Here is a 144,179-nt window from a genome sequence, read left to right as displayed (position 1 = left end):
GGCAGATGGAAGCTGGAGACTTTGGTTTGGTAAGGTTGCTGTAGCAACACTCTTGTCTGGATTAGCTTGGCCAAGATTCTGGTTTGTTTGTTTATTAGCTGCAGCAAATGAAGGCAGGTAATGAGGAGATTTTTCTCAAATTTTTGAATTCTTGAACGGTACAGTTTAAGTTAAGTACCACTTTGTTATAATATTTTTCGCATGCCTGCTATTAGCACACTTCGTAGAAAGTGTTGCTGTCTTGGAGGTACCAATATGGATTTAGAAAGTACTCAGCTGATTCCCCTAGAGGGGATACCTAAATAGGTTTAGGTATATTAAAAATTGGATTTCTTCCATGATGACTAGTACACCATGGAACAAATATATATATATATATATATATATATTACCTACTGGCGGTCGCCAGTAGGTATATATAGTTAGGATTTTTTCTCTATGGGTTTTTTGAAAATTCTATGTCTAATAACTTTGGCGTTTGTGGACGGAATTGGCTGAAATTTTCAGGAAAATGGCACATTTTGTTTCTGAGCAGCCCTTGAAAATTTGGGGGGGGTTCGTCCAGTGGGGGCCGAGAAAAAAGGGGGGTCCCAAAACGTGTTTTTAACATTGAGTTTTCCATAGGGCGGTTGGCCTCACTTTTAGCCCGAACGGCTGAATGGATTTGCACGAAACTTGGCAAAATTGTAGGGACTGGTAGCCCGATGTGCCTTTTGTAGGTCTCAATATATGTGCTCCAGTGGATTTTGAGAAATTAACGTTTAAAAAAAGATATATATCTGTAACAGCGGACCGGTTAGCGCTCTGGTTCGCGGACTTTTCGCGCAACGGAGCTTTGTGAAGCGAAGCTGATTGGTTCTCCGGCGTCTGTCAACATTCCAAACAGTCCGTAGCGGCCGCCATCTTGTCTCTCGGTAGGATCGAGAGACAAGAGGAGGTCAAAACAAAGGGGGAAATAACTATAAGGGGGCATAGTAGATCCTCGCTGACCCCCTAGGTTTGATGTGGAGGTTTTAAAAGGGCCCCGCGGGGCAAAAAAAAATAATAAAAATAATAATTGAACGGCTGAATGGATTTGCACGAAACTTGGCAAAATATTAGGGACTGGTAGCCCGATGTGCCTTTGCTAGGTCTCAATATATGTGCTCCAGTGGATTTTGAGAAATTAACGTTCAAAAAAAGATATATATCTGTAACAGCGCTCCGCTTCGCGTAACGGAGGTTTGCGAAGCTGATTGGTCATTCTGTCACTGGGCTATAGTTGGGCTACATCTGGCTGATATTTGGGCTACATTTGTTTTTTTGTGTGTCTGGCGGCCATCTTTGGGCTACATTGGGCTACATTGGGCTTCATTGGGCTACATTCGGCTAATTAGCAAATAGCTCATCGCAAACTAGGAATGGTAAAGAATCGCTATTTATTCCTTAAAGTTCGCTATTTAGGAAATGCAAATAACTTTGATGATACATATGGCGGTTCATCTCTAACAAGATAAGAAGCATAGGGATAGATTTATGATGACTGGCGCATCACCAGGGATGTGTTAGTCATTCTGTGCCGCTGTTCCGTCACCTATGGTGTGCTGCATTTACAATGCGGCGCATCATGGGGCAAAAACAGCACAGATGCGTGATGTATCTGTGCCGTAAAGGTGGCGCATTGCTGGAGTTGTATCGCAAGTGTGATGAAGCTCCAGCAAGGGTCGGGGGTGCCCCTGTCGCAGGGTTTCTGTTCTCACACAGAACTGTGGACAGAGGATTGGAACCTCGGCGAATTAGGGTGTCCCAAAACTCACGTTAGTAATCAAAAACTATTTAGCAAGCTAGGTACAGTGTCACATTGGATATAACAAACTCTCAATGTTTAGACAATCCAGAATATGAACTTATAGTACCTCAGGATACGTGGAACTCATGAACAGTCGGTCGTTATAGATTTCTTAGAAACCAGAACATGGAGTTAAGAAGAACAGATGTGTATTTGAAATGTTTATTTACTAATGCCGTCTTCTCAGGCGTAGTACCTTAGATAATAAAAGTACACATATTATCAGTAGCAAAATTACCAGCATAGTTACTAGTACATAAAAAGTGAATGGTGATAGTATGTTAACATGCTGTAAATGAATAAGAGTTAGCAACACTTATAAGCAGCCGCGGGCCGTGGAGGGAGTTACGGTGAGGCAGGGAGGCGGGGAGGGGGAGAAGCAGGGTGGAGAATACAAGTACACATATTATCAGTAGCAAAATTACCAGCATAGTTACTAGTACATAAAAAGCGAATGGTGACAGTATGTTAACATGCTGTAAATGAATAAGAGTTAGCAACACTTATAAGCAGCCGCGGGCCGTGGAGGGAGTTACGGTGGGGCAGGGAGGCGGGGAGGGGGAGGGGCAAGGTAGAGAGGGCTCCACCCTGCTTCTCCCCCTCCCCGCCTCCCTGCCCCATCGTAACTCCCTCCACGGCCCGCGGCTGCTTATATCTCACCCTCCCTAATACACATATTATATTATTTGCTAAGAAGGTCTCTTTGTGTTGGTTTAGGGCGTGTCCATACTTTAGTGTCTTAGATTTGAAGGAATCACATCAGCATACACCAGCTCTCTCTTCATGTGAACCGCATCAACTGTTGTGTATGTGTGTTCGGCAAAGCAATATAAAACCCGCCTCATGCCCAGAATTGGCAGAAGTTGCACTTATGTTATGAGTATGAAGTCGTGGAGATCAGACCTCATAACAATTCTGTATCGTGTTGTTCTTGAAACTTTAGCACTCGCTGTACAGATATAGTTTAACAAGTAAAGCAGATAGTAGACCAATAACATATTATTCTCATGTAAACCACGATGAACTACTAGGTGGAAAGCTAAAGCAACAACTAAGTGTCGTGTGCAGAAGTTGCAAAAAAGGAAAAATGGCGTTTAAACCGGTAATGAGCCCATGCTAACTTAACACGGTGTAAAGATATCCAGGACCTAGATGACACCTCCTCATGATCCGGAAACGAACTGAATAAGATAATAGAAGTGCCATCTCATGAGAGCAGATTGCAAGTTTATATGTGGACGGTCCGCAAGGTAAAGCATTAAAAACTAGGAAAATTCAATGCTAAAGAAAAATAAAACAGCCAAGTACTTTATCGAGTCTTAAGCCAATAGACAAGGTAAATAATAAAAACTTGACAAATAAGTCAATGAATTGTCAATGAAATGCTAGTACTCAGCATATCAAACATGAAAAAGGTCTATGACATAACTGTGTATGCAAAATAAGCTGCAACAGCCTCCAATAGGAAGTCACCGTCTTCATCCGAAAACAGTTCAGCCATCCAATTTAAAAGCGGAAAAGAACATACGTGCTCTCCCAGCACCGGATCCTCTATCACCATCAGAGGACAGCTCGGTGGGTTTTCAAGAAAGCTGTGTTCCAAGAAAGACTGTGCTGCCGCCAGTAAATTCCAGGGACCAAGTAGTCCATGCATCAATGCCACAGCCATAATCCTTTCGCCAGGACAAATCAACTCGTGAGTAATGATAGGAGTCATCAGCTGATTAAAGTCGACGTCAGGAGAAACCGGTCCGCAGAGACACAAATCAATGGCCCAATCGAAATCACAGGTCAGGCAGTGAAATACAGGCTGGACACAGGTGAAGTAGGAGAACCGAAAAGATAATCCATATGCCGTGCTTAATATCGCCAACGGCATTGTGCCATAATATTCTAGCATGCGATTGCGGAACAGTGTCAGCAGCTGCAGGGTCGGAGGTTGCATAGGAGGGACATCCATATTTAAAAATGTAAAAAAGCACAAGAGCGTCCGCTGGTAATGCAAGTAAAAATGCCAATCCACGAACCAGAGTGCAGAAAATACAATGAAAGGGAGCAGGGATGACTCCAAAGATTTTCTCAAATGAAGTCACGAGACCACTGGTAACAACTTTAAAAAAGTGTGCCAGGGATTTTGTGGAGGATGCGTTAAAGATAGTCGGAAACATGTTGCTGAAATTGAAAGGCAAACCTGTGTACGGGTGTTCGCTATGTGAAGTACGAAAGTTTCACGGGCCGAACTCAAGGCCACCTCTCTCTGAGACAAAAGAGCTCTTATTCTTGTCATGCCGTTGAAACGTGTCCCAAGGTTGGTATTTGTGGCCAGATTGAAAACTCCCTATGTTCATGTGTGGGAGGAAATAGAACATTTCTGCAGCAAATAACCCGTTCACTTACTGTTACGATAAAAGGAATACTTTTAATTAACTCAGAACAATCTTCATTATTGAGCATCAAATAACTACCATTTTCCAACAACTTGAACGTGGGGATGATAGCAGGAACTGGCGTGCCTTGCAACACGCAAGCCATATTTGGTCGGTGTTTGTTGCATGAATCGTGTAACTGTATGTGCCTACACATTAGTGAATGATCTGGCGTCTCAGTGCATTCCTCTCCATTCAGATAAACTTCTTGATCATCTTTGAAACATCTGTATGTGTATGGAAGCGACCAGACCTCATGAACAAAAGCACTACCTAAAGGTTCATAAAGACCTATTGGTATATATTTCATACAATTTGAAAACTTATATAAAGCAAAAGGCAGCGTTATTAAACCGTGGATAAGGCATGTTGCCAAAAAACCCGCAATCCTCTGCTGATGATGTCACTGAGCATGTCATGAATGATGTAATATGTGACATCATCAGTAGTGGATTATGGGTAATAGTATCTCTAGTTTACTCCCCTATAGCTGTCTTTCTTTTAACATAAGTGTGTGTTTCCTTCCCTTATACTTACTGTTTTTGGTTCGCTTCCAGTTCGCGTACCAGCGAGCGAACTAGGAAGCGAACTAAGAGAAATAGAGGTTGGCACAGTTCCAAATATTGTACCAATTTTTTAATAACGGGGAGGTAGTTCTGAAAAGAACTTTTTTTTTTTTTTTTCTGAACATTTTTTTACTGTTTTTGAATTTTTCGGAACAGTTTTATATTTTTTGGGGTTTTTCTTGGAGGGGGCAATGAAAACGATTCATTGTAAAGGGCTCAACAGGAGCAACAAAACAAAAAAAAGAAGTATTTATTATTTTGGGCGTTTCGGACAAACTTGCATATGATAGTCAATAGCTCTGTTGATCAGAGTGATGCTTCTTTCTCCGTAGGAAATGAATCCATCGCAAAATACGCAGGTGTGTTTTACTTCACCAAATCTCATTTGTATATTTGGCACCATCTCCCTGCCCTCTGGTCCCGTTACTTCCGGTACAACAGATCTTCTGGCCATAATAGGGAGATTATCTAGGTCGTTCCGAAACTGTGCAGCACTGTAGTTGTTAGGATGCCACCTAGTCATATGGCGATGCATTGTGTAGTTTCCGAAACTGTATTTTTTGTCGGTCCCTCTGGACAGTCTATCTTGACATATAAGACAAGTTACGTATCTTGCATTTACTTTTTTCTGACCTTTGGGAATTTTAAAAAATTGCCAAATGAAGTTTTCTTTCCGGTGAGACGTCTTGGGCTGCTCAGGCAAAAACTGCCTCTCTTCGTGCTCGTCCTCCTGTTCCTCTTCTTCTTCTTCTTGTTGAATTACAACTTGAGCAGGTGGTCCACTCTTCCTTGGATGTGGTGGAGGTGGTGGGGAAGCACCAGCTGAAGCTACTAAAGAAGCCATTGCTCAGTGATCACAAAGGGTCTTTCTCTCACAATGATGAAAGTCAGAGTGAGGAAAGAAGGAGGGATTTTCATCATTTGGGAAAAACAAGAGTTCTCAACCAATCAAAAGTGTTCATTTTAGATTATATGACCTAGTCTTACATCATTAGGAAACCAAAAGTGAAATGAACCAATGAAAAGTGTTATTACCAAGTCACATGACTTGCTGTGTTTACGTTAAGCGCTTTGCAGGGCCTCCCGGTTTGCTTCCAGAAACCTGCGCTTTGGCACTCGCTTCGCGTACCAGTTCGCTAACGTAGCACGTCATATGACGTATCACGCGACAACGTGGAACGTCATGCGGACGGGAGGCGTCACGATGTTGTTTTCTAACGCGGCACTTGCGGTAAAGAAACGTTTACCGGCTCGCGGTCTATTTCGCGGCATCAAGGTCAGCTAACGGGAAGCTTCCCGATTCGCGAAGCGGGAACGAAGAAAAAAAAATATTTAAAAAAAAAATTATTCATAAACATATAAAATATATTTTTGGATTTAAAGAATAATACATTTTACAGCTACAGATATTAGCTGTTAAAAAACCAATGAAATTCACAGAAAAAACCATAGGTTATAGACCATATATAGTTAGGAATTAGCATTTACAAAACCTTGAAAATTCACTGAAAAAACCATAGGTTATAGACCATATATAGTTAGGAATTAGCATTTAGAAAACCTTATTTTACTCACACAAAACCATTGAAATTCCATATATAGTTAGTTGCACTAACTATATATCGCGCACCCGCAATCCACTGCTGATGATGTCACATATTACATCATTCATGACATGGTCAGTGACATCACTGATGACATCACTGATGACATCTCAAATGACATCACTGATGACATCACTGATGACAACATCCAGTGACTGTATGCTTCTGTAAAGTTAAAATATGTCTTACATATTGAAGAATGAGTGGATGTATAAGTGTCTGGATGAAGGATTTAGTAGGTGCATGACTGACTGTATAAGTGAGTGATTAAATGTGTCTCACTGAGTGCATGGGTTAGTGACTAAACTGTTTTAAATTGTGCATCATTGTGTCTGTTGTTTTGTAATCTGATGCATGTGTTGATCATTAGCTATATGACTAACTATATGGGTTATTGATTAGTTGCCCAAGTATTTGTATGGGAGACTGAGTGTGTGTGTGGGTGTCTGGGAGGTGTATGACTCTGTGCATAGATGTGTGAGCAGTTGATTCACTAGATGTATGGGTTCAAAAGTGCATGTGGAAACATCTGTATGGGCGGTTGACTGTGTGCATGAGTGTATTGGTGAGTGAATGGATATCTCAGTGCTACATGTCAAAGTAAGTACATATGTAAAACACAGTACATGTGATAGTTGACATATATAAATAACTGTGCATAAGAGCCAGTGAATGTGTGAGTGGCTGTATGGATTATTGTGAACTTGTATCAGGGATTGTATAACAGAGTAAATATGTGTTATTATATGTTCCAATAAGTAAGGTGTGTATAACTATATAGTTGAGGAAATCGAGGTGTGATTGATTCTTTGCAAGACTGACTAGGTGTGTGAGTAACTCCATGGATGAGTGACAGTCTGTGAGTGTCTGTTTACACTGAGTGTATCTAAGGTTATATTAGAGTCTGAAGAGGTTCATTGTATCATCACATGAATGATGTCATCAGTGATGTGATCAGTAATGTCAAATGAGATGTCATCAGTGATGTCATCAGTGATGTCACTGACCATGTCATGAATGATGTAATATGTGACATCATCAGCAGTGGATTGCGGGTGCGCGATATATAGTTAGTGCAACTAACTATATATGGAATTTCAATGGTTTTGTGTGAGTAAAATAAGGTTTTCTAAATGCTAATTCCTAACTATATATGGTCTATAACCTATGGTTTTTTCAGTGAATTTTCAAGGTTTTGTAAATGCTAATTCCTAACTATATATGGTCTATAACCTATGGTTTTTTCTGTGATATATATATATATATATATATATATCCAAATCCGAAAAGTGCTTGTAAACAATTGCGCACTCAGAAGCAGGTTGCTGAAAATTGATTTATTCTCAGATAACGCTACGCGTTTCGACACTAAAATGTGTCTTGGTCACACGAACGGATTCAAGTTTATCGGCATTTGGGATCGCCGCATTTTGCGCCACCTGACAAGGGAGATTATCTCGGAAGGACCCTTCTTGTTTTGAACATATATATATATATATATATATTCACTGAAAAAACCATAGGTTATAGACCATATATAGTTAGGAAATAGCATTTACAAAACCTTGAAAATTCACTGAAAAAACCATAGGTTATAGACCATATATAGTTAGGAATTAGCATTTACAAAACCTTATTTTACTCACACAAAACCATTGAAATTTGAATATATAGTTAGTTGCACTAACTATATATCGCGCACCCGCAATCCACTGCTGATCATGTCACATATTACATCATTCATGACATGGTCAGTGACATCACTGATGACATCACTGATGACATCTCAAATGACATCGATGACATCACTGATGACATCTCAAATGACATCACTGATGACATCACTGATGACATCTCAAATGACCACTGATGACATCACTGATGACATCACTGATGACATCTCAAATGACATCACTGATGACATCTCTGATGACATCTCAAATGACATCACTGATGACATCACTGATGACATCACTGATCACATCACTGATGACATCATTCATGTGATAATACGATGAACCTCTTCAGACTCTAATATAACCTTAGATACACTCAGTGTAAACAGACACTCACAGACTGTCACTCATCCATGGAGTTACTCACACACCTAGTCAGTGATGCAAAGAATCAATCACACCTCCATTTCCTCAACTATACAGTTATACACACCTTACTTATTCAAACATATACTAACACATATTTACTCTCTTATACAATCCCTGATACAAGTTCACAATGATCCATACAGCCACTCACACATTCACTGGCTCTTATGCACAGTTATTTATATATGTCAACTCTCACATGTACTGTGTTTTACATATGTACTTACTTTGACATGTAGCACTGAGATATCCATTCACTCACCAATACACTCATGCACACAGTCAACCGCCCATACAGCTGTTTCCACATGCACTTTTGAACCCATACATCTAGTGAATCAACTGCTCACACATCTATGCACAGAGTCATACACCTCCCACACACACACTCAGTCTCCCATACAAATACTTGGGCAACCAATCAATAACCTATATAGTTACTCATATAGCTACTGATCAACACATGCAGCAGTTTACAGAACAACAGACATAATGATGCACAAATTAAGACAGTTTAGTCACTAACCCATGCACTCAGTGAGACACATTTAATCACTCACTCATACAGTCAGTCATGCACCTACTAAATCCTTCATCCAGACACTTTTACATCCACTCATTCTTCAATATGTAAGACATATTTTAACTTTACAGAAACATACAGTCACTGGATGTTGTCATCAGTTATGTCATCAGTGATGTCATTTGAGATGTCATCAGTGATGTCATCAGTGATGTCACTGACCATGTCATGAATGATGTAATATGTGACATGATCAGCAGTGGATTGCGGGTGCGCGATATATAGTTAGTGCAACTAACTATATATGCGAATTTCAATGGTTTTGTGTGAGTAAAATAAGGTTTTGTAAATGCTAACTCCTAACTATATATGGTCTATAACCTATGGTTTTTTCAGTGAATTTTCAAGGTTTTGTAAATGCTAATTCCTAACTATATATGGTCTATAACCTATGGTTTTTTCAGTGAATTTCAATGGTTTTTTAATAGCAAATATCAAAAGCTGTAAAATGTATTCTTCTTTTAAAGGAAAAATATATTTTATATGTATTTAATATAATTTTTTTATGTATATACATTTTTTGAGGGAATGAATTTATCAACTATCATGCTGAAGAAGAGTGTGGGAAAAAAAAAACAAAGAGGAGGACTAAGAGGAAAGAACAATCAGTTAAAAAATACAATTGCTTTAAAGCATGAAGTGCTTTTCCACACATTTACATTTAAATAACCCATATTAGAACATACAAAATATCTACAGAGGAGACGGTGTACATTGAATTTTAGACTCTTCATTGATACCTACATGTTGGTACTTACATCACCCACACAACACAACAACCGGGACGCTGTCACAGATATATATATTTCTTTGAACGTTAATTTCTCAAAATCCACTGGAGCATATATCTTGAGACCTAGCAAAGGCACATCGGGCAAACAGTCTCTACAATTTTGCCAAGTTTCATAGAAATCCATTCAGCCGTTCGAGCTAAAAGTGAGTCCAACCGCCCTATGGAAAACTCAATGTTAAAAACACGTTTTGGGACCCCCCTTTTTTCTCGGCCCCCGCTTGACGAAACCCCCCCAAACTTTCAGGGGACGCTCAGAAACAAAATGTGCCATTTTCCTGAAACTTTCAGCCAATTCCGTCTATCAACGCCAAAGTTATTCAACATAGAATTTTCAGAAATCCCTATTCAAAAAAATCTTAACTATATATACCTACTGGCGACCGCCAGTAGGTTATATATATATATATATATATATATATATATATATATATATATATATATATATATATATATATATTCACTGAAAAAACCATAGGTTATAGACCATATATAGTTAGGAATTAGCATTTTAAAAACCTTTATTTTACTCACACAAAACCATTGAAATTCCATATATAGTTAGTTGTACTAACTATATATTGCGCACCCGCAATCCACTGCTGATGATGTCACATATTACATCATTCATGACATGGTCAGTGACATCACTGATGACATCACTGATGACATCTCAAATGACATCACTGATGACATCACTGATGACTACATCCAGTGACTGTATAATTCTGTAAAGTTAAAATATGTCTTACATATTGAAGAATGAGTGGATGTATAAGTGTCTTGATGAAGGATTTAGTAGGGGCATGACTGACTGTATGAGTGACTGATTAAATGTGTCTCACTGAGTGCATGGGTTAGTGACTAAACTGTCTTAATTTGTGCATCATTATGTCTGTTGTTATGTAAACTGCTGCATGTGTTGATCAGTAGCTATATGATTAACTGTATGGGTTATTGATTGGTTGCCCAAGCATTTGTATGGGAGACTGAGTGTGTGTGTGGGTGGCTGGGAGGTGTATGACTCTCTGCATAGATGTGTGAGCAGTTGATTGACTAGATGTATGGGTTCAAAAGTGCATGTGGAAACAGCTGTATGGGCAGTTGACTGTGTGCATGAGTGTATTGGTGAGTGAATGGATATCTCAGTGCTACATGTTAAAGTAAGTACATATGTAAAATACAGTACATGTGAGAGTTGACATATATAAATAACTGTGCATAAGAGCTAGTGAATGTGTGAGTGGCTGTATGGATCATTGTGAACTTGTATCCAGGATTGTATAAGTGAGTAAATATGTTTTAGTATATGTTTGAATAAGTAAGGTGTGTATAACTGTATAGTTGAGGAAATGGAGGTGTGATTGATTCTTTGCATGACTGACTAAGTGTCTGAGTAACTCCATGGATGAGTGACAGTCTATGAGTGTCTGTTTACACTGAGTGTATCTAAGGTTATATTAGAGTCTGAAGAGGTTCATCGTATTATCACATGAATGATGTCATCAGTGATGTGATCAGTAATGTCAAATGAGATGTCATCAGTGATGTCATCAGTGATGTCATTTGAGTTGTCATCAGTGATGTCATCAGTGATGTCATTTGAGATGTCATCAGTGATGTCATCAGTGATGTCATTTGAGATGTCATCAGTGATGTCATCAGTGATGTCACTGACCATGTCATGAATGATGTAATATGTGACATCATCAGCAGTGGATTGCGGGTGCGCGATATATAGTTAGTACAACTAACTATATATGGAATTTTAATGGTTTTGTGTGAGTAAAGTAAGGTTTTTTAAATGCTAATTCCTAACTATATATGGTCTATAACCTATGGTTTTTTCAGTGAATTTTCAAGGTTTTGTAAATGCTAATTCCTAACTATATATGGTCTATAACCTATGGTTTTTTCAGTGAATTTCATTGGTTTTTTAAAAGCTAATATCTGTAGCTGTAAAATGTATTCTTCTTTAAATCCAAAAATATATTTTATATGTTTATTAATCATTTATTTTTTTAATACTTTTTTTTTGTTCGCTCCCGGTTCGCGAACCGGGAAGCTTCCCGTTAGCTCATCTTGATGCCGCGACCCAGTCTGCGAACCGGTAAACGTTCCGTTAGCGCAACTGCCGCGTTAGAAATCAACATCGTGACGCGTCGCGGAAGCGCGACGTATCACGTTGTCGCGTAATGCGTCTTATGACGCGCCGCGTTAGCGCACCAGGAAGTGCTCGGGTACGCGAACTGAGACGCGAAGCGCAGCTCCCCGGAAGCGATCTGCGGCGCGTCGCGAAAGCGCGACGTATCGCGTTGCCGCGTAATGCGTCTTATGACGCGCCGCGTTAGCGCACCCGGAAGCGCTCCGGAGCGCGAAACGAGGCGCGAAGCGCAGCGACCCGGAAGCGATCCGGGGCGCGTTCTGCAGCGCGTAACTTGAGCGTAAGAGGTCATGTGACTTGTTAATAAAACTTTTCATTGGTTCATTTCACTTTTGGTTTCATAATGATGTAAAACTAGGTCAGGTGACCTAAAAATAACACTTTTCATTGGTTTAGAACTATTGTTTTTCCCAAATGATGAAAACCCCTCCTTCTTTCCTCACTCTGACTTTCATCTTTGTGAGAGGAAGACCATTTTTGATAGTTGAGCAATGGCTTCATTAGTTGCTTCAGCTGGTGCACCCCCACCACCACCTCCACCTCCTCATGGGAAGAGAGGACCACCTCCCCAGTTCATCAGCAACACAGAGGAGGAAGAGGATGAACTAGAGGAAGAGGAGACAGAAGGACCACAGTTCTTACTGGAGGTGCCCCGGGTTTCCCGTCGGAAAGCCAGCTTTATTTGGCAGTTTTTTTCACTCCCTCGAGGGCAAAAGAAAGTAAATGCTAGGTATGTCACCTGCCTGATTTGTAAAGACCGGTTATCTAGAGGCACTGATAAAAAGTATAGCTACGGTAACTATACAATGCATCGTCACATGAACAGGTGGCATCCATTGAACTACAGCCAGGCGGAGATACGTGACATGCAAGATAACCCAACAACAACTCCTGTGGCCAGGTCAACATCACTGATATCGTTGACAGGAGCAGAGGCACGGGAAACCGTGCCAAACATTCAGGAGAACTTTGCTCATATGAAATTTACTTGTATGTACTGCGGTGCATTGCTGTCATGTGGTAACATGAGCATTACGTTAATCAACCTAGCTTATGTAAATCACAATTGCCCTAACCGCCACAGACAGTAATTTTTTTTTGCTCCAGTTGAGCCCTTTTCAATGCCTGTTTTTTGTTGTTTCCCCTCCATCAAAAACAAAAAAAAAAACATAAAACTGTTCAAAAAATACAAAAAAAACAAAAAATGTTCAAAAAATAAAAAAATATATATAAAACAACAAAAACATTAAAAAAAAGTTCTTTTCAGAACTACCTCCCCTTTCAAAAAAAAAATTGCTAGAATGTTTAGCACTCTGGCAAGCTCTATTTCTTTTAGTTCGCTTCCCCGTTCGCTTCCCGGTTCGCGAACCGGGAGCGAACCAAAAAAAAAAAAAAAAAAAAAGAAGAGTAAGTTTAAGGGAAGTAAACAGAGAGTAATGTTAAAAGAAAGACAGCTATAGGGAGTAAACCAGAGATACTGTTTAATAGATCTATTTACCGAAGAAAAGATGGAAGAGGGTATAATTGTGAAAAACAAAATAGATAAGGAAGTGAAAGAAAAAAAAGAGAGTAGAACAATAACAAAGAAGAGTTTCTTGGAGAATGTGAGTGAATGTTCAAAATCAGATTAAAACATGTGGAATAACAGAGAGAAAAAACAGAAAACAGAAAAGAAAAAATAACAGAAAAAGATTAATTGAAACAGCAAAGAAATGTAAATAACATAGAGCCATATCATCAACATAGGCAATAAAAGTTTTGCAGCTTTTATCGGCAGAAATGTGTCGCTAAAGCCGCTTTTGCAGCGGAAAACTGCCGCTAAAACCACTTTTGCAACAGTTTTCTGCCAATAAAAACAGCAATAATTTTATTGGCTGTGTTCATAATATGCCCCTTAGTGTGCTTCAACTACACAGAAGAAGCATAATGAACAAGTAGTGAAAGAGTGATCAGTCAAAGACACTAAGAGTAATAGAGACGGAGTGAGTGAACAAGAGTGAGGAACTATGAGAAGAGAGGGACTGAGAAAAGGACTGGAAGGAGTAGAGTAAGTAGGTAATAGAGAAAGGAATGAGGGAAGTAGCAAAGGCAGGAAACTGAGGGTTAAAGAAATGAAGCTGTCGAACTACGAGTAGGTGAATGTGATAGAAATGTAACGAAAAGAGTACAAAACATTTACCTTATAATTGTTGTTAACTTACTCACTTTTTGTTTTTATACTTTCAATCTGTGAAAGAGAGAACAAACATTTGAAAAATATTAAAACATGTATTTAAAAATTAGAAAAGACAAGGGAAAAGATTGAAGGACAAACAGTTTTTCAACAACTTTGACACTTACAGAAGCTTCTGCTTCTCCAGGCCCCCTACACAGTCCTAAAGATATACATTTTAAACTAACAGTATCTTGATGCAGATGAAGTGAGGCCTATCTTAAAACATGGTGCATCTTTTGCACTGCTGTTGTCTCACAAAAGTGTCGCAAGACACTAACATTTTAAATGTTTGTTTCAGGATGCCAATAAGATGTGTCCTATCCAGAGGTTTGTTTGAGGTGAGGCCTACTCAGGGTTCCAAATGGAATTTCGAGTTGTTGAAGAGAACAGAGGACATAATACATGTGAAGGCCTACCAATGAAGTAAGTCATGTCCACTTCACTCTTGAACAAAGGCCAGACCTCTTCTGTGTCCGTGGACAGACCTAAACTTCATCTGCACAATGTCATTCGTAAACTTAGGAAACACAGGTGATGTAATTGAAAAATGTGGAGTTTCTTTTCCTCATTTCACAATCACATCACCTGTGTTGCCTTTGGTTAGGTATCTCATAGTGCAGATGGAGTCTAGCATATCAAAGAGTACATAGAAGTTGAGCAGTATATACAACAATTTTCACATTTACAGAAGACTTAGCTTCTTATCTTGTTGGAGATGAAGTCAGGCCTGTCTTGCAACATGGTGCATCTTTTGCATCACTGCTGCATCGGTTTCATGTGGCACGGGTTTTTTACAGCATGACACATCTGCCTAGATGCATCAATTTGTAATTTTGTCGCCTCATAGCAAATCATTTGCACCGCCGCTGCATCACAAAAGTGACGCACAGTGGCGCAAAAGAGGCATACACCTATCATAAATCTGTCCCTAACATTTGAAATGATTGATTCAGGATGACGATAAGGTGTGGCCTCTCTAGAGGTGTGTTTAAGGTGAGGCCTACTCAGGATTGCATATCAAATTTATGCTTGTTGAAGAATACAGAGGAGATAATACATGTGAAGGCCTACCAATGAAGTAAGTCATGTCCACTTCACTCTTGAACAAAGGCCAGACCTCTTCTGTGTCCGTGGACAGACCTAAACTTCATCTGCACAATGTCATTCGTAAACTTAGGAAACACAGGTGATGTAATTGAAAAATGTGGAGTTTCTTTTCCTCATTTCACAATCACATCACCTGTGTTGCCTAGGCTTAGGTATCTCATAGTGCAGATGTAGTGCAGCATATTAAACAGTACCCAGAAGTGCAGCACTGCATGCAACAACTTTGACACTTACAAAAGCTTCAGCTTCTGCATGCCCCCTACACAGTGCTAATTATATACATTTTAAACTGATGGTATCTTGCTGGAGATGAACTGAAACCTATCTTGCAACATGGTGCATCTTTTACACAAAAGTGACCCACAATGGAGCAAAAGAGGCGCACGGCCACCCTAAATCTGACCCTAACATTTTAAATGATTGTTTCAAGATGCCAATAAGGTGTAACCTATGCACAGATTTGTTTCAGGTAAGTCCTACTCAGGGTTGCAGATGGAATTTAGGTTTCTTTAAGAATACAGAGGAGATAATACATGTGGAGGCCTACCAACGAAGTGAGTCATGTCCACTGCACTCTTGAACAAATGTCAGACCTCCTCTGTCTCCAGGAACAGGCCTAAACCTCATCTACACAATGTGATGTGTAATGTTAGGAAACACAGGTAATATAATTGAAAAACGTGCAATTTTGTTTGCTCATTCCACAATCATATCACCTGTGTTTCCTTTGCTTAGGTATCTCATTGTGGAAATGTAGTCTATCATATGAAAGACTACGTAGAATATGAGCACTGTATGCAACAACTTTGACACTTTCAGAAGCCTCTCCTTGTCCATGCCTCCTACACAGTTCTAAATGTATATCATAAATGCAAACAGTACAGAATTAATTATACATGTTAAATGGTTTATTTTTGCTGTTCTCAGAATGTATCAAATTTCACTAAAAACAGTGACTTGAAGGTATTCATCATATAACAGTGGGGAAAAAAAAAACACAATCAAAATGATTGTGTTTAAAAAACCCATACAACATAACAAATCAGAATTCAGAACTCCTTAAAGTTAACTTACTTTCCATGACGTCGAAGGATGTCCTATGAACAGCTTACACTCTGTTGTGCTGTTATTACTTTCAGACCGCCACTTTCTGAAAGAAAACCTCCATCGTTTTGAAAAACATGTTACATACAATAAATGACTTCTTGCTCTCTACCACACGTTTCCACAAGGCCAAATCATGTCTGAGCCATTTATAACTATTAGAATTCTTGTAAGCCAATCCCGTCATGTTGTATTTCCGCAACTTTCACAATTAAAATGTTGAAGATCATTTTCACAATCCTGGACTAGTAATATCTTCCCCTTCTTGCTCAGTCATGTTCTACATTTCCTATGACACTGATACTGCTTACTATGAAGCAGACTTACACTATCTCTATGACTACTACAATTATTTAATTCTCTACATCACTTTTAATCACAAAGCAATGTAAAACAGTAGACAGCATTGCAGACTTACATTCCCTCTACTCCATGTTTTGATTGGCTGCTTCAATTAGCTTATAAAAAGAAACAGTTTTTCTGAACTCATTCAAAGTGCACTTATTTCTCCATGACGTCCAGTGTTATGGTAAGAAGTTGTGTCTCTGTACTACACTTATCCTCAAGGCCAAATCGTGTAGGAGCCATTAGAACTTCTTGAAATTCCTCAGAGCACATCCCGAGATTCTTTCCCTAAAATTTTGGTTTTAAAAACACCAGGTAAGAGTTTTTAAGGTCATACGGCAATTTTTTTTTGAAAATTAAAACAGAATCATTGCAGAATGACCAGCCATTTCTAGACTTTAAATAAGCTGTGTAATGTCCTGATGTTATTGAAGGACCGTCATGATATATAATTGCTGCAGTTACAAAAGTCCTTCCTGATATTGACAACTGTGAAGCCACAAAATGTTTAATTAAAGTTGTCAATTTTGTTCCATTAGGCCTACATCGTTGGAACATTAAAATAACATACTGGCCATATGTTCGTATAAATAATGTGGACATCATTTCAGATTTACATTGGCTACACTCCATGTTGTGATCAGCTGCTTTTACTAGTTTATTAAAAGAGACTGATTTACTGTCTGGCAAAGTTAAATATATAAATCTTTCTGAGTCTACACTAGTAGTACTTGATACCCTACAGTTCTCGCAGTCATGCAGCCATTGATAAGAAAGCCCAAACAGGTGATCTACATCTACACCTTCAGCATGCAATACATCAAGCATATACATTAAAAACTCCTGACAATCTTGCTGAATATTTTGAGAGAATTGTGTTTGGCCTGAACATCTGTCTAACAGATTTCGAATTTCAGACACACTTTCTATTTTTGTTCTATCAGTGCTACATTTCTCTAACACAGAATTTAACAAACTGCAAAATCTTTGATCAGAATTGACCACAATCTCTTCTTTTACATTTTCTAGAGAAAACAAAACATTAACCACTACATTAGCATAGCAGTTGACACCAGAACTGTTTTCAAATTGAAAACCAACAACATCTTCAACAGAATCCTTTTTGTTTCTGCTTATAATTTCAGGTTCATCGACTTTTCGTCTTTTTGCTACAACCTCCCCAGTATTGGTCACATTTCTTCGTTTCCGGCCTACCACACGTTTCTCAAACAAAGGATATTGAGGCAAATGTGGCGCATACTCTCTTCTTAACCTATTGTATTCCTTAACACAATCTAGATCCGCACAAATGTTTGTGACATCACACTCAATCAAGTACAATCCCGATAAAGTTCTAACTCGTAACAATGCCACATATGCCATACCCTCCTTGAACACAGAACTGCCAATATTCACCAATGCACTATCTACACTTAAACCTTGCGATTTATGGATTGTCACCGCATATGCCAAGCAAACAGGAAACTGCTTTCGGCGAACATATAAGTCTTTCACAAGCAAAAATCTAGCAGAACTAGCAATTAGCTGTACTTCCTCAATGCCATCAAATTTAATTTTTAAAAATTCAATTCTATCTCTATTTCTGTATTTTACAAAATCAACAACATTACCCATTGATCCATTTACCAGACCTCTTTCAACATGTAAATTCCTTCTTAAAATTATACGGCAGTTCAAGCACACATTCAGAGTCTTTTCAAAACCTGCAGTTTTAGATAAAGTCTTCTCTAATGAATCCAATTTTGTTTTCAAATTCTCAGACAAAATAATTGTTGATCCCATATGCTCTACTCTGTCAATAGCTTCCAGTTTCACAATCTCTTGCTTTTCTAAATGCAACATTTTGTTGTTGAATTTGGCACATTCTGCAAGAGTTGGCATCAAACATATTCCAGATTTCTTCTCAGTAATTTTCTGAAAAATATTCTCAGGCACAACATCTTGTTCTGGATATAAATTTTACAGTAATCGTGCATGTAAAGCTTCTTTCCCATGCTCGGTCACTTTTACAATTCTAACATCTTGTAGAATAGTCTTGTAAACTTCATCCTTCGCCTGACGCATATTTTCATGCAGTTCAACATAATTGAAGTTTAACCATATATTGACGTTGCCAATGCTCCCTAGGCACTTCCTGGTATCTTCATGCGTGAGCATTTTGAACACAGGTTGCCCTTTCACTGGTGTCAGCTGCAGAAGATCTCCGAAAACAATGATGTGTTTGCCACCAAATAACACATCATACTCTGTTTTGAGAACTTCTTGCATTCTCAAATGCACAAAGGCAAGCATGACATTGGAAACCATGCTTACTTCGTCAATGATAAGAAGTTTCATTTTCCTCAAGATTCTTGAAACTTCACAACAAGCATCTCCAGATAGCTTGTGATATTGTAATTTGTTGTCATGCTCCACTGGCAGCATCAGTAAACGATGTAAAGTAATCCCTTTAATGTTATGTGCTGCCAGTCCAGTTGGAGCGGTGACAACACAAGACAGCGATGACTCTGTCATTTCCTGCAAATAACATGAAATTGCTTTAATAAGGAAACTTTTTCCAGTTCCCGCTTCTCCACTCACGTACAGTCGGACAGGCTTCAACGACGTACATGAGCACTCTTTCTTGTCATGACTTAATCCATGATCAATTTGCATGGTAACTTCGTCATATATTTTCCTCTGCTCAACGTTGAGTTGTCTTTCCAACTCTTCTAAGTTAACCGCATCCTCCTGAGCATGTGCCATGGCTCTTTCCACTTCATTCATAGCAGTGGCAGCTTCATTTTCGATAACAGGTCCTCCTAGTGGATCCTGACTCAATGAAGCAGAACTCTGACTGTCCTGAGAACTGTCTCTGGCAATCTCGGCTGCAATCGTTGCTTCCTGCTCAATTTCCGCATTCAACATTTCTACATATTTGGGAAAAGCAGGACATTCTATGGTCTCCTTGGCAGCATTGAAAGAGTCTTCATAACAGAGGAATTCTCCAAGCAGTTCCTCTTCTGCACGCCAAGGCTTGAAAAGTTGCAAAAGTGCTAAATAGAAAAACTCCTTTTTTTCAGGAGATTCGCCACTCAATTTTCGATGGTTTACCAAGTGGCATTTTCTTTGCTTGACCAGACATCCCTCACTTCCTATTACAGCATACACTCCTTTCTCAGTATCTTCTTTGATGTTCCTCTTGAATATGTAATTTTGAAGAACCTCATACAGACAAACATTCTCGAGGTGACTGCTTCGATTTGGATAATATGTATCCAACATGTTGGTCTTCAAAATGTCGGTACTGTTTGGCTCCTTTTCCGCCAAATACTCAATTTCCCGCACAGGTTTCAGAACTCGATTACGCGTTGCAGCAAGACCAAGACTCGCCCAAACGATACTCCTGGACTTGGCATAGAGACTTGCTGAAGACAACCGGTCAGAACATTCGTAAGCTCCGATTTCTCGATGCGACAACATCTTCAGACTGAAACTGTACAACTTCTTGCTGAGGCTCTTTTCATGGGAAATGTCCTCCCACATATCCTTCAATTCTGTCTTCTCTTTTTTGGTGATGTAAGATGTCACATACCGAGCCACAGCCATACAGTTATCAGCCACAAACTGTATATCCATGTTAGCATTCCACATGGACAAAATCACCGGGTTGTAGTCGTTGATGTACTTAGACTCTTCGTTCCTCTTCAAATTGTATGTGTTTTTAGGTGATTTCTTCATCACATTATGTCGCAGCGAAGACATCAAACTGTTTACTCTTCCTTTAGAAATCACCGGTCGTGGAAAGCCGAAACGACATTTGGTGTAGAACTTGTCCTTGTTTCGGAATTTACGGCGACAGTACTTTCCACATCGATGGCTTTGGAAACGTAGAACTTTTTCTCTTAGGCTTTTCTTCTCCTTTGCGTTTGGAACAGCACACGTAGAATACTGTTGTATGAAACTCATCACTGAGTCTTCTGGATCCGTTCCAAATTTAGGTGCATCCTTGATCCACAGCAACATATGTATATGAGGAGCACCTCTTGCTTGGTACTCCTTTCTCCAGAAGAAATCCAACACCTCTCCAAGAGGTGGATTCTTCTTATTCATGATGAAAGACATCATAGCTTCAAATCTATGATTGAAGTACCTGCATACATTGACTGGATCCAAAGAGCACAGTTCTCCGGGTGTCTTGAATTCGATGTTTTCGATGTTTCCATTTGCCTCTCGTAGAAATTTAAGTAAGTCATCCCAGCCATACTCGGCACAGCTCAGAGTGAAGAACCATGTGGGAGTTCCTAAGTTCCTCAGCATACATTTTAAATCACCATGACGACGGTACCAGTACTCATTAGTACCACGCTGACACGCCATGAGAATAATCAGGTGAGAATCCAAAATACTGTCTTGGACATTGACTTTATCCATAAAGTCACTTGCCGAGATGTTTTGCATGTGTATACCACTTTTCAAGATGTGGTTCACTGCATATGACAGTCCAGACAGATCGCTTTCAAACAGGAGATGAAACAAATAGGGAATGCATTGTCGAAACCTAGCATCTCCTGCATACAATCGCAAAGTCCGGTATTCAGAAGCAGGAATTTGATGAGTTCGCTCATCATATCTTCCTCCCTGACCTGTTGGAAAAAGCTGTGGGAAACACCGAGCTTCCAAACTTTCCTCCCAAACACTAATGGGACTCCCTTTGGATTGTTTCATTTGAAACAACTCAATAGCATTCCCCATGACTTCCTTGGAATGCAAAGGATGAACACTATAATGTTCATATATTTCTTCACTAGTAGAGGGTTCTACTTTCTCAATTTGACCAGCACACAAATCGCTATCCTCTTCCTCACTTACTTCCTCTTCTGCAACATATACATTCTTATAGTATTTATTATTTTTTTTCAAATACAATGTTGCCTTTTTAACTTTCCTAACATCCACTAAATCTTGCCATATTTTCTTATTCTTTGTCGGAACCCCATTAACTAAGATAACCAGAGGTTCCTCTTCCACTTTTTCTACTCCAATTGTGTTAATGTTTTTCTTCAAATCTAGAGGCAAATAAACAACTCTTCCCTTTAATCCTCTCTGTAAATCTGATGGAGGCAATTTCCCTGTCTTTGGCTCCATTCTTACAATAGCCTGAAAGGGATGGATACTTTGAATCAAAATAGATTCATAAGTATTTAAATCCTTCAATTCAGAAGGAATCTCAACCAATTCCAGATTATTATGAACTGCTCTAGCAGGCATCTGGTTTTGATTTAATTTGTTACAACAATAAGTACACACACGTTGATCCAATCCCAAATCAAAACAATTTTCTACCATCAAGTATGTTGTGAAATCCTTCCATTCACTATTATTTTCCCTTTCACTTTTTGCATATAAATCCACTAACTTAGTCTGATTCTTATAATAAGTGCGTCGACATCACACACAAGTGAAATTTGGCCTCTCACTTGATTTCACCTCAAACGTCGCAATTTCCCTCTGGAAATTATCTGTACTGGAAACCTGTACACTATCTTCCACATTACCCGCTTCTTCTTGGTCAATTTCAACATTCTCCTCTTTACTTCCAAAGTAACAAAACTCAATTTCTTCACATATATTCTTCACATCTATTTCAGAACCATGCAAAAAAGCAGCGCATAATTGTTTAAGCATAATTGCTGGACTCTTAGCATAATACAACATTCTAACTAATTTCCTCACTTTATTATGATGCACTGCTAGCATCCTGAAATGATGAAAAACACTCTGGCATACTCTCCTGGAAAGACAAGCCAGTGAATGACCATGCAAACCTGTCACTTCTCTCACTCTGCAAGGATCTAATTCTTGCAACAACTTCATTTTCTGCTTCAAACTTTTCTTATTAAATGACCGTACAAAATCACAAAGCAAATTGATGGAATCCTGTCGCACACTGCAAATACTACTACACTTCCAGGTGTACACAGGACCCTTAGGACGTCTTCCTAAAACCTCATTACCTAACACCTCTTCTATCTCTGTTGTCACAAGTTTTTCTTTTTCAACTGGACAACCATCTTTCACTTCATAAGCTCGACCACTGGTGTCAACTGCATGCACCAAATCATTATCCTGGAAATAACTCTCCTCATTAAAAAATGCCTCACAGCTTGAACTATGCATCCATTCTCCAGAAAAAACTTCACAAAAATTACTACGATTAACTATTCATTTCCATCTACTATTTCTTTTGAAATCATAAATTGCCTTGTTTAGCTTCCTAATTCTATTGATTATCAAAATAAATAACTTACGTTTAATTTCAAATGCCTGATCAATAACTTTCTCAACTATTTTTTTTCTCTTATAAAAAACCACTTTCTGTTGACCTTTCTTAATATTTTTTTAACAAATTGCCAATTATCCTGTTGCGGAACATTCGTTTACGAATGTCCCTAAACTGTTGTTTCCTTCTACTATCATGCACAGAGTTATCTCTTGCTCTAGCAGTAACATTTTTCATTGGCCTTTCCTTTCCGTTTGAATTGCTTCTCTTTTTCTGGACTGAAACATTTTCTGTAGTAATATTTTTTTTACTACAGATATTTCTTATGAATGTTTTTGTACTCTTACCCGGTGCTTTCTTGGTGACTTGACAAATCTTTTTGTTAGAGGACTGCTGCTTTTTTTCATTGACCTGCTGTCTTTGACGTTTTGCAGCCTTTCTCAGTCTTTCTTTGGTTGGCATGCTGAAATCTTGAAATGATCTGCAGTTGAATCTGTAGTAAAATATAATAAAAAATGTTATTAACCACTATTACCCAACAGTAAATCAATAACAGTAATCAAAAACTTAAAACACTACTTGACATTTTTACATAGAAGATTTTTTAGTGCTTGGCAAATTTAGAATACAGAAATAGCAGAAAAGAAATGGAATTTATATTCATTTTACCTGTGCTGTTTTATATGTGAATCTGATCTAATTTTATGAGCATATTTTAATATTTTATTGAAGACACTACACATAACCTGTTTTTGAAGGTGTCTTTATTTTTAAATTAAACGGTTTACATTTTTACTTTTTATTTATTATAAATTTTTTAAATAAATGTTTATAGTTCCATAGGCTCAAGCACGTCAGCTTCCCATCCTATGTCATACAATTCTGACAAATCTGCATCCTCATCACGTTCTTCTTCATCCTCAGGATTTAAATCATCCAAGGGATCAACATCCACTGATGTTTCAATTACGAGTTCAATGATGAGGTCGAAATCAACTGATTGCTGATTGTCGCTCATGTTGATGTTGTCTTTATCTTTAAAGAAAGATAACAACAATGAGATGTTGCAGAGTAAGAGACAAATCTCAGAGATTATAATAGTAAAATTGTTTAACAAGAGTAACATTTTGCAGCTATTATTTAGCCATGTCCAGCGATGCTGAGGAGGTGAAGCCTATGTCCAATTTTTCAGTGAACAGGACTCATCTCTTCTTAACCTTGGATAAGCCTCACCGACTCTGTGTCCCCTGCACATACTTAAATGTAAAGGGGCAGATTTATGTTAACTGGCACATCCCCAGGGATGCACCAGTTAACGTGCACCGCTGCTCTGCCACCCATGGTGTGCCACATTTACAATCAGATAGGACAAAGCTGCGTCAAAACCCTGCGCCTGCTTGAAGCAGGCATAGGTCTTGACGCAGCATTGTGGAGATGGGGCACCCCTGAGCCTTGCTGGAGCTGCATCGCACTTGCGATACAACTCCAGAAATGCGCCACCTTTACGGCACAGATGCGTCACGCATCTGTGCCGTTTTTGCCCCATGGTGCGCCGCATTGTAAATGCAGCACACCATGGGTGGCGGAACAGCGGCGCAGGATGACTGGCACATCCCTGGTGATGCGCCAGTCATCATAAATCTATCCCTAAGCTTCTTATCTTGTTAGAGATGAACCGCCATATGTATCATCAAACTATTTTGCATTTCCTAAATAGCGAATTTTAAGGAATAAATAGCGATTCTTTACCATTCCTAATTTGCGATGAGCAAATTGCTAATTGCAAATTACCCATTCATTTCCATGGGCCAGGAGGCCCATAGCAATGAAGGTGCAATTTGCGATTAGCAATTAGCTCATCGCAAATTAGGAATTTTTCCAAGGGTGCAGGGGTGTCTCAAGAACACCCTGCTGCACCCCTGAAAAAGAAATTTGGGGGCATATGGCGCACATACGGGCGTCATATGGCACCTTTTGTTTTTTGGAAAAAAAGCTTTTTGAAAAGAATTCGCAAATTACCACCAACTAGAAGTTGGTGGTAATTTGCAAATCCTTAACGGCATTTTTTGCATATTTTTTGTTTGATACATTGCATTTAAGAAATCGCAAAATTTGCAAATCCTTAAGTGCAATCGCAAAATAAGGAATAGCAAATTTTGCTATTCCTTATTTTGCATCAAACTTGTTTGATACATACCATTTGTCTAATTAGCATTCGCAAAGGCCGAAATTCGCAGAATTTTGGCCTTTGCGAATGCTAATTAGCTTGATACATATGGCCCCAAGTGAGGCCTGTCTTGCAACATGGTGCATCTTTTGCATCACTGCTGCATCGGTTTCATGTGGCACGGTTTTTTTACAGCATGACACATCTGCCTAAATGCATCAATTTGTAATTTTGTCGCCTCATAGCAAATCTTTTGCACCGCCGCTGCATCACAAAAGTGACGCACAGTAGCGCAAAAGAGGCATACACCTATCATAAATCTGTCCCTAGCATTTTAAATGATTAATTCAGGATGACCATAAGCTGTGGCCTATCCAGAGGTTTGTTTAAGGTGAGGCCTACTCAGGGTTGCAGATCAAAGTTACGCTTGTTGAAGAATACAGAGGAGATAATACATGTAAAGGCCTACCAATGAAGTAAGTGATGTCCACCTCATTGCGCCAGTCATCATAAATCTATCCCTAAGCTTCTTATCTTGTTAGAGATGAACCGCCATATGTATCATCAAACTATTTTGCATTTCCTAAATAGCGAATTTTAAGGAATAAATAGCGATTCTTTATCATTCCTAATTTGCGATGAGCAAATTGCTAATTGCAAATTACCCATTCATTTCCATGGGCCAGGAGGCCCATAGGAATGAAGGTGCAATTTGCGATTAGCAATTAGCTCATCGCAAATTAGGAATTTTTCCAAGGGTGCAGGGGTGTTTCAAGAACACCCTGCTGCACCCCTGAAAAAGAAATTTGGGGGCATATGGCGCATATACATGCCCTAAGGGCATGTATGGGCGTCATATGACACCTTTTGTTTTTTGAAAAAAAAGCTTTTTGAAAAGAATTCGCAAATTACCACCAACTAGAAGTTGGTGGTAATTTGCAAATCCTTAATGGCATTTTTTGCATATTTTTTGTTTGATACATTGCATTTAAGGAATCGCAAAATTTGCAAATCCTTCAGTGCAATCGCAAAATAAGGAATAGCAAATTTTGCTATTCCTTATTTTGCATCAAACTTGTTTGATACATACCATTTGTTTAATTAGCATTCGCAAAGGCCGAAATTCGCAGAATTTCGGCCTTTGCGAATGCTAATTAGCTTGATACATATGGCCCCAAGTGAAGCCTGTCTTGCAACATGGTGCATCTTTTGCATCACTGCTGCATCGGTTTCATGTGGCACGGTTTTTTTACAGCATGACACATCTGCCTAAATGCATCAATTTGTAATTTTGTCGCCTCATAGCAAATCTTTTGCACCGCCGCTGCATCACAAAAGTGACGCACAGTGGCGCAAAAGAGGCATACACCTATCATAAATCTGTCCCTAGCATTTTAAATGATTAATTCAGGATGACGATAAGGTGTGGCCTATCCAGAGGTTTGTTTAAGGTGAGGCCTACTCAGGATTGCAGATCAAAGTTACGCTTGATGAAGAATACAGAGGAGATAATACATGTAAAGGCCTACCAATGAAGTAAGTGATGTCCACTTCATTGCACCAGTCATCATAAATCTATCCCTAAGCTTCTTATCTTGTTAGAGATGAACCGCCATATGTATCATCAAACTATTTTGCATTTCCTAAATAGCGAATTTTAAGGAATAAATAGCGATTCTTTACCATTCCTAATTTGCGATGAGCAAATTGCTAATTGCAAATTACCCATTCATTTTTATGGGCCAGGAGGCCCATAGGAATGAAGGTGCAATTTGCGATTAGCAATTAGCTCATCGCAAATTAGGAATTTTTCCAAGGGTGCAGGGGTGTCTCAAGAACACCCTGCTGCACCCCTGAAAAAGAAATTTGGGGGCATATGGCGCACATAAATTTTAAAAACATTCCTTTACCTCAAAAACGATTTTCAAGTCATAATTTGAAAACACTGCCCATGGGGAAATGACTTAAAATGTCCTTAAGACACATGAAAGTGTTTTTTTAAAGCCTTTGCAACTTTTTTGGGTCACTTTTAACATGGCTATGTAACTCAAACAGTCAAAATCTAAATTTACCATGCACAGGTGGGAGCATATGTACAAGGAATTTGCTCCACAGGGAAAGGTCTTTTAATTTAATATGGGAAAAATAACATCAGAGACACTGAAATGCCTTATAAAGAAGCATACACCATTATGTCCTTGTCATAAATTTTAAAACCATTCCTTTTCCCCAAAAACGATTTTCAAGTCATAATTTGAAAACACTCCACATGGGGAAATGACTTAAAATGTCCTTAAGACACATGAAAGCGTTTTTTGATTGCCTTTGCAGCATGTTTGGGTCACTTTTAACATGGCTATGTAACGCAAACATTCAAAATCTAAATTTGCCATGCACAGGTGGGAGCATATTTACAAGCAATTTGCTCCACAGGGAAAGGTCTTACATTAAAATGGGAAAAATAACATCAGAGACACTCAATTGCCTTATAAAGAAGCATACACCATTATGTCCTTGTCATAAATTTTAAAACCATTCCTTTTCCTCAAAAACGATTTTCAAGTCATAATTTGAAAACACTCCACAGCTCCTATGCACAAAAAAACCCTGTCAGTACTAATACTTCACATTTTCTCCAATTACAATTTCTCAAAGAAACAAAATCTATTTGTAAAACACTTGAGACAAAGCAACATTTGAAAAACACAACTTTCTTCATAATTTTCTCCTTAAAGCACACTATTCTCTATCTAAATTAAAGAAATCTTTTCTCACCTTAGCAAATACTTTATGAGTTTCAAAACAGTCTCAGAAACACACCAATTTGTCTTCAGCAGAGCAAAAGGTATGCACTCCAGAGTCTGCAGCTATCAAATGCACAGTAATGCTGTAATTCTTCACACATATCTCTCATGTCACCCAATCAAAACTCTTCCCTCACTTTTTTCAAATCAAAACCCTTCCCCCCTCTGCCCTCTCTGCCTTTTTTGCATAGCAACCACCTCTTGGAAGACCTCTGGTGTTTGCAAGTTCACACAACAATGTTTCAATTGAACTCTGAACTCTCAGTTCACCTGCATATCCAGTGCATTCTTTCATTTAATGATTTTTTCTTGACCACTCAAAATACATCTTTCAAAGAACTCATCCATGCACCCTAACTTTCTGTTTTCAGCAATCAAAATTCACCAATCACTGTTACTGCTTCATTAACACAGAAACTCCACAGTTTTTTTCATTTTAAACTCTTATTTTTTCAACTGCCATTTCATTGCCACACTTCATCTGACTGCAGCAGAACCTTCTCTCACAATGTTTTCTGTCTGGATTGTTGGACATAGTTACATCTATTGGGCTCAGAGGTATGCTGAGAACAGAAATTTACCTAACCTCAATTTACAAGATGTGGAAATTAAGTGGTTTGGCCACAGAGGATTAAAATGTCACCAATTGATACCATTGGTGAAAACCTTTATGCATTTGCCAAAACCTGACCTGTTAATTGTGCACTGTGGAGGTAATGATTTGGGCACTTTGACTGGGGTAGGTCTGGAAATGCTTTTAAAGGACACCTTTGAGCAATTGATGGCACTTTTTCCTCAAACTGCCAAGGTATATTCAAATATATGCCAAAGACAGAAATGGAGGTGGTCAAACCAATTTTGTCCACAAATTGAGAAGTCGAGGAAGCATGTAAACAAATCTGTTTCAGCTTACATGAGAGACCATGGAATGGGCTCCGTGTACAACAATAACTTGCGTTACTACATGCAAGATATCTACAGAGGAGATGGAGTTCACTTCTCAGATGAGGGCAACAGAATTTTCATTCTGAATTTAAGACTGTGCATTGGTACCTACTTATAAGTACCTAAATGTACCATAAACCCAAAAGCTCTTCTCAGAGCTACCCTACATCTGATCACTCACAATTATTATTTTTCTCTAACTTTTTTCACTAATTTTCAACAAAGTACACTCCCCGGGGCGCTACCCGGTACACGAACCGGAAGCTAACCTCGCAAAATTTTTTAAAGAAATGGTTTTTTTCGCACATGTAAGCCTCCTCAGCCACCCTCAGAAAACCTAGGGGGTCAAGATAAGTCTACCGTGCCCCCTTCTACCCATTCTGAACATTATTTGCCCTCCATCTTGTATCTTAAGTCGACCGAAACACAAAATGGTGGACTCCCGTGACGCTTAACATTCGCGTACCGGGGCGCTCGCCAGTTCGCGTACCGGGGCGCTCCCCGGGAAGCGCACCATCAAAAAAGGTGGGAAAGTAATTTACAGAAAAACGACTGGAGACACTCTCACCAAATATAGATTAGCTCATACTACATACCAATCCCTATCATTTTCACAAATTTGATTGAAATTCCATTTAGCCATTTAGCCTGTAGACCTCTCTAAATACCGTGAGGTAAATTACTTCTCAAAACACATCTGAAGTGTTGGAATTGACAACCAATGAAAATGTTACTTTCATTTTCTACTTTTATTACCTGACATTTGATTGGTTATATACCTGAATATATATAAAGGAAGAGAAGGAAACACAGCAATTTTGACTACTACTTCTTGTTGTACATTTCAATTGGATTTTCACTAATCACTTCAACTTCTTTGTAAAGGTAAGTTGTTACTTTTTAAAACTGAAGTATATTGTGCACCAAAAGTTAATATGGTAAACTTTTTCTGATAGTTATATACTATCCCTCTGTAGTAGTTATAGATTTAGATAGACTTCTCTGTTATAGTTATGGATGGAGTTAGGTTTCTCTTGTATAATTATGAAATTACTTACGTTAAATCACATACACTTTTTTATATTCCTACTTCCACTCTGATACTATACACTGCCGAAAGATAAATTCACTGATAAAAACTGCCTATCTAAAATTAATCCCAACAGTGCCCTATCTCTACTAATATATATTTTTGTAATCCAAATTTCAGGCAACATGGAAGGCGAACAGAAAGTTTCATTTCAAATTGTCCTGCAAGAGAGCAGCCAAGAATTAATTGATCCAAATTATATAGAATTTATGGATGAAACTTGGGACCAAGAACTACTGCAATGTGTGCAAGCAGTAGATGACCTCCTTCAAAATGAGGACATTTTACACCCTCAGAGATTACAAACTATGTTCAATGAAAATGACGACATTTCAGACAGTGAAATGTTAGAAATGTTATTAAATTTTGAAACACAATCACAATAATAAATAATTGCTTAAAAAATAAAGAAATTAAAAAATAATCAACAAAACCAACAATCAATTAACATACAGTATTTGAAAAGTCTATCATTCTTTTTTCCTTATAGTACGCTCCCCAGTACGCTTCCCGGTTCGTTTTTTTTTGCCCTGCGAGGCCCTTTTAAAGCCTCCACATCAAACCTAGGGGGTCAGGGAGGATCTACTATGCTCCCTTATGGTCATTTCCCCCTTTGTTTTGGCCTCCTCTTGTCTCTCGATCCTACCGAGAGACAAGATGGCGGCCGCTGTGGAAAAGTAAATTTTGCCATGTTCTGTGTCCCTACGCCTCATCCATCATATGTTATGTGTGCATGACCAATATGCATATGTTATTCCCCATGTCCGATTAATGACGCAATTACAGTTGTGTCCACCTTTAGTATGCTAGTTTCCAGTCCTCGTGAATACTACGAATATCAGGCCTATGTAAAGTTACGTTGCCACGTTTCTCAGTGTGCACGTTATTCCATTATAAAGTCCCCGTTTCCAGGCCTCAAAAGGGCCCGGACCACAGATTCAGCTCCTGTCTCCTGAAGTCTCGCTGAGGAGCGATACAGCCCCCACCTGTATCCTCGACCCTTCACTTACTTCCTGCCTCGCAGTGCCCGGTGCAGCCTGGCTCTGCCTCTGAGTCTGCCAAAAGTATGTTATAGTTCCAGCTATCAGTTCAGTCCTCCTTCTCTGCATTCCTAAGCTACTGAACTGCATCAATAGTTTCCGTCATTGTCTAGCCTATGCGGCTCCACGTTAGAGAAATACTGTATTTAATGGTCATTTAGTATTTTTCATCACACACTACATGTAGAATAATGCATGGTCCAGTCTTAGAATCAAGTTAGCCTTTCCCCTCATGACTTCTAGTTTATATCAACATGTTCCCTAAACATCAGATACTAGATAGGGTTTAGGTACAAGTCGCTCCGACCCTCCAGACTTTAGTCTCTGCTCCTAGCACAGAGTTCATAGCCCCCAGCTTCTCCTAGTAATACGTCATTGCCAGTTTGCGTGCACCACCAGGTTAGAGGTCCCGGCTCCTTAGGTAGCCCCCTCCTATGTTTCCGCCCCATTCATGACATATTCTGTTACGTTTGCACCACATGTCTATGTATACGCCCAGTTACACCTACTTTTACTGTTATCTTTCGCGACTGCTACGCGTCACGCCTTCTGCTCCCCCCACTGCTACGCCTACTGCAATGTAATGCTATGTGTTTGCGCTATGTATATAAGTTCATGTATTGTTATTAAAAGTTAGCGCGCTCATCCCAGACCCGGCCCCAGCAGCTGCTGGGTCATCCTATGCAGGTTGTCCTGATCCTGTCCTTATGCTGTAATAAACCTGCAGAAACTCCTACTACCTCGAATCTTGACTCTTATTTATTGAGCTATCTGTTATGCTATATGCCTAGTCAAAAATAGGGTATTATTTATTTATTTACCACATAATGGCGCCCGAATAGGGACTTGCCCTTTCCCCACGCGTCGGTGAAGCCACGCCGACCCCCTGACCCTCTACAGTCGTGACGGAACTCTTCTGCGCAGTGGCAGATATTTCTGCTCAAGTATCCCTCAGGCCCACGGAGGAGACGGAGGAGGCGGTCCAGCATCCGAACGAGACGGTGGAGGAACGCGGCGAGTCCCGACCAGAGCCCAAGCCGAGAGTCCAAGGTCCGAGGTATCCGGAGGCCCACCCGTAACTGAAGTCCGAAGTCCGTCGTCGTCAGCCCAGTCCCGTCCGAGGCCTTCCGTTCTTGCTGCCCGGTGAGTACCATTGCTGGGGTAGTATCTAGACAGGACCAATCTAAATTGACTCCTGGTCCGTGGGTTGGTGGTGCCCAGACTCACAAACGAAGTGTTCACCTAGGTGGATACGGGTCTTGATGCGTTCCTTTATGGGACCGGTATGTTCCGTACTGTTTCAGCAGTGCATCCAGTAATTCTAGTCTGTTCCGTTCTCGAGAAATTCTGTTCTGTTTCTGTTCTCAAGTATTCCAGGTAATATTCTGTTCGAACTGTTATGTTATGATATTGTTTAATGTAATTCCAATGTCGTGGTATGCCTGAATTGTTTTCCCAATTGTTATTGTTCTTCGTGTATTGTATTGTGTTCCGATTCAAGTTTACAATGCCGCTCTTTTCAAGATTACGTCAGCTAAAAACTAGAAAGGGTTTATTAGAAGAAGCAGTTCCTGTCCCGCCTAGGGACAGTCCAGGTCACTTTATGTATCAGAAACATGGCATAAGCGCCATATTGTATCTAGATTTATGGGTAGAGTATACCAAACAGTTAGAAGAAAAGTATAGATGGCCCGTATCGGGTACATGGGATGCCGAATGTATCATGCGAGTAGAAGAAGCATTATGGAAAAAGAAAGCCAGACAGTCACAGAAAGATGCCATCGAGTTATGGCGTAAAGAAGCGCATAGAAGAACCGAAAAGGAAGTCAGAAAGTCAGAGTTAAGTAGAGAATCCCAAGAACGAGCCCAAGAAAGAGAATTAATCGAGATAGGTGAACGAGTCAAAGCCGAACAGTCAGACAGACAGAGGCATGCCCTCATTAAGGGTATGTATCCTCTTCTTGCCGAGGGCTTGCCAAAAGCGACCCCAGAGGCATCCAGTAATTTCCCGCCACCATTACTTCCGACCAAGCTACGTCACAAACCGACCGCAGCTGATATTTTTATTTCGTCCTACTTGGACGACACAGTCCCAGAATATGCAAATCCTGTTCGCGCTCCGCCAGTCCCTGTAAATCAGGCACTTCCCGCTCTTCCAGACACCGGAGTACCTGCTACGGTACCCCCGGTCCAGCCAGCATTTCAACTTCCCGCTCCGCCACGAAGAATGTCCGTCGATGATTCTAGTTTAGGGGCCGCAGGAGGAGGTCCTCCTCAAACCCCGCCGCCACACAAGCGTTTAACGTTAGCCGAATTACATGCACAAGCATCACAGCGTACGCCTAGGTATCAGTCTGTTGCAGAAATAAGAAAATCCCTTGCCGAATGTTGCTATGATCCAGTCCCAGGCGAGGATAATATGGTTTTATATTCATTTCGCGTAAGAAAGGTGGCCGAGTATCTAGTCACCTTACCGAATATGAAAGAAGATCTAGACAGAATATATCGTTTCATCCGTACAGGGGATGATCCAGAAAGTATTAGCGAGGCCATGTCTCAAAGGAAAGCCGAGATCCAGCTCATGATATTAAAGTTCCTGATCAATTGTCTAATAAGAGAACAAGATTACCCGTCTAAAGATTCCGCCGAAATGAGAATCCTGACAAGGTGGAGTGATAATATAGCCGAGGGTAAGCACAAGACCGTCGGTGCTATGGAGAGTATGTACAAGAAAATCCGTAAAGAGATAATAAAGATACACGAACAGCGTAAAGCAGCACAAGTAAGCGAGAAAGAAAGTATCTCTGATCCCGAAGAAGAAGAGGACGAGAATCCCGCCAGAATAGCGTATGTAGGAAAATCTAGATTTCCAGATCGCCATTTACGCCTAGAACCCAAGTCTATTTTTCATCATTCAGCACCAGAACAAGGTTCTCTAGAACAAGTATTTCAAGCTACCGATCACATTCTGAAATCACGAATCGGTTATAGTGAGTTAAGTACCATGCATGAACAAGAACTAGCCCGATCAGCAGTCCGATGGATTACTGATTCTACCACTTTTTCAGACGAAATAGTGGCACAAATGTTTCTGAAAATGCCCCCAGCCGAGCAACGACTGGTGGGTATGTATATGATTCAGCACCTCATTACTCTGTATGAGGGTCAACACTCTGATCCAGGTCCGTTACATGATATCCTGAACGAGTTACTCCAGTACAGATGGAGAGGTCTAGGTACTGATTTAATTAGTGTCATTCTAGAACAACGCCACAAATATAGAACGTTCTTGAACCCACATTTTGTTCATGTCTCACCCCCAGAAAGTAAATCATTCTACATAGACCGACAGAATCCGTTACGAGAAGTCCACCCAGTCAGAGGGACGGGTGGCGAAATGCAACGAGTGTTTGTATACACTCCAATAACAAAGATGGAACTTCTTGAAATGAAGAAATTAATTCCCTGTCATGACAAAGATCCAGCAGGGTTCCATAGAGAATTAAAAGACATGCTCCGTATGGGAGAATACACTTACCCAGATATCATTAAAATGTTAAAGGTCCTGTTACCCGCAGGGGTGTATGAAAAGCTAAAGGAAAAAGAATGGGAGGTGGGAGAGAAAAAGATCGATTGGACAGCTCTAGAAGCTGAAGACAAGGCACGAGTACCAGGTACCGGTCTTGGAGATAAATGTAAAGAATTACCAGAATTATTGATTCAAGTTTTACCCAGATTATTGACAACTAGAAAAGAAGACTGGGATGCAATCTCAGCCTGTAAACAGAAACAAGACGAAGATATTAGTGATTTTTATTCTAGATTTGAAAAATGTTTTAGTATTAACAGTGGTCTCAAGACAAGTAGTGAGTCATACCCTCACCTTTTCGTTACTAAATTAGTCGAGAATTCAAGTCCTCAAATTAAAAATCGAGTTTTGAAAGTCGAAAGCACCTGGCAAGCAAATACTCCGTCCCAGATGCTCCAGATGCTCCAATACCACCAGAACAGAATTAGGGAAGAGCAAGAACACGAAAGAAAACGTATGAAAGACACGAAAATGAAAGTGCTAGTTGCACAATCTGTTCCTCAAGACAGTCAGAAGAGGGGTCCGAATCAAGCCAGTCATCCTGCAGCTCCCGTTAAAGGGAACTGCAATTATTGTAAACAGCCAGGTCATTTTATAAACGAGTGTGCAGTTCTGAAGCACAACATAGCTACTGGTAAGACTAAAGAAAGACCACGTCCGCCGAGACAAGAACAAGTTTCACAGACTCCTCAGTCACAGAATGCACAACAGACAGTTACAGTACCGCAGCCTATTGCTGCAACACAGCATGTCACATCGCAGATGTACCAGTATGCACAGTCCGAGTATCCAGAGTATCAGCCATATTCATGAAACAGCCTAGAGAGGGAGGTAGGCTTGCCTCTCATCGAGATACCTGTAGATCAAGAAGGTCCCTATGTTCACAGTCAAGTATTAGGGAAAGACAGAAAGTTTTTGATCGATACAGGGGCAAGTAGGACCACAATTAGTCACGCCGAAGTTCCAGGGGCTCCGCTCTCAGGCTCAAGAAATGTTTCCCTTGGATTTTCAGGAAAACCCATTATAAATGAGATCTCAAAGCCAGTTACTCTAGAAGTAGGTCCATTGTCCCGCACTACTGATCTGTTACTTACTAAGTCATGTCCAGAAAATCTATTAGGCATTAAGACACTGAAAGAGTTAGGTGCAGTCATATGCTGTTCCCCAGAGGGAATACGATTGTTCCTACGTGACTTTAAGGGTCACTATGTATTACGAGATTTTGATTCAAGATTGTCTAATGTTCCACAACATTTATGGGCGCAAGGTCCAACTGATGTAGGTTATATGCAAATCACACCCTATCGTGTGACTCTCAAACCAGGTGTAGTGTTACCACGAATCAGACAGTACAGATTGCCACCTGAGGCTGTAGCAGCCTTATCCAAAATTATTGACGAGCTCATGGCTCAAGGAGTAGTTGTAGAAACTGACTCCAATGTATGTAATTCTCCGATCATTCCAGTCATGAAACGTACTGATCCAAATGCACCCCCAGTATATCGATTAGTGATTGATTTACGAGAGCTTAATAAATGTATTATTCCTCAGTACCCAGTAGTCCCAGATATCTCTTCCCTATTAACAGTCATTGATTCTGAAGCCACGTTCTTCACTGTCATAGACCTCAAGAATGCATTTTTTAGTGTTCCTATTCATCCAGACAGCCAGTTTCTTTTCGGATTTTGTTTAAATGGAAGGAGCTATATGTTCACACGCGCTCCTCAAGGTTTCACAGAAAGTCCTAGTATTTACAGTCAGGCACTTAAGAGACAACTAGACAACATTCACATGCCAACGGACACTGCCCTGCTCCAGTATGTCGATGATCTACTGATCACAGCCCGTTCTGAACGTGCTTGCGAGCGAGCATCACTTACAGTCTTGTACTTTCTAGCCGAGATGGGGCACAAGGTGTCCCCTTCGAAGCTTCAATTCTGTGTCCAGCAAGTGGTATACTTAGGACACTTGCTGTCCAAGAGGGGTAGGCAGCTGACACCCGACCGTATCCAGTTAATAGCGAGTCTTCCCCAGCCCAGAACCCAGAAGGAGGTACGTGCTTTTATCGGCCTTACTTCTTATTGTAGACAATGGATTCCCCAGTATGCATTTCTAGCCAAGCCACTGATACAGTTAACGACACAGGAGGCAGCCGTATCGACTGTCCTCCCTTGGACATCTGAACATACACTTAGTTTCAACGAGTTAAAGAAAGCCCTATGCCAAGCTCCAGTTCTAGCTACACCGAACTACAGTAAGCCTTTTACACTTTTCGTTACTGAACGTGAAGGTACAGCATTATCTGTTCTCACACAAGATCAAGCAGGACAATCCAAGCCCTGTGCTTATTTTTCGAGCACACTAGATCCAGTCGCCCAGGCGTTGCCTGCATGCCTCAAGTCAGTTGCAGCCACAGCACTAGCTATCAGACAAAGTGATTCCATAGTTTTAGGACATTCCCTGACAGTACAAGTTCCACACTCCGTGGAAGTTCTTTTAAACCGAACACAAACTCAGCACTTGACAATTGCACGTTTAACAGGTTATGAATTGACACTGTTCCAGCCACACATAGAAATTAGACGCTGCAACGTCCTGAATCCTGCTACACTGTTACCATCAGTCAGTTTGAACCCTGACCCACATGACTGTGTGGAAGTAGTTAACATTACGACAAAGCCAAGACAAGACCTGACAGACATTCCGTTACCAGATCCTGACCTGACACTTTATGTGGATGGTTCATGTATGAGAACTAGTACAGGAGAACTAGTCGCCGCGTATGCAGTGACTACTGACACCGAAGTTATTTAAACACACCGTATTGATACCCTGTCCGCTCAAGCAGCAGAGCTAGTCGCTCTGACACAAGCCTGTATACACGCCAAGAACCTGAAAGTTAATGTTCATACAGATTCACGTTACGCATTCGGAGTTGTACACGACTTCGGAGTGCTCTGGCAGGAGAGAGGTTTCATGACTTCTCATGGAACCAAGATTCAGCATGGTCTCCTTATTCAAGCTCTGTTAGATGCCATACATTTACCGACATCCATTGCTATCATGAAATGCAAAGCACATACGAAAGTTACTGACATTATTTCCCAAGGTAACGATCTAGCAGACCGCACAGCCAAGCTTACAGCACAGACTCTAGACATTCCAGTTAATCAGACACATACTCCAGATCCGACTACATGCATGACAGTTAAGGACCCTACACAAGATGTCATAGATATCCAGTTACATGCTACTCCCGATGAAATCAAGAAATGGTCCGAACAAGGAGGGGTCCAGACAGATCAAGGATGGTTAACGAAGGGTAGAGCCACATGGTTTCTCCCCGACTCTATGGTTCAAGTCATTATCAATACCGCACATAGTCCAGCACATTTAGGAGAAAAAGCTATGTTAGACAGTATCCAGAACATTTGGTTCAACAAGCATTTACGAGCTGCAGCCAAGCAGAAAGTCCGTACCTGTATGATATGTTGTCAGTTTAATCCAGGTAAAAGTGTCTCGGTGGAACAAGGTGGTTTCCAGCCCCCTGACCACCCTTTTGAGGTCCTCCAGATGGATTATATTCAAATGGAGCGATGTCGAGGTTTCAAGTATGTCCTTGTAGTAGTATGCGCTTTGTCCAGGTGGACAGAAGCATATCCAGTCCCAGATTACACAGCCGCGACCACTGCCAAGCAGTTGGTTCGTGAATTCTTCCCTAGATATGGACTCCCTAGAGTCGTATATTCTGATAACGGTCAGCCATTCTCATCTGAACTCATGAAGCACGTTTCCCTTTTGTTAGGGTACCAGTGGAAGTTTCATTGTGTACGCCATCCCGAAGCAGCCGGTCTAGTCGAGAGACATAATCAGACCCTGAAAATCCGTATTGCAAAAGTCTGTAAAGAAAAAGGTGTGGACTGGCTAGTAGCTCTGCCAGTCGCTTTGTTTTATATGCGCATGGTCGCACATTCTAGATCAGGTCTGTCCCCGTATGAGGTCGTATTCGGCCGTCCCCCTAACATGTGGGGTACTCCTAGACCCCGAAGTATTACCGATGTTTCATGTAATATGCTGACAGATTACCTAGCTTCCTTGATGTCTGCCCTCAACTCATGTCGTTCACAGGTTGCCGCCGCCTTTCCAGACAATACCGAGGTGGCACCGCATGAAATCGTTCCAGGTTCCCTTGTGATGGTCCGGAATTTTGACAGATCAAGTCCGCTGGAACCTCGTTGGAAGGAGCCACGTCAGGTCCTCTTGACCACCCGTACTGCCGTCAAGCTGGAAGGCAGGAAGGGGTGGGTCCACCTTTCTCATGTAAAACTTTTCAATGGATTGAAACCCGTTTCTAAAAACATTTCCAAGGAGTCCCAGGATTTTAAAGACTGCCAAGACATTGTTTTAAAGGACTGTCCCGCAAAAGACATTGTTACAACCCCTTCCCTGTTAGAGAAAACTCCGCAACAGGAGTATAAGCAAAAACTACGGTCTAGTAAGTCAGTCAGTTTGATTGTATAAGTCCTCCCCTAGGTGAAACGGTTAGATTGTTTCTGACATGTATAAAATAGACCCCCATAGTGAGAGAGTCAGTAAAAACTCAATTCAATGTATCATTTTTCTAAGTTTCATATTATTCATCAGCCTAATGATTTCCTGCACCAGTTATGCCTTTTTCCTATATTTTCCAGTTTCTCATGTAAATAAGTCTGCTAATGTTACAGTAGAGCACACGTTTAGTGATCTGCCTCCTCACGAATATTCTTACCGCCTCGCTATGCGTAATAATTCATTTATCCGTATGTTACATTATTCACACCAGACCAGCAATGCCACTAATTGTTGGGTGTGTGGTCGACTCCCCCCTTTCCAGACACCGAAGGGAGTTCTGCCACTCTTTCCTTATCCTGTTTCACATAATGGTTCGTGTGGAGCATGGTCCACGTTAACGTCATCCGCAACAGATATGTCTTTTCTTAACAGTACATGTTTCCCAGACAAGCAAGGTTTCCCCCACAGAACAGGGTTAGATCTAGAAAATGAAGTGTATAATTTAGGTAATTATTCGTCGAATTTCATGGTCCTGAATGTTCAGTCTGATACTACTCCAGACTCACCTGCTATTTCAGTACTACCAGTCAAAGGCGAATTATGTGTCCGTAATTATGGTTCTGTACACGTAGGCCATAGTGAATGTACTACTGTTATTCAGTATAGTGACAGTGGGAAATCTATTTTTAAAGCCTCACGTCATTCTTATTTTGTTTGTGGTCAAACTGCATATGTTCGTCTGCCCCTCGATTGGGAGGGAACCTGTTACATTGCCTTCCTACTGCCGCCTGTTTTTCTAGCCCCACCTGACTACCATAGGAATTCCTTCCTAGTACATACTAGACACAAGAGAAATCTCCCGATTGTCGATTATACTGAAACTGCCGCAGAGCAATTCATTGATATAGATAAAGGTGTTTTCCCTTATTTAGGCACAGTTGTAAATAGTAAGCTAATTCGTAGGTTAACAAGAACCCTTGAAGCAGTAGTAGATGAGACTGCCTCCGCTCTAGGTAACTTAACTGAAGAGCAATCCTTTATGAGAATTGTCGTTTTACAGAATCGTCTCGTCCTTGACGTCATACTGGCCGATAGGGGCGGGGCCTGTAGAGTCCTCGGATCTAGTTGTTGCATTTTCATTCCAAATAACGCGCCGTCTGTTTATTCAGCTATAACCAGACTCCATAAAATTGCCCATCTGTTACATCAAGATCCAGGCACCTGGACATGGTCCGGTTGGTTCTGGAATATAATTTCCGCATGGGGATGGAAATTCCTGTCCTTTCTAAGTATTGCAGTAGCGATCATATTTAGCTGCTGCCTCTGTATACAATGTGGCCCTGCGATTTGCAGCATGTGTGCTACCTCTTGTATTCCTAGTCCTAAGCCCCGTTCTAAATCCCGTTCCAAGACAATTCGAGACGAGCAAATGGTACTGTATGAAATGATAGACGGTATCATGAATATTGATGTTTCCTGATGGAAACGTAGTGACAAGGAGGGAATGTGGAAAAGTAAATTTTGCCATGTTCTGTGTCCCTACGCCTCATCCATCATATGTTATGTGTGCATGACCAATATGCATATGTTATTCCCCATGTCCGATTAATGACGCAATTACAGTTGTGTCCACCTTTAGTATGCTAGTTTCCAGTCCTCGTGAATACTACGAATATCAGGCCTATGTAAAGTTACGTTGCCACGTTTCTCAGTGTGCACGTTATTCCATTATAAAGTCCCCGTTTCCAGGCCTCAAAAGGGCCCGGACCACAGATTCAGCTCCTGTCTCCTGAAGTCTCGCTGAGGAGCGATACAGCCCCCACCTGTATCCTCGACCCTTCACTTACTTCCTGCCTCGCAGTGCCCGGTGCAGCCTGGCTCTGCCTCTGAGTCTGCCAAAAGTATGTTATAGTTCCAGCTATCAGTTCAGTCCTCCTTCTCTGCATTCCTAAGCTACTGAACTGCATCAATAGTTTCCGTCATTGTCTAGCCTATGCGGCTCCACGTTAGAGAAATACTGTATTTAATGGTCATTTAGTATTTTTCATCACACACTACATGTAGAATAATGCATGGTCCAGTCTTAGAATCAAGTTAGCCTTTCCCCTCATGACTTCTAGTTTATATCAACATGTTCCCTAAACATCAGATACTAGATAGGGTTTAGGTACAAGTCGCTCCGACCCTCCAGACTTTAGTCTCTGCTCCTAGCACAGAGTTCATAGCCCCCAGCTTCTCCTAGTAATACGTCATTGCCAGTTTGCGTGCACCACCAGGTTAGAGGTCCCGGCTCCTTAGGTAGCCCCCTCCTATGTTTCCGCCCCATTCATGACATATTCTGTTACGTTTGCACCACATGTCTATGTATACGCCCAGTTACACCTACTTTTACTGTTATCTTTCGCGACTGCTACGCGTCACGCCTTCTGCTCCCCCCACTGCTACGCCCACTGCAATGTAATGCTATGTGTTTGCGCTATGTATATAAGTTCATGTATTGTTATTAAAAGTTAGCGCGCTCATCCCAGACCCGGCCCCAGCAGCTGCTGGGTCATCCTATGCAGGTTGTCCTGATCCTGTCCTTATGCTGTAATAAACCTGCAGAAACTCCTACTACCTCGAATCTTGACTCTTATTTATTGAGCTATCTGTTATGCTATATGCCTAGTCAAAAATAGGGTATTATTTATTTATTTACCACACCGCTCCGAACTGTTTAGAATGTTGACAGACACCGGAGAGCCAATCAGCTTCGCTTCGCGAAGTTCCGTTACGCGTAAAGTACGCGAACCGGAGCGCTGCCCAGAGCGCGCTTACAGATGTATATCTTTTTTTGAACGTTAATTTCTCAAAATCCACTGGAGCACATATATTGAGACCTAGCAAAGGCACATCGGGCTAACAGTCCCTACAATTTTGCCAAGTTTCGTGCAAATCCATTCAGCCGTTCGGGTTAAAAGTGAGGCCAACCGCCCTATGGAAATTAACATTGGCAAAACACGTTTTGGGACCCCCCTTTTTTCTTGGCCCCCCCCTTGACGAACCCCCCCCCAAATTTTCAGGGGCTGCTCAGAAACAAAATGTTCCATTTTCCTGAAAACTTCAGCCAATTCCGTCCACAAACGCCAAAGTTATTAGACATAGAATTTTCAAAAATCCCATAGGGAAAAAATCCTAACTATATATACCTACTGGCGACCGCCAGTAGGTAATATATATATATATAACATTTCTATGGCAAAATGAAACCCCTCATGTTGTTCCTTTTCAAATTAAATGTATTAAGTGTTACCACTTTATTCCAATCAAGATGACTTCAGGTGTGCCATACTTTTGTCATAAGTAAGACTGTTAGCGTTCTAGTTGTTCTTTAGAACACTCTGGGACATTCTGTCATTGGGCTATAGTTGGGCTACATCTGGCTGATATTTGGGCTACATTTGTTTTTTTTGTCTCTGGTGGCCATCTTTGGGCTACATTGGGCTACATTGGGCTACATTGGGCTACATTTGGGCTCTAACATATATATAGCCCAATGTAGCCCAATATATATTTTTTCAAAGTTAATTTTCGTAAAAACCACTGGAGCATATATCTTGAGACATAGCAAAGGCACATCGGGCTACCAGTCCCTACAATTTTGCCAAGTTTGTGAAAATCCATTCAGCCGTTCGAGCTAAAAGTGAATCCAACCGCCCTATGGAAAACTAAATTTTAAAAACACGTTTTGGGACCCACCTTTTTTCTCGGCCCCCGCTTGACGAAACCCCCCCCAAACTTTCAGGGGATGCTCAGAAACAAAATGTGCCATTTTCCTGAAAAATTTCAGCCAATTCCGTCCATCAACGCCAAAGTTATTCAACATAGCATTTTCAGAAATCCCTATTCAAAAAAATCCTAACTATATATACCTACTGGCGACTGCCAGTAGGTAATATATATATATATATATATATATATATATATATATATATATATATATATTACCTACTGGCGGTCGCCAGTAGATATATATAGTTAGGATTTTTTCTCTATGGGTTTTTTGAAAATTCTATGTCTAATAACTTTGGCGTTTGTGGACGGAATTGGCTGAAATTTTCAGGAAAATGGCACATTTTGTTTCTGAGCAGCCCTTGAAAATTTGGGGGGGGGTTCGTCAAGGGGGGGCTGAGAAAAAAGGGGGGTCCCAAAACGTGTTTTTAACATTGAGTTTTCCATAGGGCGGTTGGCCTCACTTTTAGCCCGAACGGCTGAATGGATTTGCACGAAACTTGGCAAAATTGTAGGGACTGGTAGCCCGATGTGCCTTTTGTGGGTCTCAATATATGTGCTCCAGTGGATTTTGAGAAAGTAACGTTTAAAAAAAGATATATATCTGTAACAGCGGACCGGAAAGCGTCCCAGGACGCGTACTTTTCGCGCAACGGAGCTTTGTGAAGCGAAGCTGATTGGTTCTCTGGCGTCTGTCAACATTCCAAAAAGTCCGTAGCGGCCGCCATCTTGTCTCTCGGTAGGATCGAGAGACAAGAGGAGGCCAAAACGAAGGGGGAAATAACCATAAGGGGGCATAGTAGATCCTCGCTGACCCCCTAGGTTTGATGTGGAGGTTTTAAAAGGGCCCCGCGGGGCAAAAAAAATAATAATAATAATAATCGAACGGCTGAATGGATTTGCACGAAACTTGGCAAAATATTAGGGACTGGTAGCCCGATGTGCCTTTGCTAGGTCTCAATATATGTGCTCCAGTGGATTTTGAGAAATTAACGTTCAAAAAAAGATATATATCTGTAACAGCGCTCCGCTTCGCGTACTTTTTGCGTTACGGAGCTTTGCGAAGCTGATTGGTTCTCCGGCGTCGGTCAACATTCCAAACAGTCCGTAGCGGCCGCCATCTTGTCTCTCGGTAGGATTGAGAGACAAGAGGAGGCCAAAGCAAAGGGGGAAATGACCATAAGGGGGCATAGTAGATCCTTCCTGACCTCTTAGGTTTGATGTACCATTTTGCCAAGTTTGGTGTAATTCCGTTCAGCCATTCAGGCTGTAGACGTATGTAAATGTCCTATGGAAAATTGCATGGGGAAAACACATTTGAAAGTGTTGAAATTTAGAACCAATTAAAATGTTACTTTGGTTTTGTATTTGTGTGTGATGAAAGTTAATTGGTTATGTATATATTTCAAATGAGAGGAAACCACAGCCATTTTGTGATACTACTGTCTGAGGTACATTTGTGAGGAATTTTTGGTGGTGAATTTCTGGTGTTTGATTTACACAGTACTAACACTTCTCCTACTTTTAAAAAGGTGAGTTGATAATTTGTAAGGGGAACTATGTTGTACACTTGAAGATAATTTGAAAAATGTTTTCTGTTATTTATTTGCAGTCCTTCTGTTATACTAAATACTTGATAAAGTTAGTTTTATATTATGTATTACTAAAAACGATAAATGAAAGTGATTATTTTTTTCTGCAATTTACAGCAAGCAATTTCAAAATAAAATGGCTCACAATGAAGAGACCGTGGCAATTTCTTTTGAATTGTCCACTACATTGATTGAAATTGAGAGCACCAATAATGAAATATTGTCACAAGGAGGACATGACTTGTATGATTCCATTAGATTGATTGAAATGGACATTACCAAGAATGAAATATTGTCACAAGGAGATGACTTGAATGATTCCACTACATTGATTGAAATTGAGAGCACCAATAATGAAATATTGTCACAAGGAGGAGATGACTTGTATGATTCCATTAGATTGATTGAAATGGACAGCACCAATAATGAAATATTGTCACAAGGAGGAGATGACTTGAATGATTCCACTACATTGATTGAAATTGAGAGCACCAATAATGAAATATTGTCACGAGGAGATGACTTGAATGATTCCACTACATTGATTGAAATTGACAGCACCAATAATGAAATATTGTCACAAGGAGGAGATGACTTGAATGATTTTTTTGATCAATCTCTTGATGGCGAATTTATCGAGTGTTTGGAGACCATAGAGTTACAAGAATCATCATTGGAGACTTTTCATGACGACATTGCTGATGAGGACATGTTACTAGTTCTTTCAAATTTAGAAAATTCTGAAGAATAAATTTATATTTAGAAATCAAAAATTGTTTGAGACATTATTCATTTTTATTTTTAATTTATGAGGTTGTAGCGAAGTGATTGTAGTATAAAATGAGACTTATAGTATAGAGTGCAACATTTTTATGTTACATGGTAAGTTTACTCATATTTACTTCCCTTCTGCCACTATATTATCTCCAATGTGTATTTGACATCTCTTCTTCATCTCCGGCCTCCTTTCTCTCACTGTGTGTCTCCGATGCATCTTATCGCTGCTATTTTGTGTAATTACAGAAGAGAGTAAAATAAAATAGTTCGGAACGTGAAAAGGGGGCAAAGTAGAGTACCCCTCACCCCCTAGGCCTTCTCAGGCGGTCCCAAAAGGATCAGTTTCTGCTTTCCTGAGAGATTATGGTATGAGTTCCATATACCACAATAACTTGCATTACAACATGCAAGATATCTATCTCCTATTACCAACTTTTGGAGATATTCGCGCTAAGCGCGAATATCTCCAAAAAGTAACACCTGCCCTGAGCAGTTCTTAGCCATGTTATCCAATGGGAGGTGGATAACATGGCTAAGAGCATTAGCTCGGTAATGCATGAATATCGCTGAGTTTTTAGCGATATTCATGCATTGCGGCCGTTTATTATCGCATTTGCGATAAACCTTGATAATAGCAAGGTTTATCTTCGATAATTTCTGACGATGCTTAGTGGTAAAAAATTCGTTGGTAAGCATCGTTAGCGATAAATATCGCTTAACTTTGGTAATATGCCCCAACGTCTGTTAACGTTCGATTCGAAGGAAATGAGGAAGTGTTGAAAAACATTGTGTGCGCCATCTTGCCTTTTTTGAAATGCCACACTTTTGTCGTGCACGGCAGCCATTTTAGATGTCTTGACCAGACCCACTCTCTGCACGCTGTCGATTCGTAGCATGGCTCCTCACCCACGCAAGCATCTTCCCCAGGCACTGGTCACCACCGCTCTCTGTCTTATGCATGGGCAATAAACCTCCCCCCATCTGCGCTGCTCTTCCCTGAGAATCACACTCTGTGCCCGCCCGACACCTCCCTTTCGCCCTATTCACTACCGCACCCTCTGACACTCCTCTTCCTCTGTGTCCGATTGTCCAGGCTATCAGCTAGCCCTGCAGATGTAGTTTATGGCCCCAGCTGTAAAGAATCACCCCTCTTCAAAGGAGTTATAGTAGATCAAGGCCCACACCCGATGAGATCCGTCACACCACACGTGTTCCTACTATCTGAAAACCATCCTGTATTGTGATTGGGGAGGGGACCGAGCCTGAAGCGGAAGATTCCAGGAATGACTCTTTGTACATCAAAGTTTTTACAATTATGTGTCACATTAAAAATATATAGCACTCCAACAAAGTAGTAGGAATATAAAACTTTAATAACATATAAATATATACAACAAAACAAAAACAGTAAAAACATTTAAACAACGAAGAGACCGTGGCAATTTCTTTTGAATTATCCAATAGATTTATTGAAATTGACAGCACCAATAATGAAATATTCTTGTCAGTAGCGGTCTGTTGTGCGAATAGTTCCAAGGCAGCAGAACGCGCTGAAATCTAGATGGCACGAAGGTGATGTCTAGTAAGTTGCCGCCCAGCAAATAACGGCGTGGGGCGCCGCGGGGGTGAGTGAGTCCAGTAGGCACCACAGCTATTCTTACCGGCATTGCCGAATTACTGCTGGGGACAATGCCTGTGCTGTAGCAGGGTCACAGCAGAAACAAAAAGGATTCTGTTGAAGATGTTGTTGGTTTTCAATTTGAAAACAGTTCTGGTGTCAACTGCTATGCTAATGTAGTGGTTAATGTTTTGTTTTCTCTAGAAAATGTAAAAGAGGGGGAGGCAGTCCAAAGTTCCGTTAAAAGGGCAAAGGAAAGGATCGGTGGTTTGAACTATCAGTCAAAAAGGGGAGGGGGTGCAATAATTTTTCCTACCGGGTCACACTGTGCTTTCACCGGAAGTGAGGTCTGCAGGATTCTAGTAATTCAAAGTGAGGCTGGCGCCAGCATGGGAGCGCCGACGTCCCGCGGATACAGTTTCGTCACTCCACGGGCGATCATGGCAGTCATTCCCCATCGGGGGTCGGAGACTCCCGCGGCTCCTCTAGAATCTTCAAGGTCGTGGAGGACTACGGTGGTGGAGTCAACCAGTGACCGGGCCATTTCTTTATGCTGGGCCCGCTCTTGCCAGGTCGACCGCCATTTTGAGAGTTCGGCAGCTACCGGCGATCGCGGGGTCACATGAGCGGACGGGCTCCACCCTGCCGGGCGAGACGTTGCAGCATGGCCACAGTGGAAGAACCCTTTTCCGGGCGCCTGGAGCGCTGAGGGTGCAGCTGGGAAGCCTCCACCTGGGGAGGCGGGAGAGGCCTGTTCGCACCGTCTCTCCCTCCCAGTGCACCCCACGGCGTCTCGCTTGAGATTTGTTATGGCCGGACCAGGCGATGAGGACGAGGGGGGGGGGGGGTCGGAGGCATGTGCAAGACATCCCCCCCCAGTGTTGTCGCAGCCATTATTCAAGAAAGAAGAAGTGTCCCGTCCGTCTTCGGGCCGGGCTTCCGGTAGATGTCGGCCGGACGCCCCTGGCTCTGGCCCCATGAACGGGTTTCTTGGTTTATCGGCTGCAGCCGGATCCCGTCGGCCTCGGCCCCCCGACCGTTGGTGGCCGGACCGGAAGAGCATGTGGCGGGACTACCTGCAACTCTCAAGGGCCACCGCGGCTGGACTGGGAGAGAGAGGGGAGGGTCGAGGAGACATTCCCCCCCCCTGCAACTGTTCAGCGCTGTAAAGGCAATCCCCTGGCCGGGTCCCGCTGGCCTCGGCCTCTCCTCCGGCTACACCCTACGTTAGGATCTCCTGGCCGAGGCGTGGCAGCAGGACCTGCCTTATATGGGCTGCTCCCGGCTGGGCGTAGTCGGAACCCTGCCCCACCTTGGAAGTTTCCAGAGTGGGGGCGGATGTTCTACTGACTTGCATTTTCCCTAGTCTATCGATTTTTTTGGCGTGGCAGGCGGTGGGACAGCGAGGGGTGATTTGGTTTCTCTTACTGTTTTTCTGGTCTCTCACCACTGGCATATTTTAACGTTTTCTTGTTTCTAGGACATTAATAGGTTTTATCATTACGTTATGTTATCGTTTCTTTGTTCGTTGTTTAATAAAAGTTCATGTTCATCAGTGGCCTACTGATTTTCGTTTTCCTATTCTTTTCTTTCCAGGTTGTTTCATGCTAAAGTTTCTGTTAACAGAATACAGTGATCACTTCGTTATTATTGCATATGTCCTTTTCACTAGGGGTGCTCTCTGGTCGGGCCAGATGACGTATCTCTAGTAAATGGTCCGGGTGAAACAGGTGCATCAATCAGTGGGGAGTAGATAGGCATGACAGATTACAACGGGGGAGAAAGGTCCGCATTACGTACCCTTTCACTACTTGCAAAGATTTTCCTACGTTTATTTGCAAACAGGGAATACCTCCAAAAAGAACTAATTCCCAAACAGTCAATGTTAGGACAATCAATCAATCAATGAGGAATGAAATAGGTACGACGTGTTAAAGGCTTGCGTTACCTACCCTTCACTATCTGCAAAGGGAGAGAGAATATTCCTATTCTTCCTCGTTTGCGGCAGAGAAGATCCTTAAGAGAATTAACTTCGAACAATTCAATGCTCGATTCAAACAATCAACAAGGGGTACTGTGAACACAAATGAACGCAGCTTATGTACATACGCATTGCTATTTTCAACAGGTTGTTCCTAATGTTTCTATTTTAGCGAGGTCAAAAAGAGATCCCATTAGTGGCCTACTGATTTTGCTCGATTCCTTTTGTTTTTTTACACGATTTTTCGCTATCTGCAAAGACTAAACAGAGTATTGCGACTCTGTGCTTGTTTGTAAATAGAGAATGAACCAAAGAGAACAATCAATCAAATGGAGAGAGAAGCAGGCACGACGGATTACAAAGGGGGCAAAGGGCTGCGTTAACTACCCTTCACTATCTGCAAAGAGAGAGTACTCCTAATAGAAATGAGGGGTGGGGGGCAGCATTCAAAGCAGATCAGTGTGCATAAACACGAAAATGTTTTTACTTACCACGTACTTGACATTCGACAGCTTATGATATTTGCTATTAAAAAACCATTGAAATTCACTGAAAAAACCATAGGTTATAGACCATATATAGTTAGGAATTAGCATTTAAAAAACCTTATTTTACTCACACAAAACCATTGAAATTCCATATATAGTTAGTTGCACTAACTATATATCGCGCACCCGCAATCCACTGCTGATGATGTCACATAATACATCATTCATGACATGGTCAGTGACATCACTGATGACATCACTGATGACATCTCAAATGACATCACTGATGACATCACTGATGACATCTCATTTGACATCAATGACCATATCACTGATGATATCATTCATGTGACAATACAATGCATCTCCTCACATTTTAATATAACCTCTGTTTCACCCAGTGTTAAAAAGAGTATAATTTTTGAAACCATTGACACACCAATACTAGTTACTACATACGCACTCACTGATTGCTACGTCTACACACACCTTCACTCATTCACCCATACAATCATTCATACATACAATCACTCATCTTTACAACACTATCATATGCACTCATACACCTATACAGACACTCACAGTCTGCCACTCATCCATGGAGTTACTCACACACCTAGTCAGTCCTGTAAAGAATCAATGAGACTTCCATTTTCTTGTCTATACAGTTAAACATAGAGCACCTTACATTTTCAAACATATACTAACACATACTTACCTTCTTATACAATCATTGATACAAGTACAGATTGATCTGCACAGAGTCAGACACCTCCCAGCTAGCCACACACACACTCAGTCTCCCATACAAATACTTGGGCAATCAATCAATAACCCATATAGTTACTCATATAGCTACTGATCAACACATGCAGCAGTTTACAGAACAACAGACATAATGATGCACAAATTAAGACAGTTTAGTCACTAACCCATGCACTCAGTGAGACACATTTAATCACTCACTCATACAGTCTGTCATGCACCTACTAAATCCTTCGTCCAGACACTTACACATCCACTCATTCTTCAATATGTAAGACATATTTAAACTTTATAGAAACAAAAAATCACTGGATGTTGTTATCAGTGATGTCATCAGTGATGTCACTGACCATGTCATGAATGATGTAATATGTGACATCATCAGCAGTGGATTGCGGGTGCGCGATATATAGTTAGTGCAACTAACTATATATGGAATTTCAATGGTTTTGTGTGAGTAAAATAAGGTTTTTTAAATGCTAATTCCTAACTATATATGGTCTATAACCTATGGTTTTTTCAGTGAATATATATATATATATATCTATAACATTTCTATGGCAAAATGAAACCCCTCATTTTGTTCCTTTTCAAATTAAATGTATTAAGTGTTACCACTTTATTCCAATCAAGATGACTTCAGGTGTGCCATACTTTTGTCATAAGTAAGACTGTTAGCGTTCTAGTTGTTCTTTAGAACACTCTGGGACATTCTGTCATTGGGCTATAGTTGGGCTACATCTGGCTGATATTTGGGCTACATTTGTTTTTTTTGTCTCTGGTGGCCATCTTTGGGCTACATTGGGCTACATTGGGCTACATTGGGCTACATTTGGGCTCTAACATATATATAGCCCAATGTAGCCCAATATATATTTTTCAAAGTTAATTTTCGTAAAAACCACTGGAGCATATATCTTGAGACATAGCAAAGGCACATCGGGCTACCAGTCCCTACAATTTTGCCAAGTTTTGTGGAAATCGATTCAGCCGTTCGAGCTAAAAGTGAGTCCAACCGCCCTATGGAAAACTCAATGTTAAAAACACGTTTTGGGACCCCCCTTATTTCTCGGCCCCCGCTTGACGAAACCCCCATAAACTTTCAGGGGACGCTCAGAAACAAAATGTGCCATTTTCCTGAAAATTTCAGCCAATTCCGCCCATCAACGCCAAAGTTATTCAACATAGAATTTTCAGAAATCCCTATTCAAAAAAATCCTAACTATATATACCTACTGGCGACTGCCAGTAGGTAATATATATATATATATATATATATATATATATATATATATATATATATATATATATATATATATCAACCACACAAACTTGTCCATTTGAAGAGCCACAGCCTTTCTGCTCCTTAGGGCCTGAATGTTCAGGGTGCCGGATCTGCTAAACTTGCAGCGGGCTTCTTCGCGACTGGACACGGCCGCCATAAATCAACCACACAAACTTGTCCATTTGAAGAGCCACAGCACGAAAGTTAACTGCCTTTATTGGAGGGAATGCAGCCCAGCAGAATGCATCGTCATGCACTTCAATATTCCTTTGCCCTACGCGTTTCGAACAGCAAGTGTTCTTGTTCACGGGCACTGGTAACAAACTTCAGCAGGTAACATGGGGAATGCCCTGATACATCACAAAAGACCCGCCCACATATGCGAGTGCCAAACGGCATGCTGGAGCTTGAAGTCCCTCACCGTTAAACCCCAGTGGGTACTGCCGAAAGTCTGTAAATCAATCCATAAGTAAAAACCCAGGTGGGTGAAGGCAGCCTTGCCTCTGGTATGCCGCCTGTTAATCAATCATCCAAGCTGCCTTTCTGCTCCTTAGCGCCTGAATGTTCAGGGTGCCGGATCTGCTAAACTTGCAGCGGGCTTCTTCGCGACCGGACACGGCCACCATAAATCAACCACACAAACTAGTCCATTTGAAGAGCCACAGCACGAAAGTCAACTGCCTGTATTGGAGGGAATGCAGCACAGCAGAATTCCTCATCATGCACTTCAATATTCCTTGGCCCTACGCGTTTCGAACAGCAAGTGTTCTTGTTCACGGTCACTGGTAACAAACTTCAGCAGGTAAGATGGGGAACGCCCTGATACATCACACAAGCCCCACCCACATATGCGAGTGCCAAACGGCATGCTGGAGCTTGAAGTCCCTCACCGTTAAACCCCAGTGGGTACTGCCGAAAGTCTGTAAATCAATCCATAAGTAGAAAACCCAGGTGGGTGAAGGCAGCCTTGCTTCTGGTATGCAGCCTGTTAATCAATTATCCAAACGGCCTTTCTGCACCTTAGCGCCTGAATGTTCAGGGTGCCGGATCTGCTGAACTTGCAGCGGGCTGCTTCGCGACCAGACAAGGCCGCCATAAATCAACCACACAAACTAGTCCATTTGAAGAGCCACAGCACGAAAGTTAACTGCCTTTATTGGAGGGAATGCAGCACAGCAGAATGCATCGTCATGCACTTCAATATTTCTTTGCCCTACGCGTTTCGAACAGCAAGTGTTCTTGTTCACGGGCACTGGTAACAAACTTCAGCAGGTAAGACGGGGAACGCCCTGATACATCACACAAGCCCCACCCACATATGCGAGTGCCAAACGGCATGCTGGAGCTTGAAGTCCCTCACCGTTAAACCCCAGTGGGTACTGCCGAAAGTCTGTAAATCAATCCATAAGTAAAAAATCCAGGTGGGTGAAGGCAGCCTTGCCTCTGGTATGCCGCCTGTTAATCAATCATCCAAACTGCCTTTCTGCTCCTTAGCGCCTGAATGTTCAGGGTGCTGGATCTGCTAAACTTGCAGTGGGCTTCTTCTTAGTGGGCGGACACGGCCGCCATAATAAACCACAGAAACTTGTCTATTTGAAGAGCCACAGCACGAAAGTTAACTGCATTTATTGGAGGGAATGCAGCACAGCAGAATGCATCATCATGCACTTCAATATTCCTTGACCCTACGCGTTTCGAACAGCAAGTGTTCTTGTTCACGGGCACTGGTAACAACCTTCTGCAGGTAAGATGGAGAACCCCCTGATACATCACACAAGCCCCACCCACATATGCGAGTGCCAAACGGCATGCTGGAGCTTGAAGTCCCTCACCGTTAAACCCCAGTGGGTACTGCCGAAAGTCTGTAAATCAATCCATAAGTAAAAAACCCAGGTGGGTGAAGGCAGCCTTGCCTCTGGTATGCCGCCTGTTAATCAATCATCCAAGCTGCCTTTCTGCTCCTTAGCGCCTGAATGTTCAGGGTGCCGGATCTGCTAAACTTGCAGCGGGCTATATATCCAACGAAGAGAGTTGCAGTCTCGCACTTTTTCAAAGGCATTCATGATTAGCAACGCCGAGCATTCAATTTAAAGTCCTGACACCCGCCCTGGTGGGCGTTGGCTCTGGCAGAGCCACCTGGTATCTGTGGTTCACTATGTCATTCTCAAGTGAGTTGCATCCGTCGTTGTACATTTCATCTTCCTTAAAGCCCCAGTGGGTGTGCAATGATTCCCGTTCTCCCCACGCTGCACAGTAGAACTCCCAGAACAACCTCCTGCCCAATATGTTGATCGTCTTATAACGCAGCATTGGTCCGCTTCAATGCGGCGGAGCTCTCCCACGGCTGGGCCAGCCATAACAAATCCCATGAAAAGAGTTGCCCCCTCGGAAGAGCCATACGCAGGTAGGTAATAATCACCATTTAATGAGGAAGCTGCAGCGAGGTTGACAGGATATCATGCAAAACGTACACAAGCCTGACATGTTTCGTGCAGTCTCGCACTTTTTCAAAGGCATTCATGATTAGCAAAGCCGAGCATTCAATTTAAAGTCCTGACACCCGCCCTGGTGGGCGCTGGCTCTCTCTCTCCTTAGCTCTGATGTGCACAGGACACTCCTCCTCATCATGTTGGCTGTGACCTACGGAATGAGTTGAGGGGAGTCGCCATGTGTCTTAATGTGATGTCTGTATTGTTTCAATAAAGTTTAATTATTTGCTTCAATGGGGAATTTGTCATGGTAATTTCTGTGCCGACACATGCATGTCACCAGTTGTGATTCTGCGACATCAGGTGTATTATTTGGTACATGTTTAGGTGTAGTTGGAGTAGCATATCTTTGCCTGGTGGGAGCCCGGGAGAGGGGGGGGGGTCCTGGGTGTGGGGGTGGTGGGTGTTGTGGCCCTCTTGGGTGTCCGGTGGGCATAATCAGTAGCTTCATGGCATCTATTGTTCTTCTGATGAGGCTCTGGGCTGAGCTCCCTATTGGCTGCCTTCCAACTTTACACCAGGTTAGAGCAGGTGTAAAATTTCTGCTGCTAACGCGCCTTATCGCATGTTTTCTGTTCTTACCGCCGATCTGTCTGGTCATTGTGAATGTTGAGGTGTGGTGTTGTTGCGGCTTTTGTCATGGGAACTCCTACTCTGCATCCCATTAGCGATAGTTGCGGGGGTCCTCTGTGGTGATGATTTTTGCGGCTGCTATCGAGGGAAAAGTGGTTCTGTGGGCTGTTAGCACCAGCTTGTGAATGGTGGGGTAACTTTAACATGACTTGGGCTGCGATAAAGTACAGTTGATTCGGCGAGAGCTCATTGTGAATATGCCCCATTGCCTTTTGGAACATTAGCAGTCATTGTTTACCAATGCAGGTGCACCCCTTTTGTCAAGAATTGAGAATTAAAGCTGAGCAGAATCTGTGCGTTGCCACCACGTGAAGAGCATTGTTTGTCTTTCATTTCCACAATATCGTGGAAATGAAACCAGTCACACCACCCCCTAAAACCGACACTGCCGCCATTTCCACCTTACTGCATTGTTTCTATCACTCCTAGCTGGATCTCTCATTCATTAACTTAACCTCATTCTCAACCTCATCGCTCTCTTTAATTCTCTTCCATCTTTCTATACCTTCCACTCTCTCTCTATTTCTCACAACCTTCTCTAAATCAATTCTCACAATCGCACAGCTCCCTTTACCTCAATCTCTTTCACTAGCTCAAATCCTTTTAGCTCACCACTCTCCCTGCCAAACCAGCTAATCTCTCACATTACGTCATCCTTCAGTTATCACATCAGCTGTCTCTCCAGCTCGCCTCCCTCTCTTTCCGTCTCTGTTCCCTCTTCCTCACCACTCTCAAAATCCCATTCCTTTCTCTCTGCATGTTTCTTTCTGTGCCTTTTTATGTCTGGCTTGACCATGCAGCTCTGGCCAGACCTCATGCTAAGATCAGAAAAAAGGTTTAAGAATCAGTACTGAGAGGGACTGAGACTCTGCCCACACGATAAACTTCTCTTGCAGCGTTTGATTCCGCAGAAAAATTGTACATTTCCGCTAAAAGTGCGCACCTCACTTTTTTTCACTTTCTTGGAAAGTCTTTGCTTAGTGCAGCAGCCCTGAGTTGGTTAAGTTGACAAGCCAAGGATTAAGGCTATAGTTCTGATTGGTTCATTGGGAAACGTTATGTAAAATGCCATTGGTTTGACCGGTTTATTATGAACAGTTACAAGAAAGGCAGATAGGTAGATAGGCTGTGGAGAGATGTAAACATACCTCTTTACTTCACTCACTATATATTTTTTTCACTATGAACCTCACCTCTTTTTTGATTCCGTATTTTCAGTCTCTCACCTCTTTTTGCTCTAGACGTTTTCTGTCTATCTATTCTTCTCCCCTCTGTCTCTGCCTTTCTTTCTTTCTGCCTTGCTACTCTCTTAAAGTAACCAGTGTTGCTATGACCCTTCTCATATTTTCCCTTTTTCTATCTCACAGCCATCTCCTTACTTCTCTTTCTACCTCAGCTTTATTTCTGCCTCTTTCTAACTCACCTCTCTTTCTATTTTGCCTTTCCTTTTATGTACCTCACACCTCGGTATATCCCACCCTTCTCCTTATCGTTACATTTCTTTTTCTCTATTTCTAGCTATTTATATCTCATTCTAAACCCTTACCTATCTACCTACCTCGCTTTTCTCTTGGCTACTGCACCCTTCTGACGTTACCGTATGTCTCTCACTGCCTCACCTGTTTGTACCTCATCTCTAAATCCCTTCTCCCTCGACTACACATCACTTGTTAAACTTTTCTCTTTACCTCTCTGTTTTCCTGTCTCAAGCCCTCATTACTTCACAGACTAAGAGGTCAATGTGTAGCCAGAGAACTGGACAAACCGAAAGAACACCGAACTAATGAAAACATTTTCAGATTTCACCCACAGGAATGTTGAACCATGCTTTTATTTTCATGGTTACAGCAAGAAAGCCAGTAGTGGTATTTATGAGTAGCTGGCAATTAAACGACGTACATATTTCACAATTTTAAATGATGCATTAATGCATTAAATAACCACCAAGTTAAAGTTATTTGTTGCAAAAAAAACAATCTGGATCGAACTGCAAAAATGAAAAGGCATTATTAATTCTTGTTAAAGCCTTCGTTCAAAATCACACTCAAATCTGACAACATTGAGTAACACAATAGTGCTGCTTAGTGTTGCTTAGTGACATTCCTCTATGGTAGCAGCTTATCATATCCTTCACCTCCAACGTTGACATGAGAGACTTTTTATTTATTTTCCAATCAAAGTTGTCTGCCTCTTTTTTACTAAAGCATAACTGTACAGTAGATACCAGAAGAGAAAGCATTCATAGGAATTTCTTAAAAAATATGCAAAATTATGTTAAATGAGAATCTGGCATTTAGGGTTATATTTCAGCTTAAAATGAAGATGTGAGGACTCATTTTTCTGTAAAACAAAAAGTACAATAAAACAATTGCAATGAACAACAGCCACTCAGATTCTAGATCTTCTCCTTAATGGGATTTTTATCCTAACGGGCTTGAAATGACGTGATGTGGCACAACGTCCCATTACTTACCTCTAATCTATATTACCCCGATTAAGGTCCCCTTCGTCCCAGTTATTGAAATATGAGGCGATTCCGCCTCCTGATAGGCACTCTAAATGCTGATATTTTTTTATTTCCATAGAATAAAGGCCCCTCATTCCTGCCTTCACGCCTGCTCGTAACAAGACCAGACACAACATAAGGGGCTTCAGGGGTAAGCAAGGGACATGACTGGGAGAAGGAAGTCTTTAATCTTGGTAATGTAGATTACCAGTGATGGAGCAAGGTTTCATACGTAGAGAAACTTGCTCGTACAATCCCATCGAAATAACATGTAACTCATTAACCAACATGTTTTGTGATTACTAAAACCGCACTACACAACATTTCTAGTATCTAGGGGAAGCTTTCCTATGTGCTTTAACTAACAGTAACCTGAGTTTTCTAATATGGCCACCGAAAACACGGGAACCCTTCTGCGCATGCGTCTGCTACATCTACGTAGTGTGATGTTTCTATTCTTTTGTTGGGACTCTTTGCAGCTGCACACTAGTGCCAAAGATGGCCGCTTCATGTTTCACTTACTAATGCACTTGCTCCTGCTCGAACTAAATGTGTATGTTCTGCTTAACTATTAATGCCATAATTAAAATAAAGTAATGGGGATAGCACATTCATGTATTGTTATATTCTAATGTGTCTTTCTTTGACTTCATTAATAGCTCATATTTGGGACTGAATGGTGTCGCAAACTCCATTTTGAAACTGCTGATCATGTGTAGTTGGCATTGAAAACCTTGAAAACCCTGTCATTGAACCGCTGCCGATTTCCACCTTACCCGCGATGTTCATGCGAACCTCACCTTGTGACCCAAAGCAAGAGGAAGAAATTGAATGTTTTTGAAATACATTGTATATGAAATGAAATAATTTTACTGGGAGGAATAAAGTGCATGGGGAAGTAAAATATGGGCGGGAACCTGAATCAATTAGAATCAATAAAAAATGACCTCATACTGGTATGGTGTGATGACCTCCTCGTCTTTCTGACCAATCAAATGAAGGGAACACAATGAATTTGTAACATTAGGGGGTGGTACACACTCTGAAATGGTATACCTGAGTTAGGCTTAGATTGTCCGACTTGTCACAGACCTGTCACTGACCCAACGTATGCTTAAGGAGAATAAAGAGCAGAGTGCTAGTCGAGCACTTTGACAGAAGAATCAGGAGTTTGCAGAGGGAGAAGAATCGATCTACCCAGACGGGGTCCGCGAGTAGCCATAGAGAGGTGTGTGACGCTGGCGTTGCACTTAGAGGAGGTTTCCTGTCACGTCCTGCACCTGTCCTGTCCTGTTGGCATTTGATTAGTCAGGAGCCTTTTCTCTTGTACCAGCCCGTGGCCAGGGTTAGTCTTCACATCATTCTAGGTAAATATAATCTCTGTGGTATATCCTTGTACTGTTTTCCTTTTCTCACCCTTCCCAGGTACTAATGTCTAAAGGTATTTTCTTAAAGTCCTGCAAAGTACTGTAAGATCTACGCTTTAATAGTTATTTTCTTACTTGGAAAATCCTTAATCTCATTGTTATGGCATCTGACTCACAAAATATTGCATATATAAAGTGTTTAAAACTTTCCCTAGTCTGTGGTTATTTTATGATAAAGGTAAATGTTATTATCTACCTATTAGTCTAACTCTCTTGATCCTTAGAATTAGGACTTAGAGCACAAGTGACACCTATTTCGTAAGTCATGGTGTACAGATGTAAGTCCTAAGGTGAATAAAAACTCTGATGGGAAGGAAGTTAATTTGTATTACCGGTTCAAAGTGTAAATGTTTTTGGGTCCAGGTGAGTATGATAAATTGAGCTGGTAATGCCGCACCATCAGTAATTCTTTGGTAGCGGATTGATGGTTAGGATTTAGTTTATATAGGTAGTTAGTTGCATACTGATTCATATTCATTTTACTTATTAACCAAAACCCGTTTGTATTGTTATTCGTTGTCTGGAATTCCCCGGGGATATTGAATAGCGGGTGGTAAATGGAAGCCACACTGCAGTGAGGTTACTGGCCTTGATGAGGTAAGTGCGTAAAGTTAGGTAAAACTTGAAGCACTAGTTAGGGACTATTTTTTGTATAAAAGTGAGAATGATCGATAGCAAAATAGTTCCCTGGTGAAATTTTGGTCTTATATCACCTAGAAAGGATAAGTCTGAAGGAGTAGCAGGTTCTTTTTGCTTGTGTGAAGAGTAAGCAGAAGAGGTTTTACTCGCCGTGAAAAAACATTTATTTTCTTTAAATTTAGTCACTCAGGCACAGTAGCAAATGTTTTTATGTTGTTAATTAATGAAATGTACATTCTAAATTGACAAGAAATTGAGTTGTCGTATTACCTTGCAAAGGAGGGGTCAGTCGCCGGTGCTACACTGGCGTCATTGAGAGCAGTGCTGGGATTTGTTAAAACAGCAGGTATGTAGTCGAGAGAAAATTTAAAGGAGGGGTGAGTGCAGAGAGCAAAGCTCATGTCACAGAAAAGACGCGTAAGCATTGGTTAACACAGTTTTGTAAGTTAAATATTGATTAGTCAATACATTAGGAGATGCGCTAGTATTGTAGAAGCCTTTCTGCAAAGTAAACAAGAGATTAACTTGCAAAATAATTGACATTTCAGAATAAGTAGATAACGGTATTTATATGTGGCGTCTAGATCCAACATTTTTAGGATATCGCCCAGAGAGAAAATACTTAGGTTTTGCCCAAGAACGGGGAATTAGAGGAAAACCATATATTTCATGTACGGAGAAAAGAAAAAAAATATTTTTGCAAAAAGTTAAGAAATATTTGAAAAAGGATAAACTCATTACGATAAGAGAAGGAATTATTATTCCACCACCTAAAACACCGGCATCATACATGATGATAGAAAAAGGTTATCACACTTGCGTATGGCTAGAAAATTGGGGTACACAAAAGATGATGGTATATTGGCAATTTCCAGAATATGGTACATGTAATGGTAGAATTTTGCACAATTTACGAAAACTGCATGAATGAATTAGACTCCAGACCGAGATGAAACTTTAGAAGAGTGGGAGACTGAGGCTTTTGAACGAGACAGACCTCGGTGTGACAGGAATTTAAGTAAATTTCTATCCCAGATTTCCAGAGAGACAAGAGATAAGCAGATGAAACAATGGAGACGGTCAGTGTTAGTGGAAGGATTACATCCTGCATTTACCACAGAAGAACCGACAGGAAGTAAATTTACCGAGAAAACAAAACATTTATTGACTAGTAGTGGTGATTCAGAAGATGATTATTTTTAGGATTTATTAATGAAAAATCAACCGCCTTATCAGGAAGAAACAAACAGAGTTACACCTAGTGCTCCATTCTTAAAACCACCCTTGGTTCCACAGATTGTACATGAGACCACAATGGAAAAGGTACTACAAAAAAAGGAAAGAGAAGCCATAAACAAACAGAGAAGTGAATTAATTCAGAAAATAACCTAACTGAATACAAGCCCTAAAGCTCTAATGATACCAGTAACTATAGGTCTAGTTGTCCCCTTATATGGAGATAAGCAGCCTAGTCATAAAACTCCTGTTCTGACTACTCCCATAGTACAACCCAGAAAAGAAAATATAATAATTGATGACCAGGCAAGTGAGTGCGAATCAGTAATCTCCCTGATGGATTTGCCTATAAAAGAACCAGTGGATGACCTGATAAGGCGTGTTACTCCTAGATGCTCAAGAGAAGTACAGATTGAAACCTCCACAGGAGTGAGGAGTGCCACTGTAGTAATGCCTGAAGAAATAGAAAGATGGACACGAGATACAGAAAAGCCAAAATCTCAGCCAAAAGTATTGGACATGTTTAAATTAAGGGTAGAATTGGAAGAAATGGTAGCTGGAAATGTAGGACTAGAAAGACTGAGGGGCCCATTAGGATCACGGGCGGATCGCCACCCCCACATGGCGTTGGCGATCCGCCCGTGATCTGACCCAGCCCACCATCCATTTCCGGCAGACAGAAAGACCGTCTGCGGCTAAAAAGGGTTTAATAAGGTGGCGGTGTCTGTTAGACACCACCAGCCATATTAACATGGGTGCGGAAAGATGCCGTTCAGTGGCAACATTGCTACCATGGAAAGGCATGCAGAAATAGACTGCGGGGGCCCGTTGCGGGCCCCCAGGTACTCCGGGGGGTGGGTGTGCACATGGGGGGTACCTATGGTACCCCACTGCAGTTCCATGCACAACGTGGCAGGCACCGCGCGGAGCCTGCCATGTTGTGCATGGAAGTGCACAACATGCCTTCCTGGCATTGTGGCGGGCGGTGCTGAGTGTACCGCCTGACACAATGACAGGAATGCAGGATGAGCCCGCTACTGTGGCGGGCGCATCCTAAAAGCCCCACGGACAAAGTCTGCCCACCATCCTAATTAACCCCTAAATTCTTTTAGTGAAGAAGAGTTGTTGTTCATATGCAGAAGTATTACACAAAATACATAAATATTCCATGAGAAATTTATGAATTTGGCCTCAGAAATGGGAATTAACATAGGCAAATCAAAAGTATTGCAGAAGCCATGTAGAGCAGAATTTTCTGACAAAGATTTAGAAAATATGAATGTATTAGGAAGAAAATTGCAGATAAAAGAATTACTGTAATTATTACAGAAATGGGGAGATTTGGATAGATGGAAAGCTAGATGGACAAATAAAAAAAAGAATCACATGTAAATAGAACAACATCTGAATATTTATTGAAGAAAACAGAAAAGGTTCAAAGGTTGTGTCCGATGAGAGAAGTCCCAGGAGTAGGTTATGTACATGTCCCATGGTCTCAACAGGATATTTAATCATTTGCAAATGACTTTCCGGAGCTTAGAAATAAACTAGTAGAATGGTACAGGCAAGTCGAAAGGTTTGTGAAAGTTTAGAAAGTACTGTTAAAAGATTTAGATGGTTTATTTGACATGGTTGTTCCTGCTGACTTATGGACCAAATGTAAAATTTCAGTAGATTGGCCTAATGATGAATACCCTAAAGAGCTCCGTCAGATGATGTATTGAACAAATATAATCAGGTAATAACCTACTGTTGGACGGCAACCTCAGGGGCGAGCAGGAAGTGTACCTGATCACCCTGGGGCCCACCTTCCTAAGTACCAAGACGAGCACTGGCGGGAGACTTCTCAGGGGGAGAGTCTCAAATCTAGGATCGTACACACTATACCAGTACCACACGACAAATGGACACCACACCGTAGCTTCTTAAGAACGTTTCTTTATCTCGTGATTCAAAAGGATCTTTATGATCGGCAAAGGCAAGTATTTACAAATAGGGCCAGGGCCCATAGAGTCTCGGTCAGGGTAGGGGTAGCGGGACAGTCTTAGGTTCAATGTCAATAGCGGTGCGTATCCGGCGCACAGCTCTCAATCCTCGAGCCGGGGGATACGATGTGATCTTTGGGGTCCAGCCGGACCAAGAGAGTCAGGGAGCTGCGAGTCACTCAGCAGGGCTCAAGCAAGATGTCGGGGGTCTTACGATCTTCAGGGGAGCCGCGAGTCACTCAGCAGGGCTCAGGAGTTCCAAAGTTGCAGCGGAGCCGCGAGTCACTCAGCTGGGCTCAGATGTTCCAAAGTTGCAGGGTAGCCGCGAGTCACTCTGCAGGGCTCAGGTGTTCCAAAGTTGCAGGGGAGCCGCGAGTCACTCAGCAAGGCTCAGGTGGTTCCGGCAGAAGTCCTTCTCTGCCAAGCGAGCCGCGACCACGTCAGCAGGGCTCTCGTCGTTCCAGAGTCGAATCTGCCGATAGTCCCGGAGCATCCCCAGTTATAGGACTGCTCCTCTTTGATCTCCAGAGTCTGGTATGCGGGGGTCTTGGCACCTGGGGGCTGCTTGTTGGGGTTTCCTGCCACGCGGCCCTTTGATCCATTCATGTCAGGTTCGGGAGGAGTCCCAGACACACAGCAGGCTCGGAGCCAGCCCTCAGGGTGGCCGGAGGGCGATCGAAACCCATCTCTCGAGGGGAGGTCGGAGGTGTGAGAGAAACTGCTCCTCCCTCTCTCACTCAAGGGAAGCGCGCTGTCCTCCAGCCAGGGTGGCGCCTCTCGGCCTAGGCCGCGCTGGATCGGGAGGCCATCTTAGATGTCGGGAAGTGGGCACACAGGGCCTACGGGCCGGGAAGATGGAGGCACGGACGGGCAGTCCGGGGACGGGTGTGGGTAACATGGAGGGAAGGGTTGGCTAGGCCGGGGGACTCAGGGGTCTGTTGTGGGGTACAGCTCGGAAGGGGGTGACTAAGGGTCAGGGAGGACCACGCCACAAGGCCGGGTCCAACACCTACTTAAAGGGAAAAGAACCCCTAAAGGAAACAGATTAGACAAAAATAGACAGAACTTCCCAAAATAAAGATGAATCTGTACATGCATATTATGAATGCCTTTTGCAGGTATTTAAACAATACAGTGGGTTAGAAAACATAGATGACACATTTCATGCATCATTTTGTGTCTGGACTAAAACCAGAAATATCCCAAATGATTAAAGAGCATAAGTTATGCTGGCAGGCGAAGCCTATTGATGAAATTCTCAAGTATGCAAAATACTGTGGGGATTAAATTGATAAACGAAGAAAGAAATTTGAAGAAAAGGTAATGTGGGCTCAAGTAAAATTGGCAGAACAACAGGAACTACAGTTAAGTCAACAGGCAAATAACCAAGGAAGAGGGGAAGCTCAAGGTGAAAATAGGGGAGGCAAACCTTGAAGCAGAATGAGCAAAAAAGAGGCAAAGAAAAAGTTTCCCTGTCACAGGTGCGGAATATGGGGCATTGGAAAAACGAGTGTAAATCAATACAGAATAATAATAATGTCCAAAATCAAAACTTTAAATCAGCAGATGCAGAATGAGGTATCAATGAGGCAACTGCAACAGGTAATACAGAATCAGTTACCACCTGCCCCTATGCCAGATTTTATGTGTCAAGCCAAATACAGTGTGGACACCGGATTTCGCGAGGGAAGTGTTAATAAAGATACGGTAACACCACAGTTTCTTTTTACAGGACACATTCTTTGAAGATACATACAGATGGTGCCTGAGAGGGGGGAAGAGGAATGCGTTCCTGGCGCATCCTTACCGGTAGATCAGTCAGGTCCTTATATAGATGGAAAGGTTGAGGGAAATGACATCACCTTCTTGTTGGACACTGGTGCTACCCCTTCTACTGTGAGAACAGCAGACATCCCAAACCTACCCCTCTCGGGAGAAGAGATCCAAGTAGTGGGCATTTCTAATAAACAAATTAGGACCCCTATCACATAACCAATGGAAGTACGTTTTGGCAATTTTAAAGAAATGCACACATTTGTTGTGTGCGACTCTAGTCCTATAAACTTGTTAGGAAGAGATTTGCTGTGCAAAATTAATTGCAAATTTTTTTGCACACCAAATGGAGTTGAAATTCAGACTCCTGATGAAGATGGAATATATAAAGTCATGTTAGCCAAACAGGAAACTGAAATTAAAAAGGTGACCCTAAAAGATTTACCAGAAGAACTTCAAATTACCGTAAATCCTGATGTGTGGGACTTTACTGGAAAAGAAGTAGGATTAATGGCAAATGTTGATCCAGTAAAAGTGACAGTGAAGGAAGGTGCAGTCTTCCCAAATACCCGTCAGTACAAAATGAGTCAGGAAATAAAAGTTGCAGCCGAAATCAAGCGTTTGGTTGAGCAAGGTATTTTAAAATAAATAAGGAGCAGTCCATGTAACTCACCTATCATTGGCATAAAGAAACCAAGCGGGAAATATAGGGTAGTTCAAGACCTGCAGAAAATTAATAAAATTGTTGTCCCATGTTGCCCAGTAGAACCGAATCCAGCAGTAATTCTGAATCAGATAGCATGGAGTGCAGGATGGTTCACTCTAATTGATTTATGCCACGCCTTCTTCTCCATTGCATTGCATCCAGGAAGTACATTTGTATTTTCATACAAATTCGACAAGCATGTTTATGTTTGGAATCATGTTCCTCAAGGGTACACAGAAAGTCCATCAATCTTTAACCAGATTTTGAAAAATGTCTTGAATCTTTGGTGCTGCCCAAACAGTCTGTTTTGGTGCAGTACATAGACGATTTACTGGTTGCGTCTAAAACTCAAAATGACAGCATTGTTGAAACTGTTGCGTTACTGAATCTTTTGGCTGAAGGAGGACATAAAGTGTCACCTGAAAATTTGCAATTTTGCACCGCATCAGTCAAGTTTCTGGGACACCAGATAGAGAGAGGGGTCAGAAGAGTGACTTCAGAAAGAATCAAAATAATTAAAAACATGAAATTACCTCAGACACAGAAAGAAATCAGGAGGTTTCTTGGAGTTGTAGATTACTGTAGGCAGTGGATTGTGGGATTTGCATTACTAGCTAAGCCATTGATTCAGCTGACAAAGAAACAAGCAATCGATTCAGTGGAATGGGATGATGAAAGCATGACTGCTTTCCTAAAATTATGCAACTGCCTGTGCGAGGCTCCAGCATTAGGGATACCTGATTATTCAAAGGAATTTGCACTGTTTTGTGATGCAAGAGACAATTGTCCTCTCTCAGTCCTAACACAGACACATGGCCTAATGCGACATCCTGTGGCATATTTCTCTACCACTTTGGAACCAGGATGCTTAAAGTCTGTAGCTGCAACTTGCATGAGTCTTCAACAAAGTGAATCCATTGTAATGGGACACCCTGTAACCGTATATGTACCACATGCAGTTGTGATTTTGCTAACGTGAACTCGCACACACAATTTTTATTAGGGGTTCCTGAAGAAGTCATGAATTCCCTTTGCATCCACAGTTGGCCAAAGTCCTGCACAATCCCGTAACCATACTGACTATCAGTGTAAATGGTTACTTTCCAATTTTTCCCAATTTTGCATGATTTTATTAAAGCAATAAATTTAGCTACTTGTGCAGACTTGACTCCTGGTAAATAGGATGCATCGACTATACCAACTAATGTACATACAGCATAAGCAGCACTCAATCCTCCTTCCTAATGACGCATGCATGAGCCAAAATTGTGCCAAGTATAAAATGGCAGTAAACAAAAAAATTGATGCATGTGGAATCAGCTGCCAACTTATGCTGCTGGGGGTGTAAATACATGGGAAGAAGTGAAAGATCTACAAAATGAAGCAGAACCCAAAGAAAAGGAAGGATGGGAGAAAATAGGTTGTCAGAGACGAACTGAAGATAGTGTGATAATTTACTTAGATGTGAGACCAATGGTACCTGATTGTATGCTTGCACCCATGGCCAGGTTGTATCATGGAGACACACACATAGGCAGAGATGCTATGATAAGATTCTTTAGACAGGATTGGTTTAAACCAAGGTTCAGGAACGTAGCAGAGAGATGCTTAATTTGTCAACAAACTGGGATGATGCCCGGGGTATGGAATACACTTCCCCCAGAAACCAGACTGAATGCTTCTACTGCATCTTTCAAAAAGGAAGTTAAAGCGATTCTCATGGCAAAAGTCACCTGACCATAGTCTAATGAAAATATGAACTCGTTCCGACCCTCACTAGTAACCCGCACTATTACAAGAGTCCAATATGACATCCCAGTCACATGATCTACCTTCGAACTGATTCAACAGGCTTGCCATGTCTGCGTCCTAATACTATCCTGTGCAATCTGCTGGTTATGTATATCTGTTTTACTTGCTTCTATTTGTATCTTTAACTAGATGTATCCAATGTAAAGCGCTCTGATATCCGCAAGGATCTTGTTTGCGCTCTATAAAACCTTCAAAATAAATAAATAAATTAACCCTGGTAGGAAAACTATGGTTTGCCCTGGGAAAATTGGAAAAGCAGAAGGTCCATTAATAAGACTTAAAATTGACTTCATCCAGTTACCTGCATGTCGAGGATTAAAATATGCCCTTGTCATTGTGTGTTTGTTCTCCAAATGGGTGGAGGCTTATCTGACCAGGAGGAATGACAGCCTAACTGTAGCCAAACTCCTTTTGAGAGAGCTCATTCCTAGGTTCGGTTTTCCAGTAACGATTGAATCAGACCGAAGGTCCCATTTAAATAAGGAAATAGTTTGATTAATTTGTGAAGCATTCAAAATGTATCAACAGCTGCACTGTGCATACTGCCTAGAGGCTTTTGGGGTGGTAGAACAACTAAATGGCACAATTAAATCAAGTTTGGGAAAGATGTGTTAACCTACCCGATTGGAATGGCTTGATGCTTTACCTCTTGTCCTGATGGGACTCAGAAGCATACCAGACAAGAAGACCGGCTTGAGTACCCATGAGATACTCATGGGAAGAGCAATGAGGCAAGCATGTGTGCCAGGACACAAGCTGTTTCTGATGATTTGGTATTGGAGTACTGCAAAGAGTTGGCTGACCAAGTGAGTTCTATCTCTTGCCAGGTTGGGGAAGACGCTGTGGCCAGACATTCAACTCCAGCTCATGATCTGAATCCAGGAGATTGGTTAGTGATAAAAGATCACACCTGAGAATCATGCCTAGCACCTAGGTGGGGAAAACCACAACAAGTAATATTGGTTACCACCACAGCTGTGAAGTGCAAAGGAATTCCAAACTGGATTCTTGCCAACCACACTAAAAGAGTAACAGAACCTGAGGAAGTAGAGGCTGAAGGTTGTGCAGCTGAAGGATCCCAGAACATGATCCTGAAGTAGCTGATGAGGAACGACCTAGCACCAGTCAGGATGAGTGGATTCCCATAGTCGACATAACTGAAATAACAGTGCGAACCAGACGTCAAACATATTTAGATAGCCAGGGTGATAGTGAGGATAAGATAGGAATCGAAGAACACACTAAGATTTCAGAAAACAAAACCAATATCAAATCTAAGGAGGACCAGATAAGGAAAGAGTAATGGACTAAGACAGAAGAAAACAGAAATAACACTCCTGAGTCTGAGGAGGAACAGATAGGTCCTAGAGAATATGCCCAGGCAAAAGACAATCAAGAAATGATAAGACCTGAGCAGGAACAGACAGGTATAGAAAAACGTGTTCGGGACGAAGAAGGAGAACAAAGCCAAAGTCAAAGCTAAATCCAACAAATTCCTGAACAGGGCCATACTAATATAGAAGAACCCATCCAGGCACAAACAGCAGAGGTAATAAGCCCTGGACAAGGTCAGATAGAGAGGAAAACTGAAAACGGAAATATACAAAGTGTGCAACAGCAAAACGAAAACAAAAGAGCATTTGAAGAAAATAAAAGCACAGTGCCAGCTAAAAGACTCAGAAAAGGTGATACTTGACCTAGTATTATCAAAAGACTGAAATATTGCCTCAAAACAATAAGTGAAGAACCAGACTAAGTAGACGAGGTAACAAGTCAGTCTAGACCATCTACAGAAAAACCTAGAAGGAGAAGTCCACGATTAAAAAGACTGAATAATAGGTTCAAGGGTCCTGAATGGATATATGTGATTCTCGAGGATTTTGAGAATCTGGAATTCATTGATGAAGAATTAATTGCTGATCAAATTGACGAAGAAGTGAGACCAACTTGAAAATAAATTCACAGTTTATATTCTGTGTAAAAGTTACAAAGAGGGTTTAAGTCTCCTTAGTCAGAAATGGCTGATAATAGAGCTGCTAGAAACCCGAAAAGAAATTGTATAAAGACATGTTGTAGGCATATGTAGTATACTGATAGTGCTCATAGCATGGCTAGGACTGACAATATCAATACCTTACTTGATGGCTGCTAATAAACAGAAGGACACTAGTACACATGGAAAGGTAGCAAACCTTAAGCTAGACAGAGCGGAATTAGAAGCACCAGATGAGGTAGAATTACACCATAGTAAAAATCGAAATGAGACAGATTTAAATGTATTTGCTAATCTGTTTGTGCATTATGTAGAGACAATGGAAGTTAGTGGCTGGTACGTCTGCATGTAATTACCAACATCAGTAGCAGAAGGAGTAACATATCATCATTTACCACTGACATATGGTATTTCATGTAGTATTTTAGCTAGTTTATTTTACAGGACTGGAAAGTTACAATAATATTATTTTAACATAGATAGGATTTTTTCTGAAATTCCTGTACGCAGAAATATGAACCCTGTCTCTACCAGTAGAGACTCACAGTTTATGGGTGAATATTTTCTAACAATTAAAACAATCGATATAGCTGAAGCACATTAAGACAATTTAACATGTAAATTACATGAAGAAGAGAAAATATTTTTGAATTTAGTAGAGAAAAAGAGACAGGATTTCCATAGAAAGTACCTCTGAATCAAAACCCCAAATACCCAAATGGGCTGAAAGGGAAGAATTTATTGCAACTGGCAAGACTCAAGCTGTTAGATCTCAGGATTTTAAAAAGAAGGGGAAAATCTGTCTCCATAGGTTAAAAACTGAGTATAACAATGTTATTATTGGTTCTACTGATGTTGTGTAGCATTTTAGAATCCAAGCGTAATTTACTGATTCATGTCCTTATATAGGTATGATTCACACTGCCCTTATATAGACATAGAAATCATACCCATATTTAGACATAACCCATCCAGTCCAAATACAGGCATAGCTACTTCTACTAGTTCCAAAAAGCCACAACGATTTCTTGGAAAACTCGGCTTTAGCAGTCAGGGACATCCCCTTGCTTGAATATTGATTTGTCTTAGAAATCATGGAGTTTCCAAAGAACTACCATTTCAATGGGGTTCTTTGATGACGTTATTATGTCCGACCTTACGTCAAACTAGGCACCTTTAAGTTATAAATATGCCTACACTTGCCCTAGCAAACACACAGTGGTTCGGAGCAGCTCGACTATCTACTTTCCTGGCGCAACTCGCTACAGCAAGTGCCAAAGGAAGCCGACACTCCTGCTGACGCACTGATCGAGAAGCTGTCCTTTTTCTCGCTGAGAATCCAGCTCCAGTGTTTCCAAGCTCCCCTCGTGGAGTGTTGGGAAATCAAATCCAGAGACAGAGATAACAGACCTCCTTCATTCTAAAACCAAGGTACAGAGCTGATTAGACCCTAAGAGAAATCTTGGATAGATTCTTGGCAAAGAAAACTAAACCTATGCTACACCACATTTACTTCTTCCCCATACTAGACTTAGGTTATGTACATTGGGGTAGGCGTACTTTAGAAGCACCAGTTGAGTACTTTTAGCTTTGTTATTTATGTATGTATTTATCTATGGTTTAGAAACCGTACAATGCTCTTACAGTATTATTTTATAATACTCTTCTTACTGTACGCATTATACTTTGCAACCAGTATTACGATTGTAGCAGTTCACTTTACTTGCATAAGAAAGAAGACTGCTCATTAAACCCTTTTTTTGAAAACGCCCGTCTCTCTATTTCTCTTCCCCTTGATGAAACGAAGCATGCACGATTGACTGAGTAAAATATCTATCTATTGTTTCCACGACTCTGAAGATCAGTTTTATTCTTGGGGAAACAAAGTTGTCATGTTTATGCGGTTGTCAGAAACGAATCCCTTCTTGTGTATTCGAGAAAGTTTCTAGTGACCTCTAAGCTAGCTGGCACTCACAATTAAGTCGAATATATTTGATAGAGACCTAGTCAACATAAGTCCTACATCAAATCTATAGGATATATTATTCCAAAGTGCAGAACCTATTGGGAATATAGGAACTATACTACAGTAAATTTGAACACAATTTCCTGATTATTGGGGGTTGGGGACTAAAAGGGGGAACTGATCCAGTTTTTCCTGGAGTGTATTTCATTTGTGGGAACAAAGCTTATTTTAAGCTGCCTGATCATTGGTATGGGAGTTGTTATTTTGGGATAGTTTTCCAAAAGGTATACCATGTAAAAAAGAATCACTGGAAGCAACGAAGACAGTACTGGACTAACACAACAGAAAGGGCTAGTTTCGTAGAAATTGTAGGTGACATATTTAGTGCATTAATACCTCCAGTGAGAGTAATTCTGAATACACAAATAATTTGAAAATTGTCTACAGTGGTGGGTCGCTTATCGACTGACACTGCTGGTGGATTTTTATTAATGAATACAGAATTAGTTGCGGTAATATCTATGGTTTTGCAAACTCAACTTGCTCCTGACATATTATTGGCAAAAGAAATCGGATTCTGTAAAATGTTGAAAGCACAACATTGTTGCACTTACATACCTGGCAAAAGTATCGAAATTGGAAGATATGGCAGAAATATTACTCATTTGGAAGAAGAATTAAAACCACTGGAAGTTGATAGTGCATGGAAGAGACTAACTAATGGTCTCTCCCCTGTAAGTAGTTGGTTTTCTAATGCAGGAAAAAGTATTGTAGGTCGAATACTGATGCCAATAAGGGAATAGCCCTTCTGTGCATGCGTCTGCTACACCTAAGTAGTGTGACGATTCTATGCTTTTGGTGAGATTCTTTGTAGCTGTGCACTAGTGCCAAAAATGGCAGCTTCATGCTTCACATACTAATGCACATGCTCCTGCTCAAACTAAATTTGTATGTTATGCTTAACTATTAATGCCATAGTTAAAATAAAGTAATGGGGATAGAGTAGAAATAAGTGCTATACAGTGCATTCATTTATGTTTATATTCTAATGTATCTTTCTTTTACTTTATTAATAGCTCGTATTTTGGCCTGAAGGGTGTTGCAAACTCCATTTTGAATCTCCTGATCATGCGCAGTTGTCATTGAAAACCTCGAAAACGCTGTCATTGAACCGCTGTCAATTCCCATCTTACCCGCGATGTACATGGGTGTAGGAGAGTAGGGTCTGCTATCCTATGGTCACCCCATTTTTTTTCTTTTTGCTTCACTGGTTTTGGACTTAATGTAGCTGTGGGCCTGCTAATCAGACCCATAGCCCTGCTGTTCTCTCTCTAAATTTCACACCATGTACTTTAGGTACATCACCAATTGGGATTTGGGTCACTCTTATGAGTCCCTCTACAGTGTACTATAGGTACCCAGGGCATAGGTGCACCCAAGGCCTACCAGGGGCTGCAGCATATCTTTTGCCACCCCTGGCTGGCCATCCAAACTGACACAACTGGCTGATCACTCAGCTGGGGCAAGGTCGTGTAATCACCCCTTGCTTAGATATAGTATACCTATGTCTAAGCTTATATCTGGACACATATGCACCTATAAGTCACTCCTATGGCAGGCCTTAACAATCCTGAAGGCAGAGTGCTTGCTTTTATGTGAGATGTGCTCTAGCATGAGCTGAGCCTGTCTGCAGCTTTCGGAACCATGTCCTTCTAGCTGTTCCAGGGTATTGCCATACCATATACTCTTAAGTGCATTATGAACCTCGCGGTTAAATGCTATCTTTGGTTTGGTTTTATCAAAACATGTCGTGTAAGGTGTCACGCACTTTGGAATACTACCCCCTCGCAAGTCCTGGTGACGGGGGTAGCATTCCACCCTTCTAGAGGGAGAAGACATGTTACTTTCCTTAATCCCGGTTAAAGTTAACAAGAGCCTCAGCAACACAAAATGGATGCTGCTGCCACAGACACAAGTCTGACCTCCTGCTGCTGGGAGTCCTTCCAGCGAGGGAGGGTTGGACAAATGGTTTCCTGTCACAGGGAGGTGCTAGCACCACCCCAGATAGGAGATAGTGGATTGGGGCAGGGATGGCTGAATGAAAGGAGACACTGCCTGGGGCACACAAGGTGTCCCATGCATAGGCCAGTTCAAACTGGTGCTGGGGCACTCCAGCCCCGGCTCTAGTGTGAAACTGGACAAAGGGAAAGGGGTGTAACCACCCCCTTCCTGGGTCCCACCCATAGGAGGGACCTAGCAGGTAATCCAGCCCCTTGATTTGGAATAAAGGTAGGAGCTGTGTCCCAAGACTTTAGATAATCCTGATATGACACTCTGGACCCTTCGACATCCTACTCGACGTAGAAGACTGAAGAATCTCCCTTGTGGTCAAGGAGTGACCACCCTGTGCAAGCAGGCACCATCAAGTGCCCAACGGTTTGCTTTGTTGTTGCTCCCACTGGAGGTCGAATGACAGAGCCTGACAAGAACCAGACTTCCAGACATCCAACAGCCCGATCCACAGCCACAGCAAAGCTGAGACCCGTGGATGCGATGAGAGACGTGGCACTGGCCATCTTGGAAAGCCAGCGAACTGCTTTCCGTGCAACTTCTGAGGCACCCTCGAAGTTGTGCATTGGGGATTGAGAAGCCCCATCTCCGAGCATCCTTTGCACCGACGATCACTTCTCCACACTCATCGAGTGCTGCGTGGGGCCCTTTTGCATTTTCCTGCTTGAAGCGTCTGTCTGGTCACTTGCCTGTTGGCTAGTGGCTTCTGTGATGACGAACCTTTGAATTTTCAATGCTGGTCTAATTGCTCCAGAGAGGCCCTTGCTCCCCTGAAAAGGAGCAGCCCATCAGACCTTGCTGGTCTGATCCAGAAGCCTTCTTCCATTCCTGCGTGGGTTGCATTTGCCAAGGCCTGTTGATTCCGAATCAAGAACCACATCGCCATCAGCGAGAACCTTTGTGGGACAGTCCGTGCCCAGCTCCTGGTTGTCATCGACACCTCCTGGTCCACGTGGCAGCGGAGACAAGCTTCACAACTTCACCTGATTGCAACCCGACATCGCCTGGTTCCTTCCTGGTTCCTTCCTGGTCACTGGCTAGTGACCCAGACTCTGTCTGTCCCCTCTGCTTTTGGGTACTCTACATCTTCGATCCACCCTTGGATCTAACTGGACTCTTCTCTCCTGGTCGCCTGCAGCATCTTTACTCCAAGGCTCCATAGAACTCCATGACGAAACCCGACACACTTTGACACCTATGCACCCGCTTCCTGTGGGTGAGGTAACGCGAGTACTGCGGTGCTCCTGTAGAGATTTACACTCCTAGTGTTCTAGTTTTAAGTGGTTAAGTTCTAGTCCAGTCGGAAGACTTCCAAATCTGCAACTTTCTAACTTTACACACCCATTGACTTCTATGGGTGCACGTGTGTGCATTTAGACACTGCACCTGCATTCTGTAGGCCTCCTGCTCCCTAACTATTGTTAGTCCAGTGTAGCCCCAGCGATTCCCAAGGCCCTAGGCCTTACCATTGTTCGTGACGTAGTACTTATACCACAATTTTAGTATATGGTTTAGCGGGCCACCAGGGCCTATCCATATTTGTGCAACTTTTGTATATTATATTAAGTTACTTGTTATACGATGTGCTCCTGTGCTCATAAAGAGTTAAGGGGATTTATTTAGAAATAAATACATATATATTTTGAATATATAACCTGTGTGGTGTCCTTCCATTTCGTATTAAAAGGTTTGCATATGGTAAAACAGCTGGCTTCACATGCCCTCTTGAGTTTAGCCTAAGACTTCTTTTGTCCATGCTACAACTAGGATAGCTGGTCTATAAGGTTGACTTTACAACCATCATCATAAGGGTTGTTTGGACTGGTGCAAGGTGCTCACTAGAATAGTGAACATCATATACCAGGCCAACTTCTCACATTGGTGTGCAGCGGTTGGGATTTGAGCTTGCTGTTGTTTTACCAATTGTAATCTTTGATATCATTTGAAAGATCACATTAGGTACCATAGGTACATATAACAAAGCTTAAAATACTTAAGTTCTACTGAACTTAGTTGTTATAGAGGAAAGGGCCTAGCACACCCTGACTACTACTCCTAGAGAGGTTCTAGTAGGTAAACACTCAGTGTAGGTTGGTGCACACACCACACCTCACTAGACATGTCTGGCACAGGTGAACCCTCTGGTTCCCTACCTGTGGTAAGTGACCTGCCCAAGGCACCCTCCAGATATGAGATGCTCAAATTCCGAGAGATGATGTCATTGTGTACCTCAAGGAGGTTGAAACAGGGTTCCAACCCTACCATCCAACACCTGATAGAAGTCCTAGAGGCAGCTGATCTTGAGAAGGCCTCTAAACCAGGCCCCCTAGATAATGCAGGTGAAGGAGTACCCTCTACTGAAGATGACTCCCTGACCCCAGAAGTAGATGAGGAAGAAGTGGAGGAAGATTCAGATGATGAAGGAGATGGCCAGGTCCAAGTCAGGAGGCTTAGCCAGGCTAACCTAAGCTTACATGAGAATGGAGAAGGGTTGCACCTTTCCAGACCTAATAGTAGACTTAATCCAGGCAATAGAAGGGAAAGATCTCCTTCCAGCAAATCTCTCCTCTCTAATGCCTCAAAGGGTTCTCAAAGGGGAATGTAAATGTGTAAATGTATGAAACTTATATAGCGCAGGAATTACCCTGGGGCATCTCCGCGCTTGCTTAGGGAACCCGTCCTGGTATTCCCCTGTGAGAAACCCTGGCAGGATATCCACAAGGTGAAAGCCAGGCATCCCGCCGCGAGGGGCCGATGTGGAGATTAAGCAAGCTATTGCCCAGAGTCGCAGAGTGTGACCCCGTGAGTCGAGTAGGCACCGGAGCGAGAATTGTCGAGACCGTGGAATTTATGAGCCCGAGACCCGCCGAGGCGGGGAATCGAACCCTGGTCCACGGTCGATCTCAGATTCCGGGTCTGCCGCCTCTAACCACTGAGCCACACTTCTCCACAATGACTTCCCCTCAGAGAAGAGAACATGAGGCTAGGATGTGAGCTGTCCAACTTCAGATAGAAAAGAAGGAAACAGCCCTGGCCCAAGCTAAACTTGCTTTAGCAAGGGAGCAAAAGTTAAGTGGATTAGATTCCACTGGTGGCAGCAATATCCCTAAGGATAAAGACAGGTCCTATGATCATAGAAACCTGAGCAAGATTGTGCCCCCCTACAAAGATGGGGATGACATCCACAAGTGGATAACTGCTTTGGAGAGGGCCTGCATGGTACAGCAGGTTCCCCAAAATCAGTGGGCAGCAATCTTATGGTTCTCCTTTTCAGAAAAAGGAAGAGACAAACTCATCACAGTTAGCCATGAGGATGCTAAAAACTACACTGTCCTGAAGAGTGCTCTAATTGATGGGTTTGGCTTAACCACTGAGCAATACAGGTTGTTGTTCAGAGATTCCCAAAAAGCTCAGACTCAGGGATGGACTGACTTTGTTGATTGTGCCACTAAGGCTCTGAAAGGTTGGTTACTGGGAAGTAAAGTTAAGGACTATACAGGATTGTATAATTTGATCATGAGAGAACAAATCCTTAATAATTGTCAGAACCAGTTGTTGCACCAACACCTGATTAACTCAGATCTAACCTCTCTCCAAGAATTGGGAAAGAAGGCAGACAAATGGGTCAGAACCAGGGTTAAGCAGAGACCCCAGAACCAAGGTGGTGATCGGAAAAAGGCAGACCAAAAGGGTGGAGATCAAAAGAAAAAAGAACAGAAGTCTTCTTCAGGCCCCCAAAGTACTTCTAATGAGGGGGGTCCCAAAACTCCAAGAAACCTTGGTGTAACTACTGTAAAACTGCCTTTCACTGGTTTAGTGAGTGCACCAAGAAATGTACAGCCCCTACTACTGCAGCCCCTAAGGCAACTGCACCCCCTAGTACAGTCAGCAGTGGTAGTTCCCAACCCAAGGCTATAGTGGGGTTAACCATGGGTACTGAGGTGGATCCTGGTCTAGTCAGGATTCCTACTCAGGCTGGCCTGATCTGTGATGTGGACATGGCTATGTCCATTAATGTGAGTCCCAATACTTTGGGCAAGTACAGACAGACACCTTTGACAAATTATAAAGTGGCTCAGGCATACAGGGACACATGTTCCAGTGTCTCTATGGTGACACCTAACTTTGTGGACCCTGGACAGATTGTACTGGGTGATAATTACCTGGTGACCAATGCTAGCAATGTCACTACTACACATAGTGTGGCAGTTGTTAATTTCTCCTGGGGAGGGGTAACTGGCCCCAAAAGAGTTGTGGTAAGTGCAGACCTCCCAGTTGAATGTCTTTTGGGCAATGATCTAGAAAACTCAGTATTGTCAGAAGTGGTGTATAGGACTCATGCAGAGATGCTAGGTATTTCAGCACATGTCCTTGCTGTGACAATGTCACAGGCCAAAAAGTGCTTACCTGAACCTGTGCTGGATCTTGAAACTATAGACCAGACACAACCCAAGAGAAAGAGCAAGAGGGTTAAGGCAGTGCCTTCCCCCCTGCCTCAGGTTGAGGATCAGCCCTCCCAGGAGGATGATTCTGTGATCCAAGAGGGAACTGTCCTAGAAGAACTTGAGCCTGATCAGGTTGAGTTTCTTGGGACAGGGGGGCCCTCAAGGGCAGATCTGAGGCAGGCTCACTTAGCTTGTTCCTCTCTTGAACCACTCAGACAGAATGCTGCTGCTGAGGCTGCTGGGAATGCTCAAGGTACCCATAAAGTGTATTGGGATGGTGTGCTCCTTTATTCAGAGGCTAGAGACCCCAAGCCTCGTGCTTCCAGGAGGTTGGTTACACCTCTGCAATTTAGGGGCTTCCTTCTTACCTTGGCCCATGATATTCCCTTGGCAGGACATCTAGGCCAGAACAAGACTTGGGACAGGCTTGTCCCTCACTTTCACTGGCCCCATATGTCAGAGAATACCAAGGAGTTTTGTCACTCCTGTGTTACCTGCCAAGCCAGTAGCAAAGAAGGTGGCACAACAAAGGCCCCCCTCATACCACTACCTGTGGTGGGGGTACCCTTTGAGAGAGTGGGGATAGACATTGTTGGACCAATGGACCCCCAAACAGCATCTGGGCACAGATTTATACTGGTGGTAGTGGATCATGCCACCAGGTATCCAGAGGCTATTCCCCTGAGGACCACAACAGCTCCTGTTGTGGCAAGGGCCCTACTTGGAGTTTTCTCCAGAGTGGGGTTTCCAAAGGAGGTTGTTTCTGACAGAGGTGCAAACTTCATGTCAGGATATTTGACTGCTATGTGGAAGGAGTGTGGTTTTAATTACAAATTCACTACACCCTACCATCCACAGTGCAATGGGCTTGTTGAAAGGTTCAACAAGACCTTCAAAGGGATGATAAAAGGGTTACCTGAAAAGCTTAGGCGAAGATGGGACATCCTTTTACCCTGGTTCCTGTTTGCTTACAGAGAAGTCCCACAAAAGGGGGTTGGCTACAGCCCTTTTGAGCTTTTGTTTGGGCATACGGTAAGGGGACCCCTATGTCTTGTGAAGGAAGGATGGGAGTTACCTCTCAAAAAAGCCTAAGCAAGATATAGTAGACTATGTACTTGGTCTCTGCTCCAGGATGGTTGAATATATGGAGAAGGCTTCTAAAAACATTGAGGCTAGCCAAGAACTTCAAAAAGCTTGGCATGACCAAAAGGCTGTGCTGACTGAGTACCAGCCAGGACAGAAGGTGTGGGTGTTGGAGCCAGTGGCCCCAGCAGCACTCCAGGACAAATGGTCTGGACCCCACACCATTATTGAGAAAAAGGGAGAGGTCACCTACTTGGTGGACCTTGGCACCCCTAGGAGACTCCACAGGGTGCTCCATGTCAACAGACTGAAGGCATATGTTGACAGGGCAGACATGGGCTTGCTCATGGCTAAAGATGGGGAACAGGAGGAAGAGAGTGACCCTCTCCCAGACCTGTTGACTCAGAACCCTGATGATGGTTCAGTTGATGGAGTGGCCTTGGCAGGCAGGTTCACTGACCAGCAGCAACAGGACTGCAGACAAGTTCTGCAGGCCTTTAGACATATGTTTTCATTAACACCTAGTCAGACTACGTGGTGCACCAATGAGGTGGACACTGGTGACAGTCTGCCTGTGAAGAGTAAGATCTACAGGCAACCTGACCATGTCAGGGACTGTATAAAGACTGAGGTGCAGAAAATGCTGGAGTTGGGAGTAATTGAGCCATCAGAGAGCCCCTGGGCCAGCCCAGTAGTCCTTGTACCAAAACCTCACATCCAAGATGGTAAGAGAGAGATGAGGTTCTGTGTGGACTATAGAGGTCTCAATGCTGTCACTAGGACAGATGCTCACCCAATTCCAAGAGCAGATGAGCTCATTGATAGATTGGCTCCTGCCAAGTTTCTGAGCACATTCGATTTGACAGCTGGCTATTGGCAAATCAGGTTAGCTGAGGATGCCAAGGCCAAAACTGCTTTCTCAACCCCAGGAGGTCATTATCAATTTGTGGTAATGCCCTTTGGTTTGAAGAATGCACCTGCCACTTTCCAAAGGGTGGTGAACCAAGTCCTTACTGGGTTGGATGACTTTTGTGCAGCTTAACTGGATGATATTGCGGTGTTCAGCTCCACCTGGGAGGATCACCTGATCCACCTGAAGAAGGTTTTAGAGGCCCTGCAAAAGGCAAGGCCTAACTATCAAGGTCACAAAGTGCCAGATAGGGCAGAGTAAGGTTGTGTACCTGGGCCACCTTGTAGGTGGGGTCAGGTTCAACCACTGGAGAGTAAGATCCAGACCATACAGGACTAGCAGCCTGATTCATGAAGCTAAATTGCACTTGCAAAGGGCAAGATTCTCAGAATCTTGCCTTTTGCGAGTGCAATTTTTGCATTTGGGATTCATCATCCCAAATGCAAAATTCGCTATTAAAGAATTCGCACATTTGCGAAGAATTGCATTTAAGGAATCTCTATTTGAGATTCCTTAAATGCTATTCATGAATCATTTTAAAATTGCGAAATTGCAATTTTGGGCCGCTATTTACCGAGAGGTCAGACCTCGTGGTAAATAGCAAAAACTTAGAAAAATGCATTTAAATGCATTTTTCCAAGTTGCATGTTACACACACACATGTCCTTTGGACATGTGTGTGCATAACACCAATGTAGATTACATTTCAGGGGTGCTACAGGGTGTCCTTTGGACACCCCTGCACCCTTGAAATCGCATCCTTATTTGCGATTAGCTAATTGCTAATCGCAAATAAGGAATAACTCCCCATTCATTCCTATGGGCCTGTAGGCCCATAGGAATGCATGGGGAGTTATTCCTTATTTGTGATTAGCAATTTGCTAATCGCAAATAAGGAACATGTAGGAACCGCAATATTTTTTGCAATTCCTACATGAATCCCGTTTTGCAAGTCCTTAATAGCGATTCCTTATGAATCGCTATTAGGGCCTCGCAAAACGGGAGAATGATGATCAGGCTGCATGCTACTCCAACCACCCAGGCACAGGTCAGAGCTTTCTTGGGCCTGTCTGGGTACTACAGAAAATTTGTCAAGAATTATGGGTCCATTGTGACACCACTCAATGACTTGACTTCAAAGAAGATGCCAAAAAAGGTTCAGTGGACAGTTAGCTGTCAAAAGGCATTTGATGACCTGAAGAAGGCCATGTGCTCTGTACCTATCTTAAAGAGTCCTGACTACTCCAAAGAGTTTATTGTCCAAACAGATGCTTCTGAGTTGGGGGTGGGAGCTGTGCTTTCACAACTTAATGTAGATGGTCAAGACCAGCCCATTGCTTTTATTAGCAGAAGGCTGACCCCTAGAGAGAAACGTTGGTCAGCTATTGAGAGGGAGGCCTTTGCTGTGGTTAGGACCCTGAAGAAGTTGAGACCATACTTGCTTGGCACTCACTTCAAGATTCAGACCGACCATAAGCCCCTCTTGTGGCTAAATCAGATGAAGGGTGAACATCCCAAACTGCTCAGGTGGTCCATTTCCCTACAGGGGATGGACTTTACAGTGGAGCACAGACCAGGGACTGACTATGGCAATGCAGATGGTCCCTCCAGGTAATTCCACTTAGAACATGAAGACTTATCTGGTCAAGGTTAAGTTTAATGTCCCTGCGTTTTGGGGTGGGGGGGTTATGTAGGAGAGTAGGGTCTGCTATCCTATGGTCACCCCATTTTTTTGCTTTTTGCTTCACTGGTTTTTGACTTAATGTGGCTGTGGGCCTGCTAATCAGACCTACAGCCCTGCTGTTCTCTCTCTAAATTTCACACCATGTACTTTAGGTACATCACCAATTGGAATTTGGGTCACTCTTATGAGTCCACCTACAGTGTTCCATAGGTACCCAGGCCATAGGTGCACCCAAGGCCTACCAGGGGCTGCAGCATATCTTTTGCCACCCCTGGCTGGCCATCCAAAATGACACAATTGGCTGATCACTCAGCTGGGGCAAGGTCATGTAATCACCCCTTGCTTAGATATAGTATACCTATGTCTAACCTTATATCTGGACACATATGCACCTATAAGTCACTCCTATGACAGGCCGTAACAATCCTGAAGGCAGAGTGCTTGGTTTTATGTGGGATGCTGCTCTATCATGAGCTGAGCCTGTCTGCAGCTTTCGGAACCATGTCCTTCTAGCTGTTCCAGGGTATTGCCATACCATATACTCTTAAGTACATTATGAACCTCGCGGTTAAATGCTATCTTTGGTTTGGCTTTATCAAAACATGTCGTGTAAGGTGTCATACGCTTTGGAATACTACCCCCTCGCCAGTCCTGGTGACGGGGGTAGCATTCCACCCTTCTAGAGGGAGAAGACATGTTACTTACCTTTTCGGTTAAAGTTAACCAGAGCCTCAGCATCACAAAATGGATGCTGTTGCCACAGACACAAGTCTGACCTCCTGCAGCTGGGAGTCCTTCCAGCGAGGGAGGGTTGGACAATAGGTTTCCTGTCACAGGGAGGTGCTAGCACCACCCCAGACAGGAGATAGTGGATTGGGGCAGGGAGGGCTGAATGAAAGGAGACACTGCCTGGGGCACACAAGGTGTCCCATGCATAGGCCAGTTCAAACCGGTGCTGGGGCACTCCAGCCTCAGCTCTGGCACTAAACTGGACAAAGGGAAAGGGGTGTAACAACCCCCTTACTGGGTCCCACCCATAGGAGGGACCTAGCAGGTAATCCAGCCCCTTTATTTGGAATAAAGGTAGGAGCTGTGTACCAAGACTTTAGATAATCCTGATACGAAACTCTGGACCCTTCGACATCCTACTCACTCGACGTAGAAGACTGAAGAATCTCCCTTGTGGTCAAGGAGTGACCACCCTGTGCAAGCAGGCACCATCAAGTGCTCAACGGTTTGCTTTGTTGTTGCTCCCGCCGGAGCTCGAATGACAGAGCCTGACAAGAACCAGACTTCCAGACATCCAACAGCCCGATCCACAGCCACTGCAAAGCTGAGACCCATGGAGGCGATGAGAGACGTGGGACCGGCCATCTTTGAAAGCCAGCGAATCGCTTTCCGTGCAATTTCTGAGGCACCCTCGAAGTTTTGCATTGGGGATTGAGAAGCCCCTGCCCCGAGCATCCTTTGCACTGAAGATGACCTCTCCACACTCACCGAGTGCTGCGTGGGGTCCTTTTGCATTTTCCTGCTCGACGCGTCTGTCCGGTCAATTGCCCGTTGGCTAGTGGCCTCTGTGACGACGAACCTTTGAATTTTCAACGCTGGTCTGGTTGCTCCAGACTGGCCCTTGCTCCCCTGAAAAGGAGCAGCCCACTGCAGTCGTCTACTTGGACGACTGCAGCCGTGGATTGCTGGCGACCCTGTGTCTTTTTGAAAGTAGTAAAGGGAAAGCGGATTACTTAAGAAGTGCCTGAAGAGGAGGTGGTCCGCCTCTCTATTGGCCACGTGTGAAATAGAGACACTTGTTGACTAAGCACGGCCCAGATTGAGTGTGCTCTGGACAGCCGTTGGAGAATAAGTTGTGGTTGAAATAGTAGTTGAAGTACAGATTACTACAAATAAAATTAGTAATCATGATGATGACCAGTTTTGTGATCATTGTATGGTAATGTGTTAAATAAACTGTAGAATTGCTTTCTGTTTTATTTTGGGAATTAACCAACCCCGACTTGTATTGATTGTTGGTATTAATCCCTCCCAACCTTTTTGAAGCATCAGACCTTGCTGGTCTGATCCAGAAGCCATCTTCGATTCCTGCGTGGGTTGCATTTGCCAAGACCTGTTGATTCTAAATCAAGAACCGACACCGCCATCAGCGAGAACCTTCGTGGGACAGTCCGTGCCCAGCTCCTGGTATTCGTCGACACCTCCTGGTCCACATGGCAGCGGAGACAAGCTTCACGAAATCACCTGATTTCAACCCGACATCGCCTGGTTCCTTCCTGGTCACTGGCTAGTGAGCCAGACTCTGTCCCCTCTGCTTTCATGTACTCTACATATTCGATCCACCCTTGGATCCAACCGGACTCTTCTCTCCTGGTCGCCTGCAGCATCTTTACTCCAAGGCTCCATAGACCGTCCTGCTCTCAGCAGAAGGGGCCGCTCCACACGATTTCAACCCGACATCGCCTGGTTCCTTCCTGGTCACTGGCTAGTGAGCCAGACTCTGTCCCCTCTGCTTTCAGGTACTCTACATCTTCGATCCACTCTTGGATCCAACCGGACTCTTCTCTCCTGGTCGCCTGCAGCATCTTTACTCCAAGGCTCCATTGACCGTCCTGCTCTCAGCAGAAGCGGCTGCTCCTCACGCTGCTCCCAGCCTCCTAGAAGCGGTATCGTTACCACTAAGATCCGACCTGGCACTTTGCCTGAGCCTGCACATTCCAACATTCTTCTAGCTAGAGCGTAGCGCTACATTGCCCCGCCTGCCGCGCATTATTGTTTACATTTGCCGAGGACATTTAAACCGTTACGCTTGACGACCAAAGTGCGCTTGTGCGACTGCAATTCTTGTACCTTACTGCCTGAAATTGTATTAGTGCCTGTTATAGTATACTGTATTTGCCTGAACGCCATTCACATCGCGCTCGCCTACATTGTGCCCCAGTGTTGTTTTCAGATTGACTGCTTGCAGCCATTTTGCTTGTTGTTGTCCTGCCTCCTTCCCCTGATCTCCACCCCGCCTCCCTACTGACCCTCCCTCCCACTGATACTGACCTCGCAGCCCCTCCACGATCGCGCTGTGACCGTCCTGCTCTCAGCAGAAGCGGCTGCTCCACACGCTGCTCCCAGCCTCCTAGAAGCGGTATCGTTACCACTAAGATCCGACCTGGCACTCTGCCTGAGCCTGCACAGTCCAACATTCTTCTAGCTAGAGCGTAGCGCTACATTGCCCCGCCCGCCGCGCATTATTGTTTACATTTGCCGAGGACATTTAAACCGTTACGCTTGACGACCAAAGTGTGCTTGTGCGACTGCAATTCTTGTACCTTACTGCCTGAAATTGTATTAGTGCCTGTTATAGTATACTGTATTTGCCTGAACGCCATTCACATTGCGCTCGCCTACATTGTGCCCCAGTGTTGTTTTCAGATTGACTGCTTGCAGCCATTTTGCTTGTTGTTGTCCTGCCTCCTTCCCCTGATCTCCACCCCGCCTCCCTGCTGACCCTCCCTCGCCCCTCCCCTTCCACTTTCCATTTATGACAGATGCCCTCCCGTGCAGCGTTCACGCGCAGCGATCGCGCCCCTTGCGCGCCGAAGGTGCGCCAAAGGTAAGCCCGTCTATGCCCGTCCGCGCCTGGACCGCGCCCAGCGCCAGACCCCCTGGCCCCCGCTGTACCAAGCCCACTAGATTCACATATGATGCCGCAACTATCCTCGCCCTCAACCCCGGACGCACACCACAATGCTGCGTAGCCACCCCAGGACGTACCCACGGCCCATTCGCTTGCCACACCTGCAAGTTCACCTGCTTCAGGACCCACACCAAATCCACTTCCTCCAAACACAGCTCCGACTCTAACCACCTGAAGTGCATCCTGCTGAACACCCGCTCGGTCCACAGACACGCAACTGAACTCTGGGACCTACTGGCCACTGCGTCTCCGGACATCGCCTTCCTTACAGAAACTTGGATGAACACATCATCAGCACCCGACATCGCCATAGCCATACCGGACGCTTACAAGATTATCCGAAAAGACCGCACCAATCAAACAGGAGGAGGAATCGCCATCATCCATAGGAACACCATCAAAATCACGACCAGCTCCGATGACACTCTTGCAACCGCCGAACATCTCCACTTTCAGATCCACACCGACCCTAGGACCACACTTAGAGGCACCCTCATCTACAGGCCTCCAGGAACCCGTACTCAATTCAGCGATGACATCACTGACTTCATCAGCTCACATGCCCTCGCCTCCGAGAACTACATTCTATTAGGAGACCTCAACTTCCACCTTGAAAACACACACGACAGTAACACCACCTCCCTTCTGGACAACCTGGCCAATCTCGGACTCAAACAACTTGTTGACACCCCCACCCATGTAGCCGGACACACGCTCGACCCTATCTTCACCTCCAGCAAGCACATTTCCTTTGATCGCACCACAGCTCTCCATTGGACGGACCACAGCTGTGTTCACTTCAGCTACAAAACCACCTTGACCCACAACCGCCCACAACCTATTCCTCGGAGAAACTGGAACAAAATCACCTCCGACCAACTCCTCACATCACTCAACCAAAACCCTCCCACCCTCTCATTGGACCCAAACCAAGCGGCCACCAAACTCAAGCAATGGATCACCCACAGCGCTGACGAATTAGCACCCCTGAAAAAGCACCAGATCAAATCAAGCAGCAATAAGGCTCCCTGGTTCAATGATGACCTTAAAAAATCAAAGAAGCTATGCCGCACCCTAGAGAAAACATGGAGGAAAAAACCCAACCACCGACAACATGGCCACCCTCAAGGCAGCCACCCGCAAACACCACCAACTGATTCGATCCACCAAGAAATCAGCATTCAAGGATCGGCTCGACAACAACGCCCACAACAGCAAGGAACTTTTCAACATCGTCAAAGAATTTACCAACCCCACCCCAGCATCTAACGACATCACTCCCTCCCAAGACCTCTGCGATGCGTTATCCTCCTTCGTCTACAACAAAATTGCCGACATTCACAACAGCTTCGAGAACACATCCTGCGAACAAACCTCCCCACCCCCCTCAGATCCTACACCGCCAACTCACAACATCAGCGCCTGGAACCCAATCACCACTGAAGACACTATCCGCCTAATGAACTCAATCCACTCTGGCTCGCCAACCGACCCCTGCCCCCACCACATCTTCAACAAAGCTGACTCCATCATCGCACCCCATCTTCGTGACGTCATCAACTGCTCGTTCAACTCTGCCACCTTCCCAGAAAGCTGGAAACACGCCGAACTCAGCGCCCTCTTGAAGAAACCCACAGCAGACCCCTCTGAACTTAAAAACTACCGACCCATTTCCCTCCTCCCTTTCCCCGCCAAAGTCATTGAGAAAGCTGTCAACAGCCAGCTCGCCGCCTTCCTTGAATCCAACAACTCCCTCGATCCCTCTCAGTCCGGATTTCGAGCCAAACACAGCACCCAAACCGCCCTCATTGCAGCGACAGACGACATCCGAACACTACTGGATAACGGAGAAACAGCGGCCCTCATTCTACTCGACCTCTCCGCCGCCTTCGACACAGTCTGCCACAGCACCCTTATACAACGCCTCAGCAACATCGGCTTACAAGGAAAAGCCTTGGACTGGATCATCTCATTCCTCGCCGGGAGAACTCAAAGAGTCCGACTCCCCCCATTCAACTCAAAGGCCACTGAAGTCATCTGTGGCGTACCACAAGGATCATCACTCAGTCCCACCCTCTTCAACGTATACATGAGTCCCCTCGCATCCATCGCGCGCCAACATAATCTTAACATCATCTCTTACGCCGACGACACCCAGTTAATCCTTTCCCTCACCAAAGACCCTAACACCGCCAAAACCAATCTTCACGAAGGCATGAAAGAAGTAGCCGAATGGATGAAACATAGCCGCCTAAAACTCAACTCAGACAAAACGGAGGTGCTCATCCTAGGATCTTCCCCCTCTGCCTGGGACGACTCTTGGTGGCCTTCCGCTCTGGGCACAGCACCCATACCCACAGACCACGCACGTAACCTTGGCTTCATCCTTGACTCCTCTCTCTCGATGTCCAGACAAGTCAACGCAGTCTCACCCTCCTGCTTCAACATACTTCGTATTCTCAAAAAGATCTTCCGCTGGATCCCCATCGATACAAGAAAGACCGTCACCCACGCACTGGTCACGAGTCGACTGGACTATGGTAACACACTATACGCCGGAATCACAGCAAAATTACAGAAAAAACCCCAACGCATCCAAAACGCATCAGCGAGACTAATATTGGACATCCCTCGCCAAGATCACATCACCGGACACCTAAAAGACCTCCACTGGCTTCCCGTCAACAAGAGAATTACGTTCTGTCTTCTCACCCACGCACACAAGGCCCTCTACAAACTAGGACCCGAATGCCTCAACACTCGACTGTCCTTCTACACACCCACCCGCCAACTAAGATCGTCCAATCAAGCCCTCGCCGCAGTCCCGCGCATCCGAAAATCCACCATGGGTGGCAGATCCTTCTCCTTCCTGGCGGCCAAGACCTGGAACTCACTCCCCACTCACCTCCGACTTACTCAAAACCACATCTCCTTCAGAAAAGAACTTAAAACCTGGCTATTCGACATAAAATGAACCCCTCTCCCCAAGCGCCTTGAGACCCTCTGGATGAGTAGTGCGCTATATAAATACCTGAACTTGAACTTGAACTAGAACTCCACGACGAAACTCGACACACTTTGACACCTATGCACACGCTTCCTGTGGGTGAGGTAACACGAGTACTGCGGTGCTCCTGTAGAGATTTACACTCCTAGTGTCCTAGTTTTAAGTGGTTACGTTCTAGTCCAGTCGGAAGACTTCCAAATCTGCAACTTTCTAACTTTACGCACCCATTGACTCCTATAGGCGCACGCGTGTGCATTTAGACACTGCACCCGCATCCTGTGGGCCTCCTGCTCCCTAACTATTGTTATTCCAGTGTAGCCCCAGCGATTCCCAAGGCCCTAGGCCTTACCATTGTTCATGACGTGGTACTTATATCACTATTTTAGTATATGGTTTAGCGGGCCACCAGGGCCTATCCATATTTGTGTAACTTTTGTATGTTACTTGTTATACGCTTGTGCTCCTGTGCTCATAAAGAGTTAAGGGGATTTATTTAGAAATAAATACATATATATTTTGAATATATAACTGTGTGGTGGTCTTTCATTTGGTATTTAAAGGTTTGCATATGGTAAAACAGCTGGCTTCACATGCCCTCTTGAGTTTAGCCTAAGACTGCTTTTGTCCTAGCTACCACTTGGATAGCTGGTCTATAAGGTTGACTTTACAACCATCACCATAAGGGTTGTTTGGACTGGTGCACGGTTCTCACTAGAATAGTGAACATCATATACCAGGCCAACTTCTCACAATGGGAACCTCACCTTGTGACCCGAAGCAAGAGGGAGACATTGAATGTTTTTGAACTACCTTGTATATGAATTGAAATAATATTACATGGAGGAATAAAGATGCATGGGAAAGTAAATTATGGGTGGGAACCTGAATCAATTAGAAACAATATAAAATGACCTCATACTGGTATGGTGTGATGAACTCTCTTCGTCTTTCTGAGCAATCAAATGAAGGGAACACATAGAATTTGCAACATTAGGGGGTGGTACACACTCTGAAATGGTATAAGTAAGGTAAATCAGTTAGATTTTCTGACTTGTCACAGACCTGTCACTGACCCAACGTATGCTGAAGGAGAATCGAGAGCAGAGTGCTAGCCGAGCACTTTGACAGAAGAATTGGGAGTTTGCGGAGGGAGAAGAATCGATCTACCCAGTCGGGGTCCGAGAGTAGCCATATTGAGGGGTGTGATGCTGGCATTGCACTTAGCGGAGGTTGCCTGTCCTGTCCTGCATATGTCCTGTCCTGTTGGCATCTGATTAGTTGGGCGCCTTTTCTCTTGTCCCAGACCGTGGACAGGGTTGGTCCTCACACCATTCTTGGTAAATATAATCTCTGTGGTATGTCCTTGTACTGTTTTCCCTATCTCACCCTTCCCAGGTACCAATGTCTAAAGTTATTTTCTTAAAGTCCTGCTAGATTTATGCTTTAATAGTTATTTTCTTACTTGCAAAATCCTTAATCTCATTGTTATGGCATCTGACTCACAGAATATTGCATAGATAAAGTGTTTTAAACTTTCCAAAGTCTGTGGTTATTTTATGATAATGGTACATTTTTATTATCTACCTATTATTCTAACTCCCTTGATCCTTAGATATAGGACTTAGAGCACAAGTGACAAGGATTTGGTAAGTCATGGTGTACAGGTATAAGTCCTAAGGTAAATAAAAAAACTCTGATTACCAGTTCAAAGTGTAAATGTTTATGGGCCCAGGTGAGTATGATAAATTGAGGTGGTAATCCCACGCCATCACGGGTAAGTAATGAGACATTACCCCCTCATAGGTCCTTCTCGTCCCAGGCATTACAATATGAGGACTTCACAAGCCCGAAACTAAAGAAAAAATTGACACAGACAGCAGGAAGCCCCACTGCAAAAACAAGATCATGAAAGGGATACAGACCCAAAACCCACAGCAAAAGCAGCTATCAGAGCATGCTACACCTCCAGTTAAAAAGGCTGAACAAAACAGCGAGGTGACAGCCAAGAGTCCTCCCAACAGATGCCATGGAGAGAAACTTCCCAGAACAAAGGGCAGGAAGGGGAAACAGAACAGAGAGAGCACCACAGAACATGGACAGAAAGAGCCAGACCCAAAGATCCAGAATACTGAAAAAAGCCAGTCACACCCCTTCACTGAGTGAGAGGAGAAGGGGCTACCAGGACCCACAAAGAAATACAGCCAGAACAGACAAACAGAACAGGGGGAAACAAAAATGAAGTGCACAGCAAAACAGAATAAAAAGAGTCCACTGCACAACAAAAGAGGAGGGGACCTGACCAACGCCCCCACCACGAAAAACAGGAAGAGGCTCCTGTCAGAAAGGACTGCCAATCAACTGGAATATCAAAAGGTACACCCAATAGCAGAACCAACCTATCAGGCAGAAGCCATAAAGAGGGACAGGACATTAGTGAAGCCTCAAAATCCCCCAAACTCTGAACTGAAGGAACAAACAACATAAAGACAGCAAGCAGACAATTGCCGCAAGCCCACCACTAGGGAAAAAGGGAAGAAACAGACACCCTGAAGAACAGCATTCAAGTCCCAGGGTGAAACAAGAACAGGAGAAATGAGTTAAGTCAATACCCCAGTACAAACACCCCACCATAGGTGCAAACATCCAGCGGATTGCCAGAGCCACGATAAGCAGAACAAGAATTCACAGTGGAGCCAAGAGGCGAGGCAACAAGAAAAGCCCCCAAAAATGCAAGAGGCATAACCAGAACTCCTACAACCAGATCTACCCAATGAACTACACACCACTGAACAAAAGAAGTATCCATTGCAGCAGAAGATGCAATAGCAGCATCCCAACGGAACCACTGAACACCTGGTGCCAACGGAGAAGACTCCAATGCGAGATGCCAAAGAGCCAAGCAGCTAAATGCAATGGACTGAGAAGGGAGAAACACAGTACAGAAAACCAAAACAGGGAAGAGATCCCCGATAATCCGACAATGGTCCCCAACAGGAGCAACACAGAAAACAAAATCGAAGAGGTCAAAAAGGGTCCAGCAAAACATTGACACCAGAGTCTCCCCAACCAACAGCCGCACTTCCAGGCAAGGGGAAAGGAAGGGAACCAAGATGAAGGACAAACTGCCTCTGAAAAAGAGCCCTGGACAACATGACAAAGGGAGGAGAGGCAAAACAGCAGATATAAAGACCCACAGAGGGTCAAGCCAGAGTGACCAAGACATGGTAGGGCAGACAGCAGTGCAAACAGCTGGCATGAGAACACAGGAAAACCTGAATGGAAACAGCCCCTAGGTCAGAAGAGGCGGCTACCACCAGGAACAAAACAGGGACTGCACACTTCATACCCCCTGTACATCCAAAGAGCAACAAATTCCACCCAGAGGCTGGGCATGAACAGCAAAATTGTCTCCTGCGCTGGAAACTGCAACACCAACACTGCCTCCCAAAGAGAGGAATAACCCTCACCATAGGGACCAGAGGCCCCCAGCCACCAAAATCCCCGGAGGGGCTCCTCAACCCACCGACCGACAACAGTGGAATCCAACAATGGAGGAAGGAGGAGGAATACCCCTCTACATCAAGGTGGGATGAAACAGCCACCAACCCGAATCCTAAACCAGAGAAGGAGAGGGGCATTGGGGAGAAGAAACCCCAAGGGTGAGATCTCAATCGGACAACAGAAATAGCAAGAAAAGAGGGCAGATGGAAAAGAGCTCAAGGAACCATTTCAGAAGTGGATGCAATCAGTTCCTGGATCCCCAACCAAGCCAGAGGAGAAGCTGATGGCGGGGACAAGAGAACCCACTGAAGATCCTGCAGTGGGGGCAGGAAAGACCACCCCAGATATTGAACAACCTGCCAAAAAACCAAAACCAACCCGAGAAAATGGAGAGAGACATGCAGAACACCAGGCCACCTACAGGAGAAAGAAGTAAAAAATAAAAACAACTACTAAGCCAAAGGCAGCAAGAATTTAGGGGTTGGTGGAGTCTGCGGAGTTGCACTATGCAGAATTCTGTGGAGTTACATAAAAACTCAGTCGAATTCCATGGAGTTCAGCTCCACCCTGCTCTGCATAACGCAAACCTCTCTATCCCTTACCTATCAACACAGATACACGTCCTCCTCTCCTCCTCTGGTCCTTTAGCTCTCCACACACTCCCTCAAGTTTCCATCGCCCCCTCCCTAGCCGTGTGCAAAACTTTAAAAAGGAAACCAAAAAAAAGCAGAAATATGTGGATTTCACACCCATTAACTTACTCTGTGGTCGCAGTCAGCCTCTCATTTTGCTGCCATCTTTACACAGTTAGTGCTACCTTGTGTAGGAATGATGATAATATACAGCAATGGGTGGCGGACGAGATGCCCTCATGACATCATATGGATTGTCGGATGGCAATTGGTGGTAGGTGGTGCATCGAGAGCTGCTGTGGGATGGAGTCTGAGTCCTGTCAAGGCCGCCTTCAGGAAGAGTCTGCTCAACAACACTTATTGTGTAGTAAGTACCTATACCCTGATGATTCCAGTATTGCTATGGCTTTGTCGCAAGCGCTCAAGAGCAGCGCCTCCTTCGGTGGGGCAAACTGCAGGCTAATTTGCAAGGAATGAGAAAAGGGGGGTGGTGATGGACAGAGCATCTGAATTAAACAGAACACTCATACCCAGTCAAAAGATCAGGGCTTGATCCATCACCGTTTTTTAGCTCACTACACCATCCGAGTTCAGAACCTGGCTACATGCAAATTAGTCTGTCCCTGGCCCAGTGCATCATGGGAACAGGGCAGACCAAACTACCAAGCCAATTCTTTACTGGAATTGCAGCCGTCTTCGGCCCGACTTGCTTGAATCCTGATGGTGCAGTGAGCAAGGGACTCACATCTGCGTATACCCTGCCACTCCTATAGTGGCCAAAACGATTCAGAAAAGGGGGGTGGTGATCAGGGCTTGATCCATCACCGTTTTTTAGCTCACTGCACCATCCCAGTTCAGAACCTGGCTACATGCAAATTATTCAGAAAAGGGGGTGGTGATGAACAGAGTGTCTGAATTAAGCAGACCACTCTTACCCAGTCCAAAGATCAGGGCTTGATCCATCACCGTTATTTAGCTCACTGCCCCATCCCAGCTCAGAACCTGGCTATATGCAAATTAGTCTGTCCCTAGCCCAGTGCATCATGGGAACAGGGCAGACCAAACTACCAAGCCAATTCTTCACCAGAAAGGAGACAAGCTTCCGGGGACCGGTTTCTGGCATTTCAGCCGTCGTCGGCCCGGCTTGCTTGAATCCAAAGTGGACTTCATGTGCCGGACCACCAGAACATGCACCATAAACATGTCCACAGGAGAGAAGACACCAACCCATCCACATCCCTAATCCCCAGGAGACATGAGAGACAGAAAAGCAACCAGATCCTTAAAATAAAAGCCAGAAAGCAGATCAAAAAGACGATCATCTAACACACTAACACGCAGCTGGTGATGGGACTCAAACACTTACAATGGAGGGGCCTGCAACTCCAATGGCATGAGAACCTGCCTCTGAGCGACAGCAAAACCAAGGGGAATGATGGACAGAATGTTGAACATTGCAAGCACTCACCCCCAGTCAACTGATCAGGGTTTAGTCATCATTCTTAAGCTCACTCCGCCACCCCGGTTCAGACATGGCCATGCGCAAATCAGTCTGACCCTGTGCCTCATGGAAACAGTCTAATCCAAACTGCCAAGCCATGTCTTCCCTGCACTGGAAACAAGCATCCTGGGACCGGTTTCTGGTTAATCAGCCGTCATCAGCCAGGCTAGCTTTAATCCAGTGGCAAAGTGAGCAAGGGACCTACGTCTGGGCATACCCTGCCAAATAAGGGCGAACAAAGCAAAACCAAAGGGGATGATGGACAGAATTTTGAACATTGCAAGCACTAACCCCCAGTCAACTGATCTGGGTTTAGTCCATCATCATTCTTCAGCTCACTCTGCCACCCCAGTTCAGACATGGCCATCTGCAAATCAGTCTGACCCTGTGCCTCATGGGAACAGTCCAGCCCGAACTGCCAAGCCATGTCTTCCCTTGACCGGATGCAAGCATCCTGGGACCGGTTTCTGGCTAATCAGCCGTCATCAGCCAGGCTAGCTTGAATCCAGTGGCAAAGTGAGCAAGGGATCCATGTCTGGGCATACCCTGTCAACTTAGAGCGAACAAAGCAAAACCAAAAGGGGATGATGGACGGAGTGTTTAATATTGCAATCACTCACCCCCAGTCAACTGATCTGGGTTTATTCCATCATCTTTCTTTAGCTCACTCAGCCACCCCAGTTCAGACATGGCCATATGCAAATCAGTCTCACCCTGTGCCTCTTGGGAACAGTCCATTCCGAACCGTCAAGCCATGAGTTCCCTGGACTGGAAACAAGCATCCTGGGACCGGTTTCTGGCTAATCAGCTGTCATCAGCCAGGCTAGCTTTAATCCAGTGCTAAAGTGAGCAAGGGACCCTAGTTGTACAGTCCTCCAACACCTGCAATGCTGACATGGAGATTCAGCCAAACCAGGCGCAAGCACAGAACCCCTAGCAAGACTCCAGAGGAACAACCCACAGTGCAGGTCTGCCAATCTGAAAGGGAGCTGTGCTAAAAACATAGCTGCAAAGGGAACATGCCCCATAAAATGGGACACTAAAAGTCATCATAAACAGGCTGCCGCCTTCCCTGCAGCCATGTACACAAAAGACACAGCCCAAGGAAATCAAATGCTGCTGGAACTACTCAGCACTTGAACAGCCCCCAAGCGGACTGCAGGAAATACTCCCTGCCCCAGCCAAGCACATGCACAGGGACTTCGGCTGCAGGGTGTGAATAGAACACACAACACGCCCACCTCGGTAAGTGAAATGTGGCAAAGAAAAGAAACAAGCACAGTTAAAACACATGTAAAACAGAACCACATACATGCATGTTCTTTTACTTGTCTCTGGACAGGAAAACAAGCAGGCATGGCGCAGGTGGGATGAACCTTTATTTTATGGCAATACACAAAATACTAGCATGTTAAGAGTGCTTGTCGGAGGTGGGACCTCCTCATATTGACTGGGATAAGGTGGACCTATTAGGGGACAAAGGCATAATTTCAGGAATTTTGTGTGACAAGAGTAACGCAAAGTGCTTGAAATTACATAAGATTACAGGGGTGTAGGTAAAGTTCCAGCCGGACCTTCTAATAATATGTTGGCTATCTGTAGGAGGAAAGACAGCTGCCATTTAGGGTAGCCATATTGAATTACAAAATGCCTCCCAGAGTTAACTGATCAACTAGCCAAATAACCTTTGACAACAACATAATTTACTTGAGTGCCTTCAAAAATATGTTTGTGGATAATAGGAGACGATTATTGCTTACACTACTTCATAAATGTCTTCTGCTTGTATGTATCATGCTTTTTTTGAGTCACACCACGTTCTTGTCTTTACAAACCTGATCAGGGATTGCCTTGATTCTCTTTATTAAAAAATACACATCTAGGGCTGATCTAGCCTTATTCTAAGCAGCCTTAGCCTCTGCATTCACTTGTAAATTTAGGGGCAGATTTACAATAACTGGTGCATCTCTGCACATTAGCATAGATGCACCAATTATTTTGCGTGACGGCAAAATAGCCTTGCGCCACCATGGATATGCCGCATTTACAATGCGGCACACCGTGGCGCAAGGATAGTCAGATGCGTGACGCATCTTTTATCGGAAAGGCAGCACATTGCTGGAGTTGTGTCGTAAGCACGACGCAACTCCAGCAATGGGCAGGAATGCCTATTCCTAACATGCTGCGTCAGTCTTTACGCCTGCTTCAAGCAGGCGCAAGGTTTTGACGCAGTGGCGTCGTAAAAGTGACTCAGTGAAATCTTGTAGATTTCATCGCGTCACTTTTACGAGGCTTCCTTGCGACAGAACGCCCACCATGCATACATTAAACCTGAAGCAAGTATAATATAGCGCAGGGCTTTACAATTTGACGCATCTAGGGAGATGCATCACGTTGTAAAGCCCTGTGCATAGTGGTACATTGTTTACGACGTCGCTCCGTCAGAGAAGTGACACAACGATGTCGTACAGATGTTGCAAGGGGCTTGTAAATCTGTCCCATAATAGTGGTGGAGAACGATTATTAAACTCTGAATCCAGAACTTAAAGTGAGATACAATAGTCGTGATTAGAAAATAGATTTTTGCCTCCTAAAAAACATATCAAACACAGCAAAAAAGGTGAATTTCCAGACTTTCCTCTCTGGGCTCTAAGGTTGCTGCACTACATAGGAGAAATATGAGCTAAAATGGAAGCATCTTTCCACTTTAACTGCAACACCCATCAGCTATTTTTGACGTGAACAGTGCATATTCCGGAATATCATCGTTCGAAGGGACGGCTATTTTTTTGTGCCACGTGCGTCAAACTGTAGCAATTATAGAGGACAAGTGCTTGAGAGCTCGACTGACCCTGCACGGGGTCTTAGATGTGGGCGCTGGTTAATTAAACTCTCCGTTTGCTTTTTTTTTTTTACACCTGTGACAGTCATTAGTGAATCTCAAATCAGATTTCATTCCCCGACGAGCTAGGATAAAAATCCATATCTGGTGAATATATCTAATTACTGCACTGTTACAGTTAGGTTTCAGGAAACTGAAAAGTGATATGACCTTTAAATATAAAGTGAAATCAGTACCAAATACACAAAAAGACTTTAAAAATTGATTTGGTATCATTTGCAAGAGTAGTTATTCAAATTGCTTTATTCGGCTTAATGAGTCGTCAAAGTGCATACAGTAAAACAAACAATAAATACTTTATAAAACACCAAGTGAGTTTGTCAAAGTAATTGTTATCTAATAATAAAACATATAGAGCTTCCCTGCTCTATTTATCACTAACTAAAGTTAATGTATATATCTTTCATTTTCTGGCCGCATTTAGCTAGTAGTTTGGATTATATAAAGGCATACCCTGGCAAAACAATACACTGTAATATGTTGCCCAGAATATACACAGATCTAATTTATAAATCTGGCTCATTTTTTTAATGAATTTGGTACATTTTTCATTTAAAAAACACAGGGTTTCATTTATATTGAAGTGGCGTAGGGCAGCGTACCAAGGGGCAGATTTATGAAGGCCCTGCGCTGCCGGTGCGTCACTTTTTCCCATGTTAAAAGTGACGCACCGGCGGCGCAAGGCCTTCATAAATCTGCCCCAAGTAATTTTGCCGCAATGCCCAATGTCAAATCGAAAGGGCAGGAAGGGACTGTGGGGCAAATTTACAAGCTCTGCGCACTGACAGACGTCTCTTTTTGTGACGTTTTGGTGGCGCACAGGGCTTAGCCATGTCTACAATGCCACCTGAAGCCACCCTGCGTGGCTTTTCATGGCCTTGTAGCTAAGGAGCAAGGCGCGAGGCAGAGCAAGTCGTTGCCTTGTCTTACTCTCCATGAAATAGGCATTCCATGGGTGTTGATGTGGGTGTTCCCAATCAACATGCATGGAATTTGATGCAGCATCAGGTAAACCTGGGCAGCATGAAAATCTGGAGTCTGCCTAGTGCAGGCATAATGAGGAGAAATATTTACATTTCTCCTCGTTTTCCTCTTTTAACGTGTGCTGCATTCTGCATCACACATAGAAAGGGAAAACACCTCCCATGATTGTTTTTGTGCACGAAGGTGCCCCTTCCTGCACAAAATTAATTGTGCCAACAGCACAGACACCCTTGCACCATGGTGCAAGGGTCTCTGCATTGGCGCATGGCTACAAGCAGGACGCTGGGGCTGACTGAATGGACAGGAATGCTCTGTATCTAGTAAATAAGGTGCATTTCTGTCTTTCCAATTTGCATAGGGCAGCATAGCATAAAGACTTGTGGCACTGCCTTATGCCAATTCTTCGAAAGGGAAGGACAAGGGGACCCTACTCACAACGGAACCAGGGTATTTTAAGTATAAGAAAAGACAGTGGTTCCTGTGGAACAATACTTATTATTTACTAATAATGCAAATAGCAAAAATTGCATATATACACAGGGAATAAGCGGGATGTCAGGTAGAAAGAGACTCAATTACACTGGGTAAGGTTATACAGTGATTTGTATTGAATAAAAAAAAAATAAGAAATAGAAAATAATTTCAGAAAAGTTCAACAATAATTATTTACAGTTGTGAATTGTGTCCCAAGTGAAATTATGAACCAAAGCATATGGAAACATTTGTGAAACAATATGTGCATGGTTTTAGATAAATTGTGTTATATACAGAAAGCGACCAATTCCTCTTTACAAATACATAACATCTATAGAATGATAGAATTCCCCCCCCCCCCTTCCCCGTCTCCTGCAACAGACTGAGACACGTAACACGTCATACGTGCCACTCTGTATATGGCGATGCGCGGCGGTTGCCGTGCACGCCGTGACTGAAGGCGGTTTTTTCTGGCTAAGAGGTTTAGGCTTAAATAGCTTCTGAGCTCATTCGGTCGGCGTTATCACGACCACAGAGGACAGACAAACGCAGGTCCTCCGAGAGGCCCCTTGTATATCAAACTTATGTACGTACAAACTATGACCCATTAGCAACACCGGCAAAACCGGCAGGCATTAGTTAGGGATATCCTACGACCATTTGGCAAGAATAGATAGACCGCAAATGTAATAGCCCTGATGATTCCAACAGTGTGGATTTTTGCTTTTAATTTAACATGCCACACGTAAGTACAACAGAAATTATGTAATATATCTGTCAACACATGTCCCTTAATTACGATTGATATAAGGGACATGACATAGAGTATGTATATGACATTAACCAAAGGATAGATTACTCTTCACAGCAAATAGATACAGTACAAGAAAAGGAAGATATTTTGTAGTGAGGACACAATCGCGCTATACCAGTCTACAATCTAGATCACTTAATGGGTCACAGTCATGCCAACAAGAACGACCGAATTGGCCCTGAATCTCATTAATTAACAATATATAGATGGATACCGAAAGCAACTCCGGCACAACAGAATCTAGATAATAGACCACATGGAGCGTCCACCTCTTCTATACATAGACAGGATTGGATCCACACTCCAAATGTAACCTTTCCCAAGCGGGTAATTTACAACTTGACACTGGGAAGGAGAACACAACTCTTGTCTAAACTATCCAATCCTTGCACACAGAATTCTACCCAGATTGTGGTGACTGTTACACAGCGCCTGTAGACACAAGGAAAGGACTTCAATGGAAGCAACACCTTGAAGCAGAAAGGACAGCCATTGAGCATCACATTGGAATTGCTCAAACCACATATTCACTAGGGGTAAGTTAATGCCAACCACCAGCATAGAACTCTCTGTCTCTTTCTCTATGTAACCTTTCCTTAACATGGACTATTAATATGTGCTGTTTCCATAGAACCCGGCTGGGTTTCTTAGTGAGTACTTTTTATTTATTCTTACTTTCACCTGTACATGGCTCCCACGCACTTCACCTATATTGAGCAACCCTGACAAGAGGTACATTCCAGCCCACTATTCTCTAGGACCTTTGTCTTAAACTACAGTTTGGTCTTAGATTCTAATAATATACAATTCTATTTCCCTAGATGTCCTCCACATCCTAAGTCCTGAAGAGACCCGATATCCATGTTAGGGTCGAAACGCCGTTGACAATTGAGAAAAGCGAACCAATAGAACTGGCATTCTATCATTCTATCTGTAGATAATTATAGTTGAACTTTTCTGAAATTATTTTCTATTTCTTATTTTTGTTTGATTCAATACCAACCTTACCCAGTGTAATTGAGTTCTTTCTACCTGACATCCCACTTATTCCCTGTGTATATATGCAATTTTTGATATTTGCATTATTAGTAAATAATAAGTATTGCTCCACAGGAACCACTGTCTTTTCTTATGCCAATTCTTAGCAAATATGCCCCTGTATTTAAGATCCGGTGCATTTGTGTCCTTTCTGCCTGTGCGGGCGTACAATGTGGTGCCTAGCACCAACGCAGGCATCCTGGCACCAAATTGCAGTAAAATAGGGTGCCCAGACATCTAATTCAGATACAAACAGATCCCCAGGGATCTTATTGATACCAGGAGCTTTGTGTGGCGCTATCCTGTTGTTTAGCCTCTTTTACCTCCATACATGTTATCAAAGAAAAATCATCTGTGTCCCTCTCTGGCCCAAAAGTTTGGGATAACAAGATGTTCCAAAACTGGGCCCTCATCTAATTTGTGTTGGTATAAATATGTAAAGTGGGCTATTCAGGCGTCTGTCACAATGTTTTTGCCAGTTTTAGATCTCCCTTCCCTATTCCCAGAGGCTATTAAGTTCTAGAATAGGGTTTGGTTGGCAGCTAAAAAGGAGTCCCCAGCTTTGAATATCCAATTCCCTTTTTGCCCCAACAAGAACAGTTTTATATGCAACTTGCGTTTCCTAGAAGCCTTCCCTCCTGATCGACTTGATAGTGGTGATCAGGGTGCTCTTGGCCATGCTACATTCTTTGTTAAACAAGAATGGTACACTAATTCTTGGCCCTTGGCTGCCAGCTCCTCTGAAAAAGCCCACCTTTAGGCTCCTAAAAAGGGAGTTGTTTATGTCTTCAACCTTTGTACACGTGTTTCCTCAGGTGGCCCTGGCTTCAGAGTGCAAATGTCTCCAGGGCTTGTCCCACCTTGGTATAACTTGATCTCAATGCCCTCTCTAACCTGGCCACTGCAGACCAATGAATTCTACGTTTAGTATTGGTTAACTTACACCTTACATCTAATGGGTAAGACAGAGCTAAGTCGGCTGGTGCTAGTGGAAATTCCAGCTTCACCTCAAGTGCATTGTGGTCACTATTGTACTTGTGCGCCTCCACTATATCCTCTTGAAATGTCTAAAGTTTACCATCTTAAAAGATGTATTCGATGAGGCTAGTACTGCCTATCCTATCAAATGTATGGGTGCCCTTACTTTCAGATTTAGTTCATCCGTTGCACGCACGGATCATGCAATTCAGGGATAGGGCGGTTAATTGTATCACCTAGGGGGACTACTTTTTAACTGGTGATATGGTGACTGCAGGGATTATCCAAGTTCTTTCCACAGGGAATGAAGGTTAACTAAGTCCAAGGGTTCAAACTAATAATTAAATTAATCCCGAATATCTTTGTCACTTTGGGATAGAGGCCAGCTATATGTGAAATTAGCACATCTATAGTGGTGTCTGCATGGTGCTTAATAGACGGTCTTAGATATTATAAAAATTAACTAGGCATCAATTGGGAAGTTTAATGTATACACAGGGAATGTATACTCTGCTACTATTTCTGACCCCAACACCACACACCCCACATGTACCCCAATCCATATCATTAGGCCCCAAGAAGGCCTTACCTTTCTTTGGGACCTTGCGTTAGCACAGTATGTGGCTAAGTTGGCATGACTAATTTCCTGGTTTGGCCATGTTTCCTGAAAAAGACAAATATGAGACCCCCCCCCAGGATATAACGGCAGGGATTTGCAAATTTAGCGGCACAAATATGGAAATTTAGCGGCACAAACATGGAAATCTAGCGGCATTTTTGCAGCACTTTATTTTACTCATAATCAATCATTTTCAACCTTAAATCAATGGAAACTGTTTTAGCAGAGTATCCCACTTTGAATAGGCAACTAACTATCCATTGGATGTCGGAAGGAGGATAGCTGTATACACCATAGGAGGTTTTCAAACAGATAGTGCATGTTCTCAGGACTGGTAAGCACGCTTTTATAGATCATCATAATACATCCAAGGCCTGATTCACAAATAAAGTACTGAATCTGTAATAGTAGATTTGGACCTATGTACAAGTGTAGATGTATAGCTTTTCTTAATTCTGTCAGGCACATTCGTCCATGTGTATTTCTGGAAAGATCAGATGGCATTCCCAGCAGGATCCTATCCCTGCTGTGCACATTTCTCATAGTGAAGAACTCCACACAGAAAAACCCTTCATCTAAATCCCCACTAGAACCTTTACACCCTGGAAAGGTGTTTACGCCAGCCCTGACCTGGAGAAAAAATCAACACTTTCCAGGGTGAACAGCGGAGGAATAGGGGTTTGTGAATGCCAATAAAAAGACATGTTTCTGGGTGTTCACAAACTTCTGTGACTTCACATTCTGCTTCCTGTGCTCCATTGGGAGGTTCACAGGGTGAGCTCCCGCCAGAGTCCCCCCCTTCTGATGCCTTCCTGCAGGTGATACGGGCCCGGGGAGCACCGATGAGCTCTGATGGAACCCCTCTTGACCCCCCCAGATCTGAGTACCGTGGTCCAGAGCAAAGAACATCGCTGATTTTGGTAGTCAGCCGATTCCTTCTGGGTCCTTCATAGTTCAGTTTAGTAAAAGAAGTATAGGACGTAATTATGAGGCTGTTTATAGTTTTCAGCTGTTTTGCTAGTGTTCTGGCAATAACTAAGTACAAAAAATAATAAAGAGAAGCTGCCATTTGATTTGGAAGTACTTCCGTGTCATGTTAGGGAAGGAGCCCCTCAAAGCAGTATATTGCACAATGCAGCCCCTCACCAGCAGAGAACCGCTGTCATAGATATTGTTGACAAACAAGTGACGCTGTACTCACCTTACTTCCGGTTAGTGTTTCATAACATGACACCACACAGATGCACGGTTCAGGTAAGATGATCGTGGTTCATTTGAGACAACAGCCCAGGGTAAACCCAGCGTCACCCGCATGCTCTCATCGGGACATTTATGCGACATTCTTGTCCATCACGTTGTCAAGCATCGCTGGGATTTTTGGATGGGGAATCAGTAAAAAAAGAAATATATCAAGCGACAATAGCTTTGTTTCCTATTTAATCACTGACTATTCTCTTGCTTGCAAAGTCATGAAAATGACATGTAATGCACTGTTCAAATACCAATGAGATAACATAATATTTTTATCCTACTGTAGAACCGTAGTGAGGGGAGAAGAGTTTAATGTAGAGATGTTGATTCCGCAGACACTTTTGTAAAAATTGCGGCATTTTTACAAAAGTGCCGATTTCGCGTGCACTTTTGTAAAAAGAGCGGCATTTGTACAAAAGTGCCGATTTTGCGGCAAACCGTGAAATCGCGAAATCGCGAAATCCTGGAGGGTCTGAAATATCAAAGGTGTTGATGATATTGAACCAGTCAGGTTCACCTAATTTGAATGCCAAGCCAGCAATGTTCCAAGAAAGTATCCTTAATTTCCTATAATTCCCCATGGAGAATCTACTCCTCCAAGGTACGCCATACTACTCCCACCTACTAAATCTTGTGGCTTGTCCACTAATTGGGGATCTACCACATTAAAATCTGGAGGATAAATGTTAGACGGTGTTCTGACCCGCCATAAAGGTCAGAAAAAAAAACATCTTTACTAGCCAATTCTTGGGGAGCTCCATATACTGCTGGGGTCAGGCAGGGCTGTGTAGGTACTATAGGTCCGAATATTAAATTAGCGACACAATTATAATCGTTAAAGCAAGCTTATGTCGTCTTCTCAGGACCAGCCCTAAGTACTTTCACGCTTGAATCATGGGAGTACCTACTACCTTCATTGAGCCAGTCAAATAGGCCCAAGGGGCCATACCTATTGTGTACTGGGATCTTATACCAATTTCCTGGCTGGCGCCGATTGGCCCTAGGAATCATAGGGCACAGAGGTGGGAGTTTCTTTATGACTGAAGGGAACCTTAGATGGGGTTGGGGTTGTGGGATGGGCTTATAAAAGTAACCCTGGATAAGTAGACCCATCCCTGAGGCCTTCATAGGCCTGGATCAACCTTTGCATAACAGACTAGTGGAGAAGTGTGGCTCACCGGTTAGAGGAGGCAGACCCTGATGCAGAGGTCAGACCCGGGACCAGGGTTCAATTCCCGACGCGGCAGGGTCTTGAGCTCATAATGTCCACGGACTCGATAATTCTCGCCTCGGTACCTACTCGAATTGTGGGTTCACACTCTGCAACTCTGGGCAATAGTTTGCTTAATCTCCACTACGGCCCCACCGCGATGGGATGCCTGGTCTTCACCTTGGGGATTCCCAGTAGGGGTAATCTCGCAGGGAAAGACCAGGACGGCTTCCCAAAGCAAGCGCATTGAGACCTTACGGTGATAAGGCGCTATATAAGAGCGTATGATTTGATTTACTGTGGACAACAGTAGGATCTTTAAAATGAATAACCACAAAATTGCCAGGACAAACCTTTGGTCCCTTCCCAAGGCAACCCACATACTGTTTGAACAGAATATTATTAGCCACCAACCGATTGAGGCACTTGTTGCTGAATTGTACATGGGTTTTCCTCAGCCCATCCTTGATTCCAGGAACCCCAGTCATCACAACCACACATGGACATGTTTCCAGAGGCATATCAAAAACCACAAGATCCTTCATAGGTAAGTCAGCCCCTCTTGTACTTTCCGAAGTGCCTCTAAGATCCTGGCAAGTAGTGTCAGACGTACGGTTGTTGCTCTTTGGACCAACGCACCCTATATTCTCCAGATCCTCGGGCAAGCCTGCATAGCTTCAAAATGGCAAGGGTCTTTTGCTTCCAAGGATGCCTACACCTGGATCCATTTCTATGTGAGAGGAATAGGCTTCTGGCGGTGGCATTCTAATTGAGAATCAGCTTTGGTCAGGGAGACTACCCTGTATTCTAAAGCATTCAGTTTGTCCAGGAACAGAGTAAGTTCTGAACGAATCAGCCCCTTAAGTTGGTCCATCATAACATCCACAAAATCATCTATCTAGTCCGGTTTAATTGCATCTGGTTCTTCCCCCTTTTAGGTTCACAAGTCCTGAGGTATTTAGCTTTTGATTTGGTAGGCAATAGATCAACACTAGTCAAAGGGTGTTTTTTGGAGTCAGCCCATTTAGGTTTGGTCCCATTTAGGGGTGTATCATGAGGTTTCTTCCCCCTCTCCATGGCTGCATTTAAGAGGGACTTGGTTGGCATGAACTCTTGGTTACTGGGAGTTGCAGGTTGAGTAGCAACTACAGATTCTGTAGGTGACTATTGGGGGCTAGGTATTAAATGTATTCCACTTTATGTACTAAATAGGGATTCACCCCCCCTCCCGAAGAGAGAGCCTCCTCTCCATGAGTTCAATTTCATTGGCTATAAAGCCTATGGCCCTCTGGAGAATTTTGTCAATTTTAGTTAATTTTGCAAGTGGCTGGGAAGCAGGCTCCCCTCCAGTGCATTTGTGTTCCCCATTTTAATAAAGGTTCTTAAACCTATTAAGCTTAAAAGGAATCAGAAGCAATTTGTAAAGCTTCTCTGGGCTTGAACTGACAGCGTCAGCAGCTCCTTCTGCAGCGACTGATGGGGCTTGTGATCTGCCCCCTCCCCTCAGCTTATTTATCTATACTAGTTTACTAGTTCTTTTACAGGTTTATGACCTACTATAGAAGCAACCTAACTACTGCTTCAACCACTCTATACAGCTGACAAGCTCTAAAATTCAGAAGTTAGCCCCAGCTTAAGGTTGAATTACGTCTTAAAACAGTTATTCATTGGATGATACACCAAAACATAGTCTTTTGTATTGAAAAAGAAAAACATATGTAGAAACGCTCAATAATATCATGCTTAAGTAATGATTTAAGTTATTTCGCAAGAGATTATTGCACATAAAAAGCAATTTGTCTATGCCTTTGAGCAACAGGATGATGTCCTCATTGATATGCAACTTTACCTTCACAGTCTTAAGTTTTCCCAAATCATGAAATAACAAAAGGAACTGACTTACAAGGTCAAGGTCAATTTCAGCTTTATTCGAGTTACACTCATAAAAGCTGACAGTGAAAAAAACAATTACCTCCTGCACTGCACATTATTAAATGTTAAAACTGATTAGTATATACATTCTAAAAAACATGGTAAAACCTCAAACATAATAAAAATTTAAAATCTATCACAGTACAAATAAAGTGCATAAATGTGAAATTCACCCATAGAGCCCATCTCCAGCTTCATGTTCAGCCTAAAAAAACACAGAATGATCACAACATGGGCTTCTGCCTTAGAGTCCAAGCCCACCCGAGATATTTGGCTACCGCCGTCGACATTAATGGCAGAGTGCTGGTACATATTATTCTTAGTGCTACTACACTACTTTTTGTACCCATAGTTGTACACATTGGGGTTAGCCAAACTCGTCTGGGAACTTCAAAGACAGCTCAAGTGAACAAAAAATGGGCAATTGTTTCCGGATGTCTCTGTCAAGCCGGGCAAGTGTCCCCACTTGCCCCAGCCCACCTTCCAGTAAGAGATTTAAGTGGCAATGATCCAGCTCTAAGCTGGAAGTAAAGCTTCCTGTCTCCAGGTTTAGTGATGGAATCCCAGTATGGTTCTAATTTAGGAATAACTTTTGCCTCTAAAAAACGCCCCGTCATTCCAGAGGAATCTACGTCACTCCAAATATGGAATGCCACCTGTTCCCAATATATCTCTTTTAATGTCTGTTTCGATGGAACCAATGCTACCACCGGGTCATCCCAGAGCATTCGCATACCCATTCCCGTCAGGGTCTCACGGAGTGTTTTTATCCAGCCAATCTCATGGAAAGCATGCAATTTGATGACATCCATGAGACCTTCGGCATAATGTGAAAGCTCCGGCGTGGTCCAAATTCTTCACCAGTACAAAACAGGGCGTAACCTCGCTATATCTGCAACGGCCCTTCTTCCCAAGTCGTATCTCAATGGGTTCAAGGGTGTACTCTGCGGAAGACCAGTAACATTTCTCAGAAATCTATTTTCAGAAAGAGATAGCGGAGTCAATTTTTCAAAGCCCCACAGCTCCGCGCCGTAAAGCGCTGAGCTCAGAGCTTTTGCTTCATAAACCTGGAGATCTGCCTTGATTGGATTAGTTGACGACTTCCTATGTTCCAGGTTCATGACCCCTGAGACTTGACGGTGTTTTAGGGCAACCATACTTATATGTTTATCCCATTTACTGCCTTTTTCTATATGCATACCCAGGTACACAAAATCATTGACCCTTTCCAAGGCTTGTCCACTCATATAGAACTTCCCCCTAAAGTTCGAGTGTGGGTTAAATACCATGAGCTTGGATTTTGCCACATTCACCACCAAGCCATGGTCAAAACAAAATTCCTCGAACACTGCCAGAGCACGTTGTAATCCACTTTGAGTTTTAGATACAATGAGCGTGTCGTCCGCAAACATAAGTATTGGCATCCTGACTCCTGTCAACTTAGGTGCATCTGTGTTGACTGATGTCATGCGGTCCACTACTCCATTAACATATAACGTGAAAAGTGTAGGGGCCATTGCGCAGCCTTGGCGCACTCCACGTTCGACCAGAAATTCAGAAGTGACATTCTTCTGGCCACCCCACTGAATTTTAGCGTAATTGGCCTCGTGGAGCCTCAATACCAGGGTCAAGATTTCATCTGGCATGCCCATTTTTTTTAAGACTGCCCATAACTTACCATGTGGGACAAGATCGAAAGCAGCACGTAAATCCACAAATGCTGCATAAATACTGCCCTTACCCAGTAGCACTGTCTTCCAATAGAGTAACGTAAATCGAAAAACCTGATCGATTGTGCTTGTAAATTTACAGAAGCCCGCTTGAAAGGAAGACAATATATTATTTTCTACCACCTAGTCTAGTATTTTATTTAGGGTCATCCTCCCAACCACCTTTTGAATTGTGTCTATGAGGCTAATGGGCCTGTAATATCCTGGCTGCGTTCTGTCTCCTTTCTTACACACAGGAATTATTACAGCCCCCCCCCCCCATGATTTCGGAACTGGAAACTGGAGCTCCCTGGGCCACCGCATTAGCCAACAATGTAATATTCATGGCCCAGCGTTTTTTGTCATGCAAAAAGGCATCAGATGGAACCCCATCTGGCCTGGTGCCCCCCACCCGCCACAGAATTAAGAGCAACCAGAGCATCATTGTCATCAAAAGGGGCATACACATATACAACTTTCTTTACAGCTTCCACAGAGATTTCATTAGGATTACACGCATATTGTGGTTTAAAATAATTTACCCACTCATCCGGGGTAACATAATTAGCTGGGGAATCAGCCCAACCCCCTCTACCCCATTTGACAATTCTCCAAAACATTCTTGTGTCCTTGCTATCACTTGCTGCCTTAAGATCCTGCCAATGGAGTTCGTCGCACTGCTTCTTGGCCCGGTGTGTGCATTTTTTATACTCTCGCCTGGCTGATCTGACAACTTCGGGTTCTCCTTTCCTAATAGCAGCACTCAGACATGGTCTAGCAGACCTGCATTCTGCATTGTACCAACGTAACTGTTTTGGCGTAAGATATTTGCCCCTTTTCACTGACTTAAAGTAAAGGGTTCTAATACCCTAAAAAAAAAACTCATGTAGTCTGGGTATAAGTGCCAGGTCCTTATCCATGGAGGACAGAAACACGGCATCCTTTATATGAGTATCAAATTTATTACTGATACTGCCCATCACCTCTGGTTTATTCACTATCTGCGGCCATTTGAGCCTACGAGTATCGTTGGAAGGAACTGCCTCTGGGGGGCAGTACATTGCCACCTCTGTCCCCGGGTGGTTAGCCTTCCACAATTTATGCGTTACACAAAGGGGATTATGATCACTTTCTACTCTCACCTTAACTACCATGTCCACTATTTCGTGCCAAAGCTTCAAACTACATAGAACGTAGTCAATTCTGCTTACATGGCGTCCATTATCAAACGTGGCTGTCCCAGTCTTATCACCCAAGGTTCTGCCATTCAGAGCCCTCAGACCCTTTTCATAACAAAGAGCATTGACCTGGATGATACTTTCTGTCCACCTTGCTATGGGCTTAAGATCCAGAAACGGAATCCCCCATTGTTGGTCCCCTTCATCATACGACCTACACTCAAAAATCGTAAGGGGTTCCAAAGTTAAAATTAAATCCCCAGCAATAATCACAGCATTCTCATTCGAATACTGATCTAGAAGAGAGCCCAAATTCACTAAAACCTGGGATTTCACCCCTCTAGTCCCCCTGACATATATGTTATAAATGTCAAGGTTCCTCCGTGACCCAGAGGTAATCTAACGAGCTGGATATCGTTACTCCTAGTAGACAGTTCATTAATTTTAGGAAATAGATTTTGTCGAATCCAGATCGTAAGACCACCCATTAGGCGTCCTTTAGCCCCTTTCATTGCAGGGACATGAAAATTCAGGTAGCCCAATGCAAACTGGGGTTCGCATAACCAGGTCTCTGGAAAGACACAGACATCAAAGTTATTAATAAATCTAAACCACTCCGGTGATTCCATCCTGGATTTCATGCCAGCCACGTTCTATGAGATAAATGAGCCCACCCCGGTATCTAGATCAATTGTTAAATGGGGACTCCCGTCCATTGATTGATTTGATATCGATTGCCCAGCCCTGCTCTGGTCAGAATCTGTCATTACACATGGTATATGGAGGACCTTACTACATACATGGCCTAATAGGGTCTTGTTACTAGCAGGCTTATTGGCCCTTAGCCCACTTCCACTTCCTTTGCCAGGCTCCACATCTGCCACTGCCGGCGCTTAGTTGCCACTAAAAACACCCACAGTAGCAATGTCGAGGCTTTCAGGAAGATCCTGCTGGAGTCATTCAACACCCTCCATGCTGCCTTCCCCCCTCTCCCTCCGCGTGTTGTTCCTATGTACCTGGGGTACCAGAGAGGCCCATGATGAGGAGCAAGTCTTCCTCAACTGAATGTTAGAATGGCCTGGTGGGCTAGATCTAAATTCTAGGGAGAATAAATTCTCAGCCAATGACTCAGAGCAGAGAGTTAATTCAATCGCGTCAAATCGTTCTAGAGGAGAACTTAACCTCTTTACCTTGATGATGTCTTCCCTAATAATTGAGCGGCAGCCTCTGACGTGCCGCAGCCAATGAATGTCCTCGTTTGTCAGAAAATCTGCTCCCTCCAATTTGTTATTTCTCCCTACCTCTATCTTTGGGACATTGGTCATGTAAATTTTGTTTGGACTAGACTCACCATTCTGGTACTGATAATTACCCAAAAAGTCTGGGGTGGGGATTGACTTCATACCACCTAATGCCTGCGTAGGGCCCTGTATTCTGGGAGCAGATCGAGGCTCCTTGTTCAGCCCCTGGTTTATATGTAGTGGTCGCCTATCCATGCCCGTACTCAATTCAAGGCCGGAGGTTTCATATTTTTTTTGCAAACAATCTGTACTAAATGTATTGCTACTGTGTCGGTTTGTACGGCACCCCCAAATTCTTGTGTTTTCTATGTCCTTACCTATGCCGTTACCAGTTACCAGTGGGAATAAGTTCACATTACCTAAGCCAGCACTCCCAGCACTAACAGCCCCCCCAGCCATGCCATGTTTTACTATACCTAATAAGTTTGAGATCATATGCTTCATGACATCAATTTCGTCTCTCAAGAGGGAGACTAAGCTTACTAGGTCCCCAATAGTTTGTGGGACCATTCTGTCCCTATCGCTCCGTGCGTCCAGACCTTGTCTTAAAGGAGTATTTAGATCAGTAACGGTTTCAGCCATGGGGTTTTGCATTGGCTCTGATACCTTAACCTCCACTTGGGTATTTGTTAAAACCGAGAATCTGTTCGAGCATTTTCCTCGATCATCCTCTCTTTCCCGGCTACTGTGAGTGGTCCCACATTCATTGCTGACCTCGTCACAGGCCTCAGTTTGCTTGACTGGTGAAGATCCTGCCTCCCTACCCGCCTTGATGTTTGTATCTGGGATTGTTTGTTTTGCCGGAAACATAGCAGGAATAGTTGCTAAAGAATTTACTAACAGCCCACTTTGTTCTTGCCCCTTCTTGTGATGCTTGGTTCTCCCACCCTGATCTGTATTCACATCATCAGTCAAAATAACATGACATTCCTCGATAATAGTGTCTATACGATCAATAATACAGTTTGTTGCAGCATGTCTGGGCATCCGTTTGGCTTTCTTTCCCTTTCTCTGCTTGGTGGGATTAACCGTCTCTCCAGCCCCCCTCCCGCTCCTTCCATACTCTTCCTTTTGCCCATGGTCCCACTCCAATGAATCTATTGCACGGAATTAGATAGAAGTTTAAATACCGCTAGCTAAAAGTTCCACGTGGGTGTTCCAGAGTTGGTTCTCAAGGGAAATCGACTGGTCCTCACCTTTTACTTGGTCAGTTCGTTTCGTCACAGTGTCCTCAGAGGGGTGGACCAGCCCGGCCTCCCGCGGCCACAGACGGCCCGCCCTTTGCCCGGGCTTAGCCCGGCGCAACCCACGCACGATCCCGCGATGCGGGGGCTGACCTCCGATTAAAAGCGCCTCCGGGCGCGGAAATGGCGTGGGCGGCTTCCACCGCAAAGGAGCCTGGGATTGGTAGTCCCCCACCTCCACTGGGCGGCCGCGAGGAATGGAACTGCGGTGGCGGGAGGGGGGACCAAGAAGACCAGCAACCAAGCAGAAGAGCAGGTAGGTTGGAATGTAGCAAGCAAGCCTCCTTAGGTATTCACAGAGTGCCCGCTCTGCCGGGGATTACCTCCGATTAAATGCGCCTCTGGGCACAGAAATGGCGTGGGTGGCTTCCGCCACAAAGGAGCCTGGGATTGGTAGTCCCCCACCTCCGCTCGGCGGCCACGAGGAATGGAACTGCGGCGGCGGGAGGGGGACCAAGAAGACCAGCGTCCAAGCAGAAGAGCAGGTAGGTTGGAATGTAGCAAGCAAGCCCCCTTAGGTATTCACAGACCGCCGCTCTGTCGGGGCTGACATCCGATTAAATGCGCCTCCGGGCGCGGAAATGGCATGGGCGGCTTCCGCCACAAAGGAGCCTGGGATTAGTAGTCCCCCATCTCCGCTCGGCGGCCACGAGGAATGGAACTGCGGCGGCTGGAGAGGGAAACAAGAAGACCAGCGTCCAAGCAGAAGAGCAGGTAGGTTGGAATGTAGCAAGCTAGCCCCCTTAGGTACTCACAGAGCGCCCCTGACTGACTTAATATTTCGTTGTGAGAATTCATGTTATTATTCACAGAAATCAGTCCTGTATAAGCGGCTCTGCTGAAACTGAGTAGACAGGCACTGAGTGCTGTGCCTTGAAGAACATGGATTGGTAATTATACCATTGTTTGGATGACTTTGGTGATTTGGGTCTTTTCTTGACTGACTTTTTCTTTACAAGCAGCCAGCCCCATATGCGTAAATTTTTCTAAGTAAACATCGACATGACACAATCATTTTATTCACTCTCTCTTGACATTAATACAGAAGAACTGTTTATTGATGATTTAGACGACAATTGATGCAGGTCCCTGTCGATTGTCTTAATTGATGTCAAGGCTTTGACTTGTGGGTGCACATCGACTGTTGCTCTGAAACATTTAGGCAGCCATTTTGTTTCCATGCCGTGACGCACTTGCATTTCTCTTGGTTTTGCAAACTGTAACAAAATGCTTCTCCTTCCCGCAACCTTTACATATCTGTCCGAGAGTGGGACATTTACCTTGGTGTGGAAAAGGAAATCCACATCTAAAACACAACTTCATTTATGGGCACACATCACCTTGTATCCTTCAGTCTTTGGCTTCAGCTTACTTTTACACTCATGATTGATTCATTATGAGCACTTCCAACCTTCATTTTGGCATCTTGTCTATCGGCATGCTCTTCCGCTCTGGCAAACATTACCACTCGCTCCAGACTAAGAGTAACTCTCAGATGGATAACTTCATCATCATTAAATTCATTGGACTTACAATGTCTGATGAATGTATCGAGTCTCTCCAAAATTAATCAGTGATTTCAGCAGTTTTCTGTTGTTCCTGGTTGAAGATGTATCTTTTGTAAACAACATTAGGCATTGGATTAAACTTCATAGGTTCACAGCATTGACTTTATGACTTTTTTTACACCATCACTACCTAGAGTTTTGAAATACTAGATAATCTTCTTGTTATCAGTCTCTTCAAGTGCATTGATTAAATTATCAAATGTCTCTATCCAAACTATCCATCGATCAACAATATTTTGCTCTTTGCAGTATCGAATGATGGTTGAGGTTTCAAGAAAGCTTCAAAGTTGTAGTGAAAAACACCGTCCCAAATGGCCTGTATTGCTTCCTGAGGGGCTAATGAATAGGTCCTACAGCTGTTACTATAAATTAATACATTAGTCTTTGTGTCAATCTATTTTGTTTATTTTCATTTGTTACATTTATTTCAAAACTTTACATATTCAGCAAATTGCAATTTGTTTATGTATAATATATAGTAGAAATACATAGAATATTGACAGTGCAACATTGTTTTTTATCAAAAATAGGTTTTGTGATCAATGTTTTCATTTCATATTCCAAGATGGTGTAATGGACCCTTATGCTAAAAAAACATACAAAGGATACGGAGACAAAACTTTATAAAAAGACAACTTTTCAGAAGAAATAAATACCTCTTGCCATTATCATAATCATACTAATACCTCCATGTGTTTCAAACAACACTCCATACATACATGTGCATACATTCACTAACTTTTCACATTCATACCTTTTCCAACCACCCATTACAATCACAATCCATATACAATGAGAAACAGACTCTTTTTTCATCCATTGTCATGTTGTGGGTACGGATCCTGTTCACTCCAGTCAACTTACGTCCTGGTGGGAGGATTATTTACATGACCACCTTCTTCAGGACCACTTGAGATACCAGCTTAAAAGCTGGTGAGTCAACTACGGGGGTATCTGTTTAGTCTTAGACTATCCTGCTATTGCATGCGCCTCTTCCTAGAGGATGGGATTGGTGCGAGCCCTTGGATAATTTGTTTTTCTATTCTCAAAAGAGGTTTAATAGTTATCTGTTTCTTTTGTACTAGATTCTTAGACCCCACAGTTTGGTATTTAAAGCTTTCCACAAACTCCTGCTGGTACTAGGCCTCCAGGGCTGATAGTATTGTGTTCTCATTTCTCATAGCGTCAACCATATGTCATGCATCTGCCTCATGTCCTGGCTGAATCTAACGACTTGCTGGAACAGTCAGAATGAGGGCTGAAAGCAGAGTTGATGACCATTGCGTAATGTACTGCCACTGCATGTCGATCTCTGTAGCTTTGTTTATGTGACTCAGCGGCGAGGCCTTGCGATGTGCTGGCCTCGCGATCATCCTTACTGATAGCCGAAAACATGACTTCCTGCTCTTCTAGCTGAACCATTTCACTATTCCGAAGATATTCGAAGACTGTGGTTTGGTGGAGCACCTGTTAAACACAACCCCTGTACTCAACGTGGGTTGCGGTGCCTGGCACTGAGGTCATACTGGCTCACTTTACTCAGGCTGTGGTGAGGAAATAATTGTTTTGTCCTTAGGCATCTTTTTGCACACTCTTTTTCGTCACCACTTTCTAATTGTAATGTGTTCTTGCACTTTATGATTATCAGTAACTGCTCTTTGAAAACCTGGTTGTATATGCCTTTACCATTCGCGCTCCAACTTATATATGACTATATATTGTGTAGCAGCACAGTACCTTTACATATGATCTGACCAGTAGGTTCTCAGTAATCAATACGAAGATTTCTTTGCAATGCTTTCGTAATGTTTTACTTCTTTATGGCAGTTGCAGGTGTTCTTTCACTCCATATGCAAAAAGCTTTGATTCCTCATTACGGGGGAGCACTGTTGACATTAGGGTTACTTATCCCCTATCTCATCACCAGTTGTAGTATTCACCCAAGGCTGGGTTCCTGAAAAGGACTACCCCACAGATGGAGCTTAGTAATACATGTCTTGATACTTCTGCAAGTAACTGCGAACTCAACATACTAAAATAGCCTTCTGTGCATTCCGCTATAACACTTATGTCACAGTTCTGCAGAGTCCATCTGGAGCCAAAAAAGTTGCATCATGTCCAACTTGCAAGACACTATACTGCTTATAACAAAGGCACCCTTGCACCATGGTTCAATGGTGTCTGCATTGGCACTAGGCTGACAAATCGGTGCCAGCACAAGAGAAAAGGATAGGAGTGTGCCGTATTGGATTTAAACAGCACATTTCTTCCCTTTCCCTGTGACGCATGGCAGAGCAGTAAGGTGAATTACTTTCCTGCCCTGCACCACAGACCTCATAAATATGGTCCTTACTTTGCAGTCAGTGAACCACCTATATTTTAGATCAGGCCATTAGTTAAGGTGGGGTTGCCTTCCAGCACAATAAATTATGGGGTACAATCCGGAGGTAATTGAAGATGTAAATTGCTCCATGTTTAGTTCTTGCTAACAATCGAGATAGGCCTTGTGACTGGCTTGTTGCATCAACTAAGTCTTTGTAACTGTGTCTCAGGGGAGAATCAGGAGGAGTGCTCTGTCTGTGAGATTCAACTGAATGAATGTTTTGGAGGTTTTACTCACAGCTTCAGTTCCTTGAGTCAGCCCAGATCATCGTAGCCTAGACTGGTCATCACAAAACGTTGCACTGCTGATTCGCTTGAAATTGAGATTACATTTTCTCTCTCCGGACTTTTGCTTATCATTGATTTCCTTATGAAAATCAATAAGAGATTGCTATAGTTTCACAAATGATTTAGTAATGTAATTCCTTAGATTGACATCCAGAGGGTTTAAATCAGCACTGGCCACATTCCCAGAATTCAAAATCTCTATAGTGGTAGAAAGCAGTCCTGCGACACGATTGCCTTCCTTCATTATTTTTTTAATTATCCATGACCTTCTGAAAAGTTGATGCATTGCCATTCTTCCTTTTCCTTTTCAGTGTGGTGGGGAGCAAACGTTTGTCAGAGTGCATACAATTGTGGCCAAATTAGAATTGGGTGGATTAGGGTTCTCTGAATGGTACACTAGTGCCTTCCTTGGTATAATAGATTTATCCAATATAGAGTCAGTCACCACTCCCTTCGTTGGGCCTGGACACACTCCGGATATATGGTGCTGTGAATTAGTTGACTGGTGTCTGGATTGCCGCTGTACGGCATCAATCCTGTGCTTTACTATGCAAATCTCATTACTTAATAATTTCACCCATAACAGAAGTTAGATAGTTTGAAATTGAGGAGGTAGTATTGCATGTAATTGACTGGCCACCTTTAAATGAGCTTGCTTTTCTTTTGCCCATGGTCAAAGGAAGGATAAAGCTTATGTACAACAAATTACACTTAAAAAACTTTTTTCAGAAAGCCAAGAGGAAAGTAGAGGCTGGTGTTGTCGAAGAGTGGCGGGGCAAGAGGGAAGTGCCTGGGAGACGACGGATGACAAATGATAAAAAAAATATATATATAATAATAATAATTTACCTGCAGCAGGCTGTGTCGCACTCTTCCACTCAGAAGGCACAGGCTCCCCAAGTCCACTGTGGCCATTCCTGACGCTGGTCTCATGCTGCTGGAAGCAGCGTCAGGATTGGCCCGAGAGTCCCGAATTTGCGCTCCCAGTGAGAACGGGAGCCTGTGCCTGCTGTCTGCTACCCGGCAATGCAGGTCAGTTGAGAGACAGCTTCAGTGCGCATGAGGGTTTGGCCATTATGTGGAGAAGTGTGGCTCAATGGTTAGAGCGGCAGACCCTGATGCAGAGGTCTAGCCCGGGACCAGGGTTCAATTCCCCGCCTTGGCGGGTGTTGGGCTCAAAACAATTCCACCGACCTGATAATTCTCGCCTCGGTGCCTATTCCGATCATGGAGTCCCACTCTGCAACTCTGGGCAATAGCTTGGTTAATCCCCACAACGGCCCCCACAACGCTAAGGTTGCCTGGCTTCCACCTTGGGGGTGCCCAGGAGTGGACACCTCGCAGGGAAAGCCAGGATGGGTTCCACAGCGGTATTCGTACAAGTGCCTTGAGACCCTTGCGGGTGAGTAGTGCGCAATACAAGTATCAATTTACATTTACATTATGTGCACTGATCGCCGTGCACTTACTGCAGTCTGTCATCCCCATGGCCCCACTTCCAAAGACTCAGCAGGAAAGGAAAACTAAAATGTGTTTATTATCATTTTATTTTTCCTTTTCTGCCATTTTGAGGCAGCTGGCGAGGGGGCTGACACTCCTCCGTCATAGCAGAGGAGCTGCCAGTGCAAGAAGGATATTCAAACCCAGCCTATCCACGCTCTTATGGGATCAGATGGCCCCACTATTTTCCTGATCTTCACCCTGGCAGCTCCAGAGCTCGTCCCCCACTACTGGACCACAACAAATCCTTTGTAGCACTTCTGCTCCTCCTTCACCTTAGCGGCTCTGTGGAGCTTGTATTACCCCAACACTGACCAGCAACACATTGGAGAGGTCTACCGCAGTGCCAGACCTCAAAACCTGCCTTATAGTGCTTCTGCTACTTATTTAAACTAGCTTCACTGTGGGGCTTGAAGTCCGCCCCACAACACTGACCAGTAAAAACGTCCCGTGCTTCTCTGCACAGTAGGACTGCAAAATAATTCTCTAGTGCTTCCACTCCTCATTCAACTGAGCAACACTGTGAGGCTTGGAGTCCTCCCCCAACAATGACCAGCATCAAAGTCCAGTGGTCTCCATGGGAGCACAGCGATGTAGCTTGGTCTGGTGGATTTGTGGGCTAATGCATCCAATTTAAGGGCCTGTGTTTAATCTCATGGTCACAAGTTCAAATCCGGACTGGTCCAATCACATTTTTTTCACCCTTCTGAGGTTGATAAAATGAGCCCCTTGAGTTGGGCAACAATACACATCTGTTATTCAGCACCAAGATACCCTTCTGGGTGAATGTACGCTTTACAATTACACGTTATTTTCATGTTAGTATAAGATCGATATTTACAAGATAGTGCATCAAGAGGGGAAGTGATTTAATTTGACTCCCTGTTTTTTTTATCTCGTTTTAAATTAATGAGACTCAACTTACAACAATACAGGAGGAATCTAGGATGACTTAGGAGATCTCCAGAAGACGTCCAGGGAGTTTGTAAAATGTTGATTCATTTTATTTGCTTTAATGGTTGAAAAATACCCTTATCAGTAGCCTTTGTATTGGATTTTGAGAGAATTTAAAAGGTCAGGATATTCTCCCTTTTCTTTGTGAGACAAATGTGCCATTTGTGAGGATTTTTACTACTGTAGATAGAGTCCCACTGCTGTTTACAGAAGCAATCTAGCGGGCCCAGAGAGTGGTGCCCCCGGTGTCCACTTTCCCATACCCTCCTAACAGTCCTTTTGGCTGGTATAATGGTCATAGAATGGTGGGTGGCTAAACCATGTGAGTGCAGTGTCAAAAACTAGCTTCGATTTTTCAGATATGAATTCAGAAATACTATTGACCTCGAAAGCTTCAGTTTACTGGAACCATAGAATCTCCTTCCGATTTGCATTTTAGACCCAAATAGTAATCAACAGGAATTACTGGGAACATTAGAATTACAAGATCCGTCTATCTACCCAATTTTACCCACATACAAAACCTGCTAACAGTAGGAGGAGACTCTGAGAGAAACAGTGGTGAAAAATGGGGGATCGCTGGTGAAGTGGGGACCAGAATGTACCAATTCCAGTAGTAATGCTTTATTTCGACAGAACACTCAGGGTCCCAGTTGTAGTAGACCAGTAATTTTCCTTTAGAGTTACCAGAGATTCCGGTGCATGTAATTGAGAGGGGATAATCACTCACATTTCTGTGGTTCTCATTTGCTGCCCCTATAGCCAGGAAGTTTGGTAACTCATGACAGTCAAGAAAATGTCTTACCATACTTTGGATTCATTAGTACAAAACCCCAAAGCAAATGGGAATGCAACTACCCTCGCTGTAGTTAAATGGGCAGGATTCTGCAACTTGGGAACAGATTTATTTGCAACGAATGTTTTTCAGCCAAATGTTATTGACATTTTCACATAAACAAGGCAAAGCAAGATTTACATTAACTGAGTTTAATGGACCATCTTCAGATACCTACAAGTGTATTTAGAACATCTAGAGAAATACTTGTGATGTAGTGCTGATATACAGAGTAACATTAGGGCGATAAAACTTGACCTGTAGTCCTGAATCTAATAGGGTGTCTCATTCTGAGTGGGGAACTGGGGGGTCGTGGGGGGATTGAAGGGGAGGTGGGAGAGAAGAGACCTCAGTCTGCATGTGCCTGATCATGCTGCGTTAGTTATAGTTGCTTTGTCACAACAGGGTAAACAGGAAGGCATGTGAGTGACAGGTACCATTACTGGGAGGACTATATTAGGTACAGAAGGAGGTCAAGACATGGGAGGTGATAGTACGTAAAAGAGTGTTAAGAGGGGGTATAAGGCAACTGGGGGTTGAGTCCTCTGCCAGGGGTGTTTGGAAAATAAGTAGAATTGCGTTCCAAGACCAAGGTATAGGGCATGCATAGACTTTTGGATTCCAATCTATGGAAGGCCTCTGCCCACTTAAAAAGCACTGTATGCCAGGCAACACAAGAGGGTGATGGTGCTCTTAGCTAGAAGAAATGCAAGTTTAGAAAAGTGGAATGATACCCTATCCTTGTTAAAGCGCTTATATATTTCAAGCACCACGGCCACCAAGTCACAAGAGACCGGATTCACGGTGATAATGAAGATTACGTCTAAAATTCTGGCTCAAATGGATACCAGCGCAGGACAACCACAAAGCATATGTTGAAAATCTGGTGGTTCTGCAGAGCACCAGGGGCAGATGACACTAGCTTGTGGGGAAAAACATATTTATAGCTGAGGGGGAAGATAGGCTCCATGCAAAACATATAATTGAATAGGTTTAATGTGAAATTCTGGGAAACTCAGGGAGGTTAAGCTAGAGCTTCAGTCCATTCCTTGTCTTGGAGCACACTGCCCTCCTCCGCTTCCCATTTGTCTGTCAGTGGTGAGAGTGAGGTAGACTTGAGGGAGAGAAGGATTTTGCAGACCACAAAATGTGGGGACTGTCTAATTCCATGGTACAGAAAGAGAGCATCTCAGGTTCTGTGTCTACGGAGGGCCAAAGGTGCTGGGGGACATGCTGTAGGGAGCAGTGCATAAGGAGCTGCCCCCCCCCCTTGCGAGCAAATTGTTCTGAAAGCTCATCAATAGAGAGGAGGTGAATCTCCATAAACAGGTCACCCAGGCTTATCCAATTATATCAGAACCCCCTGCCAGAGGGGACACTGTGGTCCGGGGAGACCCAAAATTGTGAGGTACGGCTGGTGCGTTCAGTACCACATCTCTTGTAGGTCTCATGACACAGGTGTCACACCACAGTGCAAACCGGAGCCAGCAGGGGTGGGTTCTAGGCAGAGAGTACCAAAAATCAGGAGCACATTTAGTTTTTCTTGTCAGAGTGGGTCCCAAGTAAGCATGAGCGCAAAATCCGCTACGCTCGCCGATTTTGCGAATTTTCGGTAAATCCGCGATCCGCGAACTCTCGCGAATTTACCGAAAATTCGCAATCCGCGAGCGGCGGATTCCGAGGCCAAAAGTTCAAGCCTTCCTGGCCTGTTGTTGTAACTATTTTACGATGGCGCCGGCAAGCTGCCAGCGCCATCGTAAAATAGTTACTAAATTAGCTTCAACAGGAAGCACTAATAGATAAAATCAAGCCGGCGCTCGTGCATCTGCTTTATTTTATCTATTCGAGCTTCCTGTTGAAGCTAATTTAGTAACTATTTTAGGATGGCGCTGGCAGCTTGCCGGCGCCATCGTAAAATAGTTAACAGGCCAGGCAGCTGTGCCCTCTTCCCAAATATACCATCGAAAATCGGCTGTGATGCTGGACAGAGGCCTTTGCATCCTTGACTGTCACGAGCGCAATCCTCGTGCTGTTCCTGTGGACAGGAGCTTTTATAGCTCACTCAAGGGACCCCTGCGCCCTTCGGCGCTATTGCATAGTAACACACACCTGGTCGCTGTAGACAACTCTCTGGCACTTTAGGCAGCTGTAGTGTAGTGTAGTGAAAGCACTATACATTTAGCCAACGAGGTATGGCACAAAACGGTGGCGTCTTCTTGAATAAATATGAAGGGCAGGGTTCATTCTGGCACGATGGTCCTGGCACAAAAATTAAACCTCAACCGGAATCACTTACAGATATAATTTAAGCATGTGCCCTAGTTGAAGCTTAAATTCAGTGACTCACTCATCGGCCCAAAAAACAATCGTGAGCGTTGTCAAGGCTGGGCGGCTGTGCCCTCTTCCCAAATATACCATCGAAAATCGGCTGTGATGCTGGACAGAGGCCTTTGCATCCTTGACTGTCACGAGCGCAATCCTCGTGCTGTTCCTGTGGCCAGGAGCTTCTGTATCTTCTTCATCCGCTGCTCTGATCGATCTTTGACCTTTTATACACACAAGAGGCATGTGCACTCGCATGGAAGCCCCGCCCCAAATCCGCAAATCCGCTAATCTGCAAATACGCGGATTTTGCGGATCCACGATCCGTGAATACGCAAATCCGTGAATCGTGGATCCGCAAAATCCGCCCATGCTTAGTCCCAAGCAACACAAGTATCTTCAAAAGATAGGCTTGCCAGCTATCTACTAAGCCATTGTTGTTGGCCAGAGAGAAAATATATCTCAAAATCCAGAGCCACAAAGCTATCTTCCTCAAAATGGGGACTCAGATTGGTGAAACCTACCCTGCACAGACTGGTATGCCAAATGAATTCAACCTACAGCTTAATGATTGTGAAAGAACTTACACAGCAAGGTGATGAGCAGATTGGCAAAGAAGAATAGTCATTTGGGTAAGACAACCATCTTTGAAAAGGGCACAGCAACCTACAGGAGTGAGTGGAACAGTCTTCCAGAATTTCATCTGTAAATGGGGGGCAAACACCGGCATTGTTAAATTTCCATCCAGCAGATCTTGATCTTCATCCTAATCCCGAGGTAATGTTAGGTAGTACGCCCCTATTGAAGGGACTTCCCTCCCAGGAACATCGGTCTATCTGAGATAGTCAAAATGAAGGAGAAAAGACAAGATTTTAAGCAATTAACCCAAAGACCAGAGGCAGTGGTAAAATCGTTGAAGATCTGAATACGGCCAGAGTAATCCCTTTGGAGGCCTTTCAGGTAAATAGGAAGGTCTTCCATAAGACACGTATTTATAGAAGTCATATAAATTGGATAGTGTAGTCCAAAAAGTTGACGCACAGCAGTACCTCAACAAGGTAATCCCATCGTAGGGAGTCAAAAGCCAATCAAACTCCAGACTGAGACCTGCTGACCAAGGCCATACTAAAGGAGCAGCCTTCACAAACAAATAGATGCATATTAAAATCAGAAAGGTGTTTCTGTGGGGAATAAAGCCATTTTTCTCTGAGTGGGTCTGTTAGGGCAATTTCAAAACAAGGCAGAGGGCCAAAACCTTTCCAAGAATTGTGTAACTCAAATTAAGAATACCTGTTGGCCTCTAGGAGGCGGTATCATCAGCAGAACATCCTTGCTTATGAAGTAGGACAAAAAGAGCTTCTTACTATAATCAACTAGGAGAGCTGATCATCTGCCACTGCTGCCTCATACAAGGTTGCTATTTTTGGAGCTAGGAAGTCCAAATACGCATGATAAAACTCTATGGTGTGGTCATCAGTTCCTGACATCTTGCCCGCAACTAGATCATGCATGGCTTACTTAATTCACTGACGTGATAATGTCTTCCTATCTCATCCCTAATCTCTTGTTAAATGCGGGAATGAGGGAGGTGTGCAAGAAATTCTGCAATGATAAGCAAAGGATCAAGAAGATCCTCATAGAGATGTTGGTAAAAGTCATACAAACTCAAAAAGATTTGCTGTTGTGTGAACACTAAGGACGTTAAATGCAACAACAGCCCCAGGCAATCGCTCAAGCTGCATACCAATCCATCTATTTTCGTCCACCATGCCATCTAAGTTTGGACCCAGCCATGTTTAAATCAGTTGTGGCCCTGCTGCTCATGGGAACAGTCCAGACCGAAATGCCAGGCCAGGTCTTCCCGAAACCGGAACACAAGAAACTTAGGACCGGTTCTCACCCTACTTAGCTCTTCAGCCAGGTATAGATTGGTTTCACTGGCACAGTGAGCCTGGGACCCACGTCTAGGCATACCCAATGCACTTTGAGTATCAAATGCAAAAACAACTAGGTGATGGATGGTTCTCAGGCTACATCCCAATATATCATTTTGTACCCAGCATGCTACCTCAGTTTGGACCCTGCCACATGCATATCAGTTTTGACCCTGCTCCTCATGGGAACAGTCCAGCCTGAAGTACCAGTCCAGACCCTCCCTGGACCAGTACGCAAGCAACCTAGGACCGGTTTCATACTACTTAGGGCTCTACCGCCAAGTATTGCTTGGTTGTAGTGTCGCAGTGAGCCCAGAACCCACGTGCGGGCAGGACTGTTCCAATTGGAGCAGTCTGCTTTTGCATTTACCTGGATCCAAACTAAGGTGACATGGTGTGCAAAATAACAGGGTAATGGGATTTGTCGAAAGTAATAATTAATGGCTGAGATTAAATCAAGTTTTCCATCCATCACTTTTTTGTATACTTTAGTGTCGACACTATTGCACTCCCTTGGAACCGTGAGTACAGAAATTAGAGTCTGGGTTGTGGCATGAGTGGATACCCAGACTAATATCTTTTTGGCTCCCTCTTCCTCATCATGTGAGCATTACGTATATACTGAGTAGTCAAGTCATTAGAGCCTCTCCTTCAGTGAGGCTTCGTGGTTTTGCGTGGCATGAAGTGAATCAAACAGAGTGGGATCACAAACAAGTTTCCTTTCTAGAGAAAGACTCTTCCTCCTGCTTCCTTGTGTGTACAATGACCTGTATGACTAGATTAAAGGCATCCTACTCTGTCAACCGGAATTCAGTAGACCCTTCAATAACTTTTAAAAAGTCACAGATACAGGATGCAAGAGAAAAGCAGAATAGTGTGTGCATCCCCTGTAGTCACCAAGAAGGGATGGGAGTGCAGGGCTACTACCAGAAAATTTAATAAGGAACTTTAGTCAGAAATGGACCTACTCTAGCAATCTGATCATGATAACTTGGAACAGAGTTACGTTGAGCATAAAATGCAGTCCAGGATAATATATAGGATGTGTGGGTCTGAATAGTAGGAATATAAATTAACTCCAGTGTTAAACCTGTCAGCCTTACGGTGGTCTTACCCCAAACGTTTTGACTGTTTCCCAACAATATTTGCTGAAATTTGTTTCTGTTGGCCTTTGGACTGCTAACCAGTGCTACATTGCGTGTGATCACGCCCATAAACATTGTCAAATTGGTTTCACCTGATTGGCACATTTAACTTACTTATAAATCACTTGAGCCTGCAGCACATATTGTGCCACCCACTTAAAGCCCCTTAAAACATGTCTCAGGACTGCCATTGCAGCCTGCAGATTCGACTTGGCAATATCACCCCCTTGCCAAGCATTAAACTCCCTTTTTCCACTTTTATTTCATATAAGTCACCCCAAAGGTAAACCATAGGTAGTCCAAAGAACAGGGTGCACTGTAATTAAAAGATTGGACATATAAGTTTTAAGTTTTATATATCCTGGTAGTAAAAAAACTCCCAAATGTGTTTTTCACTACCATAAGGCATGCCTGTCCCATTGAGAAAGATTGGGTTGTTTTAGCGCATTTAATATGTGCCAACTTTTGATTGGGGACTGATAGGCATGTCATGTTACGTAACTATGAAATTGTAATTGAAAATCCCCTATAATGATAAATTCAGATTTTAAAATACAATTTTGAAAATGCAACTTTTAGAAAGTTGCCCTTTGCCATTTGGTGCCTGTAGGCTGTCCTAGGTCACATGATGGGGTGTAGTTGGCTGTTAGTCTTTGTGAATTCCTCCAAGATAGTAACAAACTAGAGGGATTAGCTGTGCCTAAATGGCCCTTCTGTGGGCAGGATGTGGCGATGAAGCTGGGCACAGCTCCACTTGCAACTGAACGGGCTGTGCTGGGCCTTCACTCAAAAAAGACTTGTCACTACTGCATTGTTCATGAACCCAGCTTGGAGCCAGGCCAGGGATTCAGGGAATTCCAAGTATTTCAAAGAAAAATCTCTGGAAAGGCACCAGGTATAAAAATAGGACCTTCAGACCCACTCTTCACTTTCTTTTTTCAACCTGCAGAAGGATTCTCTGAGGACTGACTGCTGCTATGACCTTATGTGTACTCCACAAGACTACCTGGAGCCTACCTTGACCCTCGGAGGCCTGCCCTGCTGTTGAGTCCTACTCCCCCATATGAAGCCAGACTACCAGTGTAACTCCAGGTGTTAGTTTGCTGGCCTCCTGTTCAGAGCCACAGGGTCATAACAGTCCCCCACCATCTTGAATCTCCACCTGGACCCAGCCTCAGTGGGTCCTAACCGCCCAAATAGGCCCTTTCAGAGCTGAAGCCTTGGTGGTGGTGTTAATGGTGCTAGCTAGCCACAAATCAATTCTTGGGACTTACAAAATGTGGGCTAAAAATTGCTCTGAGTACAGAAGAAAGGCAGAGGCCAACCTGCACGTCGATCTGTCCGAGGTGCATTTGCCAGTCATCCTGCATTCATGGTAGCTCCCGCTATCAGATTCCACTGACATCTTTTGGCCCTGAGGCTACTTGTGCCTCTCAGGCCACTCTTTGCTCATCTCAACGTCCTTGTGGAAAACTGTGCTGGCAGACAGCCATGGGGAAATGGTGGCTCAGCTATTGGCTCAGCCGTTTACTGTGAACATGTACTACTATCATATGAAGAGCTGTTGTAGTTGGGCAGAGAGAATATATAGCTAGAGCCACCAAGCTACCTTCTGGGAGATACAGATTGGTGAAAGCTGCCTCCTTTCATGTGGTCATTAGTTCCCTAATACACACACATCCTGGTTCCTTTACAAGGTGATATGTTCACGCTAAAGCGTCTCCTCTTCAGGTATACCTTATTCTGATCAGCTAAGAGGATGATTAGTGAGAGATATAGAAATTGAAATAGCAATAAAAGGTCTCATTTCCGTACAGATCTCCCACCCCTCTTCCCCTTCTCAAAAACCTTTACCTCACCTGGTCACTCCAAAATTCTGTGTCATAAGGAAAAGAAGATTTGGTGGTGCCTGGAAATGAATTCCAAAGTCTTTGTGCAAGTCGAAAGGGACCCAACGGCAACTTGACAAAATAGCGAGCCCATGTGACACGTTCCTCTTGGTTTGCATGACGGTCTGGCTGACTTCTTTTGATGACGTAGTAAAGGCCCTATCAAAAGTACAGAAGTAGCCATTAGAATCTAAAAATGCCACATCCCTCCTGTCTGACAAGGTAGCTCAGTTGCAGTTGAAGAGGAACTCACGTGGAGGGGCTTCAGTTTGAAAATCCCTTCGATATCCCGATTAGAAAAGTTTCCTTGTGTAGTATACATCTCAGCTGCTAGTCAAACTCACCCGGGACTTCAGCCGCACCTACCATCATATCTATACACTGGCTGCTCCTGAACGCTGCTCTGGGGACCCAGCAAGGGTTCAGTTAATCGGTACTCAAGTGGAATTAAATATCACATGTAGTCCAGTTGCCTTCCCACATCAACAACCTAGAATAGCTTTTTTTAACTTCATATGTGGCTGGGGATGTAGCTTCATGGGTAGTCACTTTGGTCTGAACAGATAATCCAGTCATGTATAACTGGACGATCTTTATTGTCAAGTTTGAGAAGGTGTTTGATAATTGTGTGGCAACCCTCTCTGCAAACAGGGAGTTGCTAGAATTAAAACCGGGAAGCAAGGATCTAGTGGCCTAAATGACTCAATTCAAATGACTGGTTGCCAAAACATCCTGTCCTGAAGAGAATATGTCAGCAATTTGTGATCAGGGTGTTTACAAGAACCTTAATGATATATTAGCTCAGATTGACCCTCAACCCACAAGTTGTTCAGCGCTGATAGATAAATTTGACTCTTTAATTGGACCATTGAATTGCTGATAGGAAGGGTAATTGAGGATGTGGCAACTGCTCAGGGCCTCAATACAAGAAAGTGAAAAATACACCGTCAGCTTTAGAGTCTCAAGGAGAACCACTGGACATTGTATCAATACAATCAGCCTTGACAAAAGAGAAAAAAAGACCTCAACGGTCAAGTTAATGGGTATATTCAGATACAAAAATGGGCATTTTGTTAAAGAACTACCAGTCAAGCCTAAACACACCCCTTTCCTGTCAAAAGGACTCGGCAGTAAGGTGGCTAATACTGTGTATACCAGTGCAGAAAACTAGTAAGCTCAAGCAGGAAATGAAGGAACTTCTTGAGCTCATGGAGATTCCCTTCACTTAGTCCCTCTGTTGGGAAATAAACTTACATTTTATGATCAAAATGGAACTAAATTTGGAGTACTGTAAAATATCCACAACAGTCATAATTGACTCCGGGACAAACAGAACATTTATAGACCCTGTTATGGCAAAAAACCTGCAATTTCCTTGCCCATCTAAACAACATCCTGAAATGGTCCAAATCGTCAGCGGGAATCTCTATCCTCAGGGGCCCATTACTCTACAGACATTGAATGTAAAAAAAGAATTAAAATAACCGTTTCAAAAACACAGTGAAAAATTCTCCTTTATTGCCATTAGTGCCCCACAAGATGGTTTTATTCAGGGAATACAATGGTTAACCTGAAGCATCCCCCACAATGATTAGCCTGAAAAAACGATTCATTTTCTGTCTGCTTATTGTAAAGGAAACTGCCTTCAAAGGGCAACAACCTTAGGAGAACTAAAATGCCCTGAACATTCTGTTACCACAGCCGCTGAAAAGGATGCAATCTTACCTCCTCTATATGACAGATTAATTGAGGTGATCAAATAAATACAGGCAGAGACTCTATCGCCTCATCAAACCTATGACTGCCAGATAGACGCATAGTCCCACATTTTTGTTTCTACACTTTGTCAGAAAAAGAAAGCAAACATCTACAACTATATCAATTGCAATACCTCTAGAATGGTTTTATCCAACCTTCTGAGTCTTCCGTAGCGTCTCTATTGTTATTTGTACCAAAAGCTAATAGGGAACTGCGTGGATGCATTGATTATCACATGTAAAATAAAATCCTTTGCCTCTTATCCCACTTCTGCTAGATCAAGTTAGATCAGCAACAATTTGTACCATACTCGATCTCAAGGGAGCCTAATACCTTGTTTGCATGAGAGTGAGCAATGAATGGAATACTGATCTTAATCCATATCCCAAGGTAAGGGAAGGTACTACTCTCCCACATTAGGAGCCCCAGGTACATCAGTCTCTCTAAGATACTGCGAATGAAGGAGATTTATCAAGATTTTAACTATTTAACTGAAATAGCAGAGGAGGTGGTGAAGTCCCTGAAGGTCTGAATGATGCCAGAGTAATCCATTGGAGGTCTTTAAGTTTATTGCTGTGCCAGTCTGCCTTTCTAAACCTGCTATTCATTGCAGCTTTTACATTTCTCATCACAGGACTACATATTCCCGAATCCTCAAATCGCGGCCATCTTCTGAGGGGTCTTCTGTATTTAAGGAACCCCGTTCTGAATTGTGGCTTTGTTATTCAGAGTAAATCAAGGAAGAAGGAGTGTTTCCTAAACTCCAACTAACAGCTGTGTGTCTGGCTTCCACATAGCGTTACCAACTGCTGAAGAGCTATCCTTCAAGCCTCCTGAGGTCTGGTTGGTCAATCAGGTAAAGAGCGCTGATGCGCTTCATTGTTTTCTTTGCTGAATCCTTTGTTAAAGGAGACTGATCTAGAGAAAGTGTGAGCTGTCACCCATGTTATTATTGCAAACTGAGCCTTTCATGCAATTACAGAGTGTGTGAGGATAGTCATCACTCTGGAAAAAGGAATATTGTTTATTTTAACAGGATTTGAACTATAGTTGAACAAACGTGCTTGTGTCTAAAAAGACTGTGGATTTTTTTGAGCGTTTAAACAGGGCTACTCCATGTGTTAAGTAAAAGACTGTGCAAAGAACAAGCTACATTTTACAAACTACTAAGTGAGAACAATTACCTGTAAGAAAACGCCCGACACCCAAAAAAGGACTTTGAGGACAAAACATCTGGTATGTAACAGGTTTTCTCAAAAATGAATGCAATGGAAAATATTATGCTAGATGTCTGTCATGTTGATAAATGTTAATCCAAAGTTTTACCTCCTTTCATGAGGTCACCAATTCCCTAATCCACACAAAACCTCGTTCCTCTGCAAGGTCAGGTGTTCCTGCTAAAGCATCCCCTTGTCAGGTATACCTTTTTATGATCAGCTAAGGGGAAGGATAGTGAGAGGAGTAGGTATTGAGATAGAAATAAAAGGTCTCCTTTCTCTACAGATCTCCCTCGCTGTTGTCTCCCTCTCAAAAACCTTACTCTAGTCCTGTCACTCCAAAGGTCTGTGTCTAAATGACAAGCAGACATGGTGGGGCCTGTAGGTGGACCCTTCAGTGACTTGACACCCACTACATTCTTCTCCGTGGCAGCAAATCCTGTTCAACAGTCCTTCACCAAAAGGGTATTCAGCCTCCTGGAACTCTCGTCAGCTACAGCCTCCTGCCTCATCCTGCTAGATATTTCTGACATCCTTAAAACTGACCAAGTCCGCATGTAGAAATGTTCACCAGGACATTGTCCAGTGGCTCTCCAAATATGATGCTCCTTTCTTGGACCCACCTGCAGCTTTGTCTGGTTGAACTTTACCTTATCAGAACTTTTCTATTAGAATTTCTTTCAAGTCTGAAGGTAAGGGCTGACCGAAGTAAACCCACTTCTTGTCTATGGCATATGCCCTTTAATGGTTAGCCATATTTTTTTAACCTTGACCCAGTCTCGCATGACTAGATGTTAGCTGTTGTCACTTTCATCTTTTAGGAGCTCGTTTTTACTAAAAACTTTAAAAATTCATAAGTTGTGTTCTACTGTTTGGATCTTTGTCCTTTTGGTGTCAGTTATAATGTATTACAATATACTCTAATTTTTTTAATTGGTATGGAATTTTCTTAGGTTGTGTTTTCAATTTGTTAGTGTTTGAGTGCTGCATTAATACTTTATATTTTGCCTCTGTTAGGCCTGACTACTTTTTATGCCAAGTTTCACAGAATTAAGCACAGGTTAAGTTACTGCCTTTTTGGGGTTCTCACTGATAGGGATTGGGGCTGTTGCATGATCAGGACTAACACTCCAATCAGCCAACTAACCAATTTCTCACACCCAAGATTATGTTGATATCCGACGTCCAAATCTACAAAGACATTTGTCTGGCCTCTTGTATGATTGCATCTCAATCCTTGTAGTAGAGAGGCTTGGCAAGCATCGGGCATGGCATTGTTCATGGGGGAATGATGTTTATTCCATTAGGACCCTGCAGGCTTGCTCTATTGAATAGAAAGGGGTCAATGACCGCAGGGACAAGACGTTTTAATTCATGTCTTCATGAATGCTATTCAATCTGAGCTCTCTGTTCCTTCAGCCAAACCAACAATTTCAGTATGCAATATGAAGACTACTCCTATGGGTGCAACCCTCAACCTCCTCCGCATGAGCCACTAAGGGTGCGAAGATGTACTGTGGAGTCAAGAAGCTGTTTGTTCATGTCAGAGGCCAGTGGTTGCAGATCCAGGAATGTGCAGTTGTCAAGTTTTCTACAGTCGTCATGAAGTATGGAAACCTCTTTGGCTATCACATTGATCTTAACTTCCAGGGAAGAGCACACAGTATCATTAGCTGCAAGAATGGAATCCAGTTTGTCAGTTGCAATTGTCAAGGCTTGGGAGATGTGAGAAGGATTGAAAGACCTATTTCAGTTAAACGACTGGGCAGCAGTCACAGATGTGGGTTTGCCCATCCTGGGTGAGCTACACAGTTTACAGTAGTAGGATTGACTGGACTGTTTAAGAGATCTTCAAGGGTGCAGGCATACTTGTGGGGACCAGCCAGTGTCCAGAAAAGAGAAGGCTAGCCAACCTCGAGGCATGAGCAGGTTGTAGTGTCATGGTACTGCACCCTCAGAATCCAGTTCCAAATAAACATGGTCATATGATGGGATTCATGACAGTGGGTGCCAACAAACATCCCCTCATCAAGGAGTACAAGAGGGTAATGATCTGTAGGTAGTATAATGTTCAGGTCCAAAAGTGGCCAACATAACTGCTGTTTGTGATTGGATTTGTCACTTAAAAGGGTGTTATACTGCTTAGGCTTCCAGAGGGCAATGACCGCAATGCTGACTGATTGCAATGACAAATCAGCTCTATATATGAACTATCAATGACTCAAGTCAGTGGGAGGGAGTCTCTCAGATTAATATCTGAGAGCCCCAGGCTAAGGTGGGGGGTGAAGCACCCTCCAGAACGCCTACTAAGCTGATCAGCAAACCCAGACCACCTATCACAAGCCATCAGGCAGAATCTAGACATCAACCACTCAGTTCTCTTATTAGTCCAGATTGACTGCCAAAAGGGAACCCAGCGCCACTCACATCAGAACAGTCTCAGCCAACTAAACTTCAAACGGGGGCTTAAAAGTGAATTGAGCATCCAGCCCAGCAAGGTCAGGCACAGCTTAAGGCCCTTCTGCAAGCAAACACTGTATCACTAAGGGCTCAGGCATGATTCTTGGTTCCAGCTCACTGGCAGGTGGTCCCCTGGGGGTAAATTCAGAGCCAACACTCCTCCAGAACAGCCAGGTGTCACCAGATGGAGAGGTAGGTAGACAGTGGCCACCCAACACAACAGCCAAGTCCAAGGGTTGTCCTTCAGGCAGGGGCAGTACAGAGGGCTCCACTAGCACCGTGCCACTGCCCCAGGCCACCCACGTTCCCAGTTCCTACAAGCGCTCTGTGGAGTGTGAAGGTGTAGCGGAGGCCTCATGTGGAAGTCTATGTCCGGTGACTCAGCACAAATGGACAACAGTGATCAGTTCAGTGCTCACCTGCTGCTAATCCAAATTTAAGTGGTAACGAGTAGGTCACATTCCGCTGCTGCTAAGACTTTTTTGGGTGGGAAAGCAGTGGTCCGGTCCTCCACTGTTTGTTCAGGCAGCCACATTGAGCTCCCTTCTTCTAAAACCTCAGACAGTTCTGTAAATGATTATACAGCTCGGCGCTCACTCTAAGAAGATCTAAGGAAGTGTTGCAAGGAAGGTCAGTCTCATTCTCAAGAGTCACCATGAGCTCTTGTAAATCATCAGAGGTGCCCAAAAAACAGGGCACATCAATTAGGGCGGATGCTACTTCTCATAGGGAATATATGGAGAATTTTATGGGCAATGGTAGCAGAGCTCCACTAAGTGGCAGCTACCATCTTAGCATGTGCAGCCACGCATCCCAACACTGTGCTTGTGTCCCAAAATTGAAGGAAACCCAGTACAATGTTTTGTGGTGGGATTTACTTCCCAAAGCAAATCATGGTTTATGTTGGAAAGTCACAGAAAGTAACGGAAAGTGGCTATATATGCTACTTTGCATCAAAATGGGGTATCATGTATGTTACATGGGCATTCCCATGCTACCACCCAAGGATGTCCATGCAAATCCCAATCCACTAACATTAGCAATCTTGGATTTGAGCCAAATAAATAAGGCCTTGAATCAGGCATAACAGTGAGCGAGATTTAAATCCTTCCATTTATTTTCGAGATACACTGTACACCACACATACAAAGTGGGGAAAGTATTATGATCCTCAGTCCTCTTCAAGCACAAAACCTATGTTTGTTAGAATAAACACCCTTGCAGTATGGTGCAAGCGTGTGTGCTTGTGCATGGTGCTTGGTGCATGGCAGCCTAAAGTGTGGCAATGAAGGGAGAAAGGAAAGAGTGATATATCATAGTAGATATGGAGCTTTTCTCATCTCTCCCTTTCAGGCAATGCAGTGCAGCAACTTTGGCTGCTGGGCTGCGTTGAGTGAAAAGTTTGAAACTCTGCTTCTTTCTTGACCTTCAAAACAATGAGGCTTGTCAGGCTTGCAAGCCAATGAGTGGATCTTACTTGCATATATTTTATTACTTGAATTAATGGCCATCTGCCATTGTTCCACAATTATTTTTACTAGGTAACTGATGTCTTTTATATGAGCTGTTAATGAGATACACAATTCAAATGTATAGACTTAGCCAGATTAGAGGCAGGGAAGAAAATGATCAAACTCTGCACCGTAGCAGTTTTTCCAAGACATTTGTTTGCAGTCAAGCCTGCCAAAATGTACATGTAAGTAAATAATTAGTAAATTCAACTAGCTCTGAAATCGTGTGTGGAAAGCACCGATATTGCACGTAATTATTCACTTTTCATGGAAAACTCTGGATAAGCAGTAATTTCTGCAACTGGTAAATACCAAGCACTAAGGTGTCAATATTTATTAGAATAGGAAACCTAAATATTCAAGCAATGATGTAGTTCATAACATATGTTTTTCAATGTCCAAAGTAATCAATTAAGCATCAGAATTTTCAGCAGTAAAAAATACATTCTGTTTGGTTGGGGTCGGGGCTCATACACCAAAACTCCTGTGAGTTATGCCAGGATAAAACATGCTAAAAAGGGAGGTAAAGGGTCACCTCATGACCCTGCCCTTTCCAAAAGCAGCCAGTCACCTCCAGGTATTTTAATTACTATCCACAAATCGGTGTGTGCCACCCGCATCGGGTCCAGTGTCACCTCCCCAAATGAGTTTGCGAAATCCCCCCCATGTTAATTTTCATCGTCTCACACTCTGCTGCCTCATCCTGCCCCTTACTCAGTGTCAGTACTTAACCATCATCAATGTGTCCTTAACTGCTCCCTGCTTTATCATACCTCATCGCACGTCAACGACTTGCAACCAGACCCAGTCTGCTTTAGTCACTTTTCCTAAAGTTAATGAGGTATCCATTGACTACATCAGACTCACTGCCAGCTGTGGTCCATGCAGGTAACAGCGGTGAGGCCGTGTAAGAGGGGATTTTGAGGGACGATACTGAGGGGAAATGGTGTATTCATTTTAAATTTTCGCTCTGCATCGTCTTTCGAAATACCTCTTACCCATCCCCACCACCCCACCGCTGTTACCTGCATGGACCACAGCTGCTCACTACATCATGAGGACAATAGCCAATAACCTAGTAGAAGTAGTTAGTAGTAGATCCAGTTAGGATACCTATTCAGTACCCCAATGCAGCGTTTGCTTCCTACCCCACTCACTTTAATAATAATCAGATTTTGCAATCTCTATTTGAAGCTCAGGAAAATGTGTATCATGTTTTTTATCTTATGAAGAATTTGAAGAGATTGTCATTTCATGAAAGTTAAGGCAGTAAATATGCAGATTTGTGGCTAGCCACAATGTATAGGAGTCTTATTCCGATATTCTAATTTGTAAAATTTCCCCTATAAATTTCGTCGGTTAAATTAAGAGGTAGTAACTGAAATTATTGTTCTCTGTGTTTAAGTAATCACAATGAGGCTATATTCAAATCTTTTTCTTGCTCTGGAATAATACAAGTTGACGGAGAACTCTGGTGCCAAATTTGTGCATATCATTGGAGATGGTGTGCCCCTGCACTCATTTTTTTGGACTGGGACCTATTTTTAATAAAACCTAGGGTAAGAGACATAAATGCAGGAGCAGGAGAAACAAGAAGATAAATATAGAAAAACAGTGATGAAGGAAGAAAGGAATAAAAAGTAACCTGTAAAAGCGAGAGAAAGAGACAGGTGGTGTAGGATGGGGAATGAAAGAAGCCTGAGCTGGAATTAAGACTAGGAAGGCTTCAAATGTAGTAACACTTGCATTTGGCAGCACAAGTGGTTGGTTCCTAATAAAAACTGCTGACCTCTGCACTCATGTTTTTTCACAAAGTTGAGACTGAAGGGTTCTAAACAAGAGGTGAGAGATATGAATATAGTAGTATCAATTGAATGGTCCATGCTCTTCTGAAATATGAGAGGCTGCTTGAGCTTAATACGAATTTGTGGAAGCTGCTGAAGCTTGAAACACTAAGGGGGCATATTCTCAAGGATGTATCGCCGAGTTATCTCCACTTCATCGCAGTCAAAGTTGCGATAAATTCATCACCTCATTTACAAGCTGGTGCTAACACCCCATATCACCAGTTTACCTGTGATATGAGCTGCAAAAAAACATCGCCACAGATGACCCCGGCAGTGTAGAGTAGGTTCTCATGCAAAAAGCAGCGACAACACCAATATGCAACATTCACAACGACCAGCCAGATCGGCGATAAGAACCCAAAACAGGTGATAAGGCACGTTAGCAGCAGGAATTTAGCACCAGCTCTGACCTGGTTTAAAGTCGGACAACAGCCTGCACCAGAAAAGGGAGCCCAGGCCAGAAACACATCTGAAGATTAACAGATGCCATGGAGCTAACGATCATGCAGCTCAGAGCCCCAACAGGGCCACAACACCCACTGCCACCAGACCAGGCCTACCACCTCCCGAAGACTCCCCCCGGACCACCACAGAGGCAGCACAGACAACGACAGCAGACCTTCAGGAAATGCACTAGCCTCACAGAATTAACACCAGAGAATGTCATTGCCCACTACAGGCTCAAAAGGACAACCATCCTCTGCATTCTGACCATCATTGCCCACAGGCTGACGGTACCAACAGAACGGACAACCAGCATCCCACCTCAGACAAAGCTGCTGGCTGTGCTGCACCTGTTGACCTCCGGTACCTTCCAACGAACAACTGCCAGAGTCGGAGGAGTCTCACAGCCAGCCCTATCCAAGTTCTTCACACCTGTCCTGGATGCCATCAGCGGCTTGGTACCCCAGTACCTATACATCCCCCACAGTGCGTAGGAACAGCTGGAGGCCAAGCAAGGCTTCTACGCCATAGTTGGCTTCCCGCACGTATTGGGGGCAATTGACTGCACACAAGTCCTACTTGTGCCCCCTGCCTACACTGCACACAATTACCACAACAGAAAGCACACGCATTCCAAAAATGTGCAGGCAATAGTGGACCACCGGGGACTCCTCACCAATATCGTCGCCAACTACCCAGGCAGTGTGCATGATTCCTACATCTTCCGACAGTCCATCATCAACCAGCGCTTGCAGGATGGCACGTATGGAAATGCACGGCTTGTTGGTAAGTACCAAATGAACACACCACACACCTCAACTCCACAATCATGAAACTCACAACTCTAGGAATGCACACCTCACAAACTCACATACAACATGCCAAACAACATGCCCACTCACAAGACACAACAGCACAACTTACTGTGGGAACCTAGGCCAGCCATGTACAGAAGCCGTCAACGGCATGGCACCTCAGCCACACAATAGCAGATTGTGGGGAGAGGTGGGAACCAGGCATGTATGAAGGACGCAAGTTACAGATGAATGAGAATGTACACAATGCCAAGTGTGGAGTGGATGTGATGGCCAGACTGCAGCATGCAGATCACACACATATCCATGTCGACATACACCGCTGGTGTATGGAGTGTAGTGGACAGTGGACGCAACCATGTCACCCCAGCCAGTGGGAAGATCACAGAAATGTAGCTTGTTACGTCCCCCCCCTGTAAGCGTGAGCGGAGTGGGCTGGTATAGCATACGTGTTAGAACTGGCTATTTCTGGTAGGCTAGGACTGACGCCAAAGCCAGGCAGAAACCTTCATTCTAGTCAGGGCAAGGGAGTCACACGCCAAGATAACCCCTGCTCACCCCCTTGGTAGCTTGGCACGAGCAGTAAGGCTAAACTCTGAGGCAATGTGTAAAGCATTTGCGCCAGCACACAACAGCAACAACATCCTAGGCACAACACAAAAGGAACTCCACACAAGGTTATATAAAAATAACTTCTGTATTGTAAAAACACATCAGATAGAAGTCACACATGTACATTGTGCCAACTGGCACGGGCAATATTCACAAGGGATTATGTACAGGACAGGGCCACATGGGCCACTGTCAGATTCAACACTTTTAGAAATAGAAATACTGTCAGAAATTAGAATAAAAGGAAATAAAATCACTGTAGCACAAATTAGCAAGAATAGCACTCAACCAGTAACTACTGGTAACAGGTAAGTACCACCTACGCAACCCTAACCACCTTAGGAGAATGTCACGCAGTGGACCCGGACCTCACTAGGACCACATGTAATGGAAAGAACAACCACCTAAGAATAAACTACATTTAGGGGTATAAGCAAGAACACATTACACATGATGCATAAACCAACACATTCAGAGGTGTAAAATCAAGGAAGACACATGATGCATAAAAACATTCAGAGGTGCCAGACCATAACTCAATAGCGCAAAAACACATGATGCCTAAAAACATTCAGAGGTGTAAGATCAAGGTGTGTAATCATATTAAATGCATTACATTTCCTAGCACCATATCACATTGCACAAAACTCACATTAGGCAATTACCATCACATAGATAATCACATTGCGCATAAATAAAGTCACATACCAGCCCCATCTAATAAAGGGACTAAAGAGCCCTGTGTCCAGAATGACAGGGCGCGCTGCCAATGCAGCGCCAGTCAGGGGTGCGCCACTGGCGCAAAACCTAAACATTGCAGGGGCCCACTACTTGCTGGACACCTGGGAACAATCACAAGGCCTAAACATTGCAGCTGGCACTAAGTGCTGCGCAGCTGTAGAAGGCCTGGCACCTCTGTGCCATCTCTGTCCTGCACAGGGACTCTCTCTCAAATTGCGCCTAAACGGTGCAGCTGCCCACTAATTGCTGGGCAGCTGGAGACAAAACTGCGACAGGGCCCTCAGTAGCCCTTCAAGCAAATTGCGCCCACTGCTGGAGCCACACAGGCTCTGACGCCAACATGCCCAACGTTGGAGCCCACAGGCTCTACAGATAACATTGCCCCCAGTTAGCACACTGGCTCCAGACAACGTTGGGGCAACCCACTGCCATCCGGGGCCACCTTAAACAAGGGCACTGAACACAGTGGGACGGCCAACTGACATCGGGGGCCGCCCTAAATGCCCCCGGGCGCTGCGCCTACACCGGCACCAAAACAATCCATAGGCTCCCTCGTGGAGCAGAAACGGAACTACCCACAGGAGCCTCTTGGGGCTCTTAAACCATTCTGCCCCTCATTGGAGTCCCTCCCGGGGGGACTCAAAATCTCAAACATGCCCCCGGAGCCTCGTGGCTCCAAACCAGAAGGCTCTCAGACGTCGGAGCCTCTCTCCGTGCCGGCACGCTGAACCAGCCCAGTGCTCTCCCCCGCCCTTTACACTCACCGGTGCTCCCGGTGCGGCGGCTGCTCCTCTCGGTGGCTGGGCTGCAGGGTTCCTTCTCGCCCCGCGGCTGCAGGCGGGCAGGCAGGCAGGCATCTCCGGTCTCCCTCTCCATACGGGGGACCGGAAAAATAGGAAAAACCAAAGGCTTCCCCCAGGCAGGGGGAAGCAGTACAAAGGCTCGCCAGGCCCCGCCCTCTTCCACTACTTCCGGGTCGCGCTAGGCAGCGCCGGCGGCCCGGGGGGGAAGACTGCACAGGCGGCTCGGGCCGCATCAGTGATTTCTTCACGGGCACAATGAGGGGTGGGCACCCTCGGTCTCAAAGATCAATGCAGCGGCAATGACGCGGGACGGCACCCGCAAACCAATGGGCAAAAGACAAGGCAATATGCGGCGTGGGCAGCCGCAAAAGCAAAAATAAAGCACTGTGAGCGCCAGAGGCAGGACGAAGCGCTCCCAGCGCTAGGAGGACAGGCAAAGCGCTCCCAAGCGCTATAGGGGTACAAATAAAGCGCTTCCTGCGCTAGATGCCCAACAAAAGCGCACCCAAGCGCCAGCAGGAAACAAAGTCATGCAAAGAGTCCTTCCAGAGTCCATCAGGTATCCAGGGGCTGGGCAGGGCTCAGGGAGGAAGCCTTCCCCTGAGCCCAAGCAGCAGCACGCCCCTGGCAAGATTCAAGTTAAAAAACAAGAACATTTTGTAAGGGGACACAGCCCCTTTTTATACTAAAAAATCCTTTGTCTAAAGGGTGCAGGCAGTGTGAGAACCAGCTAGAACTGGTTATAGGGAATTCCTTTCACTGACCATTCTAGGGACATCAGACGCACCCCAGGGGGTGGAGCCAGCACTGTGTGGGGAAAACCCAGCCCCATTCAGGACCCTCAAACCAGACGGTCAGTCCACAAGCAGGCCCAGGCTCACTCCTCCCCTCACATCAGCATGCTAAACACTCCATTCACCACCGGGGCAGACCCTCCCAGACTCTTGGAGCCAGGCTCACCAGCCAGCCTCAGCCAATCACACGCCAGACACAAATTATACAAATATGCCAACTTCTAAAAGTGGCACTTCTACACTAGACACAATCATGCCGAATACATCATTACGCAGCATTCCATCTCACGAGTTCGCACATATCAAACTCGACCCTGCACTCCCCACAGATCAGGAACTACCATGGGCATACATATTCCCCATTCATTCCTATGGGAGGGCAGGTCACTCACCACACATACACAGAGAGCTCACGCACTTTACACTGTACCACAGTGAAAAAGGGCGCAAAGGCCTAAAATCACCAACACCAGGTTCCAGAAACAGGCTAGGAAAAAGCAAAAAGTTTCGGGGTGAAGCTGCCAAAAAGGGCCAGGTCCAACACAACCCCTTTCCAGCCAAAACGCAGGGTAGACCAATCACTCCACTGATGGGCTTCCCTGCTTTGGGCGACAAAACACGGACACGGGCCCGCACGGCAGGGACACCCTACGGTTTTTCGCCACTCTGAACCCACCTGTATTTCTCTCAACAAGAACTCTCTGTCTCAACAAGGATACCCCACTGGCACTCCCTAGTCATCCACGTCCAGGACCAGGCCCTAGGCCATCCAAATGTCACAGGTCCTGACCACTTCACAGAGTGGGGGGCAGTAACCCCTTGCACACAATAGCCATTCTCCACTCTCCCTCTCAGTGTAGCTACAACTACCACTGATCCTTCAACCTAGGGACCACACCCTCAGGCTGACCAGAGGTCACGGGCAAGAATGCCCCACCCTACCTCTACTTCTCGTGTTCTGCACCCTCCCAGGGAAGCACCCACCAGAACCCAATTCTCCTACCAGATCAGGACCTCACTCCATCACTGGTCTACCACCTGGAAACTATTTCACTCCCGAGGTACAAAGCACACTGCACAGTCCCTCTTCAAGCAGGTGGGGGGACACAGCGCACAGTAAAGTCCGCTTTCCTCTACCTTAGTGGAAACAAAAAACTGCAGGTGGGCCCCAGATCACACAGCAAGGGCAGCCTCCTCAGTCTCTTCAGCTGATCTACCTTGGCAGAGATTCCTTCTTGACCTGGAAGTTTCCTAATCTCCCAACCTAGGATCTAAACCCTCAGGCTGCACCGGGGTCAGAGGTAAGGACACCGTCCCTCTGCACCCCCTTCAAGGTTTCTGCACCCTCCCACCTTGGAGCAGTACCCCTGGAAGCCAAAAGCGGTCAGGACACTGATTACAGATGCCCTTCCCTCCAGGTCAGGCTGAACCTGAACCTGGCCTCCCCTCTCCTCGGGGAACAACCTCCAGAGGTCCCAAAAATGGTCAAGCACTCTAGACAGTCAAATGCCCAGCGAACCAGGACTTCTGCACCCTCCACATAGGAGCGGTACTGCCCAACACCAGGACCGCCGGAGTTCTGGGTACAGACACTCCCCGTCCTCTAGACACAGGAACATCCTCCTCAAATGACTTGTAAGTACAACCTAGGCCCCTGACTTGGCGCTCCCTTAGGGAACCCTCCAGGGCCTGAGACAGGGTTTCGGGCCAACGTGGGACACACCGTCCCACACTCACTCCGCCTCCACTGAGACAGGATGTGAGCCCCTACACCCCTACCATCCTACTGGGACCTAGCTGGGCTACACATGAACCTCTTCCCCTACACAGGATCATCAGAAACACAAGCCACTACTTTTAGAATCACTCCCTAATGCCTCTGCCGGACATCTAGCACACCGCCAGACATCCACCTTCTTGTCCAGTGCCTCTGCAGGACCTCCTGCACACCACCAGAGGTACACCTCCCGTGCAAGCTCCTTTAAAAAAACTCTCACCAACTCCTCCAGTTCAACACACCACTCATTCACACACTCCCCCTCCAGACTGGTGAGACAGTTCCTCACTGCCCCTGACTCTCAACCTGTGCCCCTCTTACTGAGCACCAGGCACCATACTCTGGGAACTGGGAATGGGACTTTACGCACTGGACACATTTTAGCTGCCACCACTGGATCCTACCATACTGGGGAATCCAGACACACACACTACACTCAGGGGATAACCACCCTTCCAAGCAAGCCATTTCCCCTTCACACTCCCTCTCTTCCATCTACCCACACAGGGACAGGAACAGGGATTGGCCACTGGACCCAGCAAGGGATTTCTAATCTATGGGAACCTCCCCCTCTACTGGCGTCCCGCCCTGTCATTTTCTCTCATCTGCCACTAAACATAAAAGCGCAGGAACACCATCTGAAAATGACACTCTTGAGGAAAAACAAAATCAATACAATAATCCCAAACATGTGACTATCTAAAAAAAATGCAGAGTTTTGTAATATAGCCAGCTGTCGCTGTGGCACTGCGCAAACACAAGTCCTAATCCGCACCGCTGACCACCAATGTTAGAACTGGCTATTTCTGGTAGGCTAGGGCTGACGCCAAAGCCAGGCAGAAACTTCCATTCTAGTCAGGGCAAGGGAGTCACACGCCAAGATAACCCCTGCTCACCCCCTTGGTAGCTTGGCACGAGCAGTAAGGCTAAACTCAGAGGCAATGTGTAAAGAATTTGCGCCAGCACACAACAGCAACAATATCCTAGGCACAACACAAAAGGAACTCCACACAAGGTTATATAAAAATAACTTCTGTATTGTAAAAACACATCAGATAGAAGTCACACATGTACATTGTGTCAACTGGCACGGGCAATATTCACAAGGGATTATGTACAGGACAGGGCCACATGGGCCACTGTCAGAATCAACACTTTTAGAAATAGAAATACTGTCAGAAATTAGAATAAAAGGATATAAAATCACTGTAGCACAAATTAGCAAGAATAGCACTCAACCAGTAACTACTGGTAACAGGTAAGTACCACCTACGCAACCCTAACCACCTTAGGAGAATGTCACGCAGGGGACCAGGACCTCACTAGGACCAACTGTACTGGAAAGAACAACCACCTAAGAATAAACTACATTTAGGGGTATAAGCAAGAACACATTACACATGATGCATAAACCAACACATTCAGAGGTGTAAAATCAAGGAAGACACATGATGCATAAAAACATTCAGAGGTGCCAGACCATAACTCAATAGCGCAAAAACACATGATGCCTAAAAACATTCAGAGGTGTAAGATCAAGGTGTGTAATCATATTAAATGCATTACATTTCCTAGCACCATATCACATTGCACAAAACTCACATTAGGCAATTACCATAACATAGATAATCACATTGCTCATAAATAAAGTCACATACCAGCCCCCATCTAATAAATGGACTAAAGAGCCCTGTGTCCAGAATGTCAGGGCGCGCTGCCAATGCAGCGCCAGTCAGGGGTGCGCCACTGGCGCAAAAGCTAAACATTGCAGGGGCCCACTACTTGCTGGGCACCTGGGAACAATCACAAGGCCTAAACGTTGCAGCTGGCACTAAGTGCTGCGCAGCTGTAGAAGGCCTGGCACCTCTGTGCCATCTCTGTCCCGCACAGGGACTCTCTCTCAAATTGCGCCTAAACGGTGCAGCTGCCCACTAATTGCTGGGCAGCTGGAGACAAAACTGCGACAGGGCCCTCAGTAGCCCTTCAAGCAAATTGCGCCCACTGCTGGAGCCACACAGGCTCTGACGCCAACATGCCCATCGTTGGAGCCCACAGGCTCTACAGATAACATTGCCCCCAGGTAGCACACTGGCTCCAGACAACATTGGGGCAACCCACTGCCATCCGGGGCCACCTTACACAAGGGCACTGAACACAGTGGGACGGCCCACTGACATCGGGGGCCGCCCTAAATGCCCCCGGGCGCTGCGCCTACACCGGCACCAAAACAATCCATAGGCTCCCTCGTGGAGCAGAAACGGAACTACCCACAGGAGCCTCTTGGGGCTCTTAAACCATTCTGCCCCTCATTGGAGACCCTCTCTGGGGGACTCAAAATCTCAAATATGCCCCCGGAGCCCCGTGGCTCCAAACCAGAAGGCTCTCAGACGTCGGAGCCTCTCTCCGGGCCGGCACGCTGAACCAGCCCAGTGCTCTCCCCCGCCCTTTACACTCACCGGTGCGGCGGCTGCTCCTCTCGGCGGCTGGGCTGCAGGGTTCCTTCTCGCCCCGCGGCTGCAGGCGGGCAGGCAGGCAGGCATCTCCGGTCTCCCTCTCCATACGGGGGACCGGAAAAATAGGAAAAACCAAAGGCTTCCCCCAGGCAGGGGGAAGCAGTACAAAGGCTCGCCAGGCCCCGTCCTCTTCCACTACTTCCGGGTCGTGCTAGGCAGCGCCGGCGGCCCGGGGGGGAAGACTGCACAGGCGGCTTGGGCCGCGTCAGTGATTTCTTCACAGGCATAATGAGGGGTGGGCACCCTCGGTCTCAAAGATCAATGCAGCGGCCATGTCGCGGGACGGCACCCGCAAACCAATGGGCAAAAGACAAGGCAATATGCGGCGTGGGCAGCCGCAAAAGCAAAAATAAAGCACTGTGAGCGCCAGAGGCAGGACGAAGCGCTCCCAGCGCTAGGAGGACAGGCAAAGCGCTCCCAAGCGCTATAGGGGTACAAATAAAGCGCTTCCTGCGCTAGATGCCCAACAAAAGCACCCCCAAGCGCCAGCAGGAAACAAAGTCATGCAAAGAGTCCTTCCAGAGTCCATCAGGTATCCAGGGGCTGGGCAGGGCTCAGGGAGGAAGCCTTTCCCTGAGCCCAAGCAGCAGCACGCCCCTGGCAAGATTCAAGTTAAAAAACAAGAACATTTTGTAAGGGGACACAGCCCCTTTTTATACTAAAAAATCCTTTGTCTAAAGGGTGCAGGCAGTGTGAGAACCAGCTAGAACTGGTTATAGGGAATTCCTTTCACTGACCAGGCTAGGGACATCAGACGCACCCCAGGGGGTGGAGCCAGCACTGTGTGGGGAAAACCCAGCCCCATTCAGGACCCTCAAACCAGACGGTCAGTCCACAAGCAGGCCCAGGCTCACTCCTCCCCTCACATCAGCATGCTAAACACTCCATTCACCACCGGGGCAGACCCTCCCAGACTCTTGGAGCCAGGCTCACCAGCCAGCCTCAGCCAATCACACGCCAGACACAAATTATACAAATATGCCAACTTCTAAAAGTGGCACTTCTACACTAGACACAATCATGCCGCATACATCATTACGCAGCATTCCATCTCACGAGTTCGCACATATCAAACTCGACCCTGCACTCCCCACACATCAGGAACTACCATGGGCATACATATTCCCCATTCATTCCTATGGGAGGGCAGGTCAC

This window comes from Lissotriton helveticus, chromosome 1_1, assembly GCF_964261635.1.
Source record: "Lissotriton helveticus chromosome 1_1, aLisHel1.1, whole genome shotgun sequence".
Classification (NCBI taxonomy): Eukaryota; Metazoa; Chordata; class Amphibia; order Caudata; family Salamandridae; genus Lissotriton; species Lissotriton helveticus.
Note: the sequence above shows the minus strand (reverse complement) of the source record.